The sequence below is a fragment of the Sus scrofa genome, chromosome 15 (assembly GCF_000003025.6).
Source record: "Sus scrofa isolate TJ Tabasco breed Duroc chromosome 15, Sscrofa11.1, whole genome shotgun sequence".
Taxonomy (NCBI): domain Eukaryota; kingdom Metazoa; phylum Chordata; class Mammalia; order Artiodactyla; family Suidae; genus Sus; species Sus scrofa.
In genome coordinates, this window is record NC_010457.5 from 110265595 (window position 1) to 110409773 (window position 144179).

The window sequence follows — 144179 nt, forward strand, 5'->3', positions numbered from 1 at the left end:
ACCCCTAGCCTGGGAACCTCCAGATGCTGCAGATACAGCCCTAAAAAGCAAAATTAATTAATTAATTAAATTAATAATTAAAAAATTAAAAATGAAATAGGATTTCCCTTGGTGGCTCAGCCTTTAACGAACCCAACTAGGATCCATGAGGACTGGGGTTTGATTCCTGGACTTGCTCAGTGGGTTAAAGGATCCGGCATTCCTGTGAGCTGTAGTGTAGGTTGCAGAGGTGGCTCTGATCTCACATTGCTGTGGCTGTGGCATAGGCCAGCAGCTGTAGCTCTGATTTGAACCCTAGCCTGGGAACTTCCATATGCCGCGGTTGTGACCCTGAAAAGACAAAAGAGAAAAAAACTAAATAAAATGAACTTGTTCACTGATTTACTGCCTTGTTTATCGTCTAGGGTCTCTGTCATCTGTGTTTTCTGTGCTATCTTTCTGAACTTTGAACAGTGCCTGGCATGTAGGAGATGCTCAATAAATTTTTTTTTCAATAAAGAAAAACGTTGAGAATAAGTTCCATTATTATTTTCATTTCACAACAAAGGAGATGGAGGCTTAAATAAGAGCTTCTCAATTGTTTCACATTTTTTTTTATTTTTTAGGACCGCACCCCAGCATATGGAGGTTTCCTGGCTAGGGGTCGAATTGGAGCTGCATCTGCCAGCCTTTGCCACAGCCACAGCCACGCCAGATCGGAGCTGTATCTGCACCCTACACCACAGGTCATGGCAATGCCGGATCCTTAACCCACTGAGTGAGGCCAGGGATCAAACCTGTGTCCCCATGGATGCGAGTCAGGTTCATTTCCACTGAGCCACGATGGGAACTTGATTGGTTCACATTTACTAGGTGGTTTGGTCAAAAACTGATCCCAGATATATCTGGCACCAAGTTCTGCTTTTAATCATAGGTTTATGTTGTGGTCTCTTTTAAAAATGTCCTGTGTTTGTTCATTCATTCATGCTGGACAAAGTCAGGCTCTTGATGAATGACCCTGTTTTCACTCCGCTTAAAATCTAGCAGGCCTTTTGCAAGGTGAAAATTGATAACCGGTTCATTTTATGCGTTTATGAGATTTGCTTAAATCTTCATGTACGGGTTCTAATCAAAGAATTATAGGAATAAACAAGTTATTGAAAGGTCATTTCTTTGTCCTTCTCCCCTCCTGTTCCAGGTGACAAGGACCTCGTCTTTCAGATAATTTTCAGGAATGGAGGGATATTTTTAAAATGGACTAAACTAAAATATACATAACTCATTGGGACCATCTGAGGGGTCTGCCACAGTAGTAGACTGAATTCTTAGTGACACAGGTGTCATCCCTTAATGTGGCGTTAAAGGAAAACCCCAAGAAGAGGTAGAAAGATCAACGAGTGGGAAATTGAAAACCTGGGTTCTAACCCCAGTCCCTTAGTGTTTTTTTCTCATCAGCAAAGTGGGGGTGGGAGTAGGGGTGGCGGTAGAATGCGAGTCCTACCTACATCATGGCAAACTTGTGTGAACACAGTGAAAGAGTTTATGTAGAAGTGCCATACGGTGTGCAGCTGTCATTTCAGGGCCTCATTTGCTCCTTAGAGGATGGGGAAGGTGGACAGGTCCTAGGTACGAAGGGACATAGAAGGCTGTTTCCCTTTCCAGCCTGATCTTTTCACCCCTTCATGCCATGGTTTCCTGGTTTCATGCCTCCAAGCCTTTGGACAGGCTGTTCCCTCTGCCTAGAATCCCCTTTGCTCACTGGTGATTTTCTGTACTGTTTGAAGACTCAGCTTGAACCTGACTTTCTCTGTACAAACTTTCTGATTCCTTTAAAGCAGAGTCCTTGTTCCTTCTTCTATTTTTAGAACCCTAATTGAGTTCATGTAACTACAGTGTCATTTTCTGTTTCTAGATCATGAGATTGGGAGCTTCGTGAGGATGGGGAGTGTCCATTTTTCATGGGATTGTCTTTTCCACACTTTCTTCTAGTGGCAGCTCATTTCCCCCCACACCCAAGTGGTTATCAGAGGGTTCTCCATGCTAGTCCACTGTCATCTCTTCCCTTACCCACGCACCCACGAGGGTGGATGGGTTGGGAGTGAGAACCTGATAGAAGCAGGGTATCCCATCCCAAAGGGCAGAGTTGTTTGGTTTAGGGTGAGCTCCTAGTCTAATTTGAGAATTGGAACTGAGAAAAGGAATTCAGTCTCTTTCGGTTTTGAGGCACTACTGGTGGCCATGTTTTTAGACATCAGGGCAAAAAAAGTGGGAGTCTTGAGAAAGAGAAGAATAAAATAAATGAGCTGAGAGGAAGAGAGCTGAGATGGAGGGCCCTCAGCTCTTGAATCCCCATTTCTGTGCTACTAGAAGTCACGTTCTCCTCCTAGGGTTTCCGCAAAGACCCTCTAGTATTCCTATCATATGTTATACCCCAGTCCTTATAATGAATTAATTCCACATTGTGCACAGACCACTTCAAGTTGAATTTCTCTCACCACCAAAAAATAAATAAGCAAGCATAAATATACAGTTCTATCTGATATAAATGGCCTCAGGCATCTTTGAAGCCCTAATGTTGAACACAGTCTCAGCTTATTGTACTCATTAGATAAGTTAGTAAGTTAATTCATCTTTATCCCAATTCTTATGCTGTATGGTTTTCAAATACTGAATAAAAACACCTTAATCTTTGAATTCCCGCTGTGGCTCAGCAATCATGAACCTGACTAGTATGTATGAGGATGCAGGTTCGATCCCTGGCCTTACTCAGTGGAGTAAGGATCCAGTGTTGCTGTGAGCTGTGGTGCAGGTCATAGACGCAGCTCGGATCCTGCGTTGCTATGGCTGTGGTTGTGGCTGGCAGCTGTAGCTCCATTTTGACCCCTAGCCTGAGGTCACTTCCACATGCCGTGAGTGAAGCTCTAAAAAGCAAAAAAAAAAAAAAAAAAAAAAAAAAAGAAAGAAAGAAAGAAAAGAAAAAAAAAAACCCTTGATCTTGTAAATGACCAAATACAACAATGCAATTGTGTGTTTAATCCTTAAACATGGATTAGTTACTTTAATAAAAATATAGTAAATCTCATCTTTTGAACACATTTTGCAGAACTCTGATAGCCCCAATATAAACATAAACAACTATTAAGTGAACTGCATCTTGAGGCACCTCATCTCAGGAGGGTAGAATTTGGGAGAAGGGGAAGGGAATTACTAGAAAAGTGATGTTTTCACCTCAGCATTTTGCTCAGCACTTTTGTGACTTTGAGCCAATCGTACAACCGCTATGGGCATGAGGTTCCTCATTCAAAAGGCAAAGAGGAAGGAGGGAGTTGGGCTTAGATAAGATCTATCCTCCTGACCTCACTTGTTTACTATGAATATTAAATGAGATAACATATTAAAGCTATTGACAAGCTATTAAAACTAATCAAAGAGGGTATAACCTTCTCCATTACTCTATTATTTCACTAGTGAACACTAGAATAGTTTCTCTTTATTTTGTATCTATGGAGAGCTGTTATTAAAAATCACTCATTATTAGAAAAATGCAAATGAAAACTACAATGAGGTATCACCTCACTCTGGTCAGAATGACCATCATTAAAAAGCCTACAAATAATAAATCCTGGAGAGAAGGGAACCCTCCTACACTGTCGGTGGGAATGTAAATTAGTGCAGCCACCATGGGGAACAGCATGAAAGTTCCTTTAAAAACTAAAAATAGAGCTATCATGCCATCCTGCAATCCTACTCCTGGGCACGTATCCAGAGAAAATCATAATTGGAAAAGATACATGCACCCCAATGTCCATAGCAGCACTATTTATAGGAGCCAAGACATGGAAGCAACCTAAGTATCCACTGACAGATGAATGGGTAAAGAAGATATAGCATATGTATACAATGGAATTTTACTCAGCGGCACAAAGGAACGAAATAATGCTATTTGCAACAACGTGGATGGACCTAGAGATTATCATACTAAGTGAAGTAAGCCAAAGAAAGAAAAATATCATATGATATCACTTACATGTGGAATCTAAAAAAATTATACACATGACTGTATACAAAACATAAATAACAAGAACCTATTGTATAGCACAGAGATATCTATTCAATATTCTATAATAACGTATAGGGGAAAAGAATCTGAGAAAAAATGGATATATATACACATGTGATTCACTGTGCTGTACACCTGAAACTAACGCATCGCTGTAAATTAACTTCACTCTAATAAGTTTTTTTAAAAGATACAAATGACTTATTTACGAAACAGAAATAGACGCACAGACATAGAAAACACACTTAGGTTGCCAAAGGGGAAAAGGTGGTGAGGTGGGTAAACTAGAGTTTGGGATCGCCATGTACAAACTATGATGCATAAAACAGGTAACCAACAAGGACCTACTGTGTAGCACAGGGACCTATACTCCATATATTGTCATAACCTCTAAGGGAAAAGAATCTGAAAAATATATATACGTATATATATCACGCTGAATCACTGTGCTGTACACCTGAAGCTAACACATGGCAAATCAAGCATACCTCAATAAAAAAATTAAATCAAAAATCTAAACGAATCAGGACAAATCCATCAGGTCCATTGCCCTGGAACAGCTTTACTATTGTAAGTACTGCAGCCTGTGATTGGGGGATGAAAACGACGATCAAGTTCCTCCTAAAGAGAGGGGAGGGGAGGGGAGGGAGGGGAGGAAGGGGAGGGAGGGGAGGGGAGGGGTAGTGGGGGAGGAGAACAGCTCAGAATATTCTTCCGTGAGGCTGTCTGGTGTCTTTCCCTTCTCAGGATTGCCCTTTCTTTTCTTCACCTCTCGCGGAGTGCTACTTCCCAAGAGAGAAGCCTTTTGCAATAATAATAGTACGTTAGATTTGCCTGACATTTTATTTGGAAGGAAATCCAAGTTATTTAACAAGCGAGTATTGTCTCCTTTGACCGGCCGAGGAAGCTGGCCCGAGAGCCGGTGCTCCGGAAAGCCACCCTGCCGGCGAGTGACAGAACCGAAGGGAAATCGCTGCATCTTCCGTGCATATCATCTGGGATCCCTTAACAAAGCCACTGTTCTTTCTGTACAAAAATAACCGATGCAGAAGAAACACCTCAAAACCCTTTCCCGCAGTTGCGAAGGAAAAGGACGGAAATGAGTGGGCGCTTAATCACTGCTCCCCTCTGGGCCGAGCTTCCGGACCCTTCTTCCTCCCGGTACTCTCCAAGAATGGCAGGAAATCAGACCTCTAATATGGAAAGCATAACACTTAGCAAAGAAAAAGGCAAACATTTCCACGGGGGGGTTGTGTTTTTGGAGAACACACTGGTTCGCTTTGGGGGCATGATGTCTCCGGAGAAAGAGCAGGACTGAACCTAGGAAACACTGGCCCCCCAGCCTGCCTAGCAAGTCCCTGGCGGAGGACTGGGGGGCACGGCCTTGAGGCGGCTGCAGGGAAAAGGAGAGAGGCCATAGCCCCTCTGCTGTCGCTTCTCCCCTGGTGTGAGAGCAGAGGCCCCCCAAGTCCAAGACCTGGGGTGAGGTTGAGCAGTAGGTCTATTTTCTCAAGGACTAAGATTAGACTCAGATCTAAGAAGCTGCCCCCGAAACGTGCCAGCTTTCTATTAGTACTGGTAATGACAGCAGCATCTAGGGAGCAGGTAACATATGCCAGACCCAAGTCGCATCAATGCCATGGATTCATTCCTTCCATTCCTCTTTTTCTCCATTTTTATTTTTATTTTTTATTTATTTATTTTTGTCTTTTTGCTATTTCTTTGGGCCGCTCCCACGGCATATGGAGGTTCCCAGGCTAGGGGTCAAATCAGAGCTGTAGCCACCGGCCTACGCCAGAGCCACAGCAACGCGGGATCCAAGCCATGTCTGCAACCTACACCACAGCTCACGGCAACGCCGGATCGTTAACCCACTGAGCAAGGGCAGGGACCGAACCCGCAACCTTATGGTTCCTAGTCGGATTCATTAATCACTGCGCCACGACGGGAACTGCTCTCCATTTTTAAAAATTGCATTGAAGTGTAGTTGATTTACAGTGTTGTGTTAATTTCTGCTGTGCAACAAAGTGATATTGTTATAAACACATTCACTGTTTTTCAGATTCTTTCCCCACATCACAGAGTATTGAGTAGAGTTCCCTGTGCTACACAGCAGGTCCCCGTTGACTTCTGTCATTCTTGAAATGATCTTCAAGTGACTAAGAGAGACCAGGATGGTCACCCTCAAGGAAAATTCATAATTAGTGTCTGCTTGTATTCCACAATGCTTTTACATTTATTTTCGAATATAAAGTCTTCCAATGCTTTTGGAACTTATCTTGAACCTAGAGAGAAACTCCTGTTAGAAAAGACATGACAGGAAGTTCCCGTCATGGCTCAGTGGTTAACAAATCCGACTAGGAACCATGAGGTTGCAGGTTCGATCCCTGGCCTTGCTCAGCGGGTTAAGGATCCGGCGTTGCCGTGAGCTGTGGTGTAGGTTGCAGACTCGGCTTGGATCCTGCATTGCTGTGGCCCTGGTGTAGGCCGCCAGCTGCAGGTCCAATTAGACTCCTAGCCTGGGAACCTCCATATGCCACAGGTGCAGCCCTAAAAAGACAAAAAGAAAAAAAAAAAGAAAAAAAAAAAAAAAAAAGACCTGACAAAGAAGGAAATGGACAAGGTGGACCATTTTTCTCTACCTTGTCATGTCATGTTTTTCTCTAGCAGCTGAAGGTAAGAGTTTCATATTGTCTCACTGAGAGAAGGCTTTCATCCCTTTTCTCTTTTGTCTAACAAAGAGAAAGAAACTATAGATCGTTAGTGTATGAAGAGTTCGAAAGAAGAAAACAGCATTAAACCTAAAAAGAAGGTTTATCTCAGAAATACTGCCAAGTAGATGAGAAGATTTTCCTTAATGGGCTGAATAGTGCATTTTGTGAATGCAGGGATCATATCTGCTTGGTGCCATTTGCATATCCAGAGCCTAGCCCCAGAGATTAGCTAGCATTCAAATGTTCGTTAATTAACTAAAACATTAAAATTATTAATTTTTGTTTAATGAACTACAAGAATGAATGGAAACATGAATACTTCTTTGAACCATTCAAATTCTTTTGCTGGTCTATGATTTCTATATCAAATATTCCTCAAAATTATATGATCACAGAATTTAAGGAGAGGAAGGCATTTAGGAATCAGCTAATCTATTCTTTTTATTTTTTAAGAAAGGCAAAGCGAGGCCTGGAAATGTTAAATGATTTGCCTCAGGTCACGCGGCTCACAGAGGCATAGTCAGAGCGAGCGGGGAAAATGTCTCCTGACTCCTCATCCACCGTCCTTTCTTCCTGGACCCTTTTCGTGATCCTTCAGACATAAATTGATAAGGAAATTCATCTTTGTCCTTACTGTAATGGAATTATGTTTTTTTTCCTCCCATTGCTGCAGCTTTTCTCTTGATGCTCATAGATCAGTCCTGAAAAGTTTTCTGACTCCCCACCCCCAAATCTTTTTTTTTTTTTCTTTCCTTTTAGAGACACTCCCACGGCATATGGAGGTTCCCAGGCTAGGGGTCAAATTGGAGCTGCAGGTGCCAGCCTACACCACAACCAGAGCAACACCAGATCAGAGCCAAGTCTGCAAACTGCACCGCGGCTCACGGCAACGCCGGATCCTTAACCCACTGAGCAGTGCCAGGGATCAAACCCGTGTCATCAAGAATATAAGTTGGGTTCATTACGGCTGAGCCACAATAGGAATTCCTTTCCTAAATTTTTTGGAAAGGAGATGCAGCAGAAGTGTGTGGATGAGAAGAAATTGGTTCTGGCAAAGATAAGTGGGTCAGTGTAAGTGCTGGAGTATATTAAAAATTACGAATATATATTGCCTTTGGAATGGATTAGCAACAACATCCTGCTGTGTAGCACTGGGAACTATGTCTAGTCACTTATGACAGAGCATGATAAGCTGAGAAAAAGAAAGTGTCCATGTATGTGTAACTGGGTCACCGTGCTGTACAGTAGGAAAAAAAAATTGTATTGGGGAAATAACTATTAAAAAAAAAAAGTATAAATAAAGTAGCTGTTGGTGTACTACTTGAGAGAATGGTTTTAAAATACAATTGGGTTTAAAAAGAGCAATTTTCAGAAACTTATATCATGACTTTTCTTTGCCTCTTTGCCTATAAATAAAATGATAATAGTAGTAAAAATAAAAAAATTTTTTAAATTATGAACATAAAAAATAGAGGAGTTCCCATCATGGCTCAGTGGTTAAAGAACCCTGCTAGGAACCATGAGGATGTGAGTTTGATCCCTGGCCTCCCTCAGTGGGTTGAGGATTTGGTCTTGCCCTGAGCTGTAGTGTAGGCCGCAGACGTGGCTCATATCCCGCATTGCTGTGGCTCTGGCGTAGGCTGGCAGCTACAGCTCCGATTAGACGCCTAGCCTGGGACCCTCCATATGCTATGGATGCAGCCTCAAAAAGAAAAAAAAAAAAAAAAAAGAACTGTTTGCAAGGCTCTGTTGGATATTCTGAGCTACTTGACCCCTAAGTGAAGAGGCAGTTAGCCTCTTGGTCATTGCACTAGGGCTGTCCATCTTTTTTCCTCCTTCCTGCTCCCAGCTCTGGAAAAATGAACACTGGGTGCCTTGCCGAGGCTCCTCACTTCCCCCCAGCAACGGCTGATGCAGCCGATGATGAGCCCTAGACTCAAGCCTGGCCAATTAAATTCTTTCTCATGGGAAATTAGAATTGGGACCCTGAGACTATGTCAGTTCCTGAGGGGAGCCAGGAGACAGGGGCTGCGGAGGCTGGAACTAAGGCAGTTATTTGGGGGCGGCGTGGGTGAAAGGTATGCTGGCCGGATGCAGTGGATGAGGAAGCAAAGATGCTTGTTTGTGGAAGGAAGGGCAGAGCCAGCAGGCAAAGGAGAACAGAAATGAAATATGAGGAAGGCAAGGACTCTCACATTCTCTCAGGGACTATTTTTCCCAAAATAGATTTTCATGAAATCCTCCTGCAACTTTTTTTTATTAATCTTTTAATCTTGATACAATTGTAGTAAGTTTTTGTGCTTTTCAAAGAGGGATTGACTTTTGAGTTAGAGAAAGCGAGAGAGCAGAGGATTGTTCGCTTTCAAAGGAGCAGGGAAACCGGAGCTGGAAAGGGAACAGCGCGTGGAGAAGGCGGGGAAGAGCCGAGAGCCTGCAGACCTGGAGAAGGGGATGGAGAAGACAGCAGACGAGGCACTGGGCCTGCCAGCGTGTGAGGCTGGCGAAGCTGAGGGGACTTGGGTGACAGCGGCTGCCTTCCAGATACCCCACTGACTCGGTGCCCAGCCAGCCTCATTTTCCAACCCCCAGAGCCAATCAGCTGCTCATCACTGCTGCACAGGGAGAGCATCAAAGGGATTTAATAATGGTTGGCAAATGTCAAATTACATTGAATCGCAACCAAATTCCAGACATTTAGGGCTGCGCAGTCATTAACAATCAATTAGTGCACTCGCTTTCAGTCAAAGCATTTTTCATGCCCTCCCTCTTCCACGACAAGGAAGCACATGCCCTGCTTCTTTTCCCCTCCGCGGCTGAGCGAGGCATCACACCTCGAGTTTGGTCCATGAAGGAACCATCCGGCCCCTGCTGTCATTGTTTTCATTTCCTGGTTTGCTCCCCCCAGCAGCACTGTCAGGAGAGGAAGGAAACGTTAAGTGCCATTTGTCTAGCCCGTCCTGCAGGCAGGGGCTGAGGAAACGGCATCGGTCATTTTTCTCTTTCTTGGGCATCATGAAGTAATAAAAGGTAAAGCGGATGCAGAGGCTCATGTAAGATCTTTTCCCCAGTTGGGAGCCCGGGACTGGGGGCTGCCGTCCGTGGAGGAGTGATGCATGCCAATTACACACGGAGGGCATTAGGTGAACTCATTTCACCTCTAATGGCCCATGTTCTGATGCAGCAGGATTTCATCCCAGCAGCAGAGCTGTAAACATTTACCACAAAACAAGTCATCGCTCTATTGATTGCTGAGTATCTGCTTCATCCTTCCTTTCCAGATTAGCTCCGATTTATGGCAGTTCCCTTTCTGGTCCCTGAGCCACCTGCCTCATCTTTGGGGTGCTGCTGGTCAGGGGAAGGAGATAAGCGGGAATCTGTATCTGTGCATTTTCAGGAAGAGCTTTCACACTCATTCTTTAAAATTCCTTTTTCACTCCTATTTTTCCCCGCTAGGTCTTCCACGGACCTATTTTTGGACCAAGGTTCCCAGAATATAGAAAAGCCCACAGTCTCCAACTGCGACATGGATTCCTCCCTCTGGTTTCATAGATGACAATCTGGATGTAAAACTGGGCGTAGCTCAGAGGGGCTGTGCTGACAAGACAGCAGACTTAGATGGGCTCCTCCAAGTTCTTAGTCCCAGGGCACTTCTGCTTGAAGGATGGACTCCACGGCATAAAACCAGCAAAGGTTTAAGAAACAAATAGGGCCCAAAGGGGGGTCTTAAGCCCAAAGTGGGTACGTTGTCAGGTCCTAGTAGCAGGCAGGCACCTGTGCCCTGGTTAGGACCTCTGCCAGGAACCATCTCAGCACAGAGCATGAGCTGCAAAGGCCACCTCAGAGGGTTGAATCAAAACTAGCAAAATCAAAGCACATTCTCCCCAAAGAGTTACCGCCAGAGGTCTTTGCTGAGAAAAGACCCAGAGAAGGTGCATCTCAATACACATCGAGAAGAAGGTTCCTGAAACTTTATCTGATCAGCTACCTCCTTGGAAGTCACCCAGCGATAACTGGTGACAGGGCTGTTCTTACTGGGATGGATCTCAAACATATGAACAGACATAGCACACACTGAGCAAAAGAGAAGTACCTCTGGAATCTAATTTTTTGCAGAATAAAAACTAAGAACCCAATAGCAAATAATACAATTTTAAAATGTTGTTTTGCTTTATATGAATGTTTCTCAGACTCTGAGGTGCTCTGCAGATGACCTTGAGAGGACCTATTAAAATGCAGATGTCCAGGCCTACCCCCCAAAGAATCTGATTCAGGTTTGGGATGAGCCCCAGAAAACTGCATCTGTAAGAAGAACGCTTAATGATTCTGATGCAGGAGGTCGTTGGCTCACACCCTGAGCAGCACCACACACAGGTCGCTTCTATGTACATTTAAACAAGGCCAACTTCTACGGGGGTGGGAGGTGGGGACAATTACACTGCCTCAATCAAAATCCACCTATATTATAATGGATAGGACTGTGAGCTAAGGGGGCCGATTTATATTTGACATTTTACAATCCTGACTCTCTTAAGGTTCAAGAGAGTTATCAAGTAGTTATTTTATTATTGCATATATGTCTTGTTCAGAAACAGTCCAGTGGGTGTGTATGTGGCTGACACATCTGGTACAACACACACATGCCGAGTGACTGACCCACTGCCTGGCATATCACAGTGTTTAACAAACAAGGATGGGCTGGAATTCTCCATGTCATTCTGCGGTTTTCTGTTTCTAACTATTTCTAAGGAAACCAGGAAAACAACAAAAACCATTCTCTTAGTAGCATCATTTTAAATTATGCTGAAAATCAACACCCTCCAACTGGGATATTGTGCCACCAAAAAAATACAGAGGAGGAAGGACGGAGGAAGGAGGAGAATGCAGGACAAAGGGCCAGGTCTTTGGGGCAGCACCAGAAAGAGAAGTCCAAAACGGGCTTTGGAGTCAGTTCTAAACACCAGATACCAGGAGGCAGAGAGGAGGGAGAGAGGAAAGAGGAAATGAAAATAAATGGGAACAAATATGAAAACAGAAACATCAAGACTGGAAACAGAAAAGTGTTACAAGTTCCCAAAGCCAAAGACAAGATTCAAATTTTGGTCATTCATTAATATCGTCATATTAGCATTGGAAACAGAGTGGGATTAGGTATTTCTAAGCAGGGATGGAAAGTGATTTTGTGCCCATTGGACACTGAGTCAACTCCCTTAAGGCTTCAAGTGGCAAATCTTTCTTTGTTTCCATGAGTTCACCGGAGCATGTAAATAAGATTAGGATGCTTATTCCTCATAGTCTGAGTTCTTTAACTGGTGATTCTATCATCATGTATTTCTCAGGACAGTTTGCAAACTCAAGCCCAAGATCATAATATGTTGTAGAGCTGCAGAGACCATATCATCATTGCTTTGGCTTTTCGAGTCCATGAGTGATGATCCTTTAAATATTCCCCCAGTGATGGAATAAACATTTCCATCTTCATGAAGGGACCTTGACTTTTTCGCTCACAAGACTAGGACCCTGGAAGTTGTTGCTTCAAGGAACAGAATCAAGCCCCACAACCAGGAATCTATCATTGCCATTATCAAACCAGAGACCACCCATTTGCTGGCAGCTGTTTCCTGTAATAAGCTCTACAGACCCAGGTTCCTGTACACTCTCGTTTTGATGACATAGGAGACTTTGCTGGCAACAAAATATTGCTTTGGCCCCTTCCTTCTATGAAGTCACTTGTTACCCTGTGCCTCCATGGTAATGGGCAAAGAACTGCCTGCCTGATGGCTTACCTGTCTTCGCCTCCTCGGTCCCAAAGTTAACCACACACTTCTGTGACTTTTATCCTCCACAATCCCCACATCTGTCATGCTTCTTGCACTTAAAGCTTTTCTTGGGAAAGGATGGAATACACTCATACGCACTAATGGCACATCATGGATAAGGTATAAAGAGTTACCTCTTCTTGGCTAGTTGAAGGGTTTTTTTTTTGCTTGTTTGTTTGTTTCTGTATTTTTTCTTTCTTTTTTGCCACACAGGCAACATGTGGAAGTTCCTGGCCCAGGGATCAAACCTACACCTCAGAGCAGCAACCAGCGCCCTAGCGATGAGAATGCAGGAGCCTCAACCTTCTAGGTGATCAGAGAACTCTCTAGTTGAAGTTTTAAAATAGGAAAGTTTGGGGGCAAAAAAAGTTTAAATGTTTAATAGTAGAATGTCAGGTTCGGGAAGCTGGCTGGAAGAATATTTGGGAGGCTGAGCGGGGTGTGTGTATGTGTGTGTGTTTGTATGCATGTACAGAGGTAAGTGGGGGATCCCAGGAAACATGCCATGAAGGCGAATACATCTTTTGAAGCCATGTTTCATAGCATGCATCTGTTTCTAGGCATTGACTGTCGATGGGCAGACGCGAGGAAAGGGTGATTTCCTTGATGTAGCTGATGCCTAATGTTCAGGGCTCCATTCGCAGAATAATGGCATGACCTGGCCGTGAGCCTATCCTCGGAGAGCGCCTTTTCCTGAGGGAAGATGGGTGTTCCAAGGAGGGGAAAGGAAGGCAGACGATGCAAGCTCATTCCACTCACGGCCACATTATCTTCTTCCTCCTAAGAGACCTCTGGGTCCTTAAGTAACTTCCCAGTCATCAAATCAGTCTTTATTAAATTTTCACATGCACTTAGTTTTAGATTCTATTTGAAATGTGCTCCAAGGAGCATCATATGGACTAAATAATTAGCTAAAGAGAAATGGTACAGAATAGATTTCAGAGAATGGCACAGAACAATGCCTCTCCAATACCACCAGTGGTAACTGAGTCTCTTAATATAACACAATTATGAGCATTTTTATTTTGAGTAAAATTTTATTTTCACTTATATTTAAAGGGAAAACAATCCAATCAGTGGTTTCAGAAATTTGTGCTTAGGACAAAGCTAACCCAGGTATTTAAGGTTTTAAAAAGTGGGTCGAGTTAAAGAAAACTATTCAGGAAATATTAGTGCAAGGGTATCACAAGAATCTTGAAGGCTGCACTCAAGTGACTAAAGTGGAAGAAATACCATCGCCAAGACTAGTTGAGCATATCAACAACTCTGGGTCGACTCCTGTTCTGCGAAGGACGTGCTGTCTGACCTTGGGCAGGTTGCCATCTCTCTGAGCCCCAGTGTGCTCAAGAGCAATGGTGGCATTGAAGGAGATCTCTAAGATCCCTTCCAATTCTAGAAAGTGATGATTTATCTATAGTATAGGTTACCACCTGTGACTAAAGAGAAGGAAATGGGGAAATTAAGTCAGTGTTGTCAATGGCGAAGTCATGGGGAGACACACATACGCATCAAGTTAGCTCCTAGATCACGGAGCAGCAGTGAGGGGGAGAGGAAAATTCAGAACCAGGGGAACTGGGAGCCAGCACTGTCACTTGCCGTGCCCCTTGGGCCTTCTCGAAGTCACATGCCCTCTTGAAGTCCCAATTTCTCTCTGGGAAGGCAAAGTGTCATGTTGGTATATTACAGCTATTCCATTACTATGCAGTCTTATTGGATGGCTCAAATGCAGTGTAAATGAAGTAAAAATTCAAATCAAAGGTAAATCTTGTTCTCGCCCCCTCTTGTAGGTGTCTTGGTTGTTTCCGTATTTTTAAATACATAGTGGGATGCTATCTATGCACAACTAAATTATGATCAGGCAGAATTTTTAAGGAAACAATAGCTTAAGTTCAAGCCAGGCAATATTGGTCGTTTTGAACAGCTGAGACAAAATGTTTAATGTTGAAGAAGGAATCATGAATCTGCTTATCGCAGGGAACCTGGAAAACCATGCTCATTCACTGTCATCTCAAAATCAGGTTCCAGTTAAAAGTTTTAACCATCTCCCTTTCTAACTATAATCCTAAGTGGAAGATGAGCTATTTCTACTAAATTATTTATCAATTCCACCGAGCCCTGCTTTTTACGAGGTTTCTTTCTATTAGCACAGAATTTCCAATTGAATGCGTGACCCCAGATTAGAGCCCTCACAATGCCTGTGCACTTTCTTCCCCTAGGTTGTCCAGGTTACACTTTCAGACTACTGCCTGTTGATCTAGAGTTATGTTTTTGCGCTTATTAGGTTACCAAGTTTGCTTCTCTGATCTGTGAGTTGACAAGGCGATACCTGCTTGCTACACTGCCACACAAAAACCCTGCAACTTCCAAATAAGGATGCAGCAAAGGAAGTTGCTTGGGGTAAGACTGGAGTCATTTAGTGTGGGGTCAGATAGCAGGATAGTCTGGAGCCACCCCTGAAATCACCTTTTTGTCTTTTTTAGGGGGATCTTTTTAGGGCCGCCTCCAGGGCATATGGAGGTTCCCAGGCTAGGGGTCCAATCAGAGCCGCTGGCCTACACCACAACCACAGCAATGAGGGATCCAAGCCACATCTGCAACCTATGCCACAGCTCACGGCAATGCCAGATCCTTAACCCACTGAGCAAGGCCAGGGATCAAACTCACATCCTCATGGATGTAAATTGGGTTCATTAACTGCTGAGCCACAACGGGAACTCCTGAATGCACCTTATGTGGCAAAAAGCGATGCTTGAAAAGTTGTGCAGTGGGTAACATATTTCCAGACACATTTTAAACAAAAGTCATGTGTCTAAATATGGAAGCTTCAGTCATCTAGAATATTCACTATGTAAGCCATCTCCTTTCCTCATGGCAGAAAGACTAGACTTAGTAGCTTCCCCTCTTATCACTTCAGCGCAGTGTAGGTTGTCCCCTACCTAATGCGTTCAATTTGATATCCTTTGACATGTCAGGCTTATTCTTACAGAAAAATAAGCCTTGTTCTAAGTACTACTGCAAAACTGTATTACCTTTCCTCATGCAAAGACATTTCTAAGCCAATGCCCTTTGGACATGAGAAGGTTACATTACTCAGCTAGTCATGGGTCTACTAAACATCCAGGGATCACCAGGTAGGGCTGTGGACTCCAGGGCTCAGTGTTTCTCCCACTGGAGCCTATAGTTTCCCATCAGCCGGCCTTGGCTGGCCCTGCTGTCCAGCTCACAGGCCTGCACGGAAAGACATGGCAATAGATATTGATAATTTTCTAAAATATTTCCCTGGCCCCTGAAGCATCTACTGTTCTCTTTACCTTGAGTTTTATTAGGAGGAGGACACAAGCCATCAGCTTCACCATTCTTTTGGTGTTCATAAGTCCAAAGTGTGAAAAGAAAGCTTGAGTAGCACCATGTCCCGTGCAGGGGACAAACGTGCTCACTGTCGCTCCCAGGGAATACACCACTTTTCTCAGGATGCGCTCTGCAAGGGGGGCTGGGATCGTAACACCAGTCAGGTGCTCTGCCTTCCTGCTTTTACTTGGATGTTCTTTCCTGGAAATCATGTGTGGGAGAGAAGATTTTGGTAAGTATTCTTTCCAGTTCTGGGAATGCTCCCTCTTCTTGGTTTCCAGGCCGCTTCTATTTGCACCCTGCTGGTACTCCGCAGAGCCGCCCAAATAGCGCTGCCTCTGACCAGCCGTCTCTTCCCCACTTTGTCACCAGCCTCCTCCTGTAAACTGACTCCCACCTCAATTATTTCTTCTCACCTTTGCCCTTCTTCCCTCCTCCACCAACTGCTTCAAGTTATTCTCCGCAAATCTGCTCTCATTAATGCCATCCCAGAACCGACTTTTCCCTTTTCTCTCCAAATAAACGGCTTTCAATAAGCTGCTCCGAACCCCCCAAACAAATAACATCCCACAATCCACCTCGTTCTAAAATATTGCTTTTCATAACCTCCAACCATTTGCTCTCCTCCTCCCCTTGAAGAAATAAACCGTCTTCAGTGTTCCTTCTTATCTGGGCATTGAGCTACCTCATTGAAACCATAAAACACACATGCACACACACACTCAGCGACCTCCCAAACAAAGACAAATGACCTAATACAATCTTTCGCCTTCCCCTCCTCTGAGAAAGAAAACTCTCATGAGGTATGTAAGGACCCATTTGTGTCCCTTTGAGGATTTTTTTTCTCCCTGACGAAACAGGCTAAGGAGAAATACAGTAAGGCATTCCAAGGCCAAACACATTCTACTGTTTATTACACATATTACATTCTTAAATAAAAATGCGTCACATAACATTTTTTGCATAGATATCTTACAATATACCAATTTAAAAAAGAATTATGAAACAGACCAGTAACAAAAATAAATTTTTTCTTCATTAATAATTTTGTAACATTAACATACCACCATCATATAATACAAATAATAGTTTTAAATCTTAAGACTTTTGTACAGCAAAAAAACTTGACAAAGTAATATATTTATATATATATATATAAAAAGCTTAAAAAAAATAAAATGTCAAAAAAAGGCATAACCGAGGGCTATAAGACTGGGTACTTCTGTGATATATTATAAATACCAGAGAAGGCCTGAGAGCATGTGACCGAGGGAGGTGGGGGAGGGGAGGGGGCTGGGAGTAGGTCTCTCCAAACACACTTGTTAGACACATCTGGCAAAAAGGAAATGTATAGTGCAAAAACAAAGGTCTTCGAGCAACTTTTAAGAGGGTCATAGAGATTGGAAAGAAAAGTGGTGGCTGGGAAGTTATGTGGTGGGAGGAGGAAGGGGGCGACAAGAGAGAAGGAGTCTGGGGTGGGGGGCTTATGGAAAGGAAGGGGGAGGCTTCAAAAACATTAAACATTTATTTTTGCCTCTGTGTTAGCAAGGAGATCTTGGCCATAACAGGTGTATTTTTCCTCCCTGGAATGAAGCAGAAGTGAAAGACAAAGAAATGCAACCAAGTCTGGGGTTAGGTAGAAAATGCATGCTGAGAAAAACAAAAAGCAAAAAAGGTTGAGAACTAGCCAATGAGCCCCAAAGCCTTTCAGGACCTAGATTTGCAGAAATCATTCTGCCCCGGGCCCAAAGGCCTAGGATTAAAATGTCCCCTCTCCCCACCCTCAGCCCCTCCCCTCTATGTGGAACTCCCAGTGTGTTTTCAATATACTGGCAATTATAAGCATCCATCCCCCCCAAAAGATAGTAGGCACTGGTGGCTACTCCTCGTAAACGTCAGTAGCCTAAGTGTTTTCCTTCTGCGAAGGTACATTAGGTACAGGTGCACACGTGTCCAGCTGTGTGCACTCATACCACCCTCATTATTCTGACGTGGGATCCATTTTATGGCAGTAGACAGAAGCTGGAGTCAAAGCAGTTTACGATTCCAAAGCTCACAGTTGAAAAAAATTGTATAAACAGTCCCCAACAAAGAACGTATCAACCTTCCCTCATGACTGCTGAGAGGGAGCCCTGTTTGAAAAGAGTCATCTCGTTTGGGATATTTGTGAAGCGACGGCCTAGGATTTCTCTCTCCATTTTCTTTTTACCTGTTTTCCGAGGACTTGTACGTACATGCAAGACACCTGAAGAATACAGTACTATATTGGAAGGGTGCACGTGAGAGAGTTAATTGCAGCTTTATTTGTCCCTTTTCCGGGATCTATTAGGAACCCACAGAGGAGATTTAAGAGAGGGTTAAAGGCGAGAGAAAATCCTAAAGCCTCAGGCAGTTAGTCATGGGATCTCACATTTACAAACAGTTTTTGCTTCCTTTGACACATTTTTGTTGTTCCAACTCAAGTATTCCCAAAGATCCTCACTGAGGAAAGTAGGCCATCAAAGAGGCATTGATGTATACTCAGGCCAGCCAGCCCCTCTAGTTTCCAAAGGGAAATATCACCATGTTTACCATCATCCAGACCCGGAATGCAAATTCCCTCCTCCTCCTCCCTCCCCACACTTGTCCTCGGCCACTTCCGGAAGATGCCAGGGAAAGAACGCTTCCGCGAGTAGATTTCAACCAGGTTCTACTTAATGACTTTTCACTTTGGCAAAGATCTGGGTGCAAAATGGCGGCCAGAAAAGCTGGCCCTCCTCAGATTTTTTAGAAAAGAAACAATTAATTTGACTTTTGTAGTTAGATACATTGCATCTCTTGACTTTCCCAAGCTTCTTCCTTCTCCTGAAACCAATTCGTGCAAGAGAAGCCAAAAGTATCTTGCACTATACTTTATATTTTACGAAGTGACTTCCACAGAGGAAACCATTGTGAACCAATAAAATTAATCATTAAATTTTGTCGTTCTTGCCATTTGAGTTCAATTCTTTTGTCTTTGCCATAGAATTCAGGAGTCGGGGCTACAGGCATAAGTTCTGAATGCACTGGCTGAGCCACCCTGAAAGTCCCATTTATTTCCCCTTTGATGCAAGTAGACATGGCTAATCTGGAAGCTTATCCCAAACTGAAGTCCCTAGGAGAAAAAAAAAAAACCAAAAACCTTCTCTGGCCTCTAGATTCAAAGAAGGTTTTTGTTTGTTTGTTTTTTTTAAAGGGAACTAGTTCTGCTCATCATGCATGAGGTTGGCTGTCTTTTTTACCCTGTTATAAGCAGGCAATCAAAGATGTAGAAAGGGCACAGGAGGTGGAGGTGGGGAGGAGAGGGGAGACTGAAGGGCTTTGCAAAGGAGAGCACAGAGAGGAGAGGAAATGGCCAGCATGAAGTTCATTTGGGGGTCTCTGATATTTTTATAAAATGCAGCTTTGTCATGGAATCCAAACATCTCTTTTTCTGGACGTAATACTCATCACCACCAGGCATTACGCTGGGCCAATTAACCACCAGTGGGGCAGGAAGCCAGTAGCTAGGAGCAGCATTATAATTTCAGGTTTCCACATCTTTGACTTACAGCCATGTGGTAGGAGAAAGAAGCACAAATTGAAACAAAATTGTCAATGGCTTAGAAACACTCTTTTTCTATACTTTAAACTCTGAACCCTGGATAAAGCGTGCTTGAGAGGACAACTAAAGAAACACCATGCCGGGTTTTTCCTTTCAAATTTGAGATCCCCTGGAAGGTTGGGAGGTAACAATTTAAATGAGAAAGTGGTTTCCTGTGTTTCAAATGTCCATTAAAGCACTGTTCTAAATAACCTGTCCTCTTGGAAGAAGACTAGCTTCGGGTTTTTCTTGGAAAGCCCGTTCACTCCAGCACGCTTTCCAACCACCTCTGCCATTTCAGAGATGATGGGTTCTTTATCACAAATCTGTATCCAAAATGACTGCGGCTACCGCTCCCCTCCACCCCCCACAGACCAGACTGGTAATCATTCAGAGGTGTCAAACCGGCTAGAGAAGAACAGTTTCAAAGCCATACGCTTAGCACCCACCAGATTCTCAGGCCAGTTCTCACAGTCAACAGATGCCTGAAGCAAGCAAGCTGCACCATCGTGGTTCAGTGCATCCTGCTCGGAGAAAGGTCAGGAGCAGATTACAAAGGACCTCGCTCATACAAAAGAGAGAGGAATTGCTGAACATTTCAAACACTGATGAAGACCAAAGGGCCTTTGTTCTGCCACATTCAAATGAGATCTTTTCAAGACCGCAGATGACAACGGGGAGTGAACAAGCAATGATTACTCTTTTGCATTTTTTTTAAAACTTTCTTTTTAATAGAGCCTTGCATTGGTCAGTTCAAAAATTAAATTAAGTATCATAAACCCTTAATAATAGCATTTCGAGAGGCAAGAGCAGCTCCAGCTGGGGAGAGAACGTTTGTAAAATCATGGCAGCCACGGCTAATGCCATCACTGGTGTGTGCGTGCAGTCATGCTGGAGGCTGCTCTAGAAAGGGAAACCAAGGAACCAACACAATCTGGGGTATCTAAAGTATCATCTAGTGCACTGACTGGAGGCGCTACAGTTTAATACAGCTGAGGTTCAAGGTCCCTCACACATCCTTCATGGAGAAAGGATGTACCACACATTCAAATATAATCCCATGGTATGCCCTGATGGACTGGCTACAAATGCACTCAAATGCAGTCGAGAACTACGAGATTGTCAGCAAGCAGTGCTCCAGAAATGGTTTCTAAGTCATGTCTAGTTTTAAATCTTTGGAATAAAACTGATTTTTTTTTTAAATACCCTCCAACTAACATATACATAATTGCCTCTGGCAAATGGGCAGATTTTGTGTGTGTGTGTGTGTGTGTGTGTGTGTGTGTTTAGGGTGGTTTTCTTTTTTTGTTGTTTTTTGTGGAGTTTTTTTGTTTTTTTTTTGTTTGTTTGTTTTTTGTTTTTTTTTTTTTTTTTTTGGTCTAAATTGAAAAAAAGAAAAAGAGAAAGAAAACTTTAAGGGCCAGACCTCAGAATGCCCCAAGTGTCCAATTGGCAGCTACAGCATTTGTGATAAGGAGGCTCCTTTACCCTCAGACGAGTAGTTTCAACATTTCAGTGAAATCAAAGTTTGTAGAAAGCTGAGAAACCAAATGCCAAGGATCTTGAAGGTTGCTGTCATAAATGTATCTGTTTCTTACATTATTTCCTTTTAAAGACTTCAGTTTTGCATCCCAAATAGGTATGGGTTGGCATTTTAACAGTCAATGAATCAAACAGTCAAAGGAGGGCAGGAGGGGAGCCAGCTGGTAGGAAGGAGCAGCAACCATGGGCGGACCAAATGCCATTTTTGTTTTGTTAGACGTGTCTTGAAGGGATGGTCCCAGAATATACAAAATATACAATCTGCCCTAATAACCACCCCGCTTGCTTGCATAGGCCATTTAATGGTCCTGAAGGCAGTCTTTGGAGTTGAGGCCAGTGCCAGCTAGCTAAGAATGCGGGTAGATGGAGACCGATATTGGATGTGTGTGGGGGGGGATGGAAAGTGAGGCATGTAACCCCTCGAAGTCAGCTTGCAGAGTAAGTGTGAGGCCTCTCTTGATCCCGGGTGCTCTAGGTCACAAGCCATGGTGGGCCTAGCCAAAAAAAAAAAAAAAAAAAAAAAAAAAAAAAAAAAAAAAAAAAAAAAACTCAGAAACGTGTCTCTCCTTTTAGACGGACCATGAGAGAAACATCTCAACCCTTTCGTTAAATGTCCACCCTTCATTCCCACAACAGCATTCTGAATGGTGAGTTTTAACAAGTGGGGTGATATGACTCGGTGGGTATGAGAGAGGAAGAGAGGGTGATGGTTTTTGAAGCCACCAGACTTGGGAGGCAACCTCCGTTTTCCTCACTCCTGGACAGAGTGGTATTTTTGGCTTTTTGTCAGGTCATAACCCAGAGTGAGTTAAATATGCAGCTGCCCTTTGAGAGTAGCGACATCTATGCTGAAACTGGTTACTGGGTAGCAATGACACATAGCACGGGGTCGATCACTATAGGCTGAGGTCATGATGCCTCAAGGGGGATGAGAAAAGTGTGATGTCCCATCTGATTGGCTGCTTCGAGAGCTGGACATCCAGGTGCCGAGAGAGAGAGAGAGAGAGTCCTGGAGAGGTTTAGTCCATGGAGAAAAGGTAAAACATTTAAGCTTCCAAATAAGCTTTTCAAGTTTTCGTTAGCAAAAAAGAGAGATTAAAAAGAAAAAATCTAGCACTGGCAATAAGGTGAGGCTCAAGGGATATACTGTGATTTATCATCAAGGACTTTATTCTCTTGGCCACTTTGCAGTCATGCTAGAAGTTTCCAGAATCCCTAGTGCATATGGTGTGCAAGAGTCAAAAAGTAAGAAAAGAAAACTCCTCCCTGGAGAGTGAAGTCTAGAGAAATGCAGGCCAGAAAGGTGTAAGGTGTTATTCCAGAGTCTGCCGCCGCTAAGGCCGTTGGTATCGACTGGAAAGATCTCAATAGTACTAAGAAGAACCAAAACTGATCAACAGTTCTGTGAGGAAGTCGGACGCACGGAATAGTAGGACTTTTCACACACAAAGGACAAATAAACCAAGAGTTAATTTTGGCTACCAAACTGCAATTTGGTTTTCTAGGTCATTTTCCCCCAACTATTTAAAAAGAAACATTAGTGCTACACATATGCAACTTTAAGACGTTGTATTCTCCTATCAAGTTGCACTGAGAAGCAAGTTAAATGAGCCCCTCTTACTGCCGTCCACCTGCAGAGACGTCACAGCCATTTTCTTTGATTTCCATTGGCAACAGCGGGAAATAATTCCAATAGTGCTGAAGTAAGCAGCCAGACTGCCTTGCTGAGTTCACCGGGTTCCCTTCTTCTTCATCTTCGACCATCTGGCTAGGGCAAGGCATAAAGAATAGACGTATATATTTTAAATATAGCTGAGTGCATGACTGTGTGTGTGTGTGCGCATGTGTGCGTGTGTGTACACAGAGGTTTATCAGTGAGAACTTTCTCCTGCGAGGCAATGGGTCCCCGCTCGAAGTCCAGCCCCGCCTCGCGGCATTTCCTTCAGACAATGGCCGATGCCATGGCAACTCTGGCCTTTAGCTTTCTTAGATATGTCTCTTCATATGGAGGGCAAGATGGTCAGACCTGGAAAAACACCTAGGAGACAGAAAAACAACAAGGATATTAGAGGGATCTGGGTGAAGAACTCCACTTCCTTCACCCATTAGAAAATGACTCCTCCTGCCTTCAAGAGAGGCAGTGCATGGGAGTTGAGAAGACAAGGCGGTGTGTAGGGAAGGGGAGCTCAGGGCTCAGCCTGCTTGGGTTTGAATCCCAGCTCTTCCAGGAGCTGTATGACTCTGAGCACCTTAACCTCGCTGTTCTTTAATTCCTCCTCAGTACAACGGGGATAATTACAGCGCTTACCTCCTAGGTGGGTTGTGGGAATGAAATGAGATGATCTCCGTAAAGTGCTTAGAAGATTTCCTGGCACATGGTAAGATCTCAATGAGCATCAACTATCCTTATCATTACTGTCATTATTAAAGGAGACACAAATGTAAAAGTATTTTGGAAACAAGATGTGCCACGCCCACATACTATCAACACAGCAAAGAATGCTTAGTCTGTACTACTGAATGATGAAATGCTAATATTTCAACAACTGGATTTTAGTCTTAAACCTCACAAGGAAAGCCCAGAAATGCTGTCTGTGATACTCGCACATCTATAGAGACACTCTATATTCAAGTTGAGAAAAAGCTCATGTCTATTAAGTATGGTATAATATGCAGGCATGTGCTAGGTATCTCCCCAATATTACCCCAGTAACATCCCTAGCAGCTTTCCACGCTAAGTATTCACACCCCTTTGGTGTACGTGTGGTAAGGACACTGAGGCTAGAGTCGCACAGCCAGCCAGTGGAACATGTGTGATGGGGACCCCGGTGGATCTATAAGCCCCCTCTTTTGAACCATTTCTCAGTATCCAAGGTCCACCACTGAGTGCATTCCTCAGCCTCAGGGCGAACGCAGTGGCTGTCTTTACTCCTGCCCTTCTTCTGATACCACCAACTTGACTGTCCCCGGGGTAGCAACTCTCCTGCACTCTCAACTGAATGGAGCTGACCATCCTCCTGAGGCTGAAGTCATGGCCATAGTAATCTGCTAGTGACCATTAGGTGACTCATAAAGGTCAATGAGAGCCAGCTCTGGGACATTTGCTGAAAATATAGGAAGAGATCTCTCTCCCTTAGGGTAAGGGTACCAAGATTGAAGCCTGGAGTTGCAGGTGTCCATATGGCCATGTGGGGAAAAGCCTGCTTGAGAATGAAGGCAATGGGAAAAATTGGGGCCTGCAGAGGAAAGGGAGACAGTTTCTAGTCCTAATGACAACATCTGAGAACCTGGACTCAGCCAATCCTAAAGACTAATCCAATTCTGTTCTTCTTAATTATCTGAACTACTAAATACCCTAATGCCAGTATGAGTCAGGGTTTTGTGCTTATAACTAATAGAGCAAACATTTCCACACCCCTGAAGTCTACATACAATCTCAGGTTCTGGCTGGAATTCCTGAGAGGGCAGCACAGAAGTGAGCAGTCATTTTTTGGCCCTGGGGGCGTGTTCCCCCTCAGGTCCTCCTCTAGAAACTAGCCACCTTCCCACCTGGGAGGAGAGTCCCAGGGTCCCCGAATACCCTCAGAGTCCAAACTCAGGGTGGGATGCTAGCAAGCTGTCTTGGTGAGGTTAGAAAGGCTTCCTGTTCTGCAGAATTTCCCTGTATTTGCTCATTCCTAGAACAACAAACCACAACACCGGCCTTATCCCCTCACCCCAACATTCTCTGCACACTGTCTGTGGTCATTTCTGAAACAGGCACACGTGCTGGACAGAACCTCAAGGAAATGAAGCACAACAGAACAAAGGTAAAATGAAAAAAATGCAAAGTCTAGTGGGAAAAGTGCAGTAGAAAATGATCTACTCCCATAACACATTGAGTAATAGTAATCCTTACTCTAACCACTTATTTCATGCCCTGATTTGGTGTCCGCAAGATGCTTGGGTTCCATCTAAGCATCTTGCAGATACCAAATCTAAGGGGATTTGATTTCCTATAAAACGGTGATAACTTTTCTTCAAAAGCAAGTACTTGATGTTACTGGTACAAAAAAAGAAAAGAAGAAAGAAAAGAAAAGGGAAAAAGCAATAGAGCCTGCAGGGGATTTAGTTTTTGACTTGTGCAACTCTGTGCTGTCCTGAGGGTACACTAAGTACTGCCCACTGCCTCTTCTCTTTCTTTCCTCCCTCCCTCCTTTCTTCCTTTTCTCCTTCTTGCCATCACTGCAGTAGCCTAAAGGAAGATCTAAGTTGGGAAGTTCTTTTCATAGGTATTTCTTTTTTAAAGTTGACATCCTCACAAGAACTCTATAAAGAAGGTACCATTCTTATGCCCTCTACCAGATGGGAGATTCATCAGAGAGAGGCAAAGCCAAACCCTGAACCCAAACAGCCTGACGCCAGAGCTCTTGGCCATACCAGCTTCTGAGTAGCTGAGCTGTTGATTTAAGGAGTTTGTAGTAGGCAGGATAATGGATGGCTCTCCCCAAATATCTATACCTCATCCCTGGAACTTGTGAATGTGTTAGGTTCCAAGGCAAAGAGGAGTTAAAGGCTTGATGGAAATAATTTGCTCATCAGCTGACCTTAAAATAGAAGATTACTCTGGATTATCTGGGTGGCCCAAGGTCACTGCAAAGGTCTTTAAAAAATGGAAGAGGAAGTCAAAAGAAAAAACCAGAGAGATGGCAGCATGAGGCCTTGATACGATGATTAAAGAATCAGGTCAGAGTTCCCATAGTGGTACAACGGAAATGAAGCTCACTAGGAATCATGAGGTTGAGGGTTCAATCCCTGGCCTTGCTCAGTGGGTTAAGGATCTGGCACTGCTGTGAGCTGAGGTGTAGTCACAGATGCGGCTTGGATCTGGCATTGAAGTAGCTGTGGTGTAGGCCAGCAGCTGTAGCTCTGACTAGACCCCTAGCCTAGGAACCTTCGCATGCTGCAAATGCGGCCCTAAAAGGCAAAAAAAAATTTTTTAAATAAAAAAAGGATGGGGACAGGAGTCAAGAAAAGTGGGCAAACCTGGAAGCTGGAAAAGACAAGGACTTAGATTCTTCCATTGAGCCTCCAAAAAGAAGCCCAGCCCATACCTTGATTTTACTCCCTGTGAGACCTGTGCTAGACTTCTAACCTACAGAACTGTGAGATAATAAATTTCCAAAGATAAATAACGATGATACATTTGTGGCAGTTGGTAATGGTAGCAACTAGAAAACTAATCTAGATTAATCTGGTCAGGCCTGAGCAGCAAGGACCTGTAAGAAAGCAAGAGAGCAGACACAAAAGAGCCTTCCTGTCCAAAACAGGAATAGGGGATTTGAGATGGTAAGAGGCAAAGCAGAAGTCTTAGCAGTACAAAACCTTTTTCTTTTCTTTTCCATAGCCTGAGAACTTACAGGAAAATAGTATTCTTGATATAGAACTTCATTTGAAAGAACCACTCAATGATGTGTGTGTTCCGTACTTTTATTCTGCTTTTGCCAATTGCCTAGCCTGTGCTGGGTATCTAGCAATTTATGCATAAGTATCTATCTTTACTCTTCAAGCTCTTTCAGGAAAAAAAAAAAAGGGAAAAAACAAACCAAATCTTTAGCCTGGTATGAAATGTGACAGCATGCCTCCTGAATCAAACTAGCATCATTATTTGTTCAAATTCTAGGGAGTGTATGGAGCTTCGAATTAGACGAGGTCCCTTACCATTGAGGTTTTATTTAAATTCAATACACACCAGCAAGATACTCAGTCATGGTTAATTTACATTTATTAATGTATATTTACTGAGTTCCACATAGGAATAGTAAAGTAAAAAGCAATAGATAGACTCAGCATCTAGAAATGCAGAATCAAATAATTCTAAGGGTAATCTACCCCAAGAGGGTATTTATGACTACAAAGCAGTCAGATGACCTTAAATGAGAAGGTCCTTAGTGATTGAAATTTGTTCATTACAGAGAACTAGTCAAACCCCTATTGTCCTTTCTCTTGCTTATGAAAAAGGCCCACTAAAGTCACATGGGCATTAAACCAATAACAACCCTCCAGGGCCCCAAAGGGCTAGATTCAGGTTGCTATTTCTCAACACCTAGAAGTGGGCTGACGTGGAGATCAAAGGTCAAAATGCCTCCTCTCAACTCCCCAAGATCTTGGAGGTACTACCCTAGGAGCTGTCTCCCTGGATTATATCTGCGTATTTCTCTTGTGGAAACAGCCCTGATAACTGCCGTCAGGAGCCATGCTCTTTGGGCTGGCCCCTAACAGTTGACCACTTAGTGCGCTGCCCTGCTCAGTGCTCATTAAGAAATGGCAGAGCCACCTCACTGCTTTCTTCTCTAGCCCGAACCTAAAGCCAGAGGTCCTAAAACCCAACGTCTTCAGGGGCCAGACAGATCAAGTAAAAGGATGCGATGGGTCAAGTGTAGGAAACACAGCACTTTGAAACCATCTGATTCCACTGCTGACAAGGCACAGAGATGGAGGAATAGCCCTCTCCAGTAGGAGGAGACAACAGTCCGTGGGATGACCCTTGGCAATTGACGCTGCACACCGAGGAGACTGGGGCGGGGGTGGGGGCGCAGCGACACATGAGTGATCACATGGCCACCATGATAGGACGTGATGACTCTCCAGCTCCAGAAAATTATGGCCACATGGGACTGTGAGCCCACTCTTACCAAATCTTCTGATTTTTCCACAAAAAGCCAGGAATAGAGATTTTTGTGACATTTAGCAATTTTAAATGTTAGCAAAACAAACAAAAACTCATGTATTTTTTTGAATCTACCCTATAGGCGAAATGCAAGCATAAGTTAGACTTGGTCCATGCTTTAAGGACCAGAAACCCCAATCCTAGTTTAGCTTCTAAATAGGGTGGTCAGATTGCTCCAATTATACAAGGCAAGAGATAGGTTTCTGCGCTCACATGCACTGTGGTACTATCAGGATTCTGTGTCCTGCAGAGGACTACAGATGCCCTGTTTCTGAAGGTCAAACTCCTCTATGGAACATCAAGTCCCCAGCCACTCCAGGCTTTCCTTTCATTGGCTCTGGGACCACTCCAACTCCCTACGCTGTCTCCCAGACCTGCTTTAATTCTCAGTGCAGTTCCTGCAATTGAAGTATAAGGTGCTACCTGTCAGGAGACACCAGTCAACTCCACTCCCTGGTTTCTGACATTGGTGAAAACACACTGACCCTCAGCCCACACCACAGGACTTTGAGCTACTCACCAGCTTCCCCAAGTACCATGTTACAGAACTTGTGCCATCACCTCAGCAGATTTCTAGCTACAGAAACCCAGGTATATTGTGATGAAGAAAAGAGCACAGAGAACTAGGTAAATTTTCCATCCCTGACATGTCCTTCACTGAAATATCCAATGGGTTTGAAGCATTTCTTCATATAAATCACACCAATGGTCAGACTGAATCCTCATATGTCAAGTGCTAGACAGCTGCATATGGCTTAATAACTCAGGAGACAAGAAGAGAAGAATACTAACTGGTAATTTCCCCCTAAGAATTCTCTGTCTGTTTCCAAGGATAATGGCTGTCCATAATGCTCCATCTCCAGGGAAGAACCTCACCACCCTTCAGGACAGGGTGCCTCATCTGTACCTACTACCACCATTATTTGGGTAACTGATAAAGGATTCCTCTGCATCCCCCTTAATATAATAATGTTCTTTCTCCAAGCTGTGGACCAAGAGTGACCATCTATGTCCCTTCTCTATTAGTAGCCAGGGTCAGAGAGGAATGCCCTTGAGATGGGAGTTGAGAGAAGATCATCACTGAAATATAATCTATAAAAGAACAACTGCGGATTCACATAAATTCAGGGAGCCCTCAAGGTAATGGGAGAGACATTAAAAAACAGGTTGTTGGGGGGGGCAGGAAGGTTAGCAGAAGGGAGCTCCAAGGGGATGAGAGACAATAGCTTCATGGAGTGTACTTCCTTAGCCCTGGGGTGGGAGGTTATCTTCAGGCTCCAGGAGGCCTGGGGGCTTTATTTAGTTCTTAAAGAATGAAGATAAGAGGAAAATAGCCTCTTCAGGAAGAAGGAAAAAAAAAAAAAAGGAGGAAAAACATGATCGCTCCTTTATAAGCATCTTAAAGGAGCACCAAGCCAACTGGCCACCCATGAGATCTGGCCACTCCTGCCCGACTCTCCAAACAAACAGGCACTACTCCAGAGGAAGGTCTGGCAAGGGAGGTGCCGGCACAAGGATGGGGGAGGCAGGATGCGAAAGCGATCGCATTTCCTCCGACGCAGAGCCAGGCCTCTGCGGACATCCTGCACAGCCCTCCTGCCATCCTGCGAGCGGCTGGCCGAGCCGGGGAACCCTGAGGCTTTCAGGGCTTTTATCGTATTAGAAGCATTTCTCTCATCATAACCGAGACCTTTAGTATTGCATTAAAAAGATGGTTAATTTTCTTAAGCTTCCTTTTAAACACAGAAATAGGATTAGAAGGATAACACGCTCAGATGCAAGCCCATTATTTGATTATGACTAAACCTAATCCTGCCTTCACCTTGGCCTGCAGAGTCTCCATTTTGGGGTTTATTGGTTGATAATGCCAGGGCTGTCAGATACTATTACTTGTGTAGTATCTGTTGCTACGTGCTCTTTCTTCCACTATCAAATGCTGAAGGTTTGAAATTGAATTATAGGATCAGTTCTCAAAGCCTGGCCATCTTTTAGACCTGTGCACCTATTCTCAAAGAAAGGATGGTTCAGGCCCCCAAAGAATGAGAACTCTCTTCAGTAACTGCATTCCTAGCAGCGCTCAAAGGAAAGCCTTGTAACTAACCTTCCCTCTGTTAAGCAGGCTTTCTATGCTCTCATGTTGTTAAGGATGAGAGGAAAAATGGTATTGATGTTAATAAAAAGATCAGAAGCAACAGGTGACCATTCTCTATCCTGCTACTTTTCCTATTATACTAGAATCATGTGTCAGTCATCTCCTTGGAGGTAGGAGCTCTGTCTTACTGATACCCAGTGACTAACATGGTTCTGGTGTTCATGAAATACTTGCGTAACTGAACCAAGCATTCATACCATCTCTGGATTACATGCAAGAAGGCACCCTTATCTCATAGGTGTTTTCAGTGGAGAAGTAAAAGGCATGCCCACACCTGAGTCTCTGGGAGACACACTTGAGATAAACCCAAGAGCACACGACCCGCCCACCCTCCCGCCCACTCTACCATCTCCCTTCCCCATCCCAGGAGCTTCTTAGTTTCTTTACCTGTCGCAGTGGTTGCATTTAAAGGGCTTTGCACCTGTGTGTTTCCTGTAGTGCCTTGTGAGCTCATCGCTTCGTGCAAAACGCCACTCACACCCTTCCCATGAGCACTTATAAGGCTTCTCACCTGCAAGAAGAGATGGAATGACCATGGTCAGCAACAGGAACAAAAGGGCGATACACCTGATCAGGGTCTGCTGCCTATTCTTCAGACTTGGAAAGAACTACATTTCCCAACAGAGCATATCATAGTTTTCTTTTAGTCTCTGGATGTTTTTATTGTTATTATTGCTATTATTATTAACCTTCAAAAGTGGTTTCACAAGATCTTCAAATCTAGAGCCATCATTTCAGTTCCCAGAGCCAGAGCATCTCCTCGGATGGGTGAGGGATCAATTTTTATTTATTTTCTATTCCTTGGAGCACTCTGACCCCCCACACTCCAAGCAGAAAGGAAATGTGCTATTTTCATCTGAACCACAAATGCTTCTAATGCTATTTTTCTCCAGAACCTACAGTAATTTACCATTTTAGCCTTTTTGGTCTTCTCCCTCCTCCTCTTCCCTCCTACCACAAACTGTAGCCAGGCAGCTGCCTGACAAGGCAAGGAGCTCGGGTCTCCCAGAACCCCTGTTCCTTCCAGTAAATGTGAGTGGCTGGACAGTCACAAGAAAAGGCTATGATTCGAGAGTTAAGACAAAAATCACTTAACGATTCCTGGCATTTATGTGAAGTACAGTTGCAAAAGACCTACTTAGGAAGTGGGATGGATTGGGAATTTGGGGTTAATAGATGCAAACTATTGCCTTTGGAATGCATAAGCAATGAGATCCTGCTGTATAGCACTGGGAACTATATCTAGTCCTTTATGATGGAGCATGATAATGTAGAAAAAATAATGTATACATGTAAGTGTAACTGGGTCACCTTGCTGTACAGTAGAAAATTGACAGAACACGGTAAACCAGCTATAATAGAAAAAGTAAAAATGATTATTAAAAAAAAGAAGCTCGTCACTTAATGACTCGAGTGTTCATATTCGAGAGTGATACACATTATTACAAAATATTTTTAAAGTCAATTTGTAGAGCAAGGTTTCAGCCACCATGAAGTTGCTTAGGAGCACGAAATTCGAGCTCTGTGCTCAAGTGACCTTTTCGCACAGTAAATACAGATGGAGAAATATGGAAGAGAAAGTACATGACTTTTCTTAAGACCTTTTTTTTTAAACTCATCAACGTCTGTCACCCAACATGACAAATATTTACCCTTCCAACTGTATGGAGGACTGGTTCTAATAAGAAGAAAAATAATCTTTGAAATCATGAAAGTTCCTGAGCCCTGTAACTGAGAAGCTGGTTAGCAGTGCAGTCAACAGCTCTGAAGCCAACCTTCCTGGGCTCAGCTTTCACGTCTGCCCCTAACTGTCTAGGCTGGGGCAAGTTAATCACCCTCTCTGAGTGCCCTCTGTTTTCTTAGAGATAATAGTAGTATGGACCTTAAAGGGTTTGGGGAAGATAAACTAATTTACATATGCACTATATATTAATTAGAACAGTGCTGGGCACATATAAGATTCACATAACTGGTAAATATTATAAACTGCCAAACCTGAAATTTCGGGATACACCAGTGCCAAGGTAGTATGGGGGTCCCATTACGTCTCCATTTTTTAATAGATCGCCCTTCACTAGGCAGCACTGAAGGAGACATTGCCCAGATACTGTACTTGACCCATTTTCTTCTTTCCGCCTTTTCCCTTCTCTTTAAAGCTAACTACAAAGTGTTCACAATTCTGTATTTGTATCACCTAGAATTGGACCAAACATGATTGAAATTTTTATTTCATTAAATTGGTGCCCTAGTGAGCCACCGCTCTGTAAGACCCATGGAGAAGAGGAATGAGAAACGCGGGCATTTCTTTTCAATCGAACCAAGAGGACATGAAGGAAGGCCAGCGGCGCAGGAGGAAACCCATTCAGTTTTGGAAACCAGAAAAAATAAAAAAGCAGCAGCAGCACAGAGCGGTGTTAAAAGTTCACCTTCTGGATCCTTAAAGCCACGATTTTAGAAAAGTGTGCCTGCTGCCAAGAAGGCGAAGAGTGGAGGAGTCAAGTCAACTTTGGAGTTGGCACACCTGGGATCTTGCTTTGTTCATGACAGACACCAAGCCTCAGTGTCCTTCTCTGTCAAATGGGGGTGAGATCCCCATGTTTATTGTGAGGTTTAAACAAGCTGTGGTGTACCAGGTGTTTCTGGAGCCTGGCATGAGGTAAATGTTCAGTTAATCTGAGCTCCCTCCCTGCCCCCATTTGCCTATATTCTCAGAGGCTGCTGAGAAGACAGGTCTAACTGGCTGTCGATGCAAAGTCCCAGGGCTCAGGGTCCAGACAGCTGTGCCTGGAGTCACGGGGGGCAACCTAAACATTGGAAAACAGAGTCTTTTGCATTTGAAATATTTTTTCAATATATTGTTGGAGAATGGACCTGAAAAAGAGTGTTCTTCAGATGTGCTCCAGAGGAGTGGGATGCTGAAGGGGAAATAAGAGACCCAAGCTGGAGAGAGAGGTGTGCTCTCAGAGAGGCCTGTTGGCATCATTTTACTGAATGCTATTGATCACCCACGAGGCTCTGTGACTTCAAGGAAATCTGGCACAAACAATGACAGCAAACGCAGAACGAGGCACCTGAGACTTCGCATTCAAAACGCCCTCTACCCCCAGAGACCTTCAAATGCAAGTAAAACTGGAGGGTCTTGGAACTTTGGGCACCAAGCATGGGTCAAATGTAGCAAGGCCTCTGGAAATTCCATGACATTCTACAGCAGCAAGCAGAGATCCAGTCCTCAAAATCAATCCCACAATTGAATGGACTCATCTATCAAAGGCAACCACATTCTGAAGGACACAGGAAGGACAGAGAGAAAATGAAGGCGATTAAAGTGGATGTCTTTGGGTAATTTTTTTTTTTTTTAATTTCAAAGTGTTTGCTTTTCCCCTTGCTGAATTTTTTACTTTTGTTCTGTTTTATTCTGACAAATAATGTAAAGGATTTAGTTATTTCCCAGAAAATAATGCAGATACTCTGTTAATTCCTGGCACAAACCAACCATCCTCTCCCCAGGGGCTACTTCCGTGTCCTTCCAGGGGCTAAGTCCCTTTTGCCACTGCACAGACAGAAACTACCAGCAGCTTGACTTGGCTCTCAATCATGTCAGCTAACACTGTTTCCTGCTTACAGCAGGTGCCATATAGAAATAACACTGGGGACAAGCCCTTTTATGTCCTGCTAGTTTAGCCAAGTTATGCTATAGTGATTCATCAAGCTATTTTTCCAGGATCTGAATAACTGACAAGCTATTTTTCCAGGATCTGAATAACTGACCTACATGTCGCTATTTCCACAAATACTCAATAATAAGGCATTTAAAATAACCAAGAGAAAACTCAGCCAAACAAAGAGGTAGTAGTGCATGAAACAGGCAGAGTTCAGAAATCAGAGGGGCAGAAAAAATACAAAGAATTGGGAATATAACTTCATATTTAAAGTTCACAAATAGTGCAGTTAGGCTGGCTTCATTTCTGGGTTCCACACCCACTTCCACAAACCATTATCTACTCTCAAGTCAGGGAAATGCTTCTGTCAGCATTTTGCATGGTCAAGATTACAGCTCCCTAATCCAGTAGTAGGGTGTTCCACAGAAAGAAGAAAGGAAAGAAGGAAAGAAAGAAAGAAATGGAGGAGGGAGGAAGGAAGGAAGGAAGGAGAGTGGTAGAGAAGAAGAGAGGGACAGAGGGAGTGTGGAAAAGAAAGAAAACAAAAAGGCAGTGAGTGCAGTGATAACAGCAGATTTCGTGCAAAATCAGCTCACCTCCCTCACCCTCCCTTCTCTTCCTGCTCCACTCCAGATACTATTCCTGGGTATAAAACAGAAAATGTCATGCCTCCACCACACGCTACACTTGTGGCATTTGGCTCCCTGCACCTCAAGAGCGAACAAAAATGTTCAAGCGAGGTCTCCGTGAGACAGGCAGATGGGAGACAGGCTTCAAATATCAGGACTCAAGCCCAGAAGGAGTGTGTGAGTGAAGCAGGCATGTGACAGAGGATGGACGAAGGAGTAGGACGATGCCCACACGGTCCACAGGGCCAGCAGGAGATGCTCTTCAGAAGCCCCTGAATTTTAGGGAGAGTATCAAGAACTACTTTTCTTTTCTGGAAATTAACCCCAGGAACTCGTTTTCCTGGCGGGGGTGGGGAGGGGTTCATATCACATCAGACGTGACAGTAGATCTAATCAGGGGTAAACACATTTATAAGGCATATGAGGGCTTTTTTTTTCTTCTCCTCAATGGCCTGATCAATAGCATAGGGAAGTTGCCAGGCCAGGGGTTGAATCTGAGCTGCAGCTGCAACCTAAACCACAGCTGTGGCAATGCTGGAGCCTTTAACCCACTGCACCGGACCAGGATCGAACCCACACCTCCGCAGTGACCTGAGCCCCTTCAATCAGATTTGTAACTCACTGCACCACAGCAGGAACTCCCAGATGAGGGCTCTTAAAAGGAGAGTAAAGGATGCTTGAGAATCAGGACTGATTTAACAGGCCAAATCACAGCACAAATTCATGCTTCTCCACAAAATGGCCTCTGAAATGAAATGTGGTCTAAACCAGTGTGGCTTTTTTTTTTTTTTCTTTTTTTAAGTTTTTGGAGCTCCTGTCATGGCACAATGGTTAACGAATCCAACTAGGAACCATGAGGTTGTGGATTTGATCCCTGGCCTTGCCCAGTGGGTGAAGGATCTGGAGTTGCCATGAGCTGTGGTGTAGGTCACAGATGTGGCTCAGATCCTGCATGGCTGTGGCCCTGGTGTAGGCCGGCAGCAATAGCTCCAATTTGACCCCTAGCCTGGGAACCTCCATATGCCGTGAGTGTGGCCCTAGAAAAAGACAAAAAAAAAAAAGACAAAGTTTCTTACAGAGTTACTTTTTCTACATCATGATCATCGCATTGGATTGATCAAAAAATAATGTCACAAATACCTTTTGAACATGCACCTCCAATACATGTAGATTTATTCATGAATTACATAAATGTACTAATGTCCTAATATATTAGGATATCATAAAGTATACACTCCAGGGACCTGCTGCCTGGCACAGGGAACTCTACTCAATATTCTGTGATAATCTATATGGGAAAAGAATCTGACAAAGCATGGGTATGTGTATACGCATAAATAACTGAAGCACTTTGTTGTACAGCAGAAATTAACACAACATTGTAAATCAACTATGCTTCAATACAATTTTTCAAAAACTACAAAAACAAATAAAACATACACTCAATACAGAATTTAAAAGAACTAGAGTCAATTAAATATAAACAGACGCGATAAATTTTTCTTCCCACACTCAAAAAGACTGTTACACAACAACCCTATTTCAAGACCACTGCTCTACAGGGAAAATGAAAACAGCGTGGCTCCAAGTTCACTGGTCTTGGCACTTCCATCCTTGGCCCCTACAGTCAGAGCGACCCTTTGAAAATGTGAGAGCATGTGTGTCCCTTACAGGGGACTTTAATCTTTATATTTCCATAGAATCATTTTCTCTAACATCCCATGGATTTTATTTTATGCATTTAAAAACATTCTGTAGAGGGTTCCACAGGGTTCACTAGACTGCCAAAGACGTTTGTAACTCAAAAAAGGTTAAGAAGAAATTAAAGTGTAAATGCTCCTGGGTTTCCCATGGCTTTTAAATGTCAAAAGCCTGTAAGGTCCTCTGGTATAGAGTCTACATGATCTGCCCCCCTTCAACCTTGGCTCACCATGTTCTTCTGGCATGCTCCCACCTCAGGGCCTTTGCACTTGCTACCCTCTTAGCAGGGAGCACTCTTGTTCCCTCACTTCGTTCAGGGCACTGCTCAAATGTCTCCATCTCAGAGAGACCAAGCCTCCCCATCCTCTGTTGAACAGCAGATTCTTTCCCCTTCACACCACTTAGGCACGTGGAAATGAGACTGCATATTGTTTGTGTGGACTGCTGTCTGCTTCCCCTAGGAGAGTGTAAGCTTCATGCAGGCATCTCTTTTGTTCACCATGATACCAACAGCATTCAAGCAGGGCCTGGCTCAATCCTGCAGAATACACTGCATGAATAAAATATCCCCATTTGCAACAAAGACCCGAGGTTACACGGAGGGGTAAGACAGCCTCCCTTTCTTTTCTTTTCTTTTTTTTTGTCTCTTTGCCTTTTCTAGGGCCTCTCCCATGGTGCATGGAGGTTCCCAGGCTGGAGGTCAAATCCGAGATGTAGCCGCCAGCCTACGCCACAGCCATCGCAACTCGGGATCTGAGCTGCGTCTTTGACCTACACCACAGCTCACGGCAACGCCAGATCCTTAACCCACTGAGCGAGCCAGGGATCAAACCCGCACCCTCATCATTCCTAGTCGGATTCGTTAACCACTGAGCCACAAGGCTGCTAACCAGGACAGCCTCTCTATGTGCTGAACTGGCTTAAGAGTAGAAAATGTTGGCTTGCTTGTTTAAACCTGGCCACTCCTCTGTGATAGGGAGTAAAATGTGAAACTGAGCAGTGGATTCAGGAAGTATTCCTTCATCCATCAAAGATTACTTCCCACTTCTTCTCTATCTGCCTGAGCCTAAAAAAGGAGAATCCTGAAAATCTTCCTGTAACCTTCATCTCACACCTGGGATCACAGTCTCTGGAGCAACGTCCCCTCTGGGAATCCAAGTGCGTCATTTTATAGAATTCGTTTGTAAATGCTCTCACTGAAGATGTGTTTGGGAGAGCACAAGTGATATGTCAAACGTATTGCACTATACATTTGCCTTTAAGATATAGATTGTAACATGAAATATGATCAGGCCTCAGAATCTTGCACTAAAAGTCTCTTGAGAATAAACATTGCTGATGCAAATTTTCTGTATTCTTCTGATCCGCAAAATTTCAAGTTCCTAACCCAATTCCTAAGGAGACTAAGATTTTGACCTGCCCAGGTCTCAGTTCAAACTAATTTTATCTATTTCTTTTAATTTATTTTTAAATGTGGTTACTAGATTTCTATTATCTGGGCATCTCAAGGTCCTAGTTTCCTTAAGACTTGGATTAGGAATTTGAAATTTTTCAGATCAGGAAATGGAAAAGCAAAACAGAAAGGAAGAAGAATACTTTGTGATGGGTTTATATTGCCACTGAGTACATCTAGAGGAAACCAGCAAAGATCCATCAATTGCTTTCACATCACACTCAGCAGCACTAGAGAATTTGAGCTACCTGGGGAATAAAGACATTGTGAGAGAAAATGTCACTAAGCTTTCTTAACATTGGAGAAAGAGTAACCAGTAAACATCACTCCACAGCTTGGCAATCTCTTCTCAGGGTGTACGTATCACAAGTGAAAAATACTCCAAGTTATTATCTCTGTTTTGGAAAATTATCTCAGAGCTCCTCTTAGATTCCAGCTGAATCTTAAATATTTTCCTTTTCCAAGATTTTTAGATTAGGTGGTTGATGGAAAAAGAGACAAAGGCTTTATTTCCCAGAATTTCAAAAGCATTTACAACTACTACATAAAATATGTAGTTTATTTATGCTCCATGTTGATTTTTTTTTCGTTTATCCATTATCTGCTCACCCAAAGACCAAGTAGGTGCTGGGACCTGACTTAGTTTATACACTGCACCAGTCACTTTACAGAACATACAAACATTTCCTCAAATTTTTAAAAAATGTTTGAAACAACTAATAACATAATAACCGGCCTAGGTTAGATTAACTCTTCATTGCCTGGATCACCACCTTAAAAATGGTTGATTAAAAATCTATAATCTAAGATTTAAACCTTATATCCTTAATGAAGTATAGCTCCTACTTTAGAATGTAAAGAGAAGTGAGAAAGGATTTTGACTTACCCCACAGCTGTCGACAACTGAGGTGTCTAATACAGTATTCACGAACCCCATGTGGCTGGGAGCACATGAGATGTGGCTAAGGTAATTAAAGAACCGAACTTCTAATTTAATTTTAGTTAAAATTTAATATCGGAAGCAATATACAGAATATTTTATACTCTTCTTTCGGTAGGACTGCACTTGACTTTAACCATTTAAATTTTAGCATGTGGACTTAGACATGCAACAAACATAGAATACACTGGATGCCGAAGATCTATCATTGAAAAGAGTATGTAAAATACACCTCATTAATATTTTTTATTTTTTGTCTTTTGTCTTTTTAGGGCCACACCCGTGGCATATGGAGGTTCCCAGGCTAGGGGTTGAATCGGAGCTGTAGCCACTGGCCTACACTACAGCCACAGCAGCACAGAATACACTGGATATTGAAGATCTATTATTGAAAAGAATATGTAAAATACATCCAGTATTTTTTCATATGGACTTTATGTTGAAATAATATTTTGGATATATTGGTTTAGATAAAACATATTATTGAAATTATTATTACCTATTTCTTCTCATTCTTTTTTAAAGTAGCACTTATTTCCCCAGAAAATTTAAGATCATATATGTGGCTTGCATATAGTTCTATTGAGGACAGCACTAGTTTAAAACCTATCTTCTGTGTGGAATTCCCACCATTCATTTTCAAGCATAAGGGCTCCCCCTTCCTAAATTCTTCCCAATGCCCAGCCCCCAAAATTACATTACTACCCTGCTTTCCAGATTCAGGAACCCTAATGTACATCATCCAAAACCTCTCATCTCTGTCCACAGTGAGCAGGCAAAGTCAAAAACAGAGACTTCTGCTATGCCTCACTGATGATAAAAATACCATCAGCCTCTTCAGTGTGACAACCCTGGAGTCAGCCAACATTAATTGTTGGTTCTAATGCACATGGAGCAGTGACACTGCTGGAGATGCACGCGCAAGGGAAAGGGTCTCTATTTTAGGGAGTTCCCAAGTGGGGAAGCCCACGTGTGCACATAAGGGACACAGGCCCCCATGAGTCTGATCCATGTGTGTGCACAGACGTGCGGAGGAGGCCACCCTTAAGACTCCATAGGACCATCAGGGTGGACTTCCCTTGATGCCTCCAGGAAACTGAATCACTGGTCAGGTGGAGAAAAAATACACTTGTCATCGAAAACAGACTCTTGTAGTTTTGGCTTTGCCACACACTAGCAATATGGCCTGGTAGGATGAGTTAACTTCTGGTGGACTTACTGTTCTTAACCGTGTGGGAAAGAAATTTTAAAACATCTGTCCTGCCTCCCTTTTAGTTACAGAGATTCAATGGAATCTAGTTCATAAAAGTGACTGGTCAATTATGAAGTCCCATATGGATAAAGGATGTACTGACGATGGTGGTGATATCAAAAGGAAGTTGGCAGGCACGCCAGCGAGGACTATGGGAACGGAGACCTCTGTCACTTCTGTGTGCAGGGCAAGGGCACAAGGGCTTCTCCATGAGACTTAAACTGGAGGCCAAGCATTGCACGGAATCACTTCTCGGGCCCACCATGCTTTGTGTCACACAGCCAGGAAATACATAGGATTCCATCAATTTGGGGGAACATATTTCATTTTAATAACTGTTAACCTCCTCCAAAATGCTCCTTCTGAAATGCAGAAGGACGACTAGATTGGTGGTGAAAACTGGCAATATCACAGATGTTGGAGCAAATATAGCTCTCAGCAATCAGAGTTTTTGCAAATGTGTAACCTGTGATTCCAATACTTGTGTTTTTAGATACCACAGCACGTTTCCCATAAGGTGAGGGGTATCATAATACTCTCAGAGTCAAACTGATTATTTATTTCATAAAAATGTGTATTGTAATTTTTCATTGAGATACAATTAATTCCCTTCCCCAACAGAACAAAACCCCACAACTCTTAAGAGAGTAATTCTCAAAAGACTGTAAACTCACTTAAAAATTTAGACCTCAACACTCATACCTGAAGTTATATGTTCTCAGGTTGTAAAACAGGTTAGCATGATCATTTGGGGCTAAAGGTTTCCCTGGCAGCATGGTAATTTTTTCTGCATTTCTTTTCTTGTTTTGGTTTGATTCTCACTGGCTTGTTTTTGTTGCTGTTGTCCAATATTAATTTTTAAAATTATTTTTATTTGCTTTTTAAGGATAAATTAAAGAATAATATTGATTCGGAAATTTAACTACATTTTGGTGATTACCAAAGTTACAATAACGTTAAAAGCTAGACAGAAATTAAATTTGAAAAGTTGTTAAAACATTTGTCTCTTTTCCTGCCAAGATAACTACACCACGTGAATTTATCTGAAACTAATTTGTAGGATATTTCTTCCATTGGGCAATAAAGATATTACTCTATAAGCCACAGTTCAATTTGATGTATTTAGGAAGGAATTTGATTATTAAGAACTATGCATTTCAAACTCATGGCCAATCTTTGATTTCTGCATTCAAATATAAAGATATCACGACTGCAGAGGACATTTGCAGGAAGTGTCAATTATTATAACCATGACCACACTATTAATTTCTGAATCATTTTAAAAAATTTAAGAATGAAGACCAAAAAAAAAAAAAAAATGTAGCTTTAACCCCAAACAACATGTTCCAAGCTTAGTTGATATGAAAAGTATCACCAAGTCGCTGTGAAAGCAGTGCAACCTCGAATGCGGAAGTGTGCCCTTCAGAAGCAACCAACATAGAACAGGGACCTTTTCCCCCCAAAGATCTAATGAATTTCAGAGGCTGGCAACTCAAGGGTACAACTTCAAGTGAGTATTATCAGCAGGAATTTATTCTTCTTGCATGAAGTGAGGCAGTGAGAAAAAGAATAATTGTGGAGCATAGAGCTTTGAAGGGGGGGTAGGCTTGATACCAGCCAGGCAGGTTTGGGGAAACCTGGGGGCAATGGAGAGGATTGGGTATCTGGGATTCATGGGGAAAAAGGGGGCATGGAGGTCCAGTACCGGTGTGTAGTGGGGGGAGGCTCAAACAAATCTCACCAGCCCCAGGACACATGGACGTCATCAATCAGCCCACATCACATTAATTGAGGATGTTTAATTTGTCTCACTGAATTTTTCATTTTTGCCAACTAAAAACTGGATAAGGTTAAAACACTTACTATTAGGATAAAAAGTTAATTTTCTGCTGCATATGTGATATACATGAAAGGAGATAGACCAATGATTTAGAAAACCCATAAGAATGGATAATTCAAAAGCCATGTCAGACCTGATTTAGGAAATTATCAAATGACTAGTGTCAGCATCCTGAATTTGTTCTGATTAAGCTAATGCGAACATTAATTGTTACTCCCTGATTATACAAATGCAGATGGTAGAGAAGTGGCCTAAGCAAATCAATATTTGATAAGGTAATTTGCCTTAAATTAAAAAGCAAAAAAGTAACTTTATCAATCCTCAAGGTCAGACTGGATCATTTACATACAGATGATGGAGAGATGGGCCCTCCCTTGGATCAGCTACCATTCAAGTCAAATAGATATGGATCCAATTCCCTCCAGATTTTGAGTCAAGATTTAAAACATCAATTTGTCTGTATAACTTAACTCTCTTCCAAGATTAACCCCTTTTTTTTCAAGGACAATTTCCCCATTAGCTAAAACAACCCAAATATGTACCTTACCCAAGCATGACGTTTAAGAATAACCCTGGAGTTCCCATTGTGGCGCAGCGGAAACGAATCCGACTAGGAACCATGAGGTTTCGGGTTCGATCCCTGGCCTCGCTCAGTGGGTTAAAGATCCAGTGTTGCCATGAGCTGGGGTTTAGGTCACAGATGTGGCTTGGATCTGGTATTGCTGTGGCTGTAGCTCCAATTAGACCTCTAGCCTGGGAACCTCCATATGCCGTGGGTGCAACCCTAAAAAGACAAAAAGGCCAAAAAAAAAGAAAAAAAAAAAGAAAAAGAATAACTCCAAGGGAAAATTTTAGTTTCTTATTTTGACAAATGATAACCTAAGCAAGATGCTTTTCACATACCACGGCCTATGTGCTTAGGAAAAGATGTCCATAAAACCATCCCACTTATTTTTCTACCCTTATCTATCCACCACTCCTTCCATAAACCCCCTCACTCCCCAACATCCCCAAGCAGCCCTCCCCAGCCCTTCCGGCTTACTGGAATGTCCTCAAATCTGTCTTCCCTACGTCACCCCAGCCCAAAGTATTTCTCCTCCTCTGAAGACTAGAGCTTTGTCTGAGTTTTCACTCTTTGGCCACTTATTTGCTATTTCCTGTAGATGTACCTTTTCATGCCTTGATTTTTTTTTTTTTTTCCCTGTTTTTCCCCCACCCACATTCATGGAAATTACTTTCAAAACTGGGATATCTTATCCCCCTCCCCACCCCCCACCGCCACATTCAATAAATACAATTGCATATCTGATGTGTGTCTAGGTACAGAGCTAGAGGCTTTCTCACTTGCCTCTTTGTCATCAACCACCGTCCAGCACTAGCACAGGCACACCCTCTGCACTCGGTATGACACTTGCTAATGAAAAGACAAGTGATCAGTCAGAAATCAACAGTATGAAAAGCTTTGTTACTACTCTGCTTTCCAGATTCACGAACCCTAACATGCATCATCCAGGTTGCCAGAACGTCTAGAACCCCTCATCTCTGTCCACAAATGAGCAGGCAAAGTCAAAAACAGAGACTTCTGGTTTAACTCACCAATGGAGAAAATACCATCCGCCTCTTCAGTGTGAACAACCTGGATTCAGCCAGCACTGATTGTTGGTAATAATACACGCTGAGCAATACCACCACTGGAGATTAAAGCACAAAGGAAAGGGTCTCTGCTTTAGGGAGTTCTCAGGTGGGGAAGCCCTCACATGCACACAACGGACACAAGCCCAATGAGTCTGATCAATGTGCGTGCGTGGACGTGTGGAGGAGGCCACCCCTGAGACTCTGTAGGACCACCAGGGTAGATTTCCCAGAAGAGACAGGCTTCACTGAAATGTGAAGGATGCCAGGGACAAGGGCAGTGGGCATTTCAGGGAGAAGCAACAGTAGGTAAAAAGGGCCAGAGATGAGAAACAGGGGAGTATCACAGATGAGGTGAAGGGTGAGTATATGAAGAAGAATTTCAAGAATGGACTGGCCAGGTGTTAAGAACCACAGCCTTAGGGACCTTGCTGACAAGCCATCTCCTGGGAGGCTGACTGCCTTGAGGCCAGAGCCCAGGTCTCTACACAGTTGTGTCCTCAGAGTCTAGCCTAATGTATGGCGCCAGCACCTCACGAAGCATGTCCTTTGGGATATGACTCTGGTAGCCTTGGGTGCCCTTTCCTCTCTGTTCCTGTAACTTCCTTTAGAAGAGTCTTATTATTTGAGTGATTTGTTTACATGCTGTAAGGCCCAAACTGGCTGGTCCCTTGAAGGGCAGAGGCCAGGTTTACTCTCCTTTATATTTCCAAGACTTGGAATGCTGGAGATATTCCAAAGATCCTGGACTAACTTGATTGAACAAACAACTGTGTCCATGACTAGGCCTTAATTAAAGCTTCCTTTAAGCACTGTAACCTAGATCCTCCTACACCCTCTTTCTGCTGCTCTGTGATAGGAATTAGGAAGAAAAAATGATTAGAGTCACCTATGGAATCCACACACACACACACACACACACACAACCCCCCCAAATATGCAAACAATTCAGTACAAACATATTGACACCCACATATGTAGAAACACCCGCACACAATCTGTCATCCTACATACCTCTAACCTCAAACAGCCTTAATTTCATCTGTGCTAAACCCACAGCTACAAACGACTTTATCTTCATTCTTCCACTAAATTTTCACCCTGGATGAAAATGTCAATGCAATGTGACTTTATACTTTGGAGGGGAAAATGTGCAAGAATATTAAGATGTGGTTAATTTGACCCTATAGGCTTGCTCTCTCAAAGTTATTCATCTCCCAATCACTTCATGTTATTCCAATACAGCCATATTCTCATAAAATACAAAATGGAAATTAAATTTCCATTCAGAATGTCTGGTCTACCAAAGGAACCAAGCTTTCATGCAGCTATTTTGATTTTGCAATGTGCCACAAACTTAAATGCACTAGAATTTTTTTTCTTACCATATTATACATTTAGAATTTCTCAACTTAAGTGCTTCGTATTTAAATTTCTTAAAAAGAGACTATTCTTAAGACTAAGAGCAGAGCAGCAATGGCCAATTGTCCTTCTATATTCATTCTCCCCTATTCTATCATAAGAGAATCCCCAGATTTTAGCTGGGCTCATTGCCATTCAGAATGAAGATTCTATTTCCCAGCTCCTTTGCATGTCGACATATGACTAAGTTCTGGCTGATGAGATGTGAGTGGAAGTGACAAGTGCCATTCCAAGCTGTACTTTTAAAGGTTGGGACATCCTCTCCCCTTCCACACGTTCAAAATAGTTGCATGAAAACTAGTTCCTGGAAAGCAGGCCTGGGAACAGCTATCTAGAATTGCATGGACATGGGCGATTCTTAAGGACAGAAATCCTAGGGAAGGGGGTCCAACAGGACGGATGGAATCTGGGCTTCTGATAGCTTCTGAGAGCACACCTGCCTGGGAGCCTGGACTTTTACATGAAAGAGAAAAACAAAAACAAAAAACTTCCATTTTCTCTATGCCTCTTTTAGCTTGGATCTCTGTCACAAATAGTTCCATTTATGTTCTTATTAATTCATAGGGTAACAGAAACCAATGAATGAAAACGATACATGCCCAAATGGAAAACCTGCAGTACAAACATTATTTCAAATTTCAATTCACTTTTTTTTTTTTTTTTAAATTCAGAAAGGTTGCCAGAACATCTAGAAATGGAGTTATCATGTTTGCAATTATGGTTTAGTGGAAAACACTCACAGCCTGCAATTGGGAGACCTCAGTTCTAGTCTTGGCTCTTACTCTTTACTATGTGACCTTGGAAAGTTACATCCTCTTTGAGTCTCACTTTTTTCACCTGCAAAACGGGGCTAATCTCTTCTTTGACAATGGTGTCAGCATGAGGCATGAAGAGAGATGATGTTTAGGCACGTGCTTTGTATACTATAAAGTACTATGTAGGTAAAGTCATTATTAAAATATTCCCAACGAGGAGTTCCTGTAATGGCTCAGCAGTAACAAAACCGACTAGTATCCATGAGGACACAGGTTTGATCCCTGGCCTCACTCAGCGGGTTAAGGATCTGGTGTTGCTGTGAGCTGTGATATAGGTCGAATATGTGGCTAGGATCCTGCATTGCTGTGGCTGCAGTGTAAGTCAGCAGCTACAGCTCTGATTCGACCCCTAGCCCGGGAACTTCCATAGGCTGCAGGTATGGCCCTAAAAAGACAAAATAAAATAAAATACTCCCAACAAACACCCTTCTTTATGCAAGGTGGCTCCTATCAGCACCCAGTGCCTGGAGAGAACTTGCTGGCAAATAAAAGGCCTCCAATCATGTGTTTCTAGCTAAGATCGGTACAGATCAGTGTCTCCATGCTAGGAGCATACCACTTCCTGCAGCTAGTCTTTCATTTAATGATCAGAGATAACTCTCCAAACCCTAACTTCTTAGCTGGGACTGTCTCAGTGATTAGAAAGACAAAGGGTTTGGGCCAAATAGCACAACCTTGTACCACACACAGAAAAATAGTTCATAGCCCATGTACCACTAATATAGGGTATATATCTCACCATATCTCTCAGGCTTCATATCTCATTCACTGAAATATGCTTTTCCACTAGCTTTTTCTACTAGATATGAAGACAGTAAATCAAACCCTGATGAGATGTCTCTGTTTTTCTTCCTCACATAGATATACATATAGTAGAAAACCAAATAAGAGAGAAAAACACAAAATGTCACACACGGACCATAAATGTATCTTTCCAGAAAAATAATTTTTTTTTTTTTTTGGTCTTCTTAGGGCTTCACCCATGGCACATGGAAGTTTCTAGCTAGGGGTTGAAACAGAGCTGCAGCTGCTAGCCTACGCCACAGCCAGATTCAAGCAAGCCACATCTGTGACCTACATGGCAACACTGGATTCTTAACCCACTGAACAGGGCCAAGGATCGAACTCACATCCTCATGGATACCAGTTGGTTTCATTACTGCTGAGTCACAATGGGAACTCCCAGAAAAAAACATCCTGAATGTTCATCCTAAGCCAAGAAGTGTGGCCCAATTCCATCCATCCTCAATTGATGATGGTGTTTCATAAATCCTGGGGACCTGGGCTACTGGCTAATCTTTATTAAGCACTTACTATGTGCTGGCACTGCAGACACTAAGGGCAGCCCTATGTGATACATACGATTCAATCTTTTCAACAGCCCTATGTGATACATATGATTATCCTCCCCCATTTTATGGATAAGAAACTGAGGATCAGAGAAATTAAGCCAGTCACTAAGTTCACCACCTTACCGGTGTTACCATCAAGATGGAAACCCAGGCAGTCTCACCTTCAGAGTCCTTGTGATTAACCTCTACTTCACTCTTCCTCTTATTTAAATGCCAACAAGAAAAATAAATGTTCATATTCCTTTTGGAAATATTTTCTGATAAAATAAATTTTTCAACTCCAAAGAATGTTAGAACTCTTTAGATGCACCCCCTACAATAGCTGTTCTATTTTTTTTTTTTTTTTTTTTTTGGCTGCGCCCATGGCATGCAGGAGTTCCCAGCACAGGGATTGAACCCCAGCCACAGCAGTGATGATGCTGGATCCTTAACCCGCTGAGACACCAGGGAAGTCCTGATTTCTAAAAATGAACAAGTGAAGGAACATTATCTCCTGAGGCTAGAAGTGAGGGGTATGAATCACCCCTCACTCATCTCATCATATCCCATGGTCTCACCTTTAGGTCATATAATCATACTACTCACTATAGAACCTCTGTGTGGGGTAGGCAGTCAAAGTTGGTACCACATATCAACTCTACCAGTGGTTTTGCATTTCACTGCCTTCACCTTTTTAAAAAAACATCAGTTTAACGTGACAACCAAATAGAAATCCCCAGGGCCAATGGGAAAGCAAGGGCTTCATTTTTAACCCATAACTCAGTCTGTCTGAAAGCCCTGCAGGGCCCAAAGGTAGACTGAAGATGGCTCCGTGTTGGGCTACTTTCTCAAACTCCCACCCCTCTGCCACATCCTCTCCCACACCTAGCCCAGAAATCCAAAGAGGAGGATGAGGAGGGTGTGAACTCCAAAGAGAGAGTGACACAAGGGACCTGGAGAATCAGCCAGAGGCCAAACTGCTCAGTCCAGTCTGGGAGCCACTAGGGCCAGGTGGCTCCTGAGCATCTGAAATGTGAGCACTCTGAATTGAGATGCGTTCTAAGTGTAAAATACATCTGGGTATCAAAGACTTAGTTTTGGGAAAAAATGTAAAGCAGTTCATCGATACATGTTAACATTGATTACATGCTGAAATTAAAGCCCAGTGTTTAATTAATTAGTATAATGAATCACTTTTTAAATAAAGCTACCAGGATATGCATCTATAATCATACATGTGGCTTGTATTACCTATTTCTATCAGACAGTGCTCCTCTTATACACCACATTTAAGAATTCGGACGTTATTCTAAGAACAACGGCCGCCATGGTGAGCTTTTAGGCAGAGGCATAACACGATCAGATTTGAATCTTTAAGAATCACCCTGGTGACAAAATGGAGAATGGGCTGCAGAGGGAAATGAGCTGATGTGGGAGACGCTCTAGGAGGCTCTGCGAGAGTCTGGGAAAGAGAAGATAATGGCTGCAACATGGACGGCATTGCTCCTGGCGGTGGGAGAGGGGAAAAGTGAACAAATAGAAAACATAGTTGGAAAGTAGTGCCAACAGGCTATAGAAATTGACTGAATAAGGGGGAAACAAAAGGTTGTGTATGGGGTGCCTCCCAAGGTCTGCTCTGAATAGAGTGGGCGGGCCATTCAGTACCAACTCTAGTAATTATGCATCCAAGTTATCCTGGGGTGGCAGTATTCCATCTGCATGAGGTTCCCCTGCCAGAGGTACGAATCACGGGACGAACTAGCGCACGCTGTTCCCAAGTGCTTGCCTTCTGAAGAGCTCCCAGAACAAGAAAGTCAAGATTCTGCCAAGACAAAAATCACTTTGGAAAGCTGCTGGAAACGATGATAATTGCTGCTAAGATCAGGAAATGGGCTGAAAGTGCAGCAAATGTAATGGGTTGTGGTCTTCACTCCTCTGCCCCTTCCTGGATGTTTTCCTAGAAAATTCCAGCAGAATACAGCAGGAGAACAGGCTTTGGAGTCAGACTCTGACTTAAAGGTCAGCTCAGCCCCTTATTAGCTGGTCATACCAGGACTCTTCCAGGCGTCACTTTTTCCTCCCTAAGATGGGAAAATCACCCCCCACCTTGGGAGGACTCAGGGCAGAGGCACAGGGGCAAGATCAGCACGCTGCCTGATTCGCACGTAGTGCCCCAGACTAGGGCTGTCTTTCTCCCTTTCTCAACACCCATCCTTCAGGAAGGGGTGGCAGGTGTGCACATTGCTCCCTTCAGCTGTCTCCCCTCACACGGGTGAAAGCTGGGCCGGGTTGGGTGTTTGGATGTTAACCCCGTGGAGAACCCAGCGCCCAGCCGAGGCTGTACGGACACAAAAGGGACACTCCTTCCAGGGCCAGCAGGAACATGAATAATTAAGGCAAAGCTCTGCTTATCAAAATAAATGAACAAAAGATGACTCTGACATAGCAGCCACTTTTTTTTTTTTTTTGGAGACCATTTTTTTCTCAGTTCCAACTTGATCATCTTCAGAGGCCTATCAATTTGGATGAATTAGCAAGCTTCTCCTCCGTATGGAGCCACGGCCATAAATCACAAATATGAGTGTGTAAAATTATATAGCATGGGGCCCAGTGTAATAATAAACACATTTATATTTTATAACTGCTGTTTTCTCCACGCTCCAGCCGGCTCGCTGCCTGGGCCCCAGGGGCTCACAAGCGCCCCCACCTGCCCGTGGGCAGCACTCTGGCTTTGTGTGCAGGCCTCAGACCTGAGATCTGCCACATGCCAGCCGGCTCCTCTTTGTGCCGCAGCAGGGCCAGTGAGGAATCGTACCGGCTCCCGGCCCTGTGTGCAGTGTGGCAGAGACACAAATGAGCAGGTGACCTTTCAAACCGTGTCAAAATGGGCCCTTGACCCAGAGACCTAGAAACTTCAGTGGTTTCACTGTCTAAACCAGCCAAGTGAAAAGACCCATGTTTGCACAATATGATTGTGTTTACACAAAGATTTAACGCCTCAATAGAGCAAAAGCTGTTCAGTTAATTTTAATTATTGCTTTATTCTTCTCACAACAGATTAAAAAAGGAAAAGTTTAACAGTGAGCTCGCGGTAATTGATCCCATAAGCTTTGTGCCTAAGGTCCTTCGTGCAGTGACAGTAGCAGGAAGGATGTGTGCAAGGTCATCCTTAGCTGAAAGGATTTTTTTCTAGTCCCTGCCTTTGCTTATTTAACATTCCTGGTGGAGAAGATGGACATCAAAAACAAAACAAAACACACACAGAGAAAAACTTCAAGATCTGACTGTGGGAGGGGGGGATAGTCACACATGGGTGAGAAAGCATTCTGATGCTTAGCAGCAAATTCTAAGCAAGCAAGAGGCTCCCATCCAGTGAGGATGAGAGCCTGCCCGTTCCAACCATTTATTAAGGTTATTTCTTTGGCAGGTAGAATAAATAAAAGGGGGGAGTATATTTAAAAATATCAACATGCACAGGAACCCAGGATCAGATAAAGGAAAAATCTATAGGCAAACAAGCCTCAAAAAGTGGAGCCCTCAGGGGTCATGTGTGCTGTTCCTTCCACCTTTCAGGATTTTGTCTTTGGTGTTAAAACCTTTTTCTTCCTTTAGATCTCCACAAGACAATGCAAGAATGCCTGTCACTCGGAGGTTCCTGTAGGTCCTGTGCGCAGAATGCTGGAAAGCAGCTCTCCCTCACCGTGTGCTTTTGTGACTACAGAGGGGAGGTGGCTGCACACAGCAGCACAATCTTCACCTGAGTTTGGATCTTTGCCCACTAGGGATTTATAATTCCTGTATCGATCAAGCGTTTTTCTCCTGAAGACATTTAACACAGCCATAAATAGCCTCCAAAAAGTGGGGCAAAAGAGGGATAAATAGGATTATTTTTAACTCCACAGGTATCATACAAATAAAAATAAGAGCAATGACAGTAGTGGGAAGGATGTATGAAAGGTTTATTTGTTCGAACTCTGCAAGCAAAGCTCTGGTATACCTAAGACAGCAACGTGCAAGACGGCAACGTCAAGATCCACACAGCCGTAGCTCCTCCCACTTTTCTCTAAGGCGCCTCCATTTGGATTTTCTGGTTTTGTAAGGAAAAAAGGACTGCCAAAGTGTATTCTTTTAAGGGGTCAGGGAGAAGTTTCTATTTATGATTTCTCTTCATAAAGTTTCTAAAATATGCAAACGCACTAGGACTGAGCTATCATTTCGAGAATCAATGCCTTGCATTTGTTGGCATCTTCAAAACTAGCTTTCTTTTTTAAAATGGGGGGAAAAAAACAAGATCAAATACTCTTAAGTTCAATCAAAATAGAACATAGATAAGACAATCATTCCTTTTTCTTAGCTGTTCTAAACTTGCTGTCATATAGGACAATATGGTAACAACTCACTTGTTACTTAGCATGTGTATAAGTAGGATGGCAACTTATTAAGCCATTTTTTTTTGTTGAGCCAAAAACACAGCTAAATTCATTTATATTCTATTTGAATTTAACACCGCCCCCCAATAACAACTGATTTCTAAAGGACAAACAGAATGGGTTAGGCACTACGGTTCAGAACAGAAACATTTGAAAATCATTGTCAGGGCCTGTTTCCTTATCTATAAAATGGGAATCATAAAAGATTTACCCCACAGGTGAGAGGTAAATACAATGAGGAATGTGAAAGCTCTTGGTGACAATCAATACAAGTGATATCATTATTGCTTATGTCTTTGGATCAAGCAATAATGTGGAGGCAGCCACTCCCAGGTTTGGTCCCCAACTCCCTTCTCATTCCCAAGGCCAATCTGAGTAGGAATGCCTCAGCCTACCCTTTCTTTAGCACATCTGCTCCGGGGAGCTGACTAAATAACCATTGCCTCTTCAGGTCATCAAGATAAATATTACTAATTCCCTACTGGACCTAAAACTAAGGTCTGATAACAACTGTGATCCCAAACATGACACTTACCATGACCCCAGGAGGCCAGCTCACTAATCACAATCTCTCCAAGTGGCAAGGGATAAGCTAATCTGTGTGAAAGACACAGATGTCACGTCCTCCCTACAGCCACATTCACATGTATGAGAGGAATAATGTCAGCAGTATTATCTCCACACAATTATAATAGCATATTGTCCATTGTATCTGGGGATGACACGTCTGACAAAGTTATTTTCTATGCATGTGAATGCAGTTGAAAGGGCCAATGCATAATTCACATCTCCTGACAAAATGCAAGCAGAAAGTACGTGTCTGGCAGATAATGCCACTTAAAATCTTTTTACCTGAGGTAGCACCTTCCTCCCTGAGAACTCAAAATGCATCAGGGTACTCTCCTCCAGGTGCTGGTGAGAACCTGACCATGAATGAGGAAACGGACTGAGGAAGCACATACTAGTGCAATACAGGTTTCCACATGCAAGTTCTATTTTCCGACTGAAAACACTTATTCCCAAACTTATTTGTGCCCTAACAGTCAACCTTCTGTTTGATAATAAGAAAACCATTGTTATAATTTGGCGAGGCTGCTGTACGTGAGAGGACAGGTAGAAAATGATCGTTAGTGCCTGGTCAGCTAGACCCATTTCCTGGCTAAAAGCCTCTCTCCCACCTATCAGCCTGGCGGCCCATGCGATTTAAATCCCTGCCTCAGCGAAATCGCAAATTATTACAGGTCAGGAGCCTACAGCAAGAGGGGAGGGGATGTCATTTGAGAGGAGCTATAAGCATGAATGTTAATTCTAGAAAGCAAAGGGAGCTGGGGGTGGGGGTGGGTACAGCAAATTGTCTACCAGACAGAAAAAATAAATTATACAATAGTGATACTTAGTCAATTTTTCAAAGAGCACAAAAGGGAAGGCAGCACTTGGTCAGTAGTCTTAAAAGGATGAGGAAACATTTGGCAAGTGGTGCAAGAGTAACCCAAAGAGATGAAATGAAAGATGGCTTGGGTTGCGTTAGGCCAGGCTTTCTCAATCCTGGCCATTTGGGGCTGGATGGTTCTCGGCTGTGGAGGCTGCCCTGTGTACTGTAGCATGTTTGCCAGTATCCCTGCCCTCCACTTGCCAGATGCCAGTAGCAACCCCTCCTCCAAAAGGCGACAACCCAAAATATCTCCAGACATCGCCAAAGGTCCCCCGAGGGAGAAAATGGGCCCAGGTTGGGAACCACTGCATTAGGCACCTAATGATGTCACATGTGCAAAGAGCTGGGCTAAAAGGTTTGCTCTCACACACAATGGCTGGCCTCTTTAGCCATCGAAAGGAGGTCCCAACGCCTCCCTGGAACAGTCACACGACTTTCATGTTCCTGCCAGACCTCATTAGCTTCTCAAGTTCTTGAAGGGTCAGGCAAGGCCCGCTGAGCAGATCAGCTCCCCTGGGGTGCAGGCGGCCACGTGAGGTTGTGAGCACAGGGTGTCCAGCTGAAGGGCTGAGGGGGCCGAATCCAGCCCTGCCTCTCAAGCACACGGCTGCCTCTGCCCCTAAGGAAGGGGAGTGGTTTTTTTCATTTGCACAAAGGCATGCCATGGGTTAGCAGCAGTCCTGCTAGGCTCCTGGCAGCCGCCAGACTTCTCTTTTCCAGGTTTGTCAGTGGATGGACCTCACACAAGCAGTAGCAATGTTGTGTGCAGATGAGAATTAGCAAAGCAGGCCTTTTGTGCCTGAAGAGAATTGAACGTTTGAAGCAGCTTCGTGAAACACCTCCTTTCCTTAGCCCCCAGAGCATGCTGACACTCTCACCATTGCTTTAAAGGTGGACACATACAAAGAATAAAAATCTGCCCACCTGAAGAGCAGGAATGCGGGAAGCTAGGAAAGTGGGTACTGGTGTTTGTTTACGGCTGGGGCAAACCGTGACAGCTTCCGCCTTCCAAGACCCGTGCCTTGGGCTTCTCAGGTCTCATCAGAATCAAAATGAAGCTACGTAACCACATCCAATCGATGAGTGAGGAGCAATGGACAAAAACAGCTGGGATTTCCTTGGGTTTGTGCTCCATATCCTGCTTCAGTTGACAGCATGGTACTCAGTTGACCCATGATATTTCAAAAAGATTAACAACGGGTCCTTTTATTAGACAGAGAAATAATATCTATGCATACCTGCTCTGTAGTTATCCTCTGATAACGAGGTTTTCATCTGGAGTTCAATCACTACTAATGGCTAGCTGGTTTCCTTAAGATCTGTGGAATACTGCATTCTTCATTCCATCATCCTAGCCTGGTTTGAAGCCTTCTACCTATTTTAAGGATACTTGAAGCAGCAATGATTCCATAGGGCTTGATCTGATCTCCTTACTACTGGCAGGGCTGTGGCTCAGAAGAGAGCTTCTCCTGTTTTACTTTCGATCGAGGAGGACAGATCTCATTAGTATGGGAAACCACTACCAGCCATTAGCATCAAGTAAGAGTTGCCTTTGCTAACTATTTCTGTGCACAGTCACACAACATGCTCTTAGTTTTTCTCAATAAAACAGGCTTTTTTCCCAGGGGGATGAAGTTGGCTCTTCCAGGGGCCTCAATTTACATACACTTTCTCAACCATTTCAAGTGCAAACTCCTTGAAGCATCAGTTCATTTCTGAAGAATCTTCCTCCCCACACTTCCAGGAAGAATTTCAATAATGATGAAATGGAAACCTCTACTTAGGAAATAGAATAATATGGAAAGTAATTATGCTTTAAAAAAAATCACAAAAACTGGTTTTAGGTTTATGTTGTACTCCATTTTCTTGTTTGCTATAAGGAAAGAAAAATCAGATGTGCAAGCAAAAAATCAGATGCTTATTTCTATGTAAAAATGCGATGGTATCACCAAAAAAGTACTTAGGACATGTGCTACACACATCCGAGGAATGAAATCCATAATGGAAATTCAACGGTCTAGATGCTTCCCTTTACTTCTTCTTAATGAATAAAACAGCTGGGAAAATCTCATAATTGCTTTTAAGTCCATTTGATTTCTTTATACTCTGTATGGTATCAAGAAGAATGGCTACAAGAGAATTTGGTCCATTTGAGAGATAAAATGGCATTCTCCTTAAGATGTTAAAGATGCTGCTTTGTTATTAAGTTAGAAATTTTAATGTCTGCACAAATTCTATTAGTGTCCATATCAGCTACAGATGTGTAATAATTTGCCAGTTCTTTCTTAAGAAGATCAAATCCATCATTGAAGTAATGCCTTCAAATATCTTGTTTCTTTTAAACTATATTCAAAAGGTAAGCAGGGAGAAGAAAGACTTGAAGATTCTAATGTGTTTTCATAGCTAAAGGATTTAGTTGAGAAAGCAGGCTGAGGGGACGCAGGTGCCAGACATTGTGTAGAATTTGCACTTACGCTCCATTAATTGCCGGCATATCTTCCTTTCCCTTTTTCCTCCCCTCCCCCCATTAAATCCCTTTGGAAAACAGCAGAGCAGCAGGCCCAGACTGGTACCCAGCAGCAACACCAGGAGCAGAAGTAGCCAATTAGCCTCCAGAATACAAAGAGGGGGAAAAAAAAATTGATGCAGTTACCTAGCAACCAGAAAGAGCAGAAACAGCTGTGTAGCAGGCCCAGGCTGGTACCCAGGCAGAAACAGGATAGCCAATTAGCACACTGTATTTAATGCTGATGTGGTTTCCTAGTAACAGGCTGTACAAGTCTGTCTGTTGCATTTTCTCCCTCCCTTCCTCACATTTTCTTCAATCATGCACAGTATTACTATTTGCCCTAATTACTGTTTCTCCACTGCTTCAAGCAGCCATTATTTTGTCCCCAGAGAAATTGGAAGAACTCAGAAAAAAAATCTTCTGTAATGACAGTATTTAGTTTCAAATTCAGATTAGCTATAAGCCTTGAGACACTAAACAACAACAACAAAGAATGAAGAAAAAAAAAAAAAAACACAAAAAAGCCAGCAAATCGCCTTCTGACTAAATTTGTAAGGAGCCTATGGTACCTTTTCTTCATGCTAATATTTACATGTGAGGGAAGTAAAAAATATTTAATAATGCATACCGTCATTCTGCCATACACTACATTTTCAAATAGGTTGAATCCTCTGTGTACTTGAATTTATTCATATTGATTTTCTGATACTCTCTCCTGAACACTAGGAACATAAAATGTCTTATTACCTATATCAGAGAAGGGAGATGTATCTTTTGTTGCTCTTTTTAAAATACCGATACTAGTTTCAACAGGCTCATGACCAATTGAGAATTCAATATGAGGAATCATTATTTCCCTCCTACAAGAGAAGCTGAGTACAAGTGAAGAGTGTGTACACAGCAGTAAGGGGATTCAAACACCATGTAAGTTCATAATCACAGTAATGAATTCCAGTGAGTGATTTTTTTTTTTTTTGTCTTTTTGTCTTTTTAGGGTGGCACCCACGGCATATGGAGGTTCCCAGGCTAAGGGTCGAATCTGTGCTGTAGCCGCCAGCCTATGCCATAGCTGCAGCAATGCTAGATCCGAGCTGCATCTGTGACCTACGCCGCAGCCACGGCAACGCTGGATCCTTAACCCCCAGGAGGTGATATTAAACCACATGAACATACAAAATGAGGATAGAAAACATTTAAACATGACCACTACAGTTATTCTGAAATAATTCCTACTTCATATTGCTCCCTTGTATACCCGAATATGTACTGGTGTCAGCCTTTTTTCCTGAGTTCTCGTCATCAGGGCACAGATTATATTAATTCTACAATTCAGCATCCATGAGACCCCTAGAACTGCTCTCATTAAACAGTGGCTTCAATATTGGAACAATATATAGTCCTTCCTACAAAATTTCCCTCCTATGAAAACAGCAAGGGCCCCAGAAGAAGACATGAGACATCTTAACACACTTCACTGGGCAATACTCTTTCACGAAGGAAAAGGACTTTCTCAATCCAGGATGGCTTCTGGCTTCCTGCCCACAACAAAAAGACTGATGGCTTTTCTTAACTTTAGCACAGCTACTGAAAAGGCTGAAACTATTCTATCCTAACAAATTTGGGATTTTTAAAAATTTTACACTGTTTGCTTGGAAACAGTATGCATAATACTGTTTCACTTTACTGAATTCCATAAATTAAACATCAATTTAATGTCATGGAGAGAGGATACATTCTGAAGGCAGAAACGACAAAAGAAGCCTAAAGTGTGTCTGCTAATACCAGATGATTTATCATATAAAATAACTTTTAAGTTATAAATGCATTTTATCTTGCAAACAAAATAAAAGGAGTCTAATCAATGCAGATAACTTTTGAAGGGAAGAAAGAAAAAGATGCAGGGTCCGAAAAGGAAGAAAATCTGCCAAGGAGGCCTTGTTTAAGACAAAGCTGGACTTAGGTTCCATAGGGAACTCGCTATGGGTTGCTCTGGTCATCCACCCTTAAGAACATATAGGGTCCAATCCCTGGTCAGTCACCAACTCACCTACCTCAATAGCCACAGATGAAAAAGGAGGAAGAAAGGTGAACAGATAGATATATAGGATAGACTGTAGAAAGCTTATTCTCTCTGCAGATACTCTTGAAATCAGTTAAATGGGTTGGCCTCCTTTATATAAGTGAGTCAGGTCCTCATACTGGTGACCAAATATGGGGACACTGCAGGAACAAGAATGGGGAGTGACTGTCATTGGTTGGCCAGATAGCCAGCACATTAAAAAGTCACTAACTTTGGACTATTATGAATGGTTTTGCTTCTACTGACATTTAGCTTAATAACTGTCCTGTCATTACATTATTTTTTAAAATGGCTGAAAACAGGTTACTCTTAGAAAATGTAGAAAACCCAGTAGCAGGGGAGGAGGAAAGAATGGGATGTGGGGAATGCTCCAGGTCCCAAAACGCCACCCCCATCTTGTCTTCCTACTTGCCTGCAGATTCCTGAAATTCCATAACTGTTTTGCACTGGCTGATGGATATGTAATCCACAAATCAGTAGTGTATTGCTACCAGATCCTTTCTGATGTAAAGGAGGGGAAAGAAAGGCAAAGAAGGCAGGAAATGTCTCAGGACAGGAAGGCATCAGATATAAAATTCTTTGGTGGGTCATGATGAAGGAAGGAACTGAGGTTTTTTTAGGAAATAGAGGTTTGTTCCAGACCATTCAGTTCTCCTCCATTAGGGTGTGGACAAATTGAAACTGCCTGGTTTCTCCGTTTGGTACCTGAGCAGCCCGACTTTGAGTCCTCTTATACTTCCATGATAGGCTGGATCCCCAGAGTTCCATTTGCTTATCAGAATTAACTTCCTTATAGGAAAAGTATCTTTCTTCATGATCTATTTTTAAGGTCTCAACTATAATTTCTACTAAATTCAAACTAGGTATTTTTCAAAGAAAGACACATCATTTTAAAAATAGTTTCTCATCTGTCCTTATCTGTTAACTAATGTTTTGAAAAAGATTATTCTAAAGTTTTTTTAAAAAAGGGTTTTGTTTCATTACACATGACTTTCTTAAACTCCCCTTTGTTTCCTGATTCACACAGAATTACTCTATTATTGTTTCAACTTCAGGAGACACAAGGAAAGTACTGCCTACCACCAATTAATTCGTACAATATTATCTTAGCCTGAACTCTGTTTAAGAGGCTCTGTTTAACTTTCCTCCAACCTCCCAGTATAATATATCCCAGATAACCATGATGATCATGTTATTAACATTGTTATAAGAGAAACAGCTTCTATACATAGTCTATTTATTAAAGAGAACAGTTTTTGTTTTTGTTTTGAAGTTCACACTCAGCCTTCCTTCCAATACCATTCCTTCATGTGCACAGACTTCTCACGACCCTCTTTTTCCCTTCTCCAGCAAACAGAGGTGGCCTAACCTTTCCATCTTAGCATTTATGAAATTCTGTTACTTCCACTGCCTCTTTTCTCTTCCCTCTTCTCACCTCTCATCCTCAGTCCATGTTCTACTCTTTTTTGAAATCAGGATCTAAATATAATGACTTTATAAAACCATAGTTCAGGCTTTTGCATCAAAAAGCGAGGTTCCCAGAGATAAGGAAGGAAGAGTGTCTGGTACAGTGGGAGTTCAATAAATACTATTTATGGCGAGATATTTATTAATTTCATGTTTTTTTCTTTCTCCTCAATTCTATTTTTAACATGTTTATTTGCTTTGTGGCTACCAATTATCCATTAAAAGGACATCTGGAATAGGAATTCCGCAAAACCTACATCTATTACCATGTTACAATAAAAAAACAAATGTGTTTGCTGTGTATACGCTGAGTTTAAACCATTCTATTCAATATATGTTTACCACAAATGTTAAGCGCTACTATCATATTGCTAAATTATCATGTGGTGAAGTTTTAAGATCTTCCGGGATCATAAAATTCTCCCACCAATTGTTTTTCACCACCTCATTCACACCCCTTCTTTTCAAACTCTTTCTCTTAAGCCTTTGAATATGCTAAATCCAAACTATCAAACCCTCCTATTAAACTCTCTCCACCTTGTGAACTGAACAGTTAACCCTTATGTTAGTTTCCATCCCATAATAGGGGTTTAATGAGTTTCTGCCTCAACATTGGATAAACTTCATTAGCAGCCATGTGTCTCAGCATATTAAAGGCCCCTTAATGTCTTAAAATTGCCCTATTTCAGTTGCTATTGTATAAATTCAAAGAATTCTTATCTATGGAGCTGAGGAGGTTGAAAGTGGTCGATGGGCCCCCTACGGTTCCAGACTGAGGTATTTAATTTTTATCCTGCTGATAGGCCTGACCTTGAATTAGGGCTTCTATTTATATAAATTAGTATATTATCACATGGGCATCATTTTAAAAGATGAACAGCATCAATTTTAAAAAAACACACACCCTTTCCAGAAAGAGAAAAGCGACTTTGTATCTCTGAATATCCGTTCTGCTTCTGACCACCCACAGAAGCCCTCATCTCATGTAATGCTCTGTCTTTCTTTAGCACTCTTTATCAAAACGGTCCTTCCTTTCTTACTTGTTGGTCACTGCGTGGCCCAGCGCCTGACATCTATAGGCACTTAATACCTGTGTGCAGAATGACTGAATGAACAAGTAAAGGAAGAAAGAAGCAAGATGATCTACTAAATAGAATGCGAGCCTAAGGGACAGGAGACATGGGATAATTTTTAATTTTGCCAGGCAGGTTGTATAACCTGGGCTAAGGCATTTTTACGTTTTTGGTCCTCAGTTTCTCCTATATGGGATGATGCTTGTTTTTATTATTTCATGTAGATAAGAGTATTAACATTTGTCATTTTAATGAGGGAACTGGGAATGTTATAAGAAAGTTTCTCTTTAATTCCACGGTTAAAAAAAAAAGGCTTAATGGTAATAACCATAATAACTGTAACTTCTGCAGTAACAATAATGGGCCTGGAAACGGAAGATCATTCCTTCGTAATTTCCTTGTTCTGGTTCTTAGTCATCTGATGAGGCAATATGCTTAAGAATCCTCCCAGTTCTTATCTATTTAGAAGATATTTAAAGTAGTTTTCATTGTCAATTGATATTTAACCTATAAGTTTCTCATTTCCTCTTAATAAGAGGTTATTAAGAAAAATGTCTGCATGACTTCTTTTCCCTTCATGAGTTAGCAGAGAAGTTGAGAGCTCTGACTGCAGCAATACTGTTTGGTTCAAATCCTGACCTAGCCACTTAGGAGCTATGTGACACTGGGCAAGTTACTTGACCTCTCCTGGGCTCATTTTCCTCATCCGTGTAAAAAGAATAGTATCTGTGTCATTAGATTCATATGGCTTTAAGTGGTTAATTTGTGAAAGACTTCTTTTAAAAAAGAGGCAGTCGCAGGCACTGGGGTGTGCTGTGATCATACAGCCAGTTAGTACTCTGTGTTGTCTTAAAAAAAGGGACAACACACCCAAAATGGAGTCACTTGTGCTAAGCCCCACATCATCAAACCAAGAGTTAATATCTAACTAAATTACAGTTTCAGCCTCCTCCAGGACGGGAATCTTAAACCAGTCAATCTTCAATTACCTGATGAGCACTAGTGAGGTAATCTGCTTGATAGGCACCTGTCATCCCCTGAAGGAAGGTGACCTGGGTACAACAATCAGCTCTGCTAGTATAACTTACTTCTTCATCTAGCCCCCTTCTGCCTACTATAATAGTCTTTCGTTTGGTATGACTCTTCAGAGTTCTTTTCTTTTTGCTAGATGGAATGTTACCCAATTCATGAAACAGCAAATAAAGCCAATGAGAGTTAAAATTTACTCAGCTGAATTTTGTTTCTTAACAGATTTGGGGGCAGTGGTGGGATCCAGAGGAAACTTCTGACAGCTTCAGTGATAAGTTTTGAGTTGTCTTTCTTATCATTTCTAAGGGCTATAGGTAAGTTTCTCTCAAATCTTTCTCTGTTGATGTACCCATAGCACACAGAAGTTCTTGGGCCAAGGGGTCAAACCTATACTAAAGCAGTGGCCCAAGCCAAAGCAGTGACAATGCTGGATCCTTAACCCACTGAGCCACCAGAGAACTCCAAGTTCCTCTCAGCTTTGAGTTCTCCTCTCTTTGTACTGAGCTCTTTATTTAATTGGCTTTTCAGTCTGGGGTTAATGGGCCAGTCTAGACTGACAGAGGCTCTAACAGATTTCCAGTCCTTAGCCCTTACTTTGTCCATGGTCCCGGTCCAGGGCTTAGTGGGTCAGCTTCAGCTAGCAGATGGTTCTATCACCCAAGTACCTAGCCCTTGATTAATTCACAGTCCCCATTTCTTAGGGTGAGTTGGTTTAGTCTATAGTTCCACAGTGGGAACAGCTGATGGTGTGCACCTAAAGCCTTCTCTTGGTCCATCTGCAATAATATCTCTTTGGTTACTGCTGGTATATTAACATGCATATGAGGTAAATACTATTGTTAATGGGAATCTCAGAAGCCAAAGCCACAAAATTGATGGGTATGGTGGAGCATTTAAAAGCTGTTAGAGTACCTGTCACCTAACATAAAAGGCTCCTACATTAGGATAAATTGGTCATGAAACAAGTTAGATGACACCAGGTCACTCGTCAATCTCAAGAAAATTTCCGCACAAGATACATTTTAAAACACCACACAATCCCCCAACCCAGTGCCACATCCCTCTCAGATATTAATTTTGGCTCCAAGAGACACAAGACTTAGCTTTAAAAAAAAAAAAAAGGGGGATCCTTAAGTTTCAAAGAATTGAGTGTACCACCTTCTGGCACACCTGCTTATTTTATGTCTAAGAACTATGGTCCTATAAGCTATAAATATCTACAACAATGGCAAAACCTTACTAAAGACAACCTAGAATTACAATGGTCATTGTGGGGAATGTTCCAATTAGACATGATCCTTTAAGAAGTGTGCTTTAAAGCAAGGCTCCCCAAATCAAACAGAATAGGATACCTATTGTAACTGGCAAGCAGGAGGCCAAAATTCCAAAATACCTTCATTGAAAGATTTGTTACAAAAGGCTAATGATAATGTCAAGAGGTACCTAAAACCAAAAAACTCTGCGATGGACACAACTCCCATTGCTCCCCTCTACTCTCCTTCACTTGGTGTACCTTCTACTCATCTCCTGCCTGCACTACTCTCAAAAGACTACCTGGATGTAAATAAAAGTCTACCAAGTTAGTCGTCTTACAGACACCCCCCCATCTACCCTCAAAGGAAGACCCCATATGCACCCCTCCCAGAGTTGATAAGACTCAGAGGGGTTTTCAGGTAAACTGATACCTTATTCCCTTAAACAGCCAAGGAAAAATAAAATTTAAAATTAATAGGAAAAACTTGTCAAATTCTGGTAGAGTCTACAACCTGCAGACGGGATCCTGGCAAAACTGGCAGAATCCAATGAAGGATGAGAATTCCTTTTTTTTTTTTGTCTTTTTAGCTATTTCTTGGGCCACTCCTGCGGCACATGGAGGTTCCCAGGCTAGGGGTCGAATCGGAGCTGTAGCCACCGGCCTACGCCAGAGCCACAGCAACGCAGGATCCGAGCCGCATCCGCAACCCACACCACAGCTCACGGCAATGGCAACGCCGGATCATCAACCCACTGAGCAAGGGCAGGGACCGAACCCGCAACCTCATGGTTCCCAGTCGGATTCATCAACCACTGCGCCAGATGGGAACTCCAGGATGAGAATTCTTACCAGAGTCTGCTCTCCTGAATCTCTGTCTGTTGTGCCCAGTTGAGAAGAAAATAAAATTTTACATTGTCTTTTCCTTTCTAAATCCAGATCTAGTGGTTATTGATCCTTTCTCTCCCAAGAATTGCCCTTGCCTTCTTGCTTGTCTTATGTCCCGAAAATTTGGTTTGTCAATTTGGGGGCCCCAAGATATGATCAGGCAAAAATACAAGTTATACCCCATTTGCAGCTAGGGTCTATGGAAAGTCCTCAGGGGAAACGTCTAAATCTTTTTTTTTTTTTTTCTTTTCTTTTCAGGCTATCTTTGGGGAGAGGCCCAGAATCTCAGGAGGGTAATACCTTTCGTACTTTCTTTGAGGACCCCTCGGGTCCACTGAGTTGTTCATTACTGCCGGTATTTTTAAAAATTTTATTTATTTATATTTATTGTTTGTTTCAGCTGAAAACCAACAAGATATCTGAAAGGATTTTTTAAGTAGCTCTGTGATCAGAAGTTGGCCAAACTGGAGGCTGATATTCAGAGCCTGATAAAAAAAATGTTTTCAACCTTCTCCCCTAAGATAAAATGAAACTATGTACCCAGAAGGAGGGAAATACCCAACAATTTAAAAATAAAAACATTCTGCTACCTTTGTGGAGGTATTTACTAAAAGATTCCAAAAACAAACAGCTCTAAATCCAGAACTTAGAAATCTTTTCATTTCCATCTTAGTTGGAAATCTTCTCCCCAATATAAAAAAGCAAATTGAAGATAATGTGGCTGGATGGGCAAATCAACTCTTTGATACGTTTAGGTTACAATCCTCTTCTTTGAAAAATTAAAAGCAACTGTCCTTATCTTACAAATTTTTGCAAAACCAGAAATACAGCTTGTGAAACAATTCAAAGTCCAATCCCCAAATCTCCCCTATGCATCTCAAAAGGCTTGTAGGTATTGTAAAAATTCTGGCCTTAGGAAACAAGAATCCTTCTAGGAGGAACTTGCATTCTTTCCCTGTGCCTTTGAGATGTAAATGTTCTACCTGGTCTTCTCTGGGAAATCTTATCTAGGCCATCTCTTTGAAATGCAGACTCCAGAGAGGTAATTCTACTGGAAAGAAAAAGAAGGGGGGGAAGGAATTACTTGAAGCTTCGACAAGTGGAAAATCTTAAGTGTCTTCTCCACAAATATTAGTCAAAAGGTTTAGCCATCTGAGGCTTAGTTTACTCCATCTGCCAAAAACATAATTTGGATTCAACTTATTTTATATAACTAGTGAGTTTTGTATTATTGTACCTGATTATGACTAAAATTTGAAAATGGAAGCTATAAGGTCTCTCTCTGCATTTGTCTATATATCTTACATCTTATGTGTGTCTTATAGACAGCTGATCTTTGAACAAGACAGATCTGAACTGCAAGGATGCATCTACATGCAGGTTTTTTCCAGTAGTAAATATTACAGTACTGCATGATATTTGGTTGGTTGAATCTACAGATAAAGAGGAACCACATACAGTCAAAGGGCCAGCTCGAAGCTATACACAGATTTTCGACTATGCAGAGGGTCAGCACCTGAAACCCCATACTGTTCAAGGGTCAGATGTAGATGTGTCACAGATGTGTGACATTTTCTACCTCTGAGTGGTACTACTAAAATTAATTTGTAAAGAGCTTAATTTAATTGGCTTAAAAACAAACAAATCCTATACAAATTAAATATAGTCTCAGAAATACAAAATATAACCCACGCGTTGCTGTGGCTCTGGCGTAGGCCGGGGGCTACAGCTCCGATCGGACCCCTAGCCTGGGAACCTCCATATGCCGTGGGAGCGGCCCAAGAAATAGCAAAAAAAAAAAAAAAAAAAAAAAAAAAAAAAGATATATATATAAATATATATATATAACCCAAATGTTTTTCAAGCTCTCATGACCTAGGATAATCTTCCACAAATAAAAGTTAGTTTAAGTTTGCTAGTTTAATTAAAATAGGCATGTCTTTAGATTTACCAATATTGAAAATAATGCAGACATACAACTTTTATTCTACCTGGGTTTACTTGACAAGTAAGTATTTTATCCCCTTTACTACATTTTTTAGCAAGAAAAATAACTTGGTATGATAAAATTTTCATGAGTAATCTAAACATAACCATTAAGAACAAGTGATTTAAATAGATATAAGTGGGATAAGAGTTTCTACTTTCCAGTGGTTTATGGTTTATGGTGTGTCTGCTTAAATAGCTTCCCCAAACCTTTTTGGTAACTTGAAACCTTAGAGTTTGGCTAAGTTAAATTAAATGATAGGTAGTCATTGAATATTTAGGTCATTTCCAAATAAAATACTGGAACATTAATCCTAAATATCTACTGGCTTATTACTGAGAAATTTAAGATGTTTGGGTTTATTAGTAAACATGAGTTTTTTCAGTTTTTTGCCTCATTGGAAAATTTATATGCGGAAGAATATATTTCTCGAAATTAAGAAGTATATTTATAAATTTGCCAGTCCACAGAATGCCAGTGTAAGAGACAGTCCACAATTTATTTCTAGTCTTCACTATAAATTAAGAATTCCAATAGCTATTCTAATCAATATCTACTTAAAACTATTAAAGACAAAATAAGGTTGAAGGAAAATAACTGTATAAAAAGTAGGTAAGTAAAGTAAAATGACTGTTCCAGAATAAGAAAGAGGGGAAAAAAAGGACAAAATTGTAGAAAGTCTATGGAAAAGGAATCTTGGGAAACAAATTTTATGAATGGTCAAGCTGGCTAAGATTAGAATGAATTTATTTAAGTTTAAAAAAAGTTTTAATATCAAAAGAACACTGGTACAAAATTAGAATTTGGTTTTCTCTGCTAAAATGATAAGGTTTTATAGGACTTTTAGTCTGCCTTTGATAATAGATTGTGAATCTTTATTTTTTAAGTAATCTGCCTGAATAGTAAAGATTTCATGTCTTACTAAAATAACTTACTGTGCTTCAAACTGTATTTACCAGGTCTTAGATTACTTAAGAAAACCCAATCTTCTCAATATTAAAGGAGCTAAGTTTTGCTTACAACTATGTAAGCTTCTGTATCTGCCTGTAACAATATCTACTGTCACTTTGTTGAAGTGGATATTTTTGACCAACTTCCCTCAAGTCAAATTCTAAATGAAGTTTTTTAACTTCAAATTATCTTTGGGATTTTCTTTTTTTTCCTTTTTTTCAGGGGCGCACCTGCAGCATATGGAGGTTCCCAAGCTAAGGGTCGAATCAGAGCTACAGCTGCAGGGCTATGTCACAGTCACAGCCACGCCAGATCTGAGCCATGTCTGTGACCTACACCACAGCTCACGGCAATGCCAAATCCTTAATTCACTGAGCGAGGCCACGGATTGAACCCATGTCTTCATGGATACTAGTTGGGTTTGTTCCCCCTGAGCCACAACAGGAACTCCTCTTTGGGATTTTCCATAGAGCCCCTGGAACATCTTGAAGGCTTTATTCTCTCCCCTTTAAAAGGAGAGAGGTTACACCAAATAGGTTTAGTTGATATGTTAAACAGGAAACATTGTCAAAGAGGTAATATTAAGTCTTCTTTATTTTGTATCTGTATAGATATATAAGTGTTCCAGAAATTGTATGAAATTCCTGAAAATCTTATATGATTTGGTAAAGTGTTATCAGTCTTAATTCCAGTATCTACCTTAAAATGTTGTATATCATAGAAATAAAACATTTCCTTAGCAAATAAGTTCTCATCAGATCTTTAACACTGGGCATTTTAAAGTCTTTTATAATTTATAGGCAGTTATTGTTATACTCTGATATTTTTACAAAAGTGGGCCTTAAGGAAAGGACCTTACCAAGTGCTCCTGACCACTGACACTACTGCAAACCTAGAAGGCACTGAACCTTGGGTACACATCTCACGGCTGAAGAAGGCTCCACCTGACATCTGGCCCTAGGCAAACTCTGAAGACCTACAAATGAAAGTGACTAAGAAGAGAAGTAGCCGACATCAAGGTAGACTGATTCTACCCAGGATGCTGGATCAAGATCTCACACTTTAAATGTAAACAACCTTTCTACCTGTCTTTCGTCCTTTACTGTGACCCTGGCCTAGAAAGACAACCCCATCATCCATAACCCCCAGGATGTTACTAAGAGGGGTAACCTTTTAGACTGTTGGATTTGCCATTAAAAATGCCGACCTGTCCCTAATGCTAGGGAACCCTGGTCCTCTTTGTGACCCATTTTTCCTCTATTCCTAATATCTGAAAGCTACAACTCAACTCCAATTAGAAGTCACTTACAAGATCAGATTTTTATGGCCAGAATATCTGTGCTTTGTTTTTACCTTTCTCAAATTATAGATGTACTGTCCAACAGACACAATACAAACAAACCATACTACATTTGTACCTCTATGTTCTTATGATGGCCTAAATCAGATCTTACCCCAATCATGAAAATATCTTGCTAGCAGTATCCATCTTTGCAAGGAATTTAAAAGAAATTTTTATTTCAGGCTAGGAAATTTAATTCTCAAATGTACTGAAAACCTAACTGGTCCCCAGCTTGAATGGGCAAATGCAATGATCCCTGCAAATGAATCCCTCGTGCCACCTTAGTGGGAATATTCTGTGTCCTGACATGACTAATCTTTGTCTGTGGTGATCATCATTCTCCTTGGGCTTATGAATGCCTAGATAGCTGGCACATAACCAGGCAATGCCTCCTAGATTATCTAATGTGCCTCTAACTGTCCACAATCAAACTGAGACACCTCATTGGTCAACTCCCCTGATTTACATGGTCAAGTTAGAAGGGACCTATCAGAAGGCATTCAGGATTCAGGATGTGCTTCCTTTGGCAGGTCCCTACTTCCCTGGTTAGGAGTAAGTACAAATGAGACTATGATCAGGAACCTTCTTTAACTCTTGAAAGTACTGCAGAATCCACCATGAAAAATCCTTAGACTCTCTGACCAAGATTGTTCTTGATAATGATAGTCTTGATTATCCTTTAGTTGAATATGCAGGTGTCTGTGCTGTGTCCAACACCACTGGTTGCATCTTGATTAACATTTCTAGGGAAGCTGAAACTCCTCTACATATAATCACTGAACAAGCTACTTGGCTTTAAAAAGTGACTCCTTAGAGTGCCCATTGTGGCTCAGTGGTTGACGAATCCGACTAGGAACCATGAGGTTTCGGGTTTGATCCCTGGCTCGCTCAGTGGGTTAAGGATCTGGTGTTGCAGTGAGCTGTGGTATAGGTCGCAGACGCAGCTTGGATCCAGCATTGCTGTGGCTCTGGTATAGACCAGTGGCTACAGCTCTGATTAGACCCCTAGCCTGGGAACCTCCATATGCCACAGGAGCAGCCCTCAAAAGGCAAAAAGACAAAAAATAAATAAAAATTAAAAAAATAAAATAAAAAGTGACTCCTTCAACAAGGTCTTTCTTTGATGTGTTTGATTTTGATTGGTTGGGGTCTTGGGGACCATGGCTCTAAAGTACACTCCAAACACTGGGAATTATCTTGCTTATAATAAGCAAAGTAGTCTCCCTGGTGTGCTTTAAATGCATGTTTGTAGCCACTAACTACTAAAGCAAGTGATCTCCCTAAGACCAACTGAAAAAGTAGAAACCTTAAGTCAACCTATGAATAGAATCAGAATTAGCAAAAACTGCGAGATTCTTAGAGCAATAGCTGGGAGTGGCACTGATGCCTTAAATGTTGATCACATCTCTCAGGCTAAGAGTCTGATCAAAAGGGGAGAATTGTTTAAAAAGAGATAACTGGCCCAAAATGGAATCACTTGAGTTAAGCTCTATTTCACCAAACTGAAACTTAAAATTTAATATAGGTTCAGCTTCCCCCAGGAATAGAATCTTAAACCAGTCCATCTGGAATTACCTGGTCAGCACTAGTGAGGTGATCTGCCCAACAGACCCCTGCCATTCTCTAAAGGAAGGTGACCTTGCCACAAACAATCAGCTCTTTGCTGGTATAACTTCCCTGTCCAGCCCACTTCTGCCTATAAAAGTCTTTCATTTTGTACGGCTCTTCAGAGCTCCTTTCTATTTGCTAGGTGAGATGCTGCCCAATTCACGAATCATCAAATAAAGCCACCAAGATCTTTAAAATTTACTCAGTTGAATTTTGTTTCTTAATACTCTGAACAATGCCTGGCACATAGCAAGTGTTTATAAATATTTGTTGAATAAGTAAAATAAATTGTATTTCAAACTTTAAAACACTTTCATTATATGTATACAATAATCACATGTGTTTATCTTTTAAACACTACATTCATCTTTTTGCTGATAATATTTTAGTCACCTTTCTATTTAAAAACAATTTCCCTAAATCCTAATTAAACTTAGAGATTGTGCTTCAGCTTGATTCATTGTTGACCTGCCCCAATGCAGACATAAAATTCTAAGTAAAACTGCATACTCATTTTATTTTTTTCAACCTGAAAAGCATACCTTTATATACTTCAGTGAAAAATATAGGATGTCCTTTTCACCATCCCTGGATTAGGCTAAAAGGAATCCCAGTCTATAGAGAGAGTCTTCTAAGGATATACAAGAACACGGCCTCTTTTCTCCCTCTTCTGTGACCAACCACCAAAGATTTCATTGCTGGCCTTTGTGCTGACTTTACCAACATGACTCACTCTTAACAGTGTAAATGTAGGCATGCTTTGATAGGAATTTCCAAATTAGCAAAGTCTGTCCACTTAACACAAAGCACCATTTCAATCGCAGCCTTTTTTTTTTTCTTCATTTACTCAGAAGTGATCAAGATGAAATGTGGAAAATTATTTTCTCTTTTTGAATAGAAACTACTAACACTTTAACAAATGGATTTTTGCTGAAAATAAACAACATCAAGGATTTTTTTAAAAAAACTGGAAGTGAAGGACTTCCCCACATCAAGATATAAGGATTGCTTAGCTGTCTCCAACAAGATGAATAACACGATGAACATAATGGTTGGATTATTGAGAAAGAAAAATATATTACACAAAAACCAGAATACAGAGTGGGAGAGAAGGGTCTGTGATGGCTTGGCTGCTAAAGGACATTTTTACGCTCATACCAGCACTAAGTGCTCTTCCCAATGAATAAACCATATGTCCATTTTTATATGCTTCCTTTCACTGAGATTCTGCTAATTCACAATATTCGCTTTGTGCCGGTCCCTGCCTCATCTTCTGCCACCCCCAGCCTGGTCCCCCCCACATCCCTCACTTCACCTCCTTGGGCAACCCGTATTTATGCCTAGCTACCAACTTGAACATCTGCTACCTGAAAAAAAAGAAAAATCACCTCATTGCCCAACATCCTCTAGGGCAAAAAGTTTGAAGGATTCAGCATCCTTAAAAAAAAAAAAAAAAAAGCCCCAGAAGCAGGGGGGGGGGGGCGGGCGGTGAGAAGCGGCATACGTTCTCCAGCTCAGTAAATTCTATCTATATAAAGAATAAATGAATAACACTTTAAAAAACTCTTCAAGGCAAGCAGATCCATGTTACCAACAACGTATTGTCTTTCCTCATGCATAGATGGAGACCCACACATTTTATTTCATTTCTGCAAGTGGGTCTCTTTTTCAATGTATTACCATATAGAAGAGATAGGGTGTGTGTGTGTGTGTGTATACACACACACACACACACACACACACACACAGACATATATATATAACTCTAGAGAACAAAACGCCAATATTTCTCTTTCTCCTGGATGGTTTTCTCTCTCTCTTTTTTTAATGTCTCATAATGCTTCCACAGCTGAAAGATAAGAAAATATTTTCACTGAATTAAAGCGAGCCCAGTGCTAAAACAGCTTGCCTGAATCCAACCAGAGCCCATTTTTCTAAACATCATTTCAACATTTGGTCAGCAGCTCTCCCCACCCCACTCACTTCCATCAGTGGACTAGTCTCCGACCTGAATTCCCATCACCATATACCTTTGCCCTCGAGCTTTTACGAGTCCACTTCCTTGATATGTTTGCACCTAATTGGATTCCATCCCTTCATGCTTTTTTCATTATTCTTAGTTCATCCACACTACATAAATTATCACTTTTGTTTTCAGTTCCCCATGTGCTCCCTTCACACTAATTCCAAATAAATACTTCTGATTCTCATCCGTTTAATTCAAATGAATTCAGATTCCCTCTCCCCATCTTCCATTCCCACCTTTACCTCCCCTCCTGTTTCTTAGAGCACCAACTTTTCCCTCCACGCTCGGCTCTGCAGAAGGTTTTACTGGCAAAAGGCTTCTGGAGGGTGCAAGGCTACTGTTGCCTGTGTTGTTTTAGGAAAGCCATGCTCTACATTTCTGCTAACTTCAATGGCCAGCGCCTGCATGTCCAATTTCACCCTCCGTGACTAATGTCCAGGCATCATCACCTCCCACACTGAAATTATGGAAGTGAGGAAAGAAAAGCTTCTTGCTATTTGGTGGTATTTAACTTTAAGTAGTTTATTTCTAGTTTACATAAAGCTGTTTTTTCACAAAATCCTTGCTAATCAATATCATCTGAAATAGTCACAATTCTACCAACCCTGTCTTTAATGACCTCTTACCATCTGCCAAGTATGATACCTACATTCATTCATTTACCCTTCTAAACAATCCAGGCAATAAACATGATTATCACTGTTTTGAGAAAACTGAGGCTCAGAGAAGATAAATCACTTATCCAGATGATAAGTCTAGGAAATGATAGAGCCAGAATTCAAACCCAGGTCTCCCTGACTGCAAAGCCCTTCTCTTAACCACTCTGCAGGGCTGCCTTTCTAATAACGCATAGTGCCTTCTTAGGTAAATTCCCCACAGGGAGGAGTCTTTCCACTTTCAGCAATTATAAAGCAAGTGGTTGCAGGTGCTAGGAAACCCTAAGAAGCTCCACCTTGATAATCACTCTGGGTGGACAAAGCCCAAAAAACAAAGCACAAAATAATGCACCACTCCTAAGAGTTATCCTTCTAGCGCATCCATTGGAAAGAAGGGATAGAAAATGAAGAAAATGCTCTGGACGCTCCATCCCCCATCCCCCGCCCCACCCCCCACCCCACTGCCAAAAAAGAATCTTTGCTTCTCCAGAGCTGCCCAGCTTCCACACTAGGCAGGACATAGCCTGTTTTCAGGTCAATAATTCGTAAATGTGCTCATAACCATGAATTCCACACCTCCAACAAAGCTCAACCATCTCGCCTCATCCTGCCTTCTCTGGTTTCCTGGGGGAAACAGGAGATGAGTCATGGCTGAAGCCTGAGAGCACTATGTCTTCTCATTACTCTACTCATTGACTTGAGAAAGAAAGAAATGTAAATAAAAATGACCTTTGGGATGATATCGGGGAGAAAAAAAAAAAAAGGCTGACAATAGCAAGGAGCTTTTGCCTTGGTATCTGAGAACTGGAGGACTCAAACCCAAACACCAATGGGAGCCAAAAGCGGCACCCCAACCTGAGCCACAGGTTCATAGGTCATGATAGGAGACCTTCTATGAACCAGCGAGGGCCACATGGGAAAGTAAGTTCAGAATTAGAGGAGAACATGCCTAAGTCCTGTGCTGCGAGGAAGCAACGTCTGCTCTCATCCTCCCACAGGAGCACCTCTGAGGTTCAAGACGGTGATGGCTTCTAGTCACGTATTATGCATTCCTACCTCAGGAGACTTCCTCTGTCCTGCACAAAGACACTTCACAGACCACCTTCCCCCAGACTGAGAAGGGCCTTAAGAGCTGGATTGTTTGGCAGATGTGGAAAATGAGGCCACCAGAGAGGTAAAGGGCTGTACTCAAGGTCACAAAGCTCTTTAGTGACCATGTTAGAGCTAGAACCCAGGTTTTCCTAATTTTCCAGGCAATGAATTTTGCATGGCACACTTCCTTGGTGGCACCATCCACAAACCACCACAGAGCAGCGAGCCTGAAAAGAAGTCTTACTGTCACATCTCCTAGCTCAGAAGACCTCTCCTAGATACCTATTTCTCCTCGACCACACTCTGATTCTTCTGCTTATACTTTGGGAGCTTTTCCCTGCTCAGCTTGCACTGTGCACACAGGATGCAAAAACCAAGCCCGCAATACACTGTTGGGGCCTCATTTAAAAACCACCAGTGTCAGTAATTGCTCCTCCAATGCTAACCCCAAGAAGAGATGCCAGACCTAAGCATCCAACTCAAAACAGAGAACAAAGACTAGATTCAAGGAAAATGCTAATCTCACCTTTTTCTCTGTAAAACCCACTCTTCTATATGATCCCATTGCTCCTAAGATCAAGATGATTCCTGGGAGTCGCCACAGAAGTCCTGAGTAAAATATACAGTCCCCACTGGTCCCCACTGCCCTTACCACACACATAGCAATGTAATCACTTTAGCATCTTCTCAGTAACAAGCTCATTAAAAAGCAATTCTGCCATCTCTCCATAAAGCACGCGCCAGAGAACAATGCAAAAGAGGAGATGCCAATTAATTACAGAATGATCACATCTAATGAACTCTGAAACCCTCCTGCTGTTGGTGACTTTGATGAAAAATCAGGGATGCTGGAAAAAGAGTGAATAGGGACACCCTGGCTACCTTGTTCCACCGTGAATTCTTTCAAATGTATGTCCTCAGATTCCAGTGTTGATCAAAAGCACAGAATTATACTCATAAAACAATGCAAAGTGTCAGGAAAGCGACAAGCGCATAGATCACATACAGCTTTGAGTCACACCACCAGAGCCCTTGCTCAGCAATGTCGGATTCTACACTGTGGCTGGCATTGCCTCTGAAAGTATCTCACAGCCCACGGGTGACAAAGCCATGTTCTGTGCCCGGGACATCTGGAGACCTTAAGAGAGACACCCTGCTTCCCCACCCAGGCCCTCCTGCCTCTCTGCCTGCACCTCCTAGTTGTCATGGATGTCACTTCTCGGAGCAGAGAGAAGCCCTTCCCACCACGCGGCTAAAGGAGGAAAAAGAAGAAACCACGTGCGGCCAACTTGTACCACTACCTGTGTGAGTCCTCTGGTGGGCCTTTAAGTGGGAGCTTTTTGTATAAACTTTCCGGCACCCGTTAAACTGACAGCGGTGAACCCTCTTCTTGTTTTCGGGGCATGCCTCAGCCCCTACCCCTCCTTGTTCGCTGTCGCTCTGTCCACTCTTAACTGTCCCAGCTGCCGCCACGGCTGCCGCTGCTGTTGCCACCCCTCCCACCTTCACTGAGCTGAGCGCAGCCTTCTTGGCCACCAGTTTCAACGTCACTGTGCCATCCACGGCTGAGAGAGTCTGTGAGGTTTTGACCAGATGGCGGCTGAGCTCAGGGGACGACGGGGGCGTTAATGAGGTCACTGCGTTGAGCTGGGCCTGGTTGACGGCCGTGTAGCTGTCGAGAGAAGAGCTGGTTGGCTGGAGGCTGAGGCAGGTCTCAGATAGCAACTTGTCCCGAGAGAGCAAAATGTCCACTGCCGAGCTCTTCTCGCAGATGGTGGCTTCCACGGGGAGCAGCAGGGGGTCTAAGCGCCGGAAGCTTTCCTCGATGCACGGGGGAGGAGAGGCGTGGAGGAAACAGTCCAGGTCCTCACCGAAGGTCTCCGAGATCCTCCTGGGCTCCGTCTGCAGGTAGCGTTCCAATTCAAGGCATGTCTGCAGAGGGCAAGGAGGGAGGGAGAGAAATGGCCATCAGAAGCAGAGAACACCACGAGACCACGTGTTGACAGGCAGAGGAAGAAGACACAGCAAGGAGCAGAGACTATTTCATGGCTCGTTATCTGAAATTCTCTTGTGGAAAGGTCTGACCTTGTTATTTTCTCCCTAGACACTTCTGAAGGGTTCACAGGGGTCACATCACACAAGTTCAACTACTACAGTTGGGGAACTAGAAAGCCAGAAGGGCCATCTCACACCATCAAGTTCCTCGAGAACATTCAATATTAAAATGATCTCGTAATTCCCGTCGTGGCTCAGCGGAAATAAATGTGACTAGTATCTATGAAGATGTAGGTTCAATCCCTGGCCTCGCTCAGTGGGACAGGGATCTGGTGTTGCCATGAACTGTGGTATAGGTCACAGACTCAGCTTGGATCTGGCATTGCTGTGGCTGTGGTGTAGGCCAGCGGCTACAGCTCTGATTCGACCCCTAGCCTGGGAATCTCCATATGCTGCAGTTGTGGGCATAAAATAGAACCCCCCCCCAAAATTTTTTTTTTCTTGTCTTTTTGCTATTTCTTTGGGCCGCTCCCACGGCATATGGAGATTCCCAGGCTAGGGCTCTAATTGGAGCTATAGCCACCGGCCTACACCAGAGCCACAGCAACATGGGATCCGAGCCACGTCTGCAACCTACACCACAGCTCACAGCAACGCCAGATCGTTAACCCACTGAGCAAGGGCAGGGACCGAACCCGCAACCTTATGGTTCCTAGTCGGATTCGCTAACCACTGTGCCATGACGGAAACTCCCAAAAAAATTTTTTAAATATAAAAATAAAAATGAGCTCATGCCCCACAATCCAACTCAGCAGGTGAGACACTCTAAGCCTTCCTAGTAATTCCCATGTAAGCAAAAAAGCAAACAGAATCAGACAAGTTTTTCCTACCAAGATAAGACTCCTCACAGTCGAACCTCATTTTTGCAAACACACTTTAGCAAGTCACAAAAACAAGTCAATTTTATAACTCACCCTGAAGATTAAATGGTGCCCACCCAAACCAAGACACAAATTTAGCGAACACTAAGGCCTGCCTTGTGAATGGATTCCCTAACCAGCAGGAGCGGACACTGTTCTAAAGAACGCCTCTTCTAAAACCTTTGACATGCAAGACAAAACCCCTGTTGTTTACCGCAAGTTATTCGAAATACAATTGCTACATATTGTGTGGCAAGGAGCATGAGTCCCATTGCAAGAGTTTGACATCTATGACTATGTGATAAAAATAAGTTCAAACACAGCTATTTATTTGAATTGTTAAAGACACAATTTCAATATAAAGTTTCACCTGGTAAAGAAATAAGAAAAAAAACCCAAAAAGTCCACTTGCAACACATCTTCATCCACCATAGTCATAAGGCTTTGAAAGACGGTAGAAACATTTTCATGGCACAAGTGGATATTTAAGTTTGTAACCTAAAAGCACCCTTCACTTGAAAATCCTACCCTTTCAGAATCTGGTAGAAAACCATGGTGCTAACGTATACCATCAGTTCAATTTGCTCTAACTTCTGGGCTTCAACAAAGAAACACTGATGGTGAATTTAAAGTATGCTACCTCCTAATTTTCTGCCTCCGTAGAGCTTCTATGTTTTCAGCCAGTGTTCTGATTCTAGGCTCTTATTCTGTTAAGAATATCTCTTAATGATATACCGAGTTGTGGTGTATCTGTCAAGGATTTTATTTTGGTGACATTTCGAAAGATTGGTTTTTAATCAGCCTTCAGGTAAGGCTGCTTTACTGAATAAGAAAAGCAGATTTTTAAAGATGAATCACCTTTGGGTCTCAATGTTGATTTTTAATAGTATAAACTAATGAATGGTTCCAATCTTCATTCAACAGTCATATCACAAGTGTTCATTCGACTACTGTGTTCACAGCAAGGCGCAAGACTTTCTATGTGTTAGAAGACAGAGTAGCAGGAGTTCCCATCATGGCTCAGTGGTTAACAAATCCGACCAGGAACCACGAGGTTGCGGGTTCGATCCCTTGTTAAGGATCTGGCGTTGCCCTGAGCTGTGGTGTAGGTTGCAGACATGGCTCCAATCCTGAGTTGCTGTGGCTGTGGCATAGGCCAGTGGCTACAGCTCCGATTAGACCCCTAGCCTTGGAACCTCCATATGCTGTGGAAGCAGCCCAAGAAAATGGCAAAAAGACAAAAAAGATAAAAAAATAAAAAATAAAAGACAGAGTAACACATCTGTTCAGTGTAGGTACAGAATAAAGAATTACAAGCTAAAAATTACATGAAGCAAAGGGATAACAAATAGCATAAGAATAAAGTATGTTGCAAACTTCTTAGAGGATGAGTGGACAGTGGATTCTATATAATATGGAGGTATTTAATCAATGAAAGTTTATTGGAAAAATAACTTCTATTCTATTTCACTTATTGATTAGATAATAGCTCTTGCTGAGTAGCTTTACATCACTTTATATTTGAAACTAATACTACCACCTTCTCAGGTCTAGAAATTTACCTTATTCTTATTTGCCCCTTTTCTGAATTCTGTTTCAAAGATTTCCCCTTTCCTTTTTCCAAATTATTGCTAGAAATTATCATTTAGTTCTTTCCAATATTGAAATCCTCAGGCTTATCTCTAGCCAATTCACTTCTGAATTATAATACCCCTGAAACCTCCCGTCTATTTTTAAATAATCATCTACCAAGCACAGTTTCTGGTACCCATCAAGTACATAATGTCTACCTAACAAAGATAAAATTAACCTTACACTACTATTTTGATCATTCTGTTCTACTCCAATCTACAAAAGCCATCTGGTGACCCTAATCTGGACTAGGCTGAGGCTAGCAATCCTAGAAATGGTCACTAATACATGTCTTCTGGAACATAATTATAATGCTCTTTTAGCTTGGCCCAAAAAGCAGAACTAGATCTTTAATACACAGATATGTTCCAGGTAGTCAGCTGAATCATGGGTTATAAGAGGTCTTGAGGCAGTTCCCTGCCTCACACACAAGGACCATTTCACACCCACGGTCACCAGTGTCTATAGATAGAGCTTTTATATGTCATGTCCTCTTACATGGTTGGTAGCTCAGAATTTCTAAAGTCACTAAGAAATTGTTGTGATTGTTAGGAAGCTCAGATCTTTTCATGTTCAGAGTTCTGAGGAACTGAGATATTTCAAATGCATTTACACACTCTACAGGGGAGATTAAAAAATAACCTACCCAGTATGGTCTAGTTTGAATCTCAGAACACATGACCCACACTGATGATCTAAGGATGGAGAGATACTTCCCATTACTCAAATGTGGGGAAATCTGGACCATTTAAGAGAGGCTATCATTTACAGTCTTAATACAGGGCATTCTTATTCCACCTGAGTTAGAGAAACGTAAGTGCCCATCAGAATGTGCTGGATAGTCCTCTAAAATCACTATGGAATATTTCTACCTGGAGAAGCCCACTTCTTATAATATCTGCTGGTGATGAAACTTAGACAGAGAAGATTCGGTCAATCAGAAACTCATCAGGAGTGCTAAAGATTAAAATGTTAAGGACGAGGAGGATTTCAATGTTAGGCTATTTCCAAGCAAAAGAGACAGTTTATCTCCAATGTTTATTAAAAAATAATGACAAGAACCCCTTAAGAAATGCCTGTGATGTTTAACTGGAATTTAAGGTATCAGTATTTACTCAAAGATTTTAATGCATAGACACAGAGGCATACATAAAAATAGATGTGTATATGCATGTATATGTATATACACATGTATTTCCTAGCTCTGTCAATGAGGAGTCTATGAGCAAAGACACCTTAGTAGCAGTGAGCACACCTAGCACAAAGATCTTGGTTTCTAAATATCATTATACATACCACTAAATATAAAATAGATAACCAAAAGGACCTACTATATAGCATAGGAAACTATACTCAGTATTTTGCAATAACCTATAAGGGAAAAGAATCTGAAAAATAATGTGTATGTATGTATAACTGAATCTCTTATGCTATAAACACCTGAAACTAACACAACATTGCAAATCAACTATACTTCAATTAAAAAAAAAAAAAGAAACTATACTTCATTATTCAATAAAGGGAACTGGAGCACCTTGGAGAAATAACTGACTGAGAATTAGAGGCAAAGAAAATAAAGATGAGCCTAGAATAACTTGTGGTACGAGAAGGTAAGTTAATGCACATTAAGTGATGGAGGTATGTCAAAAAGACTCATGAGCCAACCTGATGGAGCTCTCAAAGCTCAAATCATTTGAGCAACAAAAATAAATAATGATAATAACAGATTATAATCCATGGAATAAAACTAATATCTATGAATTCATAGTGACATAAATAAATGGTTGAATAAACCAGTGGAGGAGACAGGTCAGTTCCTCTTTATAGTAAAATTATACTTAAACATAGAAGGATTGATGGAAACAGAAAATTGCCATTAGTCAAACAACAAAGTAATAATAACTATATGTAAGAATCACCAATGGATGTTAAAATTAATAGAAGAGGCTATGATGAGAAACAAGGTATCTTCCTAGTCTCAAAGTATCCCCTCAATAAGATATTTAATAATTACAAACACAAAACTAGTGATTTTACAGTAGAGAAACCTGGCATGCGCCACCTTAACCATACGATGAAATTTAGCAGCATATTGATATATTCCCCTGACATGCCAGGCTGAAAAGGACACATTAATCTGCTCCACTCTTGCCAAAAAGTATATAACCTCAATCTAATCATGAGAAAACTACATACCAATACAAACTGAGGGCCATTCTACAAAATCACTGGCCAGTATTCTTTAAATGTATCAAGGTCATGAAGAACAAAGGAAGATTAAGAAGCTATCTCAGCCTGGAGGAAACTAAGATTAGACAACTAAATGCAATGGATTCCTGCTAGGATCCCGGATGAAAAAGGACATCAGTAGGAAAAATAATGTAATTCAAATAAAGTGTATGCATTAGTTAATGGTATTTTATCAATGTTAATTTCTTGCTCTAATATCTGTACTATGGTCATATAACATTAGGGAAAGCTGGGAAAAGTGTTTACAGCAACTCTATGTACTATTTTTGCAACTCTTCTGTAAGTCTAAATAATTAGAGAGAGAGAGAAAAGAAATACCCATCAGCACACTAGGATTGTCTCCAGATTGCAAATTTCAATACAGAGTTCAAATGTTTGTCTGCCCACCAAAACCAAATTGGAGTTGGCAGATGTCAATGTAATGACATAAATCATGGCTGTCTGGGTACCTCACCCTGGAGAAACGAGGCTTTCCTCAGCCTGGCCAAACAACACAACTTAAGGCTTGAGCCACTGGCTCAAGAAATATGTGAGAAGTTTGGTCATATGTGGGCATGATAACCAAGGTCACCAAATGGCTCTTGTTCAACCTGTCCTTATCTCACCATAATTTACATGAAACTTGCCAGTCAGGATTGCACTTTTGCCATTTCCCCTAAAACCTTCCCCTGAAGGGTTTCCCTCACTTATTTTTCCTCTCCTTACTTGCTCTCAAGCCCATATGCTTGACAAAGTCTCTCCTTTTCTCTCCCACTAATTCTTTTATTCAAAGTTCAGCATGAAGTCTCTCTCCAGAAGCACTGTCTAGAAAAAATAGTTAAGAAAATATGCTGACTGTCAAGTGCTGAAAGACACCTCTCCTCAATCCTAGACAATTAAACAGTATCTCCCAAATGAATCTAAGCGTCCATAAATTAATTAGTGGTATGTCTGGTTTATTAAGATCATGATCTCCTTAAAAACAATGATCATACTGCTAGTATCATATAGGTCTCAAAAATAAAAATAATCTTTTAGAGCTAAATTCTACCTCTGTGGTATTAATGGGAGATACATCCAAATGTCTGAAGTGGGAGTAGTTCTAAGAATGTTTTAAAAAATGAGCTAGAATCACCTCACCTAACCTCCACCCATCACCAGCACTATAACCATACCCATATTTCGTTGGGGTAGACTCTAGTCCAGGCACCTCAATTCCACCCCTTTAAACCCAAGTGTTTTTAAAACACAAAAATTCTAGTTAGTCCCCCCCCCGCCCGTGTCTTTTAATTTGAACATGAGACAAAGCCATTGTTCCAATATTCTTGCCACCACTCTATAACTACGTCTTATGAGCAATGTTTGGAGTCTTTGGATCCATGTAGACATGAGTCAGTGAGTCAAAACAGAAATAAAAGTAATTGAATTTTGATAATGATTTCTTTCTGGAATAGTATAGAGTCACTGAAATAAAATGTCACCTACTACTACCTATGTTTATAATCAATGGTCAGTCATTTGCATTCCCTTTAGCCAGCTGCCCTTCATTCCAAGCATCCCATCTATTTTCACTCACCTTCAAGAGCCAAGAGTTAAAAGTACAAAGAGATAAAACAAATCGGGAAAGAGTACAGATATAAAAATATGGGGAAATACAGTGTCCTCCTTCATGGAAATTTACAAAGTCTGCTTCTTTTGAGAGCAGACCCTGACCTGATGGTATTTATATTGACGATGATGAAGATGATGCTTCTGGCAAGGAAGGGGTGAACTTTGGTTCCCAGAAAGAATGCTTACCCAGGTAATTGCACACACAGGTGAATTGTACTTGGCTGCCCATGGGAGCCCCTTCCTGACATTTATTATGTGTGGTTTTGTCACGTGCTATTAACCATGGTGCCACAATCCCCAAACAGTCTGAAGTACAGCAACAGGGAAACAGAATCCCTTACCTTTCTCCTGTGAGTGTTCCAAAGCTTAATTACTTTTCTGTGCTTTGAAATCATCACACGTGTCCCAGAATGGAAATTCGAAGTGACACAAAACAACCTTCTGATAGTAGGGTAATTTGGATTTCTTTTGTAAAGCAATCTTCTAAAATACTCATTCTTTCTAACATATTATTAACTATGCTCACACTTCACACTTTTTAGCAAAATCTTTATTCTTCTGACTGCTAAAACCAACTTGAAAACTCTATAGGATTGCAAAGGATGCTATTCATGGGAACTTTGTGATTTTTTTTTTTCTCCTTCAAAGGATACTATGATGTAATGGTTCTGACACATTTTTAGTCTTTTAAAATAAGGTCAGAGTTGAAAGATGGGAAAGGAAGTGGAAAGCATGGGCAGAGAGTTTTGGTACCATTTTTCTCAGGGGTTGGAGGAGGGGAAGGACGCATCCTCGTGACTGAGAAGCCCAGTGGGTTTCAACATTTCAAAGCAGGTTTGAGGAGAATAAAACACTGAACCTAACTCATGACAGAGAGGATGTATCAACTGGTGACAAGAATCACACTTTTAAGACCTGGAAAGTGATTTCTATGAAGATTTTAAACAAATATTCACTTTTGCTTGACTTTTACTGCCAGAAAATATTAGGGTGGAAGGTTATTTAAGAGAGAATAAATTTTGTCTAAAAATAGGAGGTAAGCAAGTATATGCTATGAGCAAAAATCTCTTATTGCATTTTTTAGCTATTAGGTTAAAAGAAAAAAAAAAAAAAACCCACATCAATAGCACACCCCAGAGGTACAACAACATTACACATCGCTGTCAGAACTGCTGAACACCACGAAATGACCACAGCACTGTAGCCAGCGTAAGAGCACATTCCTTCCCACTGTTCCTCACATCAGCTGGCTGCTGGAGCTGAAACCAAATTAAATTTTTCCCTCCAGTAATGTGTATATTCTGAGAGACAATGCTGTGAAAATTAACTGAATTCTACACAAATATGAAAGTTGGGAAATTTCTACCCAAATCTCTTCAGCGTTTCTCCACCCCAAAACTATTTTCAACATGCAAAGAAAATATTTGTTGTATATTTTTCCTGGGGGAGGCTGAGGAGGAAGGAGACAAGATTAAAGGCCTAGGGAGAGGATGATGTCTTTGAAATAAGTAGCCTCAAATACCCCTTTCATCTCCCATGGATTCCTTCATTGCAGCGCATTTAAAAAAAAAAACAAAACAAAAAAAACCCTCCCCCTTAAACAACTCAAATCCAAATTAAGCGTTGAGTTTTAAAGTCATGTAACTTGGCAGAGTTGGAGCCCAGGTCTTCTGCTGTTTGTGGTTTTTTTTTTTTTTTTGGTTTTGGGGGGTTTTTGTGTGTGTGTGTGTGTGTTTTGTTTTGTTTTGTTTTTTGCTTTTTAGGGCCGCACCCATTGCATATGGAGGTTCTCAGGCTACAGGTCTTATAAGAGCTATAGCTGCCATCTTACGCCACAGCCACAGTCACAGCCACGCCAGATCTGAGCCGAGTCTTCGACCTGCACCACAGCTCATGGCAACATCGGATCCTTAACCCACTAAGCGAGGCCAGGGATCGAACCCACAACCTCATGATTCCTAGTCAGATTTGTTTACACTGAGCCCTGACAGGAACTCCTCTTCTGCTCTTTGAAGGAAGGCATGGGGTCCCCCATACTTCCAACAACTTGGAAAAGCATTTTCCTCCTTCACAGTGTCTATGATCCTTAATTAAGTGTCCACTAGGGATAAGGTGGACGAAAGACCCTTCTACCTCAGCTCAGGGTTATTTTTCCATATGTTACTTCTCAGAATATATTAAGTCTACTGCTCTGGCCTCTACCCACAATGACTGCACCTAATCCCCATCAGCCCTTAAGGAGAGTCACTCGCTATAACTTGGCCACTGGACTGTAGCTATATTCAACTTCTGAGAGGTGGCGAGATACCACTGCTTACTACAGTTGCGTTGCATAAGATGCCTGGGTCCACTATCACCTTATCTCCCAAAGAAGCCTCAGTTTAGCCTGACACACACTGGAGGAAATCCCAGTTGTTACCTTATAGAATGAAAACAAGTTTCATTAGTGTCTCTGATTTGGTCATTCCACTTTCACAGACAAAATAAAATCTATGTCCTAGTAGTCAATGAAAAAATCATCCTACACTAGAGCGAAGACCTACATCTGGGCTGAAAGTGTGGTTTAAGAAAGAGAAAAAAAATGCAGAAGAGACATCCCTAGAGGAAAAACCCATTTCCTCTAGGGATGGAGAGCACCAACTAGATCTTGCTTGGGAAAGAGGGCACCCCATCCCAGTGGCTCACGAGAACCCAAGGACTTGGGAGAGAAGCGATGCTGCCCAAGAACAATGATCCTGACAGTTGTTCAGCTTCACCATTAATTTTCCATAAAGAGCAGTTTTTGAGACGAGGGCTTGTGTCAGAAGGGGCCTGATGCTTCGGAAACCTGTAATTATTCCTGGCTCCCCACCCCCCACAGCCTCTGCACCTGTGTCAGTTCAAGGCACCAGCTGGCCATGTCTTGCCTCCTGCCTCTTAAAGGGGTGGGCTGGGATGGGGGGGGCAGGGGCAGGGGGGCTGGGGGAGGGGTTTTGAGGGTGGGGGCTGGGCAGGGGAGCCTTCATGGAAAACCCAGACTCACATGACTTGCCTCTTCTTCCAAAATATAAAAACAAAACAAAAATTTTAAACTCACCCATCTCATCCCTTCCCCCAATGGGTCTTGCCAAAGGAAACAAATAAACATTAATTGGCTAGAGAGCCTTCATTCAAACCAAAATTACTGAAAAACACAGTAACAGGGAAAGGTCTGACAAGGGGTTATTAATCCTGTTTTACAACCTGCTCTTGTTCCACCCCCACCCGCTCCCGTTAACTCTGCGCACGCGCGCGCACACACACGCACGCACACACACACACACACACACACACACACACACCCGCCCCAAACTCCCTGGGCCCCTCTGCACTGAGTGGCCAAGACGGGAACATGCCGAACCCATGACATCATCTCCCCTTCCTCTCCCAAATCACTTGCACAGGCTGACTCAGGCTACTGGTTTTTTTGTTTTTGTTTTTGTTTTTTAAAGCAAGCTCATTTCACTGACTTCCTTCTGGCACGTTGTTATATCCTTCTCAGTTGGGTTAAACATACCCTTCCTCTGCTGCCCATAAAAAAATACATATACATGTATGGTTGCTTTTTTACCCCAAAGCAAGTTTCTCACATGTACAATGTACACTACACACACACACACACACACACACACACACACACACAACTTCTCTCTCTCTCTCTCACACACAAACCCAGTCGAAGCTTGAATTTCCCCAGAACAACAGGTTCATATCCCATTGGGGCCCTCAGTGGCAGATGCAATTTAGTGGCTGGTGATCACAGAGAATATTTTCAAAACCAAGAGAGTTTTCAAGGACTTCCACTGTGGAATGTTAAAGACAATGTGGGGGCCCTAAGAGGAATGTTTGTTCTACTCCTCAGGCTGCAAAAAATGACAGCCAAAAACATAATGAGACCAAGCCCTAAGCCGCTTTTCCTGACATAGATGGTTGCACATTTACTTAATTAATTTCAGGTACTTGGAATCAACTTCCCAAAATATTTAAGGGGGCTGCATGGATGTGCCACTGTGCTGCTCACCACAGTTGAGGAAACTGGCCCTGTGTGTACACTGAGAGGCAGAAGAGAGGGACTTATGGGACAGACTGCTTGCTGGAAGGTGGTCCTTGGTCACTCTTCACAGGGACCTCAGGGCCTCGCTCATGAAGCCCCACACACTCACTAATCCAAATTTATAGGACACTATGAAACTAATTCTCTGGTTCCCCACAGACATCAGCCTCACCAGCATTTAAATGTAATCTTCACTAGAACGTGGGTTCCTCAAAACACCTGGTCCTGTTTTTGACCCATGGCCTGACTCAAGAATTTGTCTTATTGAATGAATGAATGAATGAATGAAGCAACTCAAAACACTTCGGTCCAAACGACAACACATTTGATCACAATTTTGGTCAGAATGGGTCCCAGAAAATGATGACAGCCAAAAATGCTTCCTTCTTTACCAAAAGAATATCAGAAACAGGAGTTCCCGTCGTGGCTCAGTGGTTAACGAATCCGACTGGGAACCATGAGGTTGCGGGTTTGATCCCTGGCCTTACTCAGTGGGTTAAGGATCCGGCGTTGCCGTGGGCTGTGGTGTAGGTTGCAGACTCGGCTCGGATTCCGTGTTGCTGTGGCTCTGGAGTAGGCCGGCGGCTACAGCTCCGATTGGACCCCTAGCCTGGGAACCTCCATATGCCACGGGAGCGGCCCAAGAAATGGCAAAAAGACAAAAAAAAAAAGGATATCAGAAACAATGCGTATGCATGCATTACCAACAACTGTCCTTGGACGATTCAGCGGTATTTAATATTTAATTACAGGTGATTTTACTTGTCTCTTCAATGCTTTCCATTAAAACAAAACAAAACAAAACAAAAAACTTTAACTGCTTACTGTCTGACACACCCAGCATTCCCAAATAAGAGGCACATTTAGACTCCTAAAAGGCCACAGGGCAGCCCTTTGTGGGAAGTAAAACCATCTTCTCATCCCAGAGAGCATCCCTCTCCCTTCTGCCACTTCATCTTTTCTCCTGTGGCCTCCAGAAACCACCAGAAGAGAAGCAATACACACAAGCAATCAAATTGCTATTTTCAATGCTCACTTATTATTGGTAGAAAGAACATGGTCTGGGGAATCAAGTTCAATACCTCCCTTTCCAACACCGCCTCTCCCCCTTCCCCCTAACTCCTCAACCTGAGCAGGGAGTTCATTTCCTTCGCTGCAAAATGGGTGGGCTGTACTCTCAAAGATGCCTTCCAGCTCAAAGTTCTTGCTGACAACCCTTCAATGGCCTGCCATCACGCTTGTTTCCTGGCCATGGCAAATCAGACCCTACATGAACGGGTCTTGCTTTCCTCAGTTCTTACCCCTCCCCTATTCACACACACAGTGCCTGCCATTCCTGCACCCCAGAATTCAGAGCCCCCAGGTCACAGCACACCTAATTTCTTTTCTTATATTATGTTTTGGTTTAACTGCCACCTATTCAGAGATTCCTTTGATCTGCCTAGATAAAACTCACCCAAACAACCTCTTCATTCTCCATCAGACCACCTCCTTTTATTTGCCCTGTAGTTACTTACCAAGCCCTAAAAAGACCTAAATTATCTGTGTGCATGTCTACCGTCTATCTTTCCCTACTATTGGGGAAGTTCCAGAAGAGTAGGGACCTAGTCTTATGCGCCAAGGAATCTCTAGCACCCAGCACAGGGCCTGGAAAAGGCATCCAAACATACTCATTTAATGGGTAAATCAATCAATGAAGCCATTAGTCAATCCCAAATTCCAGAGAGGATGTTAGCTGGTCTCTCCCATCAGGAAATGGATTCTAAAATGTCTACCTTATTAGGTCGAAGGGCTGCATCAACGTTTCTCCTCTGTTCATGGTTTAGCATGGAGAAGGCCCTCATGATTCATCCTCATCAGACTGAGGAAAATGGAGCCTCTTCTCAGGACACAGGGTTCTCACATCTGCCCATTTCAAACAGATGCCAAGAAAGCGTTTCTTCTCAGGAGTTGGTACCACATCATCTATGGTTCAGATGAAAAAAAAGCCACCGTCTCCTGGCCTCCGTGCCAGGTTTATTCACTGGTGCCCTGAGGTTCAACTATTCTATATCATTTCTACCATCCCTGAGAAAGGCACCTCTGGGCACTGGCCCCCGAAGCACCTGAGGGTCACATCCATTTGGTCTCCAATGCTGGCATCCCCACATACACCAGTTCTTCAATGGAAGAGTGCATTCACATCTCGCGGTGAGCAAGGACCCATGTTTTCTGTCACCCTAAACAGACCCACATTCCACTTATACAGATGAGGTCCTTGACATTCCTATTCTGGCCCGTTCTGGGGACTTTTCCATAAATTCCTAAACACAAAGCATTTCATTCTTCTCCATTCCCTTTACGAATTTTACATAAAAAGATATCTCTTCTGAGAGGTGCTATTTATTTCAGGATCATTATTTCACAGATACAGAGCCCTCAAACACTGAGCCTGGAAGTAAGCCAAAATCCAATTAAGAGGGTATGGCGTTTGAACTAGGCAAGAGCTAAGGGTGAAAATATTGAATATAAGCTGTACAGGTTCCCTGTGTGTGTGTGAACACGTGTGTGTGTGAACACGTGTGTGTGTGTGTGTGTGCGCGCACATACCACTGACAATGTAGATTCTCTTTAATGTCTTTTGGATGCCTTTCTCTAAACCTGTCGCTGTTCCCAGAGTCACAAAGCCGCTCCCTTTCTTGTTTATTATGGTAGGCAGTAGGAATCTTTCACACACTGGCTGGAAAAAGATGAAGGAGAAACAAAGAGAAGGTTTCTCATCATGTAAAGCACAGAAAAATTGTGCTTGGCTCTTTTCTGAACCATATTCTGATATTGCAGATTTCAAATTAACAATTCAACTCAACTTGACAGGGAGGAACCAAGGGCTGAGGCCCTGAAGTTTGGTTTCCAGTAGCCCTGGCATCTCATTTAACCTTAGGTAGCTCGCCTGGTACCATATGACATGCACTTTCAGGCACACCAGACTCTCACTGAGGAAGAGACACTAATTTGAATCATCACTGCCATCCCCTCACCCCTTTGTTCCTGTCTGAACCAATTTCCATACAGTTTCAAAGAAATCATCAGCCCGTGCAAAGGGGAAATCCCAATGGAGCTAGAACTACATTAGCAGCATAAGGGGGGAAATCTAATTTCCAATCCAGTTGCTTTGTTGTTTCAACCTCCAAGGAAGGTTGCTTCATATTCACAACATAAATTAAGTTTTAAAACGCCACTGTGATTTAAAATTAATAAAAACTCTCATGGGGAAAAGGTGGTCCTTGGTACAAATCTCCTTACACAACTGAAGGTCAACTCCACCAGAGGTTGTGGGTGGTCTGGGGCTTTGAGGTCTCAATCATCTGAGCCAACAAAATATTTTAGAGTGGTATATCCTCACTGAAACCAGTGCATGCACATACTACTTAATGGTTAATGCTGAGTGAATCCTCAGCGTAAGACAGTATCCACATTAAGAAATCTTAAACTATCTTGTTGACAGACCTCACTGAGATGTATTTTAATGGTCAAATTAGGGATTCCATATTGGCATGACAGTATATGCCAATGAGATTTCCGAGTGCCCTACTTACTGGAATAAAACTCATGGCAAGACACCAGTCTGACTACATCATTAATTAACCTGAACTACATACCGGAACATTGCTGCTAATAAAACTTCCCCTGTAAAGAAAACATGTTTTCTCTACTGAGAATCCTGGAATGTGGGCCCCAGCACAGCCGCTGCCTTAATTAAGGAGATATTTTGATGTTGTGTCTATATCTGCAATTGCCATAAAATTTGGTCATATTTGGCACGATCTTCAGTAACATGAATTCTTGAATGTGCTTTTTGAATAAAGAAAATAAAAATGACATCCACATTAGCAGGATTTGCAAACAGCTGTACAAATGAAAGGATCACTTTTGCTAAGTAAGAATGCTTTCTCTCCACTGTACTTAAAAGCACACTGCGAGCTCTGAACCCATGATTCACTGAATCAGAGATCTATAGAAACCTTCCATTTTCTCTAGAAAACAGGCTGACAGATTCAGAAACAAAGTCATAAGTATAGCAGCCAGATGAAATTGAGACTTTTCCAATCCAATCGGTATGAAATGACATACACTCTTTTACAGAGAATTTTCTTATGAAAAGCTTTCAAAAATGCTAGTCAGTATTTTCATGGAAACTCGGAGTCCCCCTATGGGACCACCTAGACAACAAGAATTACAATCCTCATCTTATCGATGTGGAACCCAAGCTAGTAAAGAAACAGGGTTTTCTATACTTCTTTAGCCATACTATCAATAGGACCAGAAACAGAACCAGAAGTTTCTTGGCTTTTTTTCCTAGTCCAATTCTGAGCCTTCTACCATGATCTCAAAACATTCTAAAAAATTCAACAAGCCATCATCCCTCAGTAACCTTGAAGGAATAAGATTCCTGACAAAGATTCAGGACCTTCCCAAATTAAAAACAAAATACCCAATCCCAAACTGCATTTCACAAGCTCTATGTAGTAGCATCTCCTGGTGAAAATGAAACAAGAGGTCTTAGTTTTGACAACACTCTTTACTAGGAGATTTCTGAATTTTCTCTGGCTGTTCCATATGTTGGTTGGATTATTAAAAGTAAGCAGGATTTCAGTCACTCCCATGTGTCAACATCAAGTGTCATCACTGAGATAGAAGTGGAACTAGTATTGTTTGAACTGAGAAAATTTATCATTACAATTTACTAAGGACCCAATTTTACTTGTTTATTGGATTAAGGCCAAATAAATGCAAACAAAAACTGACACACTTTTTAAGGGGGGATTTGAACCTACCATCCAACATTTTAAAAAATACTTCCCAGTTGTAACAAACATAAAAGAAGTATATTTGGCTAAACCAGATTCAGCACCCCTCCCACCCAGCATCCTTCAGAAGAGCGGATTTCACCCACTTTCAACACCAGTATTATCAATCATTCATTTCTTTTGTTCAAGATTCAAGGAGAAAATATAGCTTGAAAAAGGATAAGGAAGGAACAGAAGCAACAAGAAGAAGAGGAAAAAAAGGAAGCAAAGAAAAATTGATGAACAGCAAGTACCTCATTCCTGTATGAAAATCTTGGATGCCAATAGCTCTTATCAGGTGATACATATACACTTCTAACCAAGGGGATCCATCAAACTTTGGGCAGCAGACCAACTCAATGGCAAAACTGACACTTGACCCTAAACATTAATTTTAAAGTGGTTTGTCTATAATCACTTGGTAGTAAACTACGAAGAAACAATGGCCAGAATATGACTGTGATTCAGAAATGTGTGGTTGTGGGAAGATCATCTTTTATTAAAAATCAAGTAATTTTACATCTTATGGGGATGGGTAACTATTCAATCTTGGATATCAGCATCTTTCAACCCTGGGATTTTTTATGGGTACATAAAGTCAAAGGCAATGTGGTGTCATGGAGAGAACACAGACCAAAATCAGGGGGGGTTTTACCAGCTCTTTCTGCGTAATTAGCTTTGTGACCTTTTTCAAGTCACCTCCTATTCAGTTCTTGTTTTCTCAAGACCAAATCTTGGTTGCCTAAGGGAAGCAGGGCAGGAGAAAGATGGAATTTACTATTTTGGTCCCTCTGCTTACAGGGGCCTTCAGGTATCTCAGTTTCAGACCCTAGACCGCAGTTTCTGCCCAGTCTCCCAGATGGGGTGCCATGAATCAAGGTCATACAGTTGTCCTTGAGGTGCTGGGTAGACAGATGTTGTTACTAAGGATCCCTTCCTCTAGATGTTATCAATGCCCTTCCTGATACATCTAGGTCAGGATTCACAAACTCAAACACCCACAAGGGCCAGGAGGCTAATAAACAGTAATGAAAAGAATACGACAGTAGGGACGGGTGGGCACTGTGGTAAACACTTCTCACAGAGTTTTCCTATGAAATACCTTATCTGAGGAGAGCTGGAGGAAATCACAAAGGAGCAGCACTTTCATTTATCCTCTGCTTAGCTACTCTTGCCCGGCACCACGCAGCTGGAAGCCCTGTGCTCAGGAAGAATCTTGACGCAAGAAAGGGAAAGCTACAGAGATGTTACCATGAAATGTCAAGCAGGAGAGGGTATGTGCTGACCAATCTACAAGTGCCTGGAGAGGTCTAACACCAAGTTTTAAACTTCCCTTGGGTTAAACATAGTGCTTGGTATCATCAGCAGCTGCTCAATAAATCTTAAATGAATTTCTTAAAAAATCTTGAGTAGGAGCCACTATTACTTATCATGGGCTCTTCTCAGGGGTGACTGGATCAGACTGGTAGCCTTTGTCTAGCAGAATAATGGCCAAGGAGAAAAACTCTGCGAGGATACGCAGGTTACACCCCACTTGAACTCTGCTGGCCTTTCAGGGGCAGGTGTCGTGTCTTGTACTTCTTTTAAGTTAATTTAACAATTATTGCCTGAACCTCTACTTTATATCAGACACTGTGCTAGAGATTTCAGGGAAACCAAGGGCTCAATACCTGCCTACAAGATGCCCAGGGTATAGTAGGGACAAAAAGGGATAGAAACAGATGCAATTAAAGAGAACAGGGTATAAGTGTGACTAACAACTTGGGCACGCAAGATGTTATGGCAACACGGCAAATAGACCAACTCACTCTCTTAGAAGGTCAGTGAGGCCATGTGAAGAAGTCGCATATGAGCTGGACCTTGAAAAATGAGTAAGCTTTTGACAAGCAGAGAAAGGGAACAATGACATTCTAGAAAGACATATAACATGAGCAATGATGTAGATACATGCAAACCCCATTGTGTGCTTGGAAAAGGATGGGCAGTAGGGGATCTGATATATTGGGTATCTATAATGTGGCAGCAAAAATGCATCCCCAGGGCTTAGAAAGTGCCAAACATTTTTTTGGCTGACAATGATATTGCTTAGCTTTACCAGTGTACGTACTAAACAGCAGTTGGCTATTTCTCTAGATCCTCAGTGATAAGTCAGGGAAAGATTAAGAGCTCAGAAGATACTAGGGAGGATCAATAGTCCTATTAATGCTACCAAGTAACATTCCTGAACCCAAATGTTTCACAAAACCATCTGAAGCATTTTCCATTTCAAATTTATACACACATAATTATAATTTAAGACACATAACACATAAAATGAGAACAGAAACACATAAGGCACATAAAATGAGAAGACAGAAATCTTAGCTAAAAAATAATGCTACTGGATCAAGCACAGACTTAAATTCAGCCCTAAGTTTCCTGGTAGCCAAGGCAAAAAGATCAACAGAACTAAGAAATTCCCATTATCAAATAAAAGAAGCATCAGTTTCTCAGATATCAGCTGACCTATGTATGCCAAGTTTAAAGTAAGAGGGGGAAGAAAACAAGAAAATTTGGAAGAAAAGAAGAAAAAACAAGAGGAAGAAAATAGATCATTAAAAAATATATATCTTCTTTAAAAAAAACTGATAAATTCTTCATTAAAAACCATCAAAAGTTTTGTTGGTGAGGGGACCAAAGCTTCAGCGCCTGAGTATGTTTTTCTCCTTTGTATCCCCTTTCTGTTGCTGTTTTTCTGGCTTTCTAAGCAAAGAGGAAACCTCACCCATTCCTGTAGACATGCATTTATGACCACACTCTCCTGGCCAATAACCCTCAGCAGCTCCTTTTGGCACTTCTCAAGGGTGGAGTGTCAAGCAACTGGATCTGGTTGTGAAGCTGCTGCTGCTACCACTCAGGTTGAACGTTGGCAAGTTCAGTGAAGGCTCCAGGGCAGAGCTAACTCATTAAGGACAAAATGTGCAGGCACATTTGACCTTTGGAAATCCAGCTCTGGTTGGAAGCTTCCAGATTCAAAACAAAAGCTCCAGGGCTGGAAAGAGAGCTGGAGGAAGCTCACTGCAAGCATGGACCCATCCCCCACACATTCCCCTGTGACTGAGAGGCTCACAAAATCAATAGAACAGCATTATTAACTCTGCAATATCATAAGAGAAGGCTTCACTCTCTGTCTTGGTGGGGAAGGAAGACGGTAGGGAAGCAGGCTGGCTCCTAGGGAAAGGATGCTTCATTAAAGTCTTAACTCTCGGGAGGCAAATGCGCGTGAGCTCAACATATGAACCCAGTGTTGATACAGCACCCCTCCAAACACACACACACCTAAAAATCTTGCCCTTGGTCAAGGAGTTGTCATAGTGGAAGAAAGTACAGCTAAACCCAGCAAGGTCTGAATGACAAAGAGTAATTGTTTGCTGCAGACTTCCAAAAAGTCATGCCAGGGGCTGACCCAAGGCAGCAGTTTCAAAAACATCACACGAATGTGGGAGGCTTTCATCCCGAGTCACATAGATGCTAATTTTCCCCTTGTTTTCCTGGGTCACCTACAAGTACCAAAACGAACATTTTCAAGTGTTTTTCACTGGAAGAAAATACAGAGGTTTTGTTCTGCTTGCATGGAAATGAAACCACCAATCCTATCCTTGAGTTCTTTCTGCTTTGCTTAGGACTCCCAACCAGCTGGGTCATTCCTTCCCTCTCATAGGTCACATGACCCAATTCAACTGCCTCTATCACCAAGTCACTGTCACCCACAAATCTCATGCCCACCCGATGAACAGGGCTCCTTTTATTTTTCTCCTCATATGAAGATATACTTTGGTTTCTCCTATATCCTCCACTGTCCCTCAGCAATGCCAGTAACTGTCACTGCAAGGCTGAAAATTGGCAGATGTTAGAGGTAAACAAAGTAAGTCTTCAGATACATCTTAATCCCCAAATCCTTCCTCTAATCATGCTTATCAGGCAAAACTCTCATCTCTGTAATGTCGCTGTTGTCTTCAGCATCTGAGTCTGGCATTTGATTCTAGGTTGAAGGTTAAGCATCCCCTGTTGCAAATCATATATACATCAGTTCAATTCACTTGCTGTTAAAGAAGCATCCTTCTTCCCAGAAAGGTTTTGTTTTTTGCTTTTTTCCTTTAGCCACATACCAAGCCAGCATCAGACAAATACAACCTTATGTGTTTATTGATATTATTCACATCACTCAACAGGGCACAATGGCAACTCACCAATCAGGCCTGGGGCAGAACTCAGGAACAGAATGCTCATCATATCTATATTTTTAAAAACTGCCACTGCTGGTGACCATAAACTACCTGCTGCGTTTGTGTACACAGATTTTGTAAGGAAATATAATAACATATCATTAAAGCCTTAACTAACATGGTTAGTCAAAATCTCTTGCCTACCATGATTTGCTTCATGACATGAAAAGACCCATTAGCTTTCCCTTTTCTTTATTTCCCTCATTTTTTTCCTATGAAGGAATAACATAGACCTATTTTCTAAAAAGCTAAGGGTAAAATGAAAAAAAAAAAACCTTTAAACAATAATATACTTATTCAAACACTAGCAATATATATACACGGAATATGAAGTGTGATAATCTCCTTGCTTAGAAAGATTAAAATTCCAGCCACATACATAGAAGAGAATTTATAAACCCAAAAGGAGACTAGTAATAGATGAAATATTGTTGTCTAAAGGTTATAAGCGTCCTCAACCCAAAATGTCTGTTCCATTTTTTATTTCTTTTGAGTGGTAACTATATAATTCCAGGAAAAAGTTTTGAGAAGAACATTTTGAGAAGTATATAAAAGAGCTGTGAGATGAATAGGAAAATTCCTTAACCATTTCAGAAGTAACTAGGAAAGTCACTGAAAAAATGCTCTCTCCTGGCACCCTGTTCTTTTCTTTATATGCCATTCACAGTGCATATGCCCACATGTATCTATTTTCTGGGTCCACCTCTAGACACTAAGCTCCATGAGAGCACAGACAGCATGTCTGGGTCACTACTCTTTCTCAGCACCTAGCACAATGCTTGGCACGTTAAAAACCCTCAAGAAAAGGGGAGAGGAAGGAAGAAAAGGAGAAAGAGAGGGAGGAATTAAATGAAGAAATTAAAAAGAACCAGGAGAGTGATGTCACCAAGATGGCAACATAGACGGCTTCTGACTTCACTCCTCATCACAAGAAGAATCACTAACAACTATTCATCAACAAGGTATCCCTGAGAAAATCCTAAAGAAAGAGAACACCACAAAAATTAACAGAAGAGAAATGATGCACAACTATAAAACTGAGCGCTATTTTCTTCTCAAGAATCCCAGTGGGTTACTATGGATGAGTCTGACTATTCCAATGCCTTCATCCCTTGTTGGTAGATGGCAGCTTCTGATCCGCAAAAGCCAGCTGACTTCAAGGACCAGGGGTGAGTTCTGTTCTGATGGGAAGTGGCCAAGAAGAGGCAAGTGGACTGTCAAGGGACAAAGCAGTCTCCATGGCCAGTGTGTCTTGGAAACACAGGGTTCTTCTGCTGTCATCTCTCCATCTCTCCCACTCTTCCACTGAGGCTTCCTGCCTATAGCCCTCAAACTCTTTCCATTTTCACTTGCAGGATGAGGTGGGGGGAATTCAGGACACGCTAGATCCGAACACACTCTGGGTCATCCCCCTTCCCTGACTGCTCCCAGTCTCTTTCTGGCCAAGTGTTCCTCAAAGACCAGTATGTAGGACAAAGTACCCTGGAGCCCTTTCCCTGCATCAGACCAAAGTAAAAGCATCACTGCTGCTTCGTGCCTGCCTTCTGCACCCTGAGTCCTTCCCCTTGCTGTGCTTGCTCCTCCCTCCTCTCCTCCAGAATTCGGCAGACACAGGACTCCCTCTTTCAGAAGTAAATACCTCGCCGAATATCCTGGAAATAAAGTTTCCAAACTTCCTTTGATTCCCTCTCTCACTCCTGCCCGAGAAAGGAAGTGGTGGGTGATACTGGAAGAAAAAACATTAAGAAAAAACACTGCAACCCGCATTCCTCTCTCCTCATCCTGATCTCTTCCTGGAAGGCAGTTGCCCCCTGTTCTGGGGAAGCACTGAGGGGCCAGGTAGGCAGGACCTGCTGTTCGGTGGAACACAGACTTCCCCATGCATGGGTCTGCCCACAAGCCAGCAGGGGAGGGAACGGGGTAAATACTGGGAAGCTGGAATGAGATGGCAATTGGTCTAAATCCAGCTTTATCAATTTTAAAGCTGACACAACCTTTATCTCTCTGGTTCCTGTATCTATTTTCTCAAATAGATTAGGGAGTGAGGAAGTGGGATTAATTTATTGGCCCCACTAAAAGAACAGCAATCGTGGTATAATTATAGACAACTGTCAACAGTGCAAAGTATCGATCCTCTCAAGAAACCTGGTATATTTTAAATTTATTTGAACATAAAACCAAAAAAAACCGTGTGTGTGTGTGTGTGTGTATAAAACAATAAAAATATAAGTGGCCCATCACTCCATCACCAGGACTTCTCTTAAAAAATTAAAAGCAATGAACATACGTGAAGGTCAAAAACATTTAAACAGAGCAGAAAAGGTATAAAAAGTAAAATCTCCCTTTTCTATCTCCAGCACCCTCTCCTCCTCCCTAAAACTGTCAATAAGTATGTATGTATATCTTTTTATTTGAAATGTTATGCAAATCAGCACATATCATAGAGAGTTTTATTTCTTCCTTTTTCTCATTTACACAGAAGGTAATTGGCTTTTCACTGCAATAGCTGTAAGGCCCCAGGTGCAAAGAGGCTGGGGAGGGGATGGTCTGACTCTTTCTCAAGCCCCCCTCCAGCCCTGCCCATAGTTCCCTTTGCCCTGTAAGGCCTTCGCCCTTTCTTTCCAAGGTGTTCCCTCTGATCACAACCACCCCACTGCTCCACAGTAAGGGCCTCGTAACAGCTAAGACATCTGACAGCGATATAAGATGTCACCACTGGGGGAAACATGGGACTCTGTGTATTATTTTTGCCACTTACTATGAGTCTATAACTATTTCGAAATAAAAAGTGTTTTTAAAATGAAACAAGTCAGTGCTTGGTGGGGAAAGCCACAGTGAAGGAACCTGAAAGTGAGAGGACAAGGAGTGACAGGTGATGACGAAGCTCTCTGACAATGTCAGAGCCAATACCAGGTCCGGGCCTCTGCTGCTTCCACGGTGCTCGCTGACCCTGGCTGTAGCATCGGTTGGTTCCTGAAATGTCTCAGGATGGGTTTGATTTTCTTTAAAGAACAAAACAATGTTTTCCCATGAAGCTATTTGTTGTGAACTTAAAAATGTTACCACTAGATCCAAAGCAAATTATGGTTGTTTTTCTTTTAATAGCTGAGTGAGTTTCCATCCTTTTTTAAAAAAACCAAAACTAAACCTTAAAAGTCTATAAATACTTAATTTTGCAGAGAAAGGTATGGCCCTCCAGATGGGGAGTCCATCCAATTCATGATCTCAAGCATTTTATGGCCACACTTCCCTGCAAATCACATGGATGGCAAAAATCCAGCTGCATACTCGAGTGTTTTGTCACATTCCTGACCCCAGAATCAAATTTCTCATGTGGGAGGTTGAGCCAAAGGTATGTCCTGACGAATCCCTACAGAAGCAGATTCCTGTCCCTCTCCATCTCCATTTCCCCTTGAACGTCTGGAGCCAGGGCAAATTGGAAGCCGTGAGCTTCAGGGACCACATCCAACTCCACCAAGGGTGAGGGGAGGGCCAGGCCTGCCATCTGACCCACACAGGCGGAGCAAGAGAGGCCCATGCCAGGAGTGGCTCCCAAGGGCCACCCTAGCTTCAAACCTTCCCTTGGAAGGGATGTATAGAAACAGAGCTACTCAACCCCAAAAAGAGATGTGCTGAAACCTTGGCGGTCCTCTCACCAGGAGAGATCCAGAGGTGCCTTCATTTCTACCAGGGCTGCAGATGAGGCAGTAGGAGAGTGGGCCTTTGGACACTGTGGGCTCCCAAATTCTTATTGCTTTGGTACCCATCTTAAGCAGCATGGCAATCTGAGCATCCTTAGCTGAAGAGTTCATGGGGCTTGACCAACGCAGGCAGCATGGTGCTCATGTCAGAGAGACATGGACAGATATCGCCTGCCAGAGTTGCCTCAGGCCAGGATAAAGGCCCATGTCCCAGAGAGCACACATGCTGCCCAGTCACTCCAATTCCTGTGTAGCACAAGCTGGGTTTCCCTGGAAGTCAGCTGAGCAGTCCTGGTAAGTCTCGGACTTCCTATCCAGGCAAGTCCCCAGCTTCTTATCATCTAACAACATGTGACAGACATTGTTAATCAGTCATTTTAACCACACAAACTTCCACTTTCAGAAGCAAGCTGTCCCCAGGCTTCTCCCTTCCACATAAAACCCAAACTTCCTTCATCTCTGGGAACCAACACACACACAAATGTACACTAATTGTTTCATAAGTATGGTAAAATACTTCAATTTTTTAAAATGTGTCTTAAAAATTTAAGCCAAGTATATTACCTTAATTCAGAAGTTCTGACACACTATAAACTATAGGTAGACGGTATGTTTACCTTTTCAAAATTTATTTAAAAGGTAACACACACCCAAAGAAATGAGAGAGTTTTATGTCCACACTTTTAGACAACCAGTACAAAAAATTTTCAAAGTTCCATAAATAAGAAAGACACAAGTAAGAGCCCCACTTGAACAAGTAAGAAGCCACTATACTCCAGCTCGGAAAACTGAACAGAAATCATAAGGAGGAAAAAGTCAACCAGGAGTGCTAGTCTAAGGTTTGAAACAAAAGCCTTCACTACCACAGAATAGAAAACAATAACATTATATGGCATGTGACAGTTTACAAAGCACTTTCACAGCCATATATCATTTGATTATAACAATCCTATTATTATAAACCTCACAGTGCAGATGGGAAAAATGCAGCTTAGCAATTTGCCCCCGGTTTATACTTACAAAGTCAGGACTAAATTCCAGTTTTCTGACTCCAAGTCCCTTGATCTTTCTACCACACCAGCATCCCTCAAACTTCAGTTCATTCCACCTTCATGCATTTTCACCAATCAGCATTCCATCTGTATAATCATTTCCCTATTATTTTCATTTTTAATTGCCTCACTAAGGCACTATGTATTAAGGGTGCATATATTTTAAAATATACTTCCTGTAAATGTTCATCACTAAAAGATAATCATAAAACTAAAAACAATAAAACCAAAATGATACTATTAACTTTTAGCTGGATGTTTGCCAATCTAAAGCTGTGGGTCTGAGATCTGCTCTTTCTGTATAAGAAAGAGAGAGAGAGAGACAGAGAGGGAGAGAGGAAGGAAAGAAGAAAGGAAGAAAGGAGGGAGGGAGGGAAGAAGGGAAGAATAAGGAAGGGCGGATGGGGGAGGGAGGGAAGGAGGTGGGAGGAGGGATGGACCATGAGACAGAGGAGGAGGAGGAGGAGAAGGAAAGATCGCAAAGCCTTAAAGACACACTACCACAAAGCTGAGTTTTTCTCCAAGAGTTAGAAGGATTGAAAGAAAACTGAAAAGGGAATAATACTCCCTCCTGCAGTGATTCTGTTGTTATTTAACGCTGTGCTCCAGAAGCCCAAGGGGTACAGCCCACCCTTTGAAAAGCACTGCCTTGAGCCAAGCTGCACTGTGCCTTGGGTTAACATGTGAATGCATTTAAAATATTGAAAAGGGGCTCACAATCCTTGAAGGTCCAATACTGGCTTGGACTTAAATAATGATCTCTAAAGCTCAGGCAGGTTATCCGCAAATTGAGGAGGACAAGGGATTGCAGTGAGATGTCTAGTGGTCCTCAAATTTCTACTACTGTAAAATCCTAGTCTCTAATAGGGAGCGTTAAAAAAGAGATCATACATGCAAAAACAGGAGGAAAAAGTAGGCAGGCACATCTTGGGTAGGAAGACAAATGGTTGGCATTCTGCTTCTCTTTCACAGAAAAAATGTGCAAGGACATTTAAAGTCCACATAATGTCTGTCCGTCTTTCTTTTTTCTTCTTTTTCTTTATTTTCTATCTTTCTTTTCTCCTTTCTAGAGATATTTTTCAGAAATATTTTAATAGCTAATTCACACAGTGAGATAAACAGCTATTAACTTAAAAATTAATAAATATATGTTAACGAGAGAATGACTTAGCACTCAGAAGTTTTTTAAAAAGGAAAAAAAGAAAGAAAAAGTAATTGGAGATTGGAGAAAAAAGGAGGAACCCCCAGCATCAAGCAATTCAAAAGATTGGCTAGCTTTTATAACGGGAAAAGAATGACCCTGAAAATCACCATCTGGTCAACCTAAATGATATCCTTAGTAATATCAGGGAGCCAAGACAAAAGAATACATTTTTTTAAACACCCCTAATGTAGAATAGCATCCTGAAAGCATTAGAAAATGAAGGCCAAGTGCTTGCTGGCAGTACTGGAGTGCCAAGGGTAGGAAGAAAGCAAATTACTTGATTCTCAAGACAGTACTTTATTATAATGCCCTGGAGTTCTTCACACAAAAAGCATCACTTCCTCAGTGAAACAAGTCATATAAAGTCCACTGCCACGAAAAATAAGCAGTTAAAGCACTTAATGGGATTCTGTACCACATGCTTCTATGTCAAGACTAAGAAACCTCAGAAATGGTTACATGTTTTTCTTCCACAGAAAGGAGTTTTTCCCACCACTGACCAGTTGGGTCTCAGAGTGACAAAAGAAACCGTGACAATGGCAGGCATTTGTTAATGAGGGCTGTCTGACCAAAAGGACTTTTTGTTTGGTATTGTCCCATTTTACTCCCACTTCCACCAAGAAGAGGCTGCAAGCTTAGGAAACTTAGAGTCAGTTTCCAAATTGGAAAATGTTGCAAATACCAATAAGGAATAAACACGCTCTGCAGCAACTGCTCAGCCCAGGCGGGGAGTGGGGAAAGCAGATGGTCTTTTCCATCCCAGATTTCGATGATCTACAACAGAACCTGGATGACGAGGAGAAATTGAGATGCAATTTGGAAGCTGCTTTATAAAAGAGAATCCCAAACAAAGACATTCAACAAGGCCGAGAAATCTACAAAGAAATGAAAGTGGATTCTGGGTAGAGGGTTGAAATCAAGCCGGCTTGAGACTGAAGAAGAAATAAAGGCTGTCCACACACCATAGCATTTTGGAGGGGAAGGTAACTCAGAGAGCTGCCGGTCTGGGGGTCACCAGGCCAAATGCATGCTTACCTGGTCAGGGATCAGAAATAAACCGAGGTAGAAATAGCGGGGATACAGTTCATTGAGGAATACATGATCTGTCTAAAAGCATTCCAATTAAAAAGAAAATTGTAGTAAGTATGCTGGGCAAACAAATAGCTCGTGAAGCCAGTTTGCCTAGGAGCTTCTTGTTTGTAATCTCTGGTCATCTGACTGTTCCTGACTCTACCCTACTGTACACCCATGACAAAACTGAGGACCAGAGAAGTCACGTCATTTGATGATAGGCACGGAGCAGGAGTTGTGTGTATGCAGGAGAGCCAAAACACCAGGGTTATGTTACACACTGAGATGACGTTCAATAGAAAAAATTAAATGACATTAAAGCAAAAATCCTTCGTGCCTTTGGATCAGGTGTACTAAATTGACACAGTTTATTCTTTCAGAGGTTAAATTACATTATCATCTAGTTAAAACACAAAGGTAATGAGAACTGGGGGAAGATGTATGCCAGAAAAGGTTGTGAAAAAAACCAAAGCAGAGTCAGATATTCGATTTTTCACAAATAATTGTTAAATCCATAATTAACTCTGTCACAATGGTCCTGAGTAAGATGGCAAATGGAGCTCCTGACTTCCATTTTCCAGAGAGGAAAAATGAGGTACACAGAACTCTTACACTTTTTTTTTTTTAATGGATTCTTTAAAGTTATATGCTCAAGGTTCTTTCAGGTACTCCTCAAAGAGCAAGGTAAGAAAAATCCTTTCTATGCTTGGTAATGGTGAGTGTACATTTTTTAAAAAATTGGATAAGCTTAAGACTCTTTTTTTAAAAAGTGAAACTCCAAGGGAGGGGAAAAATCTCATTGAGATATATTACCTAGTGTGAAATCTTCCTAGGAAATCCATGAAGTGTAGGGAAGGGTGCGCACGGCCTCCCTGGGGGCAGCTGGAAGCAGACAAGACAAAGAACTGGAAATGTTCTTGCTGGGAGCCCCTCTCCTGCCAGGAATGGGACTTTCCTCCCTGGCTTCCATGTGCCTAAGAAAACACAAATACACACTCCTCGGAAGGAGGAAATGCAGTCTGCACACAGGCTGGCATCTCTGAAATAAATCTCTCGATAGGTGTTGGGCTAAACCTTCCATATGAGGAAATAATCTTAAAGTTTTATAGCAGCATATGCAAGATTCTTCCCCCTCCCCCATAAAACTCCCAACATGAACAACCACATCAAATCATTGCTTTTTCAGAGGCCAATTCAAAAACACCCACTTTATCACAGAAAGAATATTCCCTATGTACGTGAGTGCTTCCATTATGTCTTATTTGAAGGGGGAAAATGAAATAAAAATCCTATCAGAGATATTTATAGATCTCATAAAACCTGATTCACTCTCATAAGCTGCTGTAAGCTCAGTCATCAGGTAAGGCAGAAAAAGCAGGTGTAGAAACCAGCAATGTATTACAGTATATGTGCCTAATTCTGGCTCTTAAGGAAAAATAACCGTGTGCTGGAAAAACTTAAGAGAAGTCACAAGTAAGACCAGAAAGAAAGGGAAGGGGTTGGACATTTGTGTGAACAAGCCAAGCAAACTCCAAGGATGTTAAAGGAGCCTGAGTTTCTGGGGACAATGGATATTGCTGCCCCACTTCCAAGTACAAGTGACTTCAAGAGAGCTGCTCTGTGGGATGGGCAGAGGAATACCATGTTACATGGTCAGCCCTCGCCCTGGGCCCACCTTCCATCAGAATCACTGAGATCCTAGAGAGACCAGCGATGTTAAAAAAGGCATTGGCCCATCTGTACTATTTTTAATGGGAGGAAGAATGGCTGGAAATAGGGAAGGAAAGAGCACTTGTTGGGTCAGTACTATGTGCCAGACCCTGGGGCAGAGAGCCCACAGGCCTGCCCTTACCTAGGTATTATTAACTCCTTTCCACTGATGACAGAAGGAGACTCAGAGACAGGGACTTTCTCATCTTTCTCCAGCTGTGCCTGATTTCAGCGCCTCGTATGATGTGACTACCGCAAACATTATGACCTTAAGGAGACCTAGCACAGCCCAGTTCTCTTTCAGATGAGAAAACCAAGGCCCAGAAAGAGGAGATGAGTCCCAGCTATGACCTTCAGCTTCTGCCTCAGTGTCTCCTACCTAAACTGGAGACAGTCGAAAAGTAAAAATTCAGAGTCCTGAGCATACTGCCTGGGTGTGCACTCTGGCTCAGCTACTTCCAAGGGGTGTGACTTTAGGCAAGTCATTTAATAACCCTCACCTCAGTGTCTCCATCTATAAAATGGGGATAAGCAGACTATGCATCTCACAGGGTTAGTGTGAGGATTAAATGAAATGATGCATGTAAGTTCTTAGATGAGATCACCTCTAGGAAGTATTAGATAGGTACTAGACATTATGATGATGCTGATTATGCTCATAGGCAGAAGAGCCAAGTGGCAAAAGTCTTGAAGAGGAAAGTGTGTTCCACCACCAGTTTTGCAACTCATTTGCTCTGCAGCCACATTAACACAACTTGCTTAATCTTCCTCTGCCCCAATTTTCTCACCTCTGGATGGGAAATTCTGTAATACCTGCCTGTTCCTTAGTTACAGAAAGAATGTGCCAATGACAAGAGATCCTGAGCAAAACACCCCGAGTCCTTGGGAGCAAAAGCTCAACACAGATGTTTGTTAGACTCTCACCAGCCAACATGAATGTCCCCATCACAGAGGAATTCATCTCGTGGTCCATATGAAAGAAAGCAAGAACCTTAATACAGGGAGGCAAATGCTCAGGTGAGGGCCAAACCATCTTGGGACACAGAAACCAAAGCCAGAGACTAAGGCTGACATTGAGCAGCATCTCAGGAAGCTCACAGGAGAACCAGTTCTGCAGAGGGGCCTCCTCATGGAAGACACCCTTCACCCCTCAGGCAGGAACTGTGTGCTATTAACAGGGTCTGTAGTGGCAACACGGACAAACACTAGGAGCTCAAAAGGTAGGGGTGGGGGAATCTATTTCCACTCCTTTGTAGGCTGAGCGAATCTGCCGCCTCTCCAAAAATAAGAGGCAGCTCTATGACCACCCCATTGAATTCCTGCCTCCTCGGCTCGGGAAGGTGAGCCTGAAAGCGGGGTCAGGAGCAGGCAGGCACTGCCTTGCAGAGCAATTGCTCCATGGCTAATTGCCGTTTTCACAGCTGGGTTGAGCTTTCCAAAAGACATCCTTCAACCCTAAGCTCTGAGCTCCTCTCATGATGTTCTCTCTTGCCAACTATACCCCCATCAAAGACAGTTTATAGATGAAAGGATGTAGCTACAGTACATCCATTTCTGCAAACATCACAGTTTGAAATAGAGGCCTTTCTAAGGCTTCTTTGTGAACATCACTGCATGCCCACAGTCATTACGACAAGAGCTAAGCCTTCTATGGATGAGGAGGCAGCCTCCTTGCCTGAATGTCCTCAGTGGTAATTCTTCCACAGTTTATTTTTGCTCCTCTTACTAGAAACATGGAGCCTTTGAAACTCTTTATAAACAGAGTCTACTGGCAAACAGTGAGGTCAGTAAGAAATATGTAGAGCTGCTACCTAATGCCTATCTGGCATCATCCAACAGATGTTCATGCACACATCCACCCCCTTGAAACCACAGAGCAGGCTGAGGTAAGTGGAAAATCATGGTCGAAAGCCTGCCGAGAATAAATTATTTGAAGCATGGCATGGCTGGAGTTTAATGCCCATCACCACAAAGGTACCAGAAGTGGAATCTGACCAGGTTAAGCAAACTTCTAGTGGGTCACAGGAAATGTGAGCTAAATGAGACTGTATTCAACACTTTAGGGTAAGGGAAAGCAAAATAAGAAGGATGAAACAGCACTTGGATAGTTGCTACTAACCAAGGACCTGGATGAAGTACATTCACCAACACTGTCCCGCTTTATTATAAACCTGTTACACTCAGATTCCAAGTTATACATGAAATGAAATATTTCCATATAAGGAGCAGGCATCTGCAACTGTGATTTCTCTGATAGTAACCCTCTACAGATTAATGGCTCCAAGCCTTGACTGCATTATTATTAGCCCAGAACCTTTAAAAACCTTGACACCTAGGTTCTACCCAAATGAATACTGATTTAATTGATCTGGGGTGCAGCCACAGTAGGGAACCACTGCTACGGGCATAGTCAAATCTTATGTCACAGTCATATCATATACTGAATATCTACCATGTGCAAAGCTCTCCAAAAATCTGAATAGTTACATATTAAAAATTTACTATCGAAATTACAACCAAGGCATTGACTCTGCTCTAAATCATATGACCTAACTGGGAAAATAAAGCAACGAAGAAAAAAGAAAAAGAAAAGCTATACTACATGACAAAACTGAAAAGCATCATGAGGAAGTGAAAAGTTCTACACAAGAGTGTAGAAACAGTAGCAATTACTCTTGGCCAAGGGAAAGGGAGGGAGTTTGCTGGATGATGTGGCAACCACCTGAAAGTTAAAGGATGGGTAGAATCTAGACAAAGAGACAAAGTGGGAAAGAGGAAAGAAGAAAGAAAAGACTGAAGGAAATGACATGAATGAAGACAGAAGCAGGAAAAGGAGTCCTTTGATTTGGATGGCAATTACCACACCTGGTAACAAGGGGGGAAACTTGTGACTATTACCTAGGCCCAGTCTTGGAACATCCTGACTCTTAAAAATTTGGCCTCATCTGATACAAGAGAGGGAGCCACTGGCAGTTTGAAACATGGTGATGGAGGCAGCAGGTCAGTCCAGGAGAAGTGGTGGGGCTGCCCTGGGACAATGGCAGAGCAAGAAGAAAGTGGAAGACCATGGCAAAGTACTGTACGAACCAAATCAATGGCATTTTTCAACTGCTTAGAGTCAAAGGAAAGAAAGGAGCCATGGTGACTGGACCTTCAAATCTGGATCACAGAAGAAAGGGTGACTCATTAAAAGAAATAGGGAAGCCAGGAAAAGGAAGAAAGAAGTTGATGAGATCAAGCTTTGGGGCATATTCAGCTGAGGTCATCATGGGACAACCCCAAAAGACTTTATTGTCAGCTCCATGTTTCCAAGTCGAAAAAGCGGGCCTGAAACCCAGGAAAATATCACAAAGACCTTGGGGAAGAAAAAAAAAAAAAACAAAACCAAAAAAAAAACGCAGAAGTTGACTCTCTTCCCAACTCATCACAATGTGCAATATTTTTTGTTTGAATTTGTAAAACATTACAACTTCGCTGCTGCCCATTCAACCCTCTCAAGAAATTTTAAAACACTTCAAGAAAGATTTTCCTGAATTGGCACATGATTACTGCTACAGTTCCATGCAGTCCCTTTATTGGCAAGTTGTCAGAGACAAAACATCTCACCATTTCTTTCACATTTGATGCTTTCCACATAAAACCCCAGTTCTATCATCCATCCAACTCCCTACTGCATCCATCTCAATGTACCTCCTTCTTCTTACCCCATTTGTTATCATTTAAGTGACAGCAGTTTTTTCCCATAAGTCTGGAATTGTAATTGGGGGCTTTTGTGGTTTGTTTGTTTGCTTTTTTTTTTTTAGTACACTATACATTTTCCAGGTTACCACACCTTATTAAAAGAGTAAAAGAGATTAAATTACACACACAAGCTTTCACCAAGATATGCAATAGCTTGGTTTAGGGCCTAGACAATTCCAAAATTCCATGTACTAGTACTGTGCAAAGTAAAAAATGGGACTTTCTTGCCTCCCTTTAAGGGGAGAGAGAGAAAAAGAGAGGAGAAAAGATAAGAAGTGACTCAAATTATATTCAGAACAGTGTGATGAAAAGCAAGCAAACTGATTTGGGCATTTGAAAGAGTCTTAGTCCTGGCGAAGAAACCAAGACCCTTTCAGGACTTGAAATTCTAAGATACTCTGTGTCTAGCTTTGGTACAAGGACTGGAGCTTGACATTCAATATGACCCTCAGGAAACATCAATAAATCCATATTCAGAAATAGATATTGCATATGGCTCTACATTAATTATTTTAATTACCTATAATCATTTCCGAATGACATAGACATGGATGCTGTTTCCTGGCCATGATGGACATGTGTATTCACACTGTCTACTCATCTGCCCTAAAAGGGCTACTGGCCCCAATACGCCATTAGCTAAAAAAGCAGAACAGAACTCATTTATGATTTATAAACGAGGTTGTAACAAAGTGGGTAAATATAGAAAGGGTCAGTGTTCAAATCCAGGACTTAAAAATCTCTTTTTTTGGCAACTGGGTTCTAATATTATATTACTTAATTTTGAACATGCTCACTCTCTCTACTGAAGTCAAGCTCATAGAGGGCAGAATCTACACCCAATTCAATTGGCATCACCCAAAGGGTATCTTGAACATAAGCAGAATTAAGGAATGAAGTACTGACTGTGAAATATTTTCCATATTTTAATATAAACAGAGAAAAGCCCACAAGGTGTGACTGAGGGCATCTCCCAGCTCAAACAGCAATGGTATCACTAGGAAACCAGAAGTCACTCCATCTCCAGGAGGCTGATACTGGACCCACATCTCAAGGCTGCTGCTGACCCTCAGCTGTCCATCCGTCTGTCACACACATGGTGGATGGGGCAGCTGGAAGCTGCTCTAATGGACACAATACACTCAGCAGGACCAAGTTCTCAGCGCCATGACAAAATACCAAGTGAGGCAAACAAAAAGGACCTGAGGCAGGAAAAATGATTCTCCAAATTAACAGAAAATGAAGCTGAAGAAGGGCAAGGAACAAGACTATGACCAGTCTTAGGTAAAAGCTTGTCCAAGAAATGCAATACTTGATTTGGGGAACTCTTAAACTGAGTAAGGACTGGTTTCTCCTGTGGATGTTTTAAAATGAGCACACAATGTAACCGGGCAGAGAAGAGTGTTTCTTATCTTGTGGAAGCTGCGTGTAACAGTGATTAGAGGCTGTATCTTGTTCCACGGACTTTAACACCATTAGTACTTGCAGAGCTTCCTGATCACTGCATTGGGTAAGATGTGGCAATTGGGGTTAAAATATTTCCATCTGTTTACGCTAAGCAAGTGCTCAGGTGATTTGGAAAAACAAAGGGATTAATTTGTAGAGTGATAAATCTCCGCCCCCTCACCCTTCTGACACCACTGAGGTTAGGGAGCTGTCCCAAACTTTCAGCAAATCCCAATTCCAACATACGTACTAACTGACAAACCAAGTGAACCAGAATCACAGAGCTGTTCTCTGCCTTTGCCAATCATGGAGTCTAGCAAAGGTGATTTAAAACCCCTTGCACGCTACTACAAACTGCAGAGATGGTGGGTGATTGCCAGTCCATTTGGTCAGCTATCCTATCAACATGGGCCAGGTGGGACTGGCCAGAGGAAACTGTCTTTTCTCCCCTATACGCACAGAATGATTAGAGAAGACTGCATTGCCTTCTTGTGCTCAAAAAGTTAAAATACAGGAATTCTCTGAAGGGGGAAGAATCTGAAGATTTATAAGACAATGGCTACTAAAAGCTCCATTAGGACCTTCTCTAAACTATTCCCGTTTAAGTGAAAAGGCAAATAGCCCCCGCTGGCATTTATATTTAGAATGGACTGGGAGAGAGGAAGAGCCCATTTTGAACACTGAAGGTCTCTGACATACCCATACATAAATCATTTCAGGGTGAGGTGTCACAGTGCATCTTCTGCTCTGCCCTTTAAATGGATTGGACCCCAACATCACGTTCTCCTCCGGGTAGGGAAAGGGGGTGGGAGTTTCATGGAGAACAAAGAAGTCACCACTTCCTTTATTCCCCCAACTAAAGACAAATGTAATAAAATATCTGCATTGTAACATTCACTCACTTTAAACTACCGCAACTGCAAACAGGTAGGCTCAATGATAATGTTTGAGAGCTCCCAAATCTACACAAAGATGTATCTATTAAAAACAACAAGGAAATGAATCTATTAAAGAAAGACTAAGTGTGTGATTGATGGCATTCACATGTGCTTTCACTTGCAAAAAAGCTACATTTATTTAGTGACTGCATCCTTATAAAGAAAATCTGGAAAACAGTGGCAGTTGTAATTTTTTTTTTTTATCTACCAAGTCACTGCTTCAAATAAAAAAACCCATAGATTTATGGTAACTAAAGAGCACACAAATCACATACGAGAGAGAAAAAAAAAAAAAAAAAAAAAAGCCAGCTATTTTATCCTTTCAGTGTGGTTAGCAAGGCTCCTTTGTGTCTACAAATTTCCCTGGGTGGTGCTGTTGCCAAGAAATTCTAATTCATGACAAGGTTTTCTGCAAACTGGGGACAGAGGCAAACCTGCGAATGCAGGGACCCTATAGTTTGCTTTGTCTTTCTGGCTGAGGCAGCCCCTGACTGCTCAGGCCTGTGGAAGGCAAGGCAAAGGCACTATCCCCATATAGAGGGAGAAGCAATGAAACTCACACATCAAATCCCATCCCTAGCTCCATGAAGGCAACCATTTTTGTAGGTTGTCCCCCAGAGATGCTTCATACCAAAGGCCCTTGTAAAAAAGTGTTTCATGGTGCCTGAAACCAAGATGAAATTGTGGTGTTACTGGGACGGGTGTCGTTCTTACAGTAGCCAAGTATGCCATTAGTTTAAAACAATCGGGGAATGGAGGAGGAGGGAGGAATGTTCTATGATTTATTTATTTGTTTCCAGTAGCAGTGGAAAATTTTCTCTGAGCAAAAGGGAGGCCTGAAGCTGACCCCATCTGCCAATTATGAATCAGCATTACCAACAAGCATAATTCCATAAGAGTTTTCAAGTAAACATACCATGCTTCTCAATGGCATGAAGCAAAGCTAAGTGCAAATAAGACTTAAAATATCATTACTTGACTGGAAATCATGAAACAGTAGCCTAGGGATAAAAAGTGTATGCAAATTCTAAAAGTCTTTGTAGCTTCCCAAAGAAAAAACAACCAACAGTATTGTACCAAATCTTTTATTTTCCAAGTCAGCAGAGGGTCCAGAAAAATGATTTCTAATGGCAACAAAATTCGTGAACAGGTCCCCCTTTAGCCATCATCAAGTGGTACCCTATATGCTACTATAGCTTCCGTCCTACCCTTGACTTTTTCCCACTTTTGCTCATACAGCTCTTGGAAATTTTCCTGCAAGTTTTCAAAGAGCCTAAGGCTGGTAGCCTTCAGAGTTGTGCGTCAGCTGAATTCCATAAAATAATAGACCACATAAGCACAGTGTAATTTACAGTTATATGACAGGCAGGATGATGTTACTTGGGCCAAGTGCTTAAGTATGCAGTCAGAGCCCAGGAATGGAGAGCTGTTAATGCAGGATGTCCATCTGGATTTTAAAATTACACCGGCAATGATGTTCAGAGTTGGAGCTGTATGTGCCTAAGACATTATCGCCTGAAATTCCAATGTCAAAATGATGACCCCTGAGAAGGAGGGCCATGACAAGCTCGCTGACTATTAAGCAAGACAATTATCTCAGATGAAAGTGTAAAGTAAAATCTTCAAATAGTCCATCCTCAATTTTCAAATGCACAGATGTTCTTGGATTTATCATCCAAGCCACTCTTTCTTACGAACCAAATCAGATTATTGGAATCTCTGTATTTCGCTCATCTCCTCAAGGTACACTGTTCACTTTCAGAAGTACATCCAATGATTGCTCCTCATTTGACCTCTAAAATCTGATTACCCCAGAGCATGAGGAAACTTCCTCCTGCCTGGGGTTCTTTGCAGCAACCTTCTTGAGCCGATCTGAGCAGAGTAGCCTTAAAATTTCACCATCTGATGGCTGATTTGGAACCAACGACTGCATATAACCACACTCCTCTCCTTTACTCAGAAGAGGGAAGGGGGCAGGGAGAGGGAGGAAGGAAGAGATAGAGGTTGGAGGTTATGTCATCGACATGAACTTAAAAGCCCTAGTCACCTTTACAGAAAGCATTTGTGACTACAGAGTCCAGAGAAGAAGGTTCCTTGGAGTGATATCTCATTTAGGGCTGTGTCCTCACAAGTTCTGTTTCAGCAGGAAACAGGGGCCTGCCTCTGAAAGAGCTTGGCAAAGGGTTTTAAGGTGAGGGTAGCTGGCAGTTGGAAAGGATTCAGGCAAGAAAGAAGGAGGGAAGTGCAGGGAGAGTGAAAAGTCCTTTGCCTACAGACAGAAACTAAGCTAAAGGTTCCTTGAAGGGGGTGAGATGAAGAGGGGAGGAAGAGAAAAGCAGAGAAGGCTTCTGAGGAAACAATAGATCTAATACATCCTCTAATTAGCAAAAGAGTGATGCTTCTTTACAGATCTAGACTTTCTCATGGATGGTCTAACCAGATCTAGAAAAGCAGGTTTTGTCTGGAGAGGCCTTCCCCAAAGCAGGCTTTACTACTGTGAAAACTTGAACCAAAACAAAGTTGGGTGATTCATCAGGAGGGAACGTTGTAACAAATAAAGCCAACTTTCTTCCCTCCAACACTGCTTAACAGTTGGTCACAAACAAGGGCTGCCTTGGGCAGGCTGACTAAATCAACAGATTCTCTTCCCTAACCTGTCTAGACAGTTGTTAATAGGAAACGGATTCGACACCAGTGGGCTGACAGTGTGAAATGAAGACTATTTCAGAAAATGAAATTCTGGCCACCTTTTGGTTTAATTAGCATGTGAAATAAAAGAACGAAAAAGCTCTAGTGAGACCCTTGGTGAGATAGTCTCCTTAAGGATGAGGGAAAGGATACACTGAAGAAATGCCTTATGTTAAAAACGCTTGAGCTGTGTGTGCATTTAGAGGGAGATGGTCAAATCCATCAGCCAGCATCCTTGGGCAGGAATGCATGTGTGGACGCAGAGACACCGGAGGCCAGTACCTGGAGAAACTCATAGCCTCAGATCAGAAGGGAGAATAGCAACTAGTAACAATGGTACAGAGAGAGGATTGGCTCCTTACACCAAAAGCCAAACCTCTCTCCCTAAAGCAGCTACTGTTACATCCTAGGCTCAAGCTGGCAAATCCCGCTTTGGATACTGGCAGAGGAAATTCAGCCGTTCATTAGCCTTAACAAGCTGCTGTCACGGAGCGGAGAAGTTACACGAGCAGCCACACACCAAGCTTCTTGCAGCCCCTCCTCAAGGGCAAGCACGTTTTTCCAAGGCGGACCATGCAGGTTCGCACTTCCAATGTGCAAATTCAAACCGTCTTCTTGGACTTTCCATGATGCACACTGCAGAATTTTGAAAGACTACTCGTGTTCCTCCACTCCCCCATCCACCATCTTTCCTGCATTTAATGTCCCCTCAGCAGCTCCTAATCCTTACTGAGAAAACCACCATTTCCGCAGCAGATCTAGCACTTTCCACTGACCAGCACTTTCTTTATTCCACTTCACAAAGCCCAGGGAACTTGTCACCAGCCCCACTTCCCCCTTACTGGGACACCCAGCCAACTTGGCATCAGTGCCCTTCAGCATCTTAGGAGTTTCTTAACTAGTCCTCTAAGACAAAGTCAGAGGCATGGAAGTACACATCACCCTTTGTCAGAGGTTGTGCCAAGTGGAGAGGGACCCCTCCAAAAAAAGAGAAGCAAGGACACACATAGAGAAGGTGTTCTCTTTCTGAAGACGTTGCACTGGAAAGACCTACAATGCACGTTCAGCATTAGACAGATAACATCTTCCAGTCCTCCTCGGAAATATCCTCAAGTATCTCTTATCACTGGGCTCCTCTTCTTTCTGCCCACCTTCTAATCTCAAAATCAAGTTTCTATTCTTTACAGATACTCCCTAATTACTGGGAAAACACTCCGCTTTGCTCCTACCGCCTCCCCTCCACCTGACGGTCGTTAGCACAGTTGAAAGAGATGAACCTGATTTAAGGTTCAAGATTCAAGTAGGTAGAGCTCCTGCATATAGGGAAGCGGTACCTGTCACCGACGACTTGTAACCCAAACCACCTTCCCAACCCTCTCCTCCGAACCCCAGAAGTTAGGGAGGTCTCTGCTGGGGGACACTGAGCTCGACAACGTGTGCGCAAGGATGCGTGTTGGCGACTGAAACGCAGGCAGCTCAGACCGGCTGCTCAGCTCGGCACACTAAGGGGTTAGGGGGTGGGTGGAGAGGTAAGCAGATGACTGTTTCCGAAAACATTTTAAATAACAAACAGCCAAAAAGGGGGAAAAAAATAAACAACAACAACACAAAATTCAACCCCAAGCCCACACCAACGCAGCCCCTGCGCCTCCGCCGCCGCCACACGATTTACACAAGTAATTTAAATCATTCACCTGCTGCCAGGTCTCCTCCAGGGATGGCAAAGCTGAGAAGTAGCCGGTGTCGTGGACAAGTTGTAGCTCCTGGAATATACTATAACTAGCCAACACGTCCATGCTGCTGCTGCCGGGCAAAACGGGAGGAGAAACCCTCCCCCGAACACAGTTGGGTCTGTTTGTTTGTCAGTCTGTCTGGCTCACCCCCCAAGAAGGCAGACATCCAGTGGCCCTTTTGTTTTGTTTTGTTTCAGTCAACTAAAAAGGAAAAAAAAAAAAAATCAATGCAGGAGAGAGGGAGAGAGGAGGTGAGAAAGGAGAGACTGAGTGGGGCGGATGGAAAGAGGCATCCAGCGTGTACAGTGCAGACGGCTGCCAGGAAAAGGGGACTTCTCCACGGGAGTAACAATTCCCTTCCAGGGCTCTAATCACTCCAGCTCGTGGATCAGGAAGGGGGATGCAAACTCACTGACACGAAGCTGCCATCTATTTCTGCAGCGCTGTTCGCTCCTAATGCAATCTTTGCTCTTTATTTTGGGAGGTTGCATTTTTTTTTTCTCGCGATCGCTTCTCTCCCCCCCTTTCCTTCCTCCCCACCCCCCACCCCATCCTTGCTAGTTTGTAGTCTTCCCCCCCTCCTTTTCTCCTCCTCCTGCTCTTCCCCCTCCCCAAACTCCCTCCCTCCGCCCGGCTCTCCGCGCAGCCGTGGGATCTCGGAGGAGGGCGTCCATTAGGCCGCGTGTGACCATGTAAGGTAAACAGGGGGCTCATGAAGTCACTGAAGACCAATGGGGAGCACGAAGCGAGGCCTGGGGCGGGGCTTGGTCCTGGCGACGGGCTTGGATTGGCGCGCTGCGGATCTCCCTGCTGCCTTACAAGGCGGTGCGAGGCGAGCTATTTTTAGAGGGCTATATAAGGGGGCTGAGGCTGCCGCCGGGCTGCCGGGTAACACGAGCGCGAGGGACGGGGAGGGTCGCGGCGACACTTGCGCTGGCTCCGGGGACGCCGAGGCGGCCGGGATCGGGCTGCACGCCGGCCTCCGACCCTCGCTTTGGTGCCTAGCGGAGCCAGGGCGTTCGGAGCCGGTTCCCCTGAGAAGGGAAAGGGTCGCATGTTGCCGTTCTGGCGTGGACGCGGCCGGTCAGGAGGTGAAAGTCCAGAACGCTGGGTTAAGATGCCTCCTGGAGGAGGAGCGGGGCGGGGGACTGAGAAGCCAGCGTGGGGAGGAGGGCCGGCCACTTCCCACTCCACCTACCTCCTAGGCCCGGGGGCGGGGAACCGCGAGGGAGGGGCAGCGCAAAGGACTTCCTCACTTCCTAAAAGATAAACCGGCGTGGGGGGCGGGAAAGAAAAAGTCACCAAAAGCCCCTTCACGAATTCCCCACAGGCTGCCAGGGTGCAGAGAAGAAGCGCCAGAGGAGAAAGTGCCGCTCACAATGGAGCAGAACAAAGGGGAGCGGAGCGCAGAGAGCAGCCTGTGCCCGCCCCGCGCCCGCACGCAGTCCCCGCCCCCCACGCCCCTTGGCGCCGCGGTGCGCCCCCCGCCCCCCAGCCTGTCCTGCCTTCTGACCCCGTGAAGGGGGAATGCAGCCGGGGTCAGACCCCCAGTTAGCGCTGACTGGAAGGGGACACTTTACTGGAGTGTGTTAAAGACAATAGAGGGAAGCTGGGTGGACGTGGGGTGCAGGCTGGAGCTGGCAACTTGCTCTGGTGTTAAAGGCAAGGCTCCCCATGTGGCTTGGAGAGAGGATGTCTACCTGCCCAAAGTGCGGTGGTGAGAGGAGAGGAACCGAATTACTTTCTGAAGCTATCATATAGAGTTTTATCTATAGAGACCCTGTTGTCTCTTAGGTGAAACCCTTGCACTACGCACGTTGTTGGGGTTGAACAGTTGTTTGCTTGACCTTAAGTGGTTAGTCGTTCAAGCTTCCCCAAAATGCACTGAGAGCTGAACTTCCACTTCTGGAATGATTGCAGAATTTGGTATTTCTTCAGAGATGAGAAACTTAATTCACCCTGCAGTGGAAGAAACATATCCACCTTAATCACCCTTCTCAGCTGTCTCGCCTTCTTACTATGTGGAACTCCATATCTCAATATTTGAAAGATTCTGTTTTATAGAACAAACACCATTTGAAATTCAGTATTTGTCAGGGGAAATTAAACAGGAATTATTGAGTTGAGGACAATCTAGTTTATTTACTTTCTGATGTCTGGGATTCTGTTGGTCAGATCTACCTGTATAATTGTGAATTTACTGTAAATGTATGTGCATGGACTACACAGATCTTGGTGCATTTAGTATTATACATACATATTCATGGTGCCAGGGGATAAATGGTATAAAAAGGTTAAAAGTCCTACATGAATAAGGTGGTATTACGATAGCACACATATAACTGCCAGTATATGAGAAGACTGCCTGGGCCTTTCCCAGAGGTAGAAAAGCACTTAGAGCCATCACATCCCAATGAATGTGTTAACTTGCTCCTTATGGTCATCCCTACTGCCACTTCCTAGCCATGAGACTTTAAGAAAATTACTGGCTCAAACCCTCTGGGCTGTGCATCTCAGAAACAGGAATAGTGGTATCTGCCTTGCCTGGTTATTATGAACAATCAAAATGTTATAAAATAATGTTTGTAACTCACCTAGCATAGTATTTGGTACTATTAGCTAAGTTCTAAATGTTAGCCACCACAATCTCCTGGCTTTAAGTAAATTAATATCTAAACTAATCAAACCCATGGGGGTGATGTACCAGTCTTAGAAGAAGGAGATAGAAATGTCTTGCCAATTTGGAATAGTTTCCCCTTCTCCCCCTCGACACGCTATTCTGATTGTGTGTGAGGACAGGGAGGAGGCCATTGAGAAGTACTGGGGCAGGAGTCATGCTTGTGAGTAATAGCGGAAGGAAAGAAACTTCAATGTAGGAAACTCGAGGCAAAAGCAAAGCAAGACAAAAGAATATAATTTGATGTTTGAGATTCAAGTTAACTTATTTTTTTGTTTTTGTGTTACACTATTAACATTTTGAACAGTATATTTATATACCTGTTAACTTATGAATTTGAAAATCTCATAAATAATAGATATAATTTATTAAGCACAATGTGCCAAACTGTGTGGGCACATAACATAAACATTTTGTACGCAATGTCTTATTTTGTCCTCATGACAACCCCAACAAATTGTCCCCAGCTTTACAGATGAAGATACCCAGGCTTGGAAATATTAAGCTCGTCAAAGTCACACAACCAGGAAGCAGTCAAACAGGGGTTTAAACCCTAGAGCATCTGACTTCCACAATTGTGCTCTGCATAGGGCTCTCTGCAAGGTGAAGACTTGCTTTCTTGGTTTTAAGTCAAGATTTGTTTATAAAAATTGCTTGGATGTGAAGAAGTAAGGCTTCCATTGGGGTTTTTCCCATGTAAATATCAGCTAACCAACTTACTGAAGAACTAAAATTTTACCATGTAAATCCTAAAAACCTCATTATGGCTTTTTCCAAAGCTTTATAGATTAAAATTCATCAAAGAGATTTATGTAACAAGGCGCCCCTTAAGGCACATTTTCAGTATTAGTCATATTTAGCTACCTTTAATAGCCTAGAGACCCCAGGTTCACCTTGCAAGGCACATGTAAAGAATCCAAACATACAAAATAATCAACAAATTAAGACCACAGGGGACTTTGGCAGTCAAACCAAAAATAAATAGCACCGTTACAACTACCACGGATTGAATACTTTCTCTGTACCTGGCATTTTATACATGTTCACATCTGATCTTCACCACAGTCTTGCAATAGAGCTATTATTGCTCATTTTTGCAGACGAAGATACCAAAGTTCAGAATAGGCACATACTTTGCCCATTGTTCTGTCAATAAGTGACCCTCCGAGAAGTGAGAAATGAGGATATTTTGTGAACAAAATAGTGAAAATTTAACATGTAAAAAGAAACAATCAAGACATCAGACTATTACTACTAGAAAAGTTCTTTGTCATTAGTATAGGAAGTCCTTATTATCCTAGTGTGATTAGTACTGGAAATGCCTCCTTAAAGTAAATCTACTTAAAACAAAGACCAAATCTCAGCGCAATTAGTGAAAAAAGGGACTTTTTTGAAAATAAAACTCAACATTATTAAAATACCTTTATTCTATCCTATAGTGAATAAAATTTATAAGTACAACTATGGGCTAATTATAGGGTGAATAAATAATAAATCAAGATGATTTTTGTGGGCTTAATTTTTTCTCCACAATGTGAAGCACCTTACAACATGCTTTATTTCATATTTGACTTTTAGAGAATAATCAAAAAAAGATGGTTATCTTTGTAAAAATATTTGAGGGCTTCTTTAGTTTTCCCAAGGCTCTCAATTAATTCTCTGATATTCAAACTATTCTCTTCTGAAGCATCAACACAGTCATCATCCCAGCTGATTTTGCCTCCATTCGTTTATTTAATTCTATAGATCCTCCTGTGCCAGTTTTACCAACCTCACTTTCTTTCACCTTACACCTTTTGTAAGATTTGCAATTTCACTTTGCAACAGAACTGACTGTATTTGCACTGTTTGTAGAGGGGGTTGGGGGGAAGAGGAGTGTGGTGTTAAAAGATCTCCTTTTTTAATAAGTGGACTAATTTGTAAGTGGCCATATCATTAATAAAAACTTTCATACATTATTAACTTTTGCTTCTCTTACAGTCTTACTATAGTGGAACAAAGTATGAACTTGGGAAGCAGCCTGTTTGTATCAGAGAAAAACAAGAATGCCAAAGAGATGGAGACTGGTAACAAGACTCTGAGAGACAGTTTGAACCTGGAAGAAGATGTATGTATCCATATATACAATGACATACATACATATATATACATGGACAACTCGAGAGTTGTTTCACGATTGATAAAATTAACAGCAGCTTTATCAGGATGCTTATGTCTCAGACAAAATATTCCTTGAGAATATATATCTCCTCGTTTTCATTCCCTACGTACCCTCTGCTCATAATTTGACTTCCCATTTGTTTTGCCTCTAGGGAAAGAATGTGCTGGTTACAACCACAGGAGCCTGGTGCTCATTGTGACAGTTTGGTTGTTTTTGTCCACACAAAGTCCTTGTAGTTATACATGTGTTCCTTTTGAATTTAGTTAGCATAGCATGGGCCTGACTCCCTGGGTGTGTTCAATTTTGAGACTCTGACATGTTGAGGTTTCTGGACATGATGGATAAAAAAACAAACAACAAAATAAGCCCTTTTCTTGGTGAAATAACCGAAAATTCTTGGCATGTACCCTGCTGATCTCCAGAAAACATCCCAATCTTATCATTGATTTTTCAGAATTCTGTGTGTATGTTATAGTTTAATAACAATATCCATTTTTTAAATAAAATGTTAAAACCAACCCTGAATGTTGAATTTGCCTTGTGGTGGGTTATACGAAAGAGGTTAAAGGGAATACCTGGAGTGCATTACTGGTAATGGGCACATTGCTCTGACTTCAGTAGTCATTAACAAAAATTGACTTACCTTAATGATAAAGGTAAAGAATTCAAACATTCAGCAAAAGTTCACTGTCAGGAAAGTCCTGTCCAGACCTTAGAATGGTGGACATTTAGTGCCATTATGACCTGTGGTGCATAATTCCTGTGGAGAATAATGTGTGTAGTCACTTTTCCGGCCTGAGGTACCAGCACTTAGAAGTATCGATATTCTCTAATGAAGAACAAAATCATTATCAAAATTCAATCAGTCCTTCAACATATATTATGCAAAACATTCAGCATATATTATGCAAAACATTTGGTCATTTAACATACATTATGCAAAGTGCATAGGTTGAAAATAGAATGGTAAACACAGATACATTATCAATGTCAGATAGTAGCACTGTGTCTCAGAAGCTAGAAAAAGCATTTGAAGTGTTTAGTCCTACTTTCACAGATTCACTGCTTTCCTCTGCAATATTCTTTCTAGGAGATGCCCAGTTGCTCCAATGATGGGGAAATCCCAGCAAGGACTGGGATAAACCACTATGACTGAGTCTCGTTGGCTGATTTTCCCCATCTGAGAACAGCATCACAAGCTATTCAGGGGTTTCTGGACAACAATTTTGGAAAAGAGTCCAGTAGAAAATGGGGAAGGGTTTTAAATAATAAAAAGAATTCCTTTGGCTATGTAATCATAGAAATGCCAAGGTGTAAATGTGAAGCTAGTGAGAAATTAAGTTGCTGGTGTTTTAGGGATTATTATCCTTTGCAGAGTGTGAAGCATCGTTTGTAGGACTGTGTTATGTTTCATCACAGTAATTTCTGTCATGACATGGTGAATACAGCACAGCATTGCTATTAATATACTAAATATCACTGTCTGTGTTTTACCAGGACATTTTCATTTTTCTTTCAAACACGTCATTTCCAGAGGGTTTGGTACACACTTAATGGGATTTAACAGCAGAATGCATCTCAGATTTGGTAATGGAAATCAATGGGAGAATAAGATTGATTTGATAGAAAGTCTGGACTGCAAACTTTGCTGACAATGACCATTCCTTTAAGTGAGGGATACCTATTCCACAAGTGTCCAATGATGGATTTTTATGTGGATGATATAACTGGGTAGTTTGGAAGATTAATAACATCGGCAGCAGTTTTTTGCTGACTTGTTGCTCATTTGAATGTCACTGAATTTTCTTTACCAGAAGGATGCTTATTTGAATGGTTGGAAGAGTCAGCTTTTAATACTGGTTACTGCTTTTCTCAGAAGTAAGCATGGCAAATGCCCTACCTTTCCATGTATGCGGTCTAAATGCTTCTATATCTACTTCAGAATGTTTCACAATCCTCTCCCAGCTCTCACCATCTCCCCTTACTGCTCTGCAATGCTCAGAGATTGTTCTAAGCAAAGGGGGTCACATTTTACACAGGTTCATCACATTTTGGCCTTGCCCAAGCTGGGCCCCACATATGACATGCTCTTCTGCTTTGCTGGGAAGCTAGGGAAATACCACTTAATGAAGGCCAAAAGTCAGTATGGCTCAGAGAAGCTAACTTCCTCCACCCAACTTGTCCAAACGTGAGTATTCGATCCAGCTCTCTCCATGCCATACATTAACCTAAACTTTGCTTTTCTGTAGTATCGATTCTTAATCTTTGATGGGTGTCCATGTTAAGCCCCTCTCAAGTGTTATCGTCCTTTCCATGTGCTCATATGCATCATTGCCCTTTTGAGATTGCAACTTCCTAGGGAACATTTATTAGATAACTCTAATATCTGTTATGATAAGCACAAACTTTTTTTAAAAACCAACTTTAAAAAGATCATACAAAATGTTTTGAGTAAAATTTAAAACAGTGTTACTCTTTCTCCATTATTGTTTGGACACTGTATTGTTTGTGCTGGCTTCTGTTAGCCTGGCCTAAACAGGAGAAAATGGCATTACCTCAAATGATGTCAAATGTGGTTGAAAGAAAATAGAAGCCCTAAGGCTTCTAGTGAAATTCTCTGTAATTAAAGCTACCAAAGTCCACATAAAGTGGGTGAGATACATTGTCAAAGAACCCACTTAAAGAGAATGATTTAGAGATAATATACATTTTTTTAAAATAAGATACTACCCAGTCTATCAGGAAACAGTCACTGCTACATTTGTTACATTTTAAGAGAGACTGTAATCTTGAATATTGTAACACTGCACAAAGTGATGTAGTAACAGACTTTTCTGGGAACTGGTAACAATGTTAGCAAAAAGAAAGCTGGAGAACAGAAATGTGTTAAATGCCAGTTTCTTCTATGCTGTCCTGGGGTAGAGGATGTCCTGATGCTAAATGACCTTTAATTAAAGATCACTTAGAATAGAAGGAGATCTACTTTAGTATTTTGAAAGTAAGTTATATGGTAACCCTGAATTTCCCCTTTTTTGACCTGGCTTTACCATGGCAATCTTCTCATCTGTAATTTGGTCTTCTGAATGGACTGCCCTTTGTAAACACATAATACCAATTTTTATTTATTTACCTTCTTGTTTATTATTTCTTCTACTTTCAGAGAAGTATGAATAAAGACATTAAAACATAGGAAACATAGTACAGAAAACTATGAGCATTAAAGACAGAAGTTAAGTACCAAAGGATAAGGGAAGAAGAAATATAGTAGGTATCCATTATCATTCCAGCTGTATCTCCCATTACACACTGATCAAGGTCTGTTGTTATTTATAAATTAGTTCCTTGCAAATTTGCCTGGTGTGAACCAAGGCACAGAATCTTGTCTCTGTGAGTGCAGACATTTGGTTTTTTCAGCAAAAACTGAGCTTCATATTTTTCAGTTCTGGTGGGCCCACTCGGATGTGCCCAGATTGTCTCATTTAAAGCCACCTGGTTTCATTTAATGAATAATTATGGAGCACCTATTCTGTCATTCACCAGGCTTGGGGCTAAAAGAATGAGTGAGATGTGATTCTTGCCCTTCTGAAACTAACTTGCTAAGAGGGAGTTAAATTAAAAGTATAAGAGTAATATGACATACTAGATTATTACAGACTCCCTCTATATAAAAACAACCAAAATTCTAAGACATAAGCCTTGATGAGTGAACAAGATAGGGAATTATTGAGCTAAAATCTAAGCAAAAGTGGTATTCAACATTGCTTCTGGCAGTGTGCACTCTTAAACTTAATATTCCTAGCACTTGCTGTATATTAAAAAGAGCCTAAAAATTATCATGCGTGCTTCCAGCAAAGATAGACTAACTGGTAGTGGATAAACCCTGCCCTTCCTTGCCCTGGAGAAAATCTAGACAAAATATAAAAATTACATGATGGGAGTTCCCACTGTGGTACAGTTAGTTAAGAATCTGACTGCAGTAGCTCAGGTTGCTGTGGAAGTGTGGTTTCAAACTCTGGCCCATCACAGTGGGTTAAAGTTTCCAGAGTAGGTCACAGCTGAGTCTCAGAATCAATCTCTGGCCCAGAAACCTCCATGTGTCATGGGTGCAGAGATAAGATTTAAAAAAAAAAAAAATTACATGATAAAGGTACTGAAGAAGTAATAATTTAGCAATAACTCATCAAGCCTGGATCCTGGAAAGAAAGGAAATTCAAAGAGAAATGCAAAGATCAGCATGGTTTTATCTCACTGGAAGTAATTACCTAAGAGAAAACTGAGCGGTCATGAAGCTGAGCAGAAAACACAGCTGAAAAGGAAGATGAGCAAAGGATTCAATAAATTCAAAGCCTGGGAGTATAAATATTAGAGTTTAGAGTTGACCAGTAGGTTGAGGGCGAGGCAATATGGAGAGAAGAAATAGACCATACCTTACCAGGACTGAAGTCCAGCTTTGACATATCATAGATCCAATTGGAATAAAATAGTCTACTCCTAGTCAAGCCATCTTCGGAAGAAAAGAGTAAATTCTCACTCTGAAAAGGTAATCCAAAACCTTGAACTAATCTATTTTTTTTATATTTAATGTCCAGCACTCATTTAAAAACAAACAGGTATAAAAATGTAAAACTTCCTCAAAACCAGGATTTTAAAAACCGGATAGTATAAATAGACCCATAAGAAATACAGACATTCTCATCATCAGACATACACTTTAATATAACTGTCATTAACACAATCAAGAAGTTAAATGACAAGATGGAGAACCTCAGCATAGAACTGGGGACTAACAAAAAATAAAATCCTAGAACTAAAAATCACAATAATCAAAAATAAAAATGTAATGGAAGTGATGGTCCTGGTTAATTTTATGTGTCAAATTGACTGAATTACATGGTGCACAGATGTTTGGTTAAATATTGTTTCTGAATGTGTCTGTAAGTGTATTTCGGGGTGAGATTAGCATTTGAATTAGTGGACTCAGTGAAGGAGTTTTTCCTCCCCACTGTGGATGGGCATCATCCAATTCCTTAAGGGCCTGAAAAAAAAACAAAAAGTGGAGGAAGGAAGAATTTGGCCCTTCCTGCCTGACTGCTTGAGCTGGGACATCAATCTTCTGACCTTGGCACTCCTGGTTCTTCAGACCCAGCCTGGAATCTACATCATTGGCTCCCCTGGTTCTCAGGCCTTCAGACTTGGACTGAATTATGCCACTGGCTTTCCTGGCTTTTTGACTTACAGATGACAGACTGTGGGATTTCTATGATTGCATGAGCCAACTCCCTATAATATACATATATACATATCTTATTAGTTTTGTTTCTGGAGAGAACTCTAATCCACAGTTTAACCAATTAGACACAGATAAAGAGAATATTGGAAGTATGGGCAACAACATGGTAATGCAAAAGATGGTGAAAAGGATAAAGAACATAAATGGCAAGGGAACAAGATGAAACATTCTGTCATGTGTGTAAGTGGATTCCATTAAGCAGAAAAGAAAAAACAGGAGAGAAGCGTCATTCAAAGGGATAATGACTGAGAATTTTCCACAATTAAACAAAATACATCAAAAGCCACAGACTACGAAGAGCTCTAGACCCCAAGTTGGATAAATACAACAAAACTCTTTCTAAGCAATTCATAGAACAATTGCTGACAACCAAAAAGAAAATCTGAAGAACAGTTAAGTATGAGATATTTTACTTTTATGAGTTCAAAAATAAGATAGAATTCTTTATTCTCAACAGAAACACTGGAAGCAGAAGGCAGTGGAATGACACATAAAAGTGCTAAAAGAAAACAACTGTCAATTTAGATTTCTATACTCAGTGAAAATGTCCTTCAAAAATTTTGAGGGACAGATTCACTCTAAAATATTGCTAAGGAGAGTTCTAAAGTCAGAAGGATAGTGGTGCCAGATGAAGATGTGGAGAATATAAATACTGATTGGATATACTGGATATTAATATTGATTCTCTAAACCAATAATAATAATGTTTATGAAGCTTTAAGTTATGTGGAATTAAAAGACCACAATAGGGAAGTAAATGGAGTTTAAATATTCTCATATTCCATGATCCTAGGATATGTAACAAGTTCAAATGTGCATCAGACTTTAACAAACCAAAGAGAAATGTTATAATTTCTAAGGTAACCACTAAAAGAATAACAATATTAAATTACAAGAAATAAAAGGGGAGGAAGAAAACTACTAATCTAGAAAAGGAGAGAAAGAAATAGAACAATTAGTACAAATAGAAAACAAATAGTAAGATGGTAGATTTAGGCTCAAATATCTTAATTACTCCAATAATTGAAAATAGACTAAAACATCCAATTAAAAGGCACTCTCAAACAAAATAAAAAAAAAAAAACTCAAGTACAGTGAAATTTCTATTTTTGTAGATCAAAAATGGAAATGTATGCTGCTTATAGAAAAAGAAGGGTGGATCATGAAAGAAAAAAGATAAATCATGTATATATAACCAAAACAAAGTTGGCTTAGTTCTGAGAATATTAGACAATTTTAAGTTAATAAACTAGACATAAAAATGATAGTTTATGAGTCCACCAAAAAGAGAGAACACATATAAATCTGTTCATATGCCCTCAAAATGATAGAGTAAAATGGAAGAATTAAAGGAAAAGTAGAAAAATTTATGATCACATTGATAGAGTTTAATTCTCCTTGGTAATTGATAGAACAAACAGAAAAAAATCAGTACAATATAAAGAATTTGAGCAACACGATGTTTACCTAATTGTCAAACAGAGAATATAGCACTTAATGCCTATAGAAAACATATTTTCAGGTGGGTGTTGAACATTTACCAAAATAGACCATATATTGTGCCATATGAAAGTCTCAGCAAATTCCAGAGTGAAACTGTACAAAAAGAGACTATTCCCACTATAGAGGGAATCAAGCAGAAATCAATAACAAAAATAATTTCCATGTGTTTGGAAATTAGGGAATGTATTACTAAATACCCTATGTGTTAAAGACAGTATCACAATAAAAATTTTTAAAATGTATTTTTAAAGATGATATATAGACAGATATGTAACAAATCAAGTATAGCAAAATGGTAATGGCATGATCTAGATAAATACATGGCTATTCACTGGAAAATTTTGTTACATTTGGCTCAAATTTCCTTTCTGTCAAAAAACCTATATCTAAAACATTCTTTTTTTTTTGTCTTTTTGCCTTTTCTAGGGTCGCTTCCCATGGCATATGAAGGTTCCCAGGCTAGGGGTCTAATCGGAACTGTAGCCACCAGCCTACGCCACAGCCATAGCAATGCAGGATCCAAGCCACGTCTGCAACCTACACCACAGGTCACGGCAACGCCAGATCCTTAACCCACTGAGCAGGGCCAGGGATTGAACCCACAACCTCATGGTTCCTAGTCAGATTTGCTAACCACTGCGCCACAACGGGAACTTCTTGATTTTATACTCTACCACATTTGCTATCCCCCTCAATTCCATGTCACCGACAAATTGAATAGACCTAATATTAATAGCTAACATGTAGGAAGCTTCTCATGTGCCAGACACTGTTCTGTTTACATATATTGTTTTGCACTCATAATACCCCAAGTTAGGTACTAATTGTATACCCATTATACATATAAAAAACCTGAGGCCCAAAGAAGCTCAGTAACCAACGCTGGGCCACATAGCTTCTAAGTGATAGGCCAAATCTGAAGCCAAAGTCACTACCCTATGCTCAGTCACTACCCTATGCTTCTTACCTACCCACCCCCCAAATTGCTAAGGGCAATTTGTGCAGACAAGACTAGAATGCTGAACCCTTTTAAAGACTACCCTCCAAGTTGAGCCACCTGAGGAGACCTATACAGTCAGTGGACTGGTCATCACACAGATCTTTCAACTTGTCCATGAGGATACCTTAAAAGATTTTATTGGCTGTTTTGCATGGATGTACTATGTCCACAATTCCTCTGCCTCTGCCCAGGTCATCACTTATACAAGAACATTTGGCTGTTTTGGCCTGACTCTATCTTGGGGCATAGACGCTGGCCCTGGGGATTGTGGCTTCCATTTCTGGGTCCATACAAATTATTGGTTTAATAATTAATTCTAGAATTTTACTAAGAAATGATGTCAAGATTCAGAATACAGTCTGACACAGGAGGAGATTTTGGTGGACACCCAAATAGGTCATTATAAGGACAACCACGATACCAAGGAAAACAGGTCTATCTCCTGGGTACCCTTGCATTCTTTTTTAAAAATTTAACTAATTTTTAAATAACATTAAAATAACTTTTAAAATAATAGCTTACTTTGTTCTAAAGCTTCTAGACAATTTATTTATAATTGGCCTTGATTATATGTCTCCCCTTCCAACTTTTACACATTCTTTTAGAAGCTGAGCTTACTGAAACTACCCTAAGACAGTCAAGGAATCTTTAGATTCCTTACATCTTTTTCCTTAGAATCATTCATCTACGTATTGTCAGAATTTCAGTTTTAAAAAACTCCTGTCCCTCTTAGGTTCAGCTTTCCTTTTCAGTGATGTAGATCTTGCTATTCAAAGTGTCAACCCTATAGGAGATCCCGATGTGGCTCAGTGGAAATGAACCTAACTAGTATTCATGAGATGCAGGTTTAATCCCTGGCCTCACTCAGTGGGTTAATGGTGTAGGTCACAGACACAGCTCGGATCTGGCATTGCTATGGCTGTGGTACAGGCCAGCAGCTGCAGCTCTGATCCAACCCCTAGATCCAGGAACTTCCATATGCCATGGGTATGGCCTAAAAGCAATAACAACCAAGTGTGATTCTTGGGTCAGTAGCAGTGATAAGCTCTTAGACTTGCAGAATGGACCTACTGAATTACAATATGCCTTTTAACAAAATCCCCAGATAATGTGTGTGCATGTAAAGTTTGAGAAGCACTGTTATAGGCCAAGGACTCACAACCTTTCTTTTTCTGAACTTGTTAAAAATGGCTTTCTGATGCCCTAGAGCCAGTTCCACCTAGCTATACCCATCTCCCTGACTTGTATTTATTCGGAGATAAAGCAGGTGTTTCCTGAGGTGTCACTGTCACTTCATCAGCTGGTATCTTCTAGATGGTTAGAACTGGATTGAGAGGAACTGTTGTTCCCCTTTCACTTCCTCTAAATTCTAAGAGAGGTCTGTTTTGTTCCAACTTTCCTTCATTTCCAAGACACAGAAGTTGAAATATATCCTCCTTAATTATCCTTTTATATCTGAAGAGACTATTCAGAATGCACTATAGGTAAGTTCAAAGGTACTTTCATATCTGCTATTTCACTTGGTCCTCACAGCAGTTCTATGATATAGCTAGTGTTAAAATTCTCAGAGCATAGATTATTATTCTCATTTACCTGATAAAAAAGATGAAGCTTAGACGTTAAAGCAACTTGTGTGAAACCATATAGCAAGCAACGGCAATGTCAGTGCTAGTGTTCAGACCCCTTGTATTCTTGCCACTGCTCAATCAGATCTCCAAAGCATTCATTCAAATTTCTGAGCCATGTTGGAGGGAGAACTACCCATCCTACCACCTACCAAGCAAATAGTCTCTCCCCTGTGGAAAAATGCTCTTGCTTAGCTACCTAATGCCCAACTTCCTTTTAAAATTTGCTGCTAGAATCCTAATGCTTTGCTTGGAGTATGTTCAGCTACCTACATACGTGCCCAGTTTTCCTTGTAGTTAGGAGTAGCCAAGGACACACTTCTGGCCAATAAGATGTAAATAGAAGCCTTGTAGAATATATTAGTTTGCTGGGGCTGCCATAACAAAATACCACAAACTGGGGTGGCTTAAACAACAGAAATGTATTATCTCACTGCTTTGGAGGCTAGAAGTCTGAAATCAAGGTGTTGGCAAGATGGGTTCCTTCCAAGGGCTATGAAGAAAGGATCTGTTTCAGGTATCTCTCCTCGGCTTGAAGTTGGCTGCCTTCCAGTTCCCATGGTGTTCTCCCTGTGGGCACATCTCTGTGTCCACATTTCCTCTGTGCATAAAGGCACCAGTCATGTTGGATTGGGCCCACACTGATGACTCCATTTTCACTTGATTACCTCTGTAAAGACCCTATCTCAAAGTAAGGTCCTATTCTGAGACACTTGGGCTTAGTTCTGCAGCATGTCTTTTTTTGAGGGGACACAATTCAAACCTAACATGGGAGAGTATGGGTTTCTGGGGAAGGTTTTGCTTTCTTCCTAAAAGGGCACTGCCACAGTGTGCTATCTTTCCACGGTCCCTCCTTTTTTCTGCCTTATATACTGTCTCAGCAGCTGGAGCTGCCCAGCCTTATTGGGATTAAAAGGAAAAAACCAGGAGCACTAAGGAGTTGAACCAACATTAGGAACTGCCTGACTCTTTATCTTCTTACACGAGACAAGTTAACCCCTATACTAAATGTCCTTGTCGTGGATTTTCTGTTATTTAGAGCCAAATGCATCTTAATATATCACATTCTCCAAGAACTGGCTTTTCATGATTTTATCAAAGAATACCAATTAATCCAGGGTAAAAGTGCTAGTTATTATCAAGCTATGTTTACAAATGATTTAGATCGGAAAAGGGCTTGACCAGCTTGAATAATGAAAGTACCGTACCTTTGCAGACACTCTGGAAAACAATGTCTGAGAAAAATATGTACGTTGGAGGCTGTTCACCAACTGCAATCAAACTCCCTTTTGTGGCTAGTTCTTGAAGGTGGCAGGTCTTCCAGCCCCCAGTGGTGTTCTTGACAAGCCAAGAAAAAAGATCCTGCTTGCTATTCTTAGCGTTTATACTAAGGCCATCATTTGAGAAAATGAGGTCATGACTTGTAACCCTCAACAGTGGAAATTTTAGCGAGTCCCTCCATGAACTTCTTTGACAATTGAACATGAGATCATCTCTGCAGTTAAAATTTGTAGTTCTCAATGCACCTCTGTTCCCTTTCACAGGCTGCGTCCTATTGTGATCTCTTTTGGAATTCTTTGGGAAGTCAAAGAAGTCTGAGAGCAGTGGCTGTTGTGTCTCCAGATACTGTAAGTATGAAAGAAAGTACTGGGGAGAGGGCAAGGTGTAGTTACCAAAGAATCAGGCAGGATGCCCTCCAAATGGGACAGAGACTAGAACAAGGCAGAAAAATTGAAGCAGGCACTCACTCTCAGCACTGGGCAATGTAAGGTCAGCATGTCTTAACGTTAGCCCTGGGTGTTTCTTCTGCCTCACCCTTGTCCAGCCCTGCCTTCAGGTAAGAATGACCTCTAATGAACACTCTGTTTGTTTGTTTGTTTGTTTTGGGCCACACCTGTGGCATCCAGGATTCCAGGGCCAGGAATGGAACCTGTACCACAGCAGCAACCTGAGCCACAGTAGTGACAGATGATGCCAGATCCTTAACCCGCTGCACCACCAGGGAACTCCTCTAATGGACACTCTTATCTCCTCAAATTCACTTCTGTTGCTATATGCCTGCTTTTCGGTTCTGACCTGTATATTTTATTAATTTTACTTGAAGAGCTATAATTTTAACCATAATCCTGATGAAAACACAATCACAGAAAAAAGATATTTTCTATTCTTCATACCCAGGCATTTAATTTTTTACAATGTTAACTCCAAATTAGTGAGGACCTATGTGCCTAAAGTTAGAGATATTTTACATATATTATGTTTAACATGCACTAAGAAATTCTTTAGTCTATGCATCTGTAGCCCACTTAGCAGATGAGTCCCAGAGAGAGTAAAGGACTGGTCCCCAACCTGAAAGAAGACAGGGCCACTCCCACAAGAGTGCCACATCTGCCCTCACTTCCCGTACTCACTTCAGGCCTTAAAATCCCTGATTTTCTTGTTTTAATTCCCTTAATCACTACAAATTCTGCCTCTTCATCTCCAAGTCAGGTTTTTCTTACTTGATTATAAGATTTTACTATTGCTTTGCTTTTGTGGTTTCTTCCTCTTTCCCAGCTTAAAAAAAAAAAAAAAAAAAATTCATTGAGTTTCAGAGTAGATCAGTATGTCAAGTTTTCTCAAAACATTCTTTAAAGTCATTTTCTGACTTAAATGTCTAGAGGGCAGAGCTAAATGGGGCCACCAGGTAAGAAAGCAGGACGGCTCCACACACTTACAGAGGCTGAGGAAGGAGAAATGGAAAGGAAAAATCTTATTAGGCTTTGTAGGTCAGGGAAATCCTTTCTAGCCTGGATTTTTAAACCTTCTGAATTTTAATTGAAAGTATTTCCCCAGAGTATTTACTTTAACATGACTGTGCACTCTCAAAATATATATATATATTCCCTATCCATATTAGAAATATATTACAAATTCCAGGAAGACAAGATTGCATTACAAGGGAGAATTCAATGATGTACCCTTTCTGCTTCGGACAGTAGTCATGACATTGCTGGCAACTACAGAAATTTCCAGACTTCTACTGAGCATCTCTGCTGGGAAAAATCTAATGCTTGTGGGTAAGATATATGACTATCTGGTCCCACCTAGGAATCACCATTAGTTTTTTGTTTTGTTTTAGGTGGTTTTTTTTTTTGTCTTTTTTTTTTTTTTTTTTTTTTTTTTGCCATTTCTTCAGCCACTCCCGCGGCATATGGAGATTCCCAGGCTAGGGGTCTAACCAAACTGTAGCCACCAGCCTACGCCAGAACCACAGCAACACAGGATCCCAGCCGCATCTGTAACCTACACCACAGGTCATGGCAACACCGGATCCTTAAGCCACTGAGCAAGGCCAGGGGTCGAACCTGCAACCTCATGGTTCCTAGTCAGATTGGTTAACCACTGTGCCACGACAGTAACTCCACCATTAGTTTTTGTTTGTTTGTTTTTTGTTTTTTTAATTACTCAAATGAGTTTATCACATCTGTAGTTGTATATTGATCATAACAATCTGATTTTAAAAGAAGTGAGCAGTACTCCTTTTGGGAGACTTATGATCATTCACATCAGAAAATGCTCCCAAATTAGACAGCAAAAGATTGGTTTTAACAAACCTGGGGGTGGGGGTTAGACAGATATGAAAATTAATGAACAAAACTTTAAGTCACCCTGATTTCCAGTTTTGGCCTTGAATGCAAAACATTGCTTATTCTTTGTACAGTACACACACACACACACACACACACACACACACACACACATGCACACCCCAAAAGATAGGGATTCTCAATGCAAAACATATGTGAAATCCTTATAACAAATGCAAAATCAATAGAAAAGTATATATAGAACTACCATATGACCCAGCAATCTCACTCTTGGGCATATATCCATAAAAAACTTTCCTTGAAAAAGACACATGCACCCCTCTGTTCATTGCAGCACTACTCACAATAGCCAAAACATGGAAACAACCTAAATGTCCATCCACAGATGACTGGATTAAGAAGATGTGGATATATATACAATAGAATACCAATCAGCCATAAAAAGAAGAAAATAATGCCATTTGCAGCAACATGGATGGAACTAGAGACTCTCATACTAAGTGATATAAGTCAGAAAAAAAGACAAATACCGTATGATATCACTTACATCTGGAATCTAACATATGGCACAAATGAACCTTTCCACAGAAGAGAAACTCATGGACATAAAGAATAGACTTGTGGTTGCCAAGGGGGAGGGGGAGGGAGTGCGATGGACTGGGAATTTGGGGTTAATAGATGTAAACTATTGCCTTTGGAAGGGATAAGCAATGAGATCCTGCTGTATAGCACTGGGAATTCTATCTACTCAATTACGATGGAGCATGATGATGTGAGAAAAAGAATGTATATGTGTATGTGTGACTGGGTCACCTTGCTGTACAGAAGAAAACTGACAGAAAAAAAGAAAAAAAAAAAAAAGAAAAATCAAGTGACAGCTAAGTGTTACTACTCATCTTTCCTTAATTTGTATGTACGTATATCTTTGTCCAAACTAGAAATGCTCTTCTTCCTGTTGTATCATGACAACCATGATTATTTGTAATAAAGTGGATTATAATAATACACTGGTTTAAAGAGTACTTTTTGTCTTTCTGGCTCAATATATTTTTTATTGTGTCTTATCTTCATTATCATACCATAAAGGAGGTTACTTATCATTTCTGATTTATAGATACAAAAGGACACTGAAAAGTCAGATGACAAAATGTGAGGTCAAACAGACATGAAAAATTGGTCCTTCAATTCACTTCCTATATTCAAATTACTTAGCTCTCTTTAACGAGATAGTAATATGTAAGAAAGAATTTTCAGCTGGAAGAGTGCTTCAGCATTAGAACACGTTTCCAAATTAGGGATCATCCTTTCCAAATTCCTTTAAAACTAGAACAGAAGACTGGGTATTTTGGATGGTTTCAAAGCTGACCCACCTGATCCAGGGCATTTACTGGACAACCTTGTAAGGACTCTGAGTAGCATTCTTGTGATGCTATGACTAAGTGATCATGCCTGGCCTACCTCATCCACCTCTTACTCATATTTTCCCAGCACTCTGCTTACAAAGAATCCATTTGGCCCCTCCTTGGAAACATACTTTCCCATACTACTTCAGAGTTTTTGCCACAACTCTGCTGCAGTGTCCCTGCTTGACACTGTGCTCCATACTGTGGGATTAGAGGAAAGTTTCCCGTCCATGGGACTCCAGGCTAGCAGTGGTCTTGGCGCAAATTAAGGATGCACAGTATGTGCAAATGAAGGATGCTCAGCCATCCATTCTGATCCTCAAGCTCGGGTAGAGGTGTCCCTTCCCTCCAGGTTGCTGCCTGATTCATTGGAGCCAACTGTCTCCCCACCTTCAACTTTGCTTCTATGCTGCAAGTCTCGGGGATCTTTGCAGTCACAGAAGCCTCCGAGATGACTGTATGTGGGCATAGCCTTGACCTCCACTGTCAGTATGTAGAATACAGGGTGATTCAGCCCAGCCACGAAATGAGAAAGTGGATGGGGGTGGAGATGGGAGGCCAACCATCTACTGTCTGCAACCTGTGGGACTGTTAACCTCCCACTTTAGCAGGGCCAGGGTAGAAGTGGCCCAAATCAATCTAATATGCAGGCTATCTGGGGTCGAATTCTAGCTCAAATACTTTCTTTGCTGCAGTTTTCACATTTAGACCTAACAACATTTTTTCTTGGTAATGACTATGGGTCAGGTACATGTTCCCAGCTTTTACATATAATATTTCTCATGGACAGCTATTGATTTTTGGTTCTTTGGTATCCTGAGTTGCCTGCATTGGTAACTCTACTCAGATTTTCCTCTGAAAACTGCCTCTCCTCCAGTCACAGCTTCAGGATAGACTTCATCCATTCTCAGCTCCAGGGCTGAAGTCTGTGACTTAAGCCTGGCCCATCAGAATTCCATATTTTCATGGATTATGTGGAGTGAATCTCAGGAATTCCCTGAAAGCTACTTGAAGAGACTTGTTCTAGCTTTATCAGTCAGATGTTGAGTGTTGTCATGCTACGAGCCTAAAGACACTGAACCACGTCACACTGAGGCTAAGATTGATCCAGCCCAGAGGAAACAATAAAAGAGCCAAGAATGGATTCTTATGGCAGCTTTGTGGACTGAATCATAGCGATCTGAAGCTGTACTTGTTTGTCCGCTTTTAGTAATAAAACTCTTTTAGTTTAAGCCAGCTTGAATTGGCTCTTCTGTCATTTTGTAAACTTACATAAAAACTGGTTGAGCTAATATACAATATTGTCATAAGCAGCAAATGAGGCAATGCATATAAGGGAAATTTTAAGGGTACAAATAGATATATGAGAGCATGAAAGATTACTGTTGATATACCTTGAGGGTAACCTCCTCTTCCTATTTTCTCTCTTCAATCGTGATGTTTAAAATCTTGTTCCTGTGAAGAAATTGTGCAAGCTGATGTATGAAAGAAGATCTAGCTCTGTAAAGGTTATTGGTTGGATTTTTCTCTCATTCTTTTTGGAACTGAGCTCAGTGAAACATAAATTAAGTGATCAAACATATCCTACACTCCTGTCACTCTCTAACTCCTCATGTCCTGTCATCAAGTCGATCAAATTGTTCCTTAATGTCTCTTCAGTCCATTCATTTTCTGTTATATCTATTGCCACTATCTTAAACAAGGTCCTCCTATTATGTGAATTGCTGAAACTGGATTGTGGTTTCATGTACATGTCTGAGGAAGGAAACGCAGGAGGAGTTTTAGGTTTTGTTGGCATATTGGTTATAAATTTGCTGCATGACCCCAAATTTGGTGTTTCAAAACAAGAATAAACAGTTATTATTTCACATGGTTTCTATGATACAAGGTTTGAGAGTGACTTAGATAGATGGCTTTGATTCAGAGTCTCCCATGAGATTAGAATCAAAGTGTTGTCTGGAGCTGTAGTCATCTGAAGGCTCAACTGGGGCTAGATCTGCTTCCAGCTTGGCTCACTCACATGCCTGGCAATTTAGTGCTGATTCTTTTTGTTTGTTTGTTTGTTTGTTTTTGTCTTTTTAGGGCTGCACCTGTGTCATATGGAGCTTCCCAGACTAGGGGTCGAATGGGAGCTGTAGCTGGCCACAGCCATGGCCACAGCAATCCCAGATCCGAGCCTCGCCTGTGACCTACATCACAGCTCATGGCAACACCAGATCCTTAACCCACTGAGCAAGGCCAGGGATCCAACCCACAACCTCATGGTTCCTAGTTGGATTCGTTCCTGCTGCACTACGACAGGAACTCCCTGTGCTGATTCTTGATAGGAAACATCTTCCACTCTACACAGTCCTCACCATAGGGCAGTTAAGTGTCCCCATGACATGACAACAGGCTCCCCCTAGAGCAAATGCTCAAGCAAGAGGAAGAGAGGTGCCATAATATCTTTTATGACTAAGCCTCAGAAGACATTCTTCATCATTTCCAGTGTTCTTTTGGTCACACAGATCTTCTTTATCCAGTGTGTGAAAGGGTACAAAGGCATAAAAATCAGGAGGTGGGGATCATGGGGTGGGGTTCATCTTCTGGCCTGGCAGTGAAAACTTCAGTCTGGGATGTTCAATTTTGAGCATAGAGTACTTATCAAGCAGTATCAAGGTGGGGAAGGACAGAAAAGAGCTGGACTTAATGGGCTGTGGGTCAGAAGAGAGAGGTTACTGGGAGTCACCAGCAACAAGATGGCAGCAGAAGACATGGGAGTGAATAAGATTAACCAGAAAGAGTGAGAAGAAGGTAAAGGACCGAACCAGTGATATCTGAAGATGGACAGACAAAGAAGAGTCTGCACAAAAGACTGAGAAAGGAGTTCTCGTTGTGGTGCAGCAGAAATGAAACCATGAAGATGCAGGTTCCATCCCTAGCCTCGCTCAATGGGTTAAGGATCCAGCGTTGCTGTGAGCTGTGGTGGAGGTCACAGATGTGGCTTGGATCCCGAGTTGCTGTGGCTGTGGTGTAGGCTAGCAGCTGTAGTTCCAATTAGACCCCTAGCCTAGGAATCTCCATATGCTGCAAATGCAGACCTAAAAAGCAAAAAAAAAAAAAAAAAAAAAGACTGAGAAAAATCAACCAGAAAGGTAGAAGAAAAGTCAAGATAGATAGACCAATACCATCAAAACTAAGGGAGTTTCATGGAAGGAAAATCGTTACCTTTCCACTGAATTCTAGAATTCTATGATTCCAGTTGACAGTTGTAATGATATCAGGTTTTGCTAAGAAATTGATGCAACTGAAATAAAAATGAGAAAAATCCAAAGGTTTTTGGAAGTTGATACCTAACAGATTTGTTAAATTTCTAATTATCGGAGTTCCCGTCGTGGCGCAGTGGTTGACGAATCCGACTAGGAACCATGAGGTTGCGGGTTCGGTCCCTGCCCTTGCTCAGTGGGTTGACGATCCGGCGTTGCCGTGAGCTGTGGTGTAGGTTGCAGACGCGGCTCGGATCCTGCGTTGCTGTGCCTCTGGCATAGGCCAGTGGCTACAGCTCCGATTCAACCCCTAGCCTGGGAACCTCCATATGCTGCGGGAGCGGCCCAGGAAATAGCAACAACAACAACAACAAAAGACAAAAAAAAAAGACAAAAGACAAAAAAAAAAAAAAAAATTTCTAATTATCTTCATGAACACAAAATAAAGAATTGTTTGTTTCATCTTTGATGAAAGGGATGGATTTTGTTTTACTTCGAAAGTTGAATATTTTCTTTATCCATACATTCTATCCATATATTTTCTCCAATTATTTCCTAGTTATTACGAGATTATTCATCATTATCTAAAATATCAGACTTAGTTATAAACCTTTCCTATTGTCCTCCTTTCTCTTGAGGCAGCAATCATTCCATTAGTTCTCTTCAATTTTGAGAGTTCCAGAATCTCTAGACCACCTCTCTGGTCTATGACATCATAGAGTATTAAAGTTTGTAAAAAATTCTGTCAGGAAGTTCCCATCGTGGCTCGGTGGAAACAAATCTGACTAGTATCTGTGAGGATGCAGGCTTGATCCCTGGCCTCTCTGAGTGGATTAAGAATCCGGCACTGCCGTCAGTTGTGGTGTAGGTTGCAGATGTGACTCGGATCCCGTGTTGCTGTGGCTGTGGCGTAGGCCAATGGCTACTGCTCCGATTGGACCCCTAGCCTGGGAACCTTCATATGCTGCAGGTTTGGCCCTAAAAAGACAAAAAAAAAAATCTGTCAGGCTCACAGTTTTGGGTTGGTTGGTTGGTGCCCTGGTCGTCTATTGTTACAAGAATAAAATTTTAGGAAACATACCTTTGATAGAGATATGAACTAGTCATGAATACACTAGATTGTTTGGTTTTGTTTTGTTTGTTTTGCCTTTGAAAGTCGTCAGGTTGGATATGTATGGCTTAGAGATTGTTTCGTTTTGTTTAGGATGATTTTAGTCAATCTGTGATCTATTTATCCTGCACCTGACCAAATTTATTTGCTCTGACCCATTACATAGATAGCTATTTGCTATTTACTTTCCTGCGAGAAAAGTGCTTGGTCAGCTAAGGAAAATACTGCAAAAGTTACAAGAGAATCTTCTGTGACAGCTTAGTAAACTAATTATATTTTTATCCTCTTCTCTATATTCTAAAGAGTTCAAGTTCAGAAGGAAAATAAACCCAATGTATGTTCATCTAGAAGTCAAATTCTTTCTATGAAAATGAACCTACAAATAAGATTAGAATGTGTACTTCTAAATACTTTATAACAGTAACTGATGGTACTGGCCCTAATTTTCTTTCCTCTCCACCTCTCATTACAGAAAAGCCATAGGAAACATTGCATTCATTTCTGGAGTATGGCCACTTCTGGCATGGAAAGCAACAAACTTTGTTTAACAGCTACACCATAAAACATTTCACAGTAGTGTATATATTCCAGGCAAAAATGCTACTGTCCAGTGTGAAGTTAGCTATAACTTAGATGGAATGCTGACCTTGACCCTTATTTATTAGTTAAATTGTGTCCCCCTGAAATTCATGTGTTGAAGTCCTAACTCCTAGTCTCTAGGAATTACTGTGTTTGGAGATAGAGTCTTTCAAGAGATAAAGTAAGAGCTGAAATAAAGTCACTAGGATGGACCCTACTCCCATGTGACAAATACATCCTTACATTGTATATGTCCTTAAATATGTCTTTCAAAGAAAAGGAGATTAGGATACAGACACACAGAGGGGAGACCAAGTGAAGACACAAGGAGAAGGGACTCACCTCCAAGCCAAGGAGGGAGACATGAGAAGAAAACACTGGCACCTTGATCTCAGACCTCCAGCCTCCAGAACAATGAGAAAATAATTTCTGTTGTTTAAGTCACCCGGTGTGTGGTGCTTTGTGTGGCAGCCCTAGCAAATGGATACAGCCACGGAGTCAGACATAAATAGTTCCACAGCCTGGATTTATTGAGGGACTGCATCTCCGAATTCCAGAAACACAAGATATGCTGAGCACAGTGGTTCTCTCCACTTTTGCCCCCATTAGCCAATCAGTTCTCACATCAGTTCACTCTTGAATTTAGTTATTTTTTTAAATTCATGTATGACATATTATAATCTAAGCAAGCCCCAATGACAAGTAGCCAGGGAGCTACATTTCTCTCAGCACGTGGACACACACAAACACAATTTGTGTTAATAACTATAAATATTCTAGTAAGTGTTCTAATGGCCAACGAGAGGCAAATTCTCAGTAAGCTCAGGTACTCTTGTAAATGAGCTACATGGGAGAAATTCAGAGTCCATTTATGTTATTCTCCTTCAGTCATATATTAAGACACAAGGATTTAATACGAATCTGTCAGGTATAGTGAAAAGTCCTCTACTACATAAATATATGTATATATTTATATAAATGTATATAAATATATATATGTATATTTTGTTTCTTAATTTAACTCAGGATATATTTTTGGGATAATGCCCAACAAAATGAATTAAACAAAGGAAATGGAGACCATTAACATATGAACTAAAATAAGTGCTATAAAACAAATTTTTAATCTGAATTAAATGACCCCATTTAATGCAGAACGTTTATGGAATTTTCTGCTCTTTAGGGCAACAGGGTTCTCTCGGGCTCTCCCAATTTCTCTGAAAGGGAGGGGGCAGAAAGAAAAGGGAGAGGAGCCTCAATTAGTAAACAGGGAGACAGAGGCACAAAGAAAGTCCGGCCCTGCTCCCACCATTTAATGTAGGGGTCTTGACTGGGCACACCTACCTCTAAGAAAATTTTAAACTTGCACCTCAAAGTATATCTTTTTATTCATTTCTTCGTAAGTGATTTTCACTTGTTCCACTGCAGTAACATATTATGTATATTATAAAGCATGCACTAAAAATAGAGATTTTGTAACACTGAGTTAAACATTCGTTTTCTTCTCAAAGATTATCCTGTGTTCTCTCTGATTTGGAAACCACTGAATTACTGAGTGGGGTGTCAGAGTAGGGGGGCAGATCCTCAGACTCTCCTCAACACATCTATTTGATCATTCTGCCTCTCGCCAGTTTTCGAAAGTAAACAAATTTGTGCAAAGGAGCGCATGCCACGCACTGATGATACTCGGGGCCCCAATATCATCTCTGTAGAAACTCCCTGAGGATCAGACATTAAATACAAACATACGGACTTTCTTTCCTTTTGGCTCAGTGGCACCTACCTTTATGGTACCAGTGGTCCAAACACTCAAGTTCAACTAGAGTACTGTAAGATACAGTCATATGTTGCACTTAAATATCACAGTAGAAGAAAACAATCAAGTGAGGGGAATGAGCTCAGCATTAAAATTTTTGGTCTCTATACCTCCTAATATGTGAACATAAATATGTGGGATAAACTAAGCAGAGGTCTCCTCCCCACAACAGATATTTGGGAGCAAGCATTCATTTTGAAGCTCAGTAATTCCTTTTGTTTTACTTCAGTTTGTTTGTTTGTTTTGTTTTTAGTTTTCTTTTTATACCCGCACCTGCAGCGTATGGATGTTCCCAGGCTAGGGGTCCAATCGGAACTGCAGCTGCCACAGCCATGGCAACACCAGATCTGAGCCTCATCTATGACCTATGCTGCAGTTCGCAGCAACACCGGATTCTTAACCCACTGAGCAAGGCCAGAGATCAAACCCACATCCTCACCGACAGACACTATGTAGGGTTCTGAACCTGTTGAGCCACAACGGGAACTCCAGTTTGTTTTTTATTTGTATTAAATTTGCATTAAATTAAAAATGAATTCTTCTTGTTTGAAATAGTAAATATAATATGACCCAATGTTATAAAAACATTTCTATTTACCTCCTTTCTTTCAGAGTACTTTCACCTGAGTAATCAATGATTATGATTTCTGGGTTTTGAGATTTAGTGTCGTGTTTCTTGTCTGCTTGTTTTGTTTTTACTTTCTGCCTTTACTCTCCTGAATTGTTTACAATATCTTTGTAATACAAAAATATATATTATATAAAAACTACAAAGTAATTTTCCTTTAAAAGAAACGTCAGATATTCATACCTAATTGAATGAGTAGATAAACGTGAAAAATAGGTTGTATCTGAAATTCAAAGGAGATTTTGCAGCGCAAAGAAGAGGCTGTAGTTCTTGGGGGATAACTGCATATGCTATCCCTGTGGAAATGAAAGCATAGTCAGCCCTGAGCTCCCCCACCCCCACCCCAACAGGTGAGAGAGGTTCCACATTTCTGCATTTTCTTGCACTGTCTACACCACAGTCAATAGTAAGATTGACTCATCTGCAAGATAACTAGTTAGACTTATAAGATGTGCCTCAGCCTTAAAACCATTTTTTCCTTTATATTTAGCTGAATAATTTATGAAACCCTAAATCCTAGAAACCTGGAATTTTAAAGCTGGATAATATTTCAGAAATTACCTAATAATCCCTATACTTTCCATATGAGGAAGTCACAGCCCAGATGAGGAAGTCACAGACAAGAGAAGTGTCATCTTGCTCAAGGCCACCAGAATGTGGATGGACCCTGGATTGTAACCCTCTTCTTCTGATATCCAGTTCAACAACAGCCACTCTGCTAACTCTAGGCTTGGCACATGTCTCGTCTCTTTTCATTTGTCCTGGCTTATTGCTTCCCTCTATTATTGTTGCCATATTGTTGTAAATAGTCCTAAACCATTTGTGGTAAGAGGTGGGGGACGACTAAATATTTACACTGTAAAGATCAGGACAACTCTGCCAATTTCCAATGCTAGTGCCCTCTCTAAACAGGCTTGCGTGTCTGAAGCCTGGGGCTCACTGTTACTTCACGGTCACTGACAATATCTGTGGTATCTCTGCGGCCATGAAGGCTTGCTGTCATGAGTGGCACGCTGTGCACACATACAGGCTTCCTTCCTAGCTGGAAACTCCTTGAAAGTAATTTTTAAAATGTTTTACAGGCAATTCAAGTAACTATTCAAGAATGTATTTAATACTCATGAATACAATGACCAAAGGTGAGAGTAGACATCCTTGTTAGAAACCATGACGGTAAGGAGATTTGGAAAATAACAAATAAGCATCTACTTGGGGAAGGGGAATATATATAAAGTAGTTTGGTACTAAGTTAAGAACTCAGAGATAAAAGCTAAAAAAGAAACCTCTCAAGATGGTTGGAGACAACAATGGGAGTAGATGTAGCAGATGATGCTGAGAGGATGAGAGCTCTTCTTTTCTGGGAAATATACTTGATCTTCTATTCTTTTTTTTCCCTCTCTCTCTTTTTTTTTTTATTTTTTTTATTTTTTTTAGGGCTGCACCCACAGCATATGGAGGTTCCCAGGCTAGGGGTCCAATAGGAACTGCAGCCACTGGCCTATAACACAGCAAAGCCACATCTGAGCCACATCTTCGACCTACACCACAGCTCACGGCAACACAGGATCCTTAACCCACTGAGCGAGGCCAGAGATGGAATCCATGTCCTCGTGGATGCTAGTCAGGTTCATTAACCACTGAGCCATGACAGGAACTCCTCATCTTCTGTTCTGACATCACTTTACTTTCCATAGAAATACTATGATAACAGAAGGACAGGAAGGTAGACAATCACAAGGTCTTTGCAGAATCAACAACTAAATCTACAAAAATATTTATATAACACTTGAGTGTTAGAAGGGCAAAACCAAAAAAAAAAAAAAAAAAAAAAGCATTGACTATTTCTGACCCTGAAAACACAACTAATTAGCAATAACACCGAAAGGAACAGTAAGTTGAGCTTCCAGGTCTGGTGGGGTATTAAATTAACAATGACTTGCAAATATTCAGTTATAATCCACTTAATTATGTCATACGAGATGGCTGTTCAAATTGGTGTCAATAATCTTTTAACCAGGGAAAATAATGAGAAAAAAACCTATTACATTAATATTTTAATACATTTATATTTTGTGCTCTATTTCTACTCTTTCTGTGAAAAGGTATAACAGGTTATGGATTGTATATCTTCTATAGACTATTCACACTCTGATAGGGAATAGTGGCCATCTTTGAACAATCTGACTTTAACTTACTGGTCTTAAATCAAGGCTGTCAATCATTGTTGGAACAGAATGTGGTGAATTGTTTTGCAGTGAACTGAAATCAAGTCAAGGGGCAGTTCCCATGTGGCTCAGCAGAAACGAACCCAACTAGTATCCATAAGGATGCCAGTTCCATCCCTGGCCTCACTCAGTGGTTATGGATCCAGAGTTGCCCTCAGTTTCAGTGTGGGTTGCAGACCTGGCTCAGATTCCACATTGCTGTGGCTGTGATGTAGGCCAGCATTTGCAGCTCTGATTCGACCCCAAGCCTGGGAACTTCCATATGCCATGGGTACAGCTTTAAAAAGTAAAAGAAAAGAAAAGAAAAGAAAAAAGAAAAGAATATGAATTGTTTTAAATAAGGCTTAAACATAATGCAAACCCTTCCATGGTCAAACACAGAAACAGGGCTCTTAATTATTCACTCTCTTGGGGTAGGGGGATGATTACATTGCCACAAGAATCAGATATAAAGAAAGCCCAAATCTCAAAGCAAAATTTTTTAACATAAGAATCATTCTGAGGAGTCACTCAGTACTAGTTTTATTTTCTTTCTTTTTTGCCCACACCTGCAGCATATGGAAGTTCCCAGGCTAGGGGTCCAATCGGAAATGCAGCTGCCAGCCATATCCACAGCAAGGCCAGATCTAAGTCGCATCTGTGACCTACACCACAGCCCATGGCAATGCCAGATCTTTAACCCACTGAATGAGGCCAGGGACTGAAACTGCATCCTCATGTATATTAGCCAAATTGGTTAGCACTGAGCCACAACGGGAACTTCCATAGCATTATTTTCTAGATTAATACAACATGCTCATCGTCTTGTTTGAAAGATTCTAACTTACTGTGTCAATGTGTATTGATTTCATTTCAAGATCAACAGTAAAAATAATAATTAGATAGTTGACACACAAAAATTAAAGGTTTTATGTTCTGTTTGTGTTTATAAAAAAATTGAACCTCAAGGTGTAGCAAAGAAGAATTAGCTTATTTTAAAGCAATTGTGTGGGAGGCAGCTAATAAAATTACATTGACATTATATATACTTGTCTTTCTATAAGAATCACAGCAATCAAGACAAATTAAATTTAAAAGAATACGCTAAAATACTCACTGTTCAAAGGTGATCAACAGATCTTTCTTAAGCATCTAACTGTGATAATTAGGAGGATAATGTTTGATTTGCCCATAAAACTCATTATTTCTTTTTCTATTTCTGGGATTCATTTATCTCACTTACCTGTGACCTGTTTAGTATGGATCTGGGTCAGTTTTAAATTAAAGAGTATGCATCTTCGGGTAATGAAACGTCCACAAGAGGACCATGGATATAAATAAAATGCAGGCATTCCCTACCCTGCAAACATCCAACTTATGAAGACACATGCATATGAGCAGAGCCCTGGAGAATAAAACATGTAACCAGTCTTGCCAACACCAATGCCTACAGCAGCATGAGGCAGATAACACACATGAGTAGAGCCACTCCCTAAATGGAGGTAGTCACTATCCAGACCATCAAATTCTTGCCACATAAGAATAAAGGGGAAGCAAATCCACGTTTCTATATAAAATCTCTATGTCTGGAGTTCCTGTCGTGGCGCAGTGGTTAACGAATCTGGCTAGGAACCATGAGGTTGCAGGCTCGAGCACTGCCCTTGCTCAGTGGGTTAACGATCCGGCGTTGCCGTGAGCTGTGGTGTAGGTTGCAGACGCAGCCCGGATCCCGCATTGCTGTGGCTCTGGTGTAGGCTGACAGCTACAGCTCCGATTCGACCCCTAGCCTGGGAACCTCTATATGCCATGGGAAGTGGCCCAAGAAATGGCAAAAAGAAAAAAAAAAAAAACAAAAACAAAAACAAAAAACAAAACTCTATGTCTGAATATTGGACATACCAATTCAATTTTTTTTTTTTTTTTTTTTTTTTTTGTAAACCACACAAAACACTTCTATAAGCCATTATGAACCTTCTTCCATGTAAAGCTCATGATGTTCAAGAGATATAATTCTCTGGAGTTCCTGTCGTGGCTCAACGGTTAACAAACGCAACTAGGATCCATGAGGATGCGGGCTCGATCCCTCGCCTCGCTCA

The 144179-nt window shown here is 41.7% G+C and overlaps 1 protein-coding gene across 4 annotated transcripts; it reads right to left on the reverse strand.

Moving 5' to 3' along the window:
- Nucleotides 16805-114571, reverse strand: KLF7 (Kruppel like factor 7). Of its 4 annotated transcripts, none has more exons than XM_021074497.1 (5): nt 114450-114571; nt 113213-113452; nt 73716-74349; nt 30309-30432; nt 16805-23098 (listed from the first exon to the last, which is right to left on the reverse strand). In XM_021074497.1, exons 2-5 carry the CDS (start codon nt 113312-113314, stop codon nt 23047-23049), a joined length of 912 nt encoding a protein of 303 aa, XP_020930156.1. In that variant the 5' UTR covers nt 113315-113452; nt 114450-114571; the 3' UTR covers nt 16805-23046.

Coding starts and splice junctions, on each gene's coding strand:
- KLF7 (XM_021074497.1), bottom strand. CDS start 113,314: ATGGACGTGTTGGCTAGTTATAGTATATTCCAGGAGCTACAACTTGTC. Junction 74,350..113,212: donor TGGAGGAGACCTGGCAGCAG/GTGAATGATTTA, acceptor TGCCCTCTGCAG/ACATGCCTTGAATTGGAACG. Junction 23,099..30,308: donor AAATGCAACCACTGCGACAG/GTAAAGAAACTA, acceptor TCTGTCTCCTAG/GTGTTTTTCCAGGTCTGACC.